The following is a 144179-nucleotide window of genomic DNA, read 5'->3' as shown; positions in this document are numbered from 1 at the left end:
CTAGAATTGAACAAGAGTAAGGATTTGAACATATGTAAGGATTTGAGGATGTTCATTTTACTATGTAAACACATGAGAAAAGTTCTGAAAATGGGATTAAACCCCACACTGGATAATGGCAGAAGTCATCTTTGGCCAGGAACAAGTAATCTGCAAGATCTGCTTATTAGAGAATTTCTCACATTTTTTCCTTGCATGTTTCCTAATAGTTACTTTTGAAGTTAGGCTTTTTGCTTGCCTAGACCAGGCATTCTCTTATGGTGCTAACAATATTTTTGACATGTTCATCTTTACCTAGATTTCTCTTTCTAGTATGAAGATGCATTACACATCTAATGCTCAGCAGTCAGTGCCTTCTTTGTGAGTGCCTGAAAGGATGCAGTGACATGTTGATGTTTCAAAGATGAATTTCAAAAACATTACCAATTACTGTCAAATAAAATCCAGCTACTATGTCAGCTTCTCTAGAAAGCTTTGATGCAAAAGGGTCTTCCTTCTGGAGATAGTGTGGGAGGTATTCATCCTGGGATGAAGTGTTGTGATCTGATGCCATCCCATTCATGTCTGGCTCAGCGTCTGAAAAACAAAAGAATAGAATATGTTATAGATCACATCTGCCACCAGAAATTGCAATGATATTTTCGTTCATGCAGAGGAAGCACTCACTCATCCTCATTTCTATTCTACCATCTTCCATGGCATTTCAGTATCCAACTCAAAATTACATAAAGCATTCTGCCACAATTTCTTTCATAGCTTTATTTATTCAAGTTTATCCTTATTCACACAGCAGTCCACACTAAGCCATCTGAGCTGCATCTAGCAACTGTTATATGGCAAGATTCAAGCCAGAGGCATCTGAAATGCCTTTGCTGAATATCTTAAGGGACCTGAGGCTTCCAGATGAGTGTGTGACCCAAGAGTCAGAATCCAGAAAAAACAAGTAGGGCAATTGCTTGTGTCTGAACAGGTTCATTGTTCAATGTGTTTAATGCACTCTGATCTTGTTGTCTTTATCTATACACAATGTTCTCATGATCGCAAGAACCTGGGAATTTTCAGTTAGACAATCCAGAAATTTCTTCATATCTTGAGGGGCATTATGTCAACAAGTGATAGCTCTGCAAAGTTCATGGTTAAGGGCCATATTTACAAATTCTCCTTAGAGATACTTAGGAAAATAACTTTGTATGCTTATGGTGATGAGGGGTATTCGTCTACTGTAGTTACAAAGAAGCAACAGAGGTACTGAATAATAGGTGAGAAATAATAAGCATATAGACAAGCTCATTAATGGCTGAAATTTTATTTTGTTTCTACTTTTTATGAAACAGACTATTGAGGACAAATGTACTAAAATAAATAGAGCAAACCCCGATAAGGAAAAACTAGTATCTGCCAGGCTTCCATGCACATTACCCCTCCAGGTCAGCTGAATGTGTAGAGGGAAGTCTAGCACAAGATGAAAAACATTTCTACGATGTTTGAAACCACACAGACAAGAACTGTTCTGGACATTCAGTTATCTCTGTTCTTTTTGCCAGTGGCTGCCATGCCTACGAGGCAGAAGTGGCATGTTCAACTTTGGGTTCAACTCCCAGCTCTTCTGTATGTTTTTTTCTCTGGGACCTGGGGCAAATTATGAAGTTTCTAAATTTCTCCCACCCCAAAGCCTAAATACAGGGGAAGCATAAGCTAGGAGTGTCAACCCTCTCTACTCCTTGGTGGCAAGAGTGGGCTAAGCTTAGAAGGCGACACTTGCCCGGCTTAGACTGAATCATCATCTACAAGTATCTCCTCTCAAAATTTGTCAGGAGTCCACAACAGTCAGGAATCCAACTTTAGGTATCTCAGAAGGACCTTGAGTGTTCATATTGCAGCACCTGGATTGAGCCCTGCATATCTACTTTAGGATGTGAGGACTCTCTAATGCATGAGGCTGACAATAACTACAGGCCAGAACATATTTTTTGACATGTAGATGGCTGTGATATAAACAGTAGATTTCATAAGAGGAATCACATCTTTGGTGTCTAACTTACATGAGGTTGAAGCTCTGAGGATGAATGTCACTTTTAATATTTTAAGAAAAAAACAGGTAGTTTACCTGGCCAATATCATTGCGATTTCTGAAAGAACTAGGCCTATGTCCTGCTATGAAAAGAGATTAGCTGCTACTGTTAACTTCATAGTCTGTTCTTTGAGAAGTACTCACATCATCTGCATTTAATCAAGACAAAGGAGGAAATAAAAGTTTATTTAACTTTACTGCAATGTTGAGAGAAAAACAAGTGCTGCCTTTAACAACTAACATTTTTTTCCCTCAGAGGAGATAAGTAATCGTGTTTTCAGGGAGAGAATAACTTACCCTGCCTTGCTTTCAGATACCTCTGTATTTATCCTCTGACACTCTGCATCACCCTGCTTCACAATATTCTGCAAAAGATACTTCAGTTCAACTTCCTTTAATAAATTCAGAGATACATAACATTCCTCTAGAAAATAGGGAGAAAATCTATTATTTTATACATTCACTTTCTGTTCTGCCTCTTGAAGGAGGATAGTGTTCTTAAGAACAACCCAATATGGCCAGACCTCCTACCCCAGAACTATCCACAACCCCTTCTCCAACAGACCCTCAGCTTTTGAGGACAGATCTCATCGTTGTTTACATCCTTTAGCACCAAGGCCCCAGCCAGCTACTTTGTTTGAGGCTGAGGTGTGTTTAATCCCACGACGCAGAAATGGGAACTTGGTGATCCATAGGAGAAACTGAAAGAAGGAAACATGAAATGCTGCAAAAAAAAAAACAAACAAAAATCCCAGACAAATAGCTCCAAGTAGTACTACAGTCTCTTTAAGGTTTAGCAGCTTCATTGATTTTCTTTGTTCCTAATGAAGGAAAAACTAAGGAAAGGCTGATTAATTAAAAAAAAAAATACTGTGGGTGATATCATAAGCCCTCTTCTTTCCTACAACGTTGATGCTGTCCAAATTTTTCACCTTCCTCTCGATTTCAGATTGCAAACTATCTGAGCTTGAGTCAGGGGACACAGACTGCAGTGACCCAGCAATACTGTCATACAAAAGGATCAAGTAAAGTACAATCTGAGAAGGAAAACTATCAGGCTATTCTTCCTCTCCATCAAAAGACAGCTACAGGTTTTGATACAACTTCCACCTGCCTTTAAAAGGACCCCTGTGCCTTTCTGTCTCCCATCTTTCACAGCCTTGCCACTTTTATGCAGCTGCTGCATTTGATCCATGTGGTAGATGAATCATGCAAATGGAAAAGCACACCTGGGACCTGTCAGGACAAAATGGATTTTGTATAAATAAGTATCAAAATGTTTAAGGACCTGTTCTTTCCTGAGTCCCATTAAAAATTCCCAGTCATGACGGTATTACATGGCTCACAAGGAGACAATTGGCTTACTGGTGAGCTCTCACATAAAAGCAGCTTTCAAAAGGAAAATTTGATTTCAGTGTATGCTAGCCAATAATATATTGTTTCTAAACAATAATAAGGTGGTGGATGGTAGAGGTGGTGTGTTTGTGTTAGGATACCATCGTGTTACAAAGCTGAGAAAACCACAGAACCTAAAAGTTAATGGGAGCTTGGATCATGGGCAGCGACTGCGAGATGTTATTGTAAGGAAAACTTCCCTGGAATACCCAACCCGTACTTAAAAATTTCTCATTGCCTGAAAACTCCTGTGAAGCTACAAGTGAGACATGCTGATCCTTCTTCCATGTGCTAAATATTGGCAGTTATTGACAAAATCTGAAGACCTTAGTCTAAATTTGTGAGAAAACAATAGCTTCCCCAAAATTGATGCATTCTGCTTACAGGAAACAGTGAAACTTGTATTTTTTTTTGTTTTTTGTTTTTGTTTTTGTTTTTGTTTTGTAACTTTTGGGTGAAATATTAAGAGCAATCACTTTCACCAAAATAAATAAATAAATAAATAAAACTAAAGGCATTATGTAATTCAGAAGCAGGAATTAGCATGAGAATACCTGAGCAGTAAGGTAAAGGAGAGGACCCTATAGCCCCAGCTAAGAGCTCAGGAAACTGAAGGTATCAAGAATATGGAGATAAACCACAAATAATATTGTAGCTAAATCTCAAATAATTTATGTCTTACAAATACAGGCCATGAAAGACATAGGTCACCTAAGGGAACATGGGTATTACCTTGCCCTTCTACATGCATCCTGGCTGCTATGCTCATGATATAATGCGCCCAACACATCTGCTGACAATACTGCTGCTCTGTTCAAATATCTACTTCCTTGTGCTCATTTTGCCTAATTTTGATTATGTCTCTCAAAAGTGGTTTTAGCTAGTGGCGTGCAACCTCAGTCAAGTATTTCTCCAACAGTGAGACTAGCTGCTGCACTTTGGAGAACAAATAACTAGAATATTCAACCAGAATGACCACTAAGCACAGCTTCTTTTTTAGTGAAGTGAGCTCTATTATTAGTAGGAGAGATTTCTTTAAGAAAAAATGCCATAATTTAATCTCATCTTAAATTTAAAAAGCCTGAAGACTCAGAGCTTGAATCTCTTTCTTCTTTTTAATAGGTAATTTCTTTAATCACCAGCCTGCAGGTTATTCTGGGAAAATTCGGTCTCTCACTCTTATTGAAGGTCAATAATCATTTTGAATAATTATTCACCAGGCTAAAAGTTCAAACTAATATTTCCAGCATTTCAGGTAAGCTGTGTACTCCATCACATAAGGCTGAAGCTTCTTTTGTGCTAATAAGGAAAGAAAATGATAAAATGGAAATGCCTCTTATTTCTCCCATAACAGAGGCTGGGAGATATAAACAAACTCACATGTGATTATGTGGATATGTGCCGCTACGTTTACATTAATTAAAGCTGTTGCTGCCGAGGACATCACATCCATTCTTTTTTACTTATTATTTATTTATTTTTGTCACATTTTACTTTGAAGCAACTTTAATCCACTCCCCTGAACCAAATGCTGATTTGAACCTCAAACATATTTTCAACATTCATCTCTTCTGAAGAGACTCTGTTTCAGAAAGTAGTGACTGACCACTCTTTACAAATAGAGGACCTCGATACGAGTCATGATCTGGGCATTTTGAATCTCTTTCAAATTAAAAACTAGCCCTCTAAGTGAGAAATAAGGAAAAAATCTTTCCCTCTAATAAAGTCTTTGATTCTGATGAATAAGTACACAGTAAAAAAACAGGCTCTCCAAAGATCTGGTGTAACACATAAGTGCTTCAGATAGTGCGACAGGCAGACTCACGCAAAGACTGCAAAATAAATCAGTTTTCCAAGACCATTTTGTCCTTGCTTCTTTCCAAGAACAAGGAACATTGCTCTCCAGCAGGTCTCTGATAACCAGAATATGGTAAGAGATCATTGCACCACAGCCTGCCGAGCTAGCTCGTCTATGGGCTCTCTTTCCAGCACATCCCATGCCAAAAGGCTCCTAGCGACAGTGAAAAGAGATTAAAAGACAGAGCAAAAGACACAAATGCTCTGCTTCCTATCAGAAATGAACTCACACTTACTCCTGGGCTGCAGACATTCATATTTAGTTAATACAAACAATTCCACTTTTAAATAATATATATTTTAAAATGGAATCATTCTGCTATTGCTAACCTCAAGAGAGCCAAAACCCTCAGACTCTATAAAACAGCAATATCAGGCCTCAAAATTCCCAGACTGAAAAGAAGGCAGGGGGTGTTCTGTGTGGTTTCTCCAACTCTGCATCGCTTTTGCTCCCAACTCCTCTCCACAGCTCTTGTCAGGGCCTTTCACTGTGGCCTCCTTGGCTTGGCAGCTCTCCTCTGTCTCAAGGAAGGCAGCTTCTGCCCACCCAAAAATGCCACCTGGACACTTCACCTCCTACTAAGACCCTGCCAACGTCCACTTTTTCCATCCAGGCTTTGCATTCTCTTCTCTTGGGAAAGTCTCCTACAGCTTCCAACAGCAGAAAGGCTGAGAGGACCCACCTCAGGGCAGCCTCCAGGACCCACAGAGCATGGTCTTTTCTTCTGCTCAATACACAACTTGTGGTAAATGGTTAAAATTCTTTTCCCCAAGGGGAAAAGAAGTGAATTTGTATCTATGGCCAAGGTGGGCCAACGAACTAATGGAAGCTGCTGTAATGGCACTGAAGTCAGCAGTTTGAGCAAGAGTAATGCATTCAGCTAATTTGGAAAATTGTTTTAAAGCACAAGCTGTCCTAACCGATGCAAAGGCACACAATGCTGCTAAGAAGCAACAATCAGTTTATTAGTTCTAGCAAAATAAACTATAATTTTTCAAGAGATGGCCTATGCAGGGCCAAAGCTGTGAGTGAAACATATGTTTTTCTTTTTTTTCCTCAGGACAACACCTTTGAGAGAGAACTGAGTGATGTCTTTACAATCCACAGATCAAAACTCAGATTTGAGAGCCAGCTCTGACCTGTTACATTTTCAAATTTTGATGTGCAAAATCAAAAGCACTGTGTGTTTCAAAGCACTGTACATACACAGTTAGTCCTCAATACCCAGCAAAACAACCAATAACTCTATCTGCAATGTAATCCCTGCTAATATGCCAGACAGCAGCCGGAATATACGTTTGCATCCAGCAAGCAAGGTTCAAGGGCATCCAAACTGCAGAAAATCCTGACAACCACACTGCATTTGAATAACAAGAACATAACAGAACTCGTGTCTAATTTGGAAGGTAAGTCCATAACCGCTCACTCTTGTTCCCAATATAATCCCTTAAGTGCAGTTTTAAGTGACGAATTTGAAATGTTTGGTGCTGGGTAACTCCAGGAAACCTGACTGAGCGGTGACTGGGACCCTCCAAGAGACAGACATTGGAAGTGAAGCTGTGCCATATGACCATTGCAAGCTCTGTGACTGCAAAAGAGGATGGAAAGGTCCTCAAGCAAACAGATAGCTCTAACTTGATGTCAAAACAAGCTGATCTCTAATCATCTCATTATAGATGGCTGTCTAGTCTTTCTTTAAAACTTTTAGCATGGAAATTTAATAGCCTCCCTAGGTAAGTTTTTCCAAAGGTTAATTAAAATTATCAAAGAAGGAAATTCTTTCTAAAATTATCAAACATAGGACCAGTCATACCTTCAAAAATCATATCCATATATCTGAGAGAGACTTCCTTTCCCAGAATTTTTGATTTCTAGTACAAAAAGATCCTTTGGGGGAGAATATACTAGGTGGTTGAATTCTCTATTTTAAGAGTGCTGCTAAGGCAGATTCAATAATCTGCCTAATTCAGCCTTGATAAAAGACTTATTAAAACAAAACGAAGTATGAGTAATTGCTCAATTGTTCATAATGAAGCACATTTCAAGCACCCTGAATGCACATTACAAAGGACTGCACTTGTGAGAGCAGACATATCTTGGGATCTGGAAAGGCTGGAAAAGACTTATTGAATCAGAACATTTCTGCAGTACCTGCAGCATAGAGGCAATAAACGCAGGTTACAAACTCCTGCATTCCCAATGCTGGCTTGGTGGAAAAAAAATAAAATAAAAAGTGTTTTGACACTGAAATGCTGCAGCTACATAACCCGCAGAGGTTGGCTAGAACAAAAGTAAAAGTTAGACACAGACGAGGCATTTTTCAGAGAGGGCCAAAAACGGAGCTGGGCTGCCCACCAAGCACAATTCCAGCTCAGTAAGTGAAGCTGGCCAGAACATGGTAGCAGTCGTGCTGCTCAGAACACGCAGCAAGGAAAGGCTGCAAACACCAGACAAACCAAAGCAACATGGAGAGAAAACACCAGCCAACACGATACCACCTCCAACAATCTGTCCAAAGGTGACTGTGCCCAGCTTCTGAAGCACTTTGAGACAGACTTTTGCAGTCTGGGAGCCTTACCTGTCCCTGCACTGCTATGTGTCTACCCATTAACTGAGCATCCCAGTGGCAAGGAAAGTCTAGTCCTGCCACAAGGAGAGAAAAGTGGCTTCCTGGCTGACCAGCCTGGGCAATCTCATCTATTCTGTTGTCATGAAAAACAATAAGGGATTACAACAGAGCCAGAGTATATACCTACATAACTATTTTTCAGTTGATAAACCCAATTAGAGCAATGTAGTGATTTACATGTAGCTGCAGAGCGAGGCAATATCTGGGGATGCAACTTGAGACTACTGCCGCTCCAGCCCTACACTCTCTGCTGCGTCTTTTGCCTCCTATCACAGGCTAAAACTGATATTAAAATTGTCTCTTTTTTTTTTCTGTCTTCTTAACACTCAACCAGCAGTTCAACACTGCAAATTTCTATGCAGAAAGGTACGCAGAGACAGTACCTTCGTCCAACTCCACACAGAAATGCTGTCCAGTCATTTCCTAACTGCATGCAAACATCGAGCGTCTCCTGTACCTGACTCTCTTAAGAATGCTTGAGTGTTAATTTCTGTTTATCAGACTTCTGAACTATTTTAATAAGTCTGATAAACACAAAGAGTCAATTTCCCCTTGGTAAGAAGTTCCATCACATCACTATGCTGACTTGTAATTTTGCACCTTCTGGCAACTACCTTCTCCCTATTAACAACAAACAGAGAGCTGTGAAAAAGGGTCATGAACACACAATTTCAGGAAATACTTTCCTTCTTGCTGTATGAAACTGTTTGGAGACATTAGTTTTAATTTCTGACTTTGATATCTTATATTTCTGATGTTACCCGGTATCAAAAATGATCAGATCTCTCCCAAATTCATTGAATTTAATTAACAGTTAAAATATGCCAGATCTCTGTACACCTCCAGAAGCACTGAAGGAAGTTGCAGTCCAGAATGACCAATATTTATCAAAATCTCATAACATTGTCCACACATATTACATATTATCTCTGGTTATATCACACATGCCACAACCACGACACTGGGATGGAGGGAGATGGGATGGAGGGAGAGAAAAGAAAAGAAAAGGGACTGTGTAACCACTAAACATCAGCCCTTTCAGAACACTCTTATGACTTTTCACAGCTACATTTAAGAAGGCTAGACCCTAAAATCTTTGTGTATGACAAAACAGCTTATCCCCCAGGACGGAGGAAAGAGGTAGAATGATAATTGAAAGGATTCTGTGTGAAAATAATTATTAGGGAAGACAATCTGAATATGAATGTAAATAAATAAAACAGTGAATATACAGAGTGAAAATGCCAAATTATGCACATACACATGCATTTTTGCACTTACCTTTGTGTGTACATACCCACACTTGCAGCATTTAATGTTTTTCTGACAAGAAGAAGAAAAGAAACAGGACATACCTTGTTCTCGAACTCCGTATAGCGCATCCCCTCTATAGCTTCATTGCTGCTTTTATTTTAATGCCCAGACCAAAACAATCTTCAAAAACCCATAAATCCACAGCTCATTTGATGCTTCAGTTTTAAAATTCAAGGAGGGCAGGGGGAAAACCCTCTGGGAAGCCGAGCTCTCCCTCCCCTCCCCTCGCTGACTTTGGGTGTCGTGTTGCTAGTGCCTCCCTCTCCGTCTCCATCTTTCCCGCGGTGCTGCTGAGCATCCTCCACCCCACTGCAAGGAAATCCCTTTTGAGAGCACCCGGCCCCGAGCAGCTTTCCAAAGGAGCAGAGACATCTAAGAGAGCTCCCGGGAGCCCATCACCACCAGGGAAGGTGGCAGACCTGCCAAAATCTGTTCAACCACACGTCACATGCTGCTGGCTCCCTCCTGTGCAACCCTATTGCTCCTGCCCCAAGACTCAGACTGCTCTCAGACTTGAAGGATTACATTTTACTTTGATTCCTCATTAAGTTTCTCTCTGAAAAGAGTGGAAAGAAATCTGAAATCCTGAAAGATTCTTTTTGAAGATTTAATAAAAGCATCTTCTAGCACTCTGTTTCACTAATACATTCACCGATTCACTCATTCCCCTGTCCCTCAGTCACTTGTAAAACTCTACTGCACAGCAAGAATTCCTGTGCAGAAACCACCATCACTACACCCTGAGGTCAGGACGTTTTTATATCAACTGAAGACCTGTCTTTCAAGGACTACTACCATAAAAATAAAAACTAATGTCTACAAAAGAAGTTCACAGAAATGCAACATAGGAATCAACCTCAGATTTTTACACACCAAGGAAGGTTTCCAAGTCTTTATGGCTCTGACTGCAGCATCAGTTTGCTTTTATGAATTGTCTGCTCAAGAAGCAGTGCCCCTGTCCTGCATATTTCACCAAAACCAATGTTATCCTGAGTGATTTGTAGGATCACTAAGTATATTTGGCATTAGGAGACACCAGGAGCATGGTTCTCCAAAGCAGTACGAGAAGAATTGTGCTTTTGGGGTTGATACTGAAATTTCTGACCCATAACATCACCTGTCTAAGGAAGATTTTGACATGTGCTATGGAGCCGAACATCTGCAGATGTAAAGCACACATTTAAATTGTTCAAAGGCATGTCAGTCATTTGCAGTATTGAGTTTGCTGTCCCCCTTTGCAAAAATCACTGCAAAGAGCTCATGAAAGGCAGCAGTGGAAAAGAAATGAGTTTATTGCTTAATTTATTGTGAGTGGTGTCAGCAATATGTTGTTGTTAGCAAGGCTATAATCATACCAACAGACCGTAGCTGTGGTTTGAAAGACAAGAAATCAGATACATTCTAGTGACTGGACAAAACCAAATAGCTGCTGCTCATCTTAAGCGTAGCAGAGTACAGATGACATGTACCCTCCATACCAAGACTATTATAAACAAAGAAATGAAAATCATAGTGAATATGCTTGAGAAACAAACAAACAACAACAACAACAACAACAACAACAAACCCTTAATTTTTAGAAATCAATCAGCAGGACAGATAGAAAAAATTATTCAGGAATATTCAGGAAATATGTGTTCAACTGTACATAGTGAATAAATGCAGAAGGGAAATGCTGGCATTTTGCTAGCAGAAAATTCCTTTCATTTCTAAAGCAGCCTTGTAATGGATTAATGATTTAATATAAAAGTCAAAAACAAACCAACAAAACAGATCAGAACAGCAATGCTTTAGTTACCGACACATAACAGGACTGTAACATTTTATAAGCTTTTTTTCCCATTCTCTATCCAACAAACAATGTAAAACAGTAAAGCCTCATGTTAACTGCATCATTTGCATCACTAGGCAATATTCCTGGTACGGTAGGTAGAATGTTCTCCCAAAGTTAACCCTGTCATATGCCAGAGGCAGGTTGCCTTACAAACATCTTTATATATATATATATATATATGTATATACACACACACAAGTTTGTATAATTTTTTGTTGCTTGATGCTTAATGTTATCAACTGAGACAAAATTTTAAGAAGCAACTTCCTCCTTGGCTTATGAAATTTCAGCTTGGCTACGGGCAGTGGGCTGAGAGGAGGGAATCAGAGTGGAAGAGCCTCATCCATCAGGATGTGTCTACACAAATTATTCTCGTGGCACATGCACTCTCTCTCATTAAGAAATAGATGCCAGGACTCATTACAGAGCAGGCACAGGGGGAGGCTGTGCAAACCTCCAAGTCGTACATCATGACATGTGACAGAACAAATTAAGGCAATGCTGGGGCAAAGCACAGAACAGTTCAGTGGTGGTGGTGCCATCCTCTCTCTCGGGGCCTCATCTTCTAGCTGCCAAAAACTGTTAATGGAGCCATCGACTATACTAAGTCTAATATAACCATTTGGGGTCATATTTTAAATATTAATTCTGAGACACAATTTGCCAAGTTGAGCACTAACCTGCTTGACATTGAGATCTCTGCAGTGACTGCCCAACCAAGAAAGATACCCAACACACCAAGCCTTCATGACATAAATGTATCAGTCCAATGCTGTCAAGGTGAAAGTCAGTGAGAAAGTACAAATTTACGGAGTGAAGGAGCTATGGTATTTCAAAACAACACAGCAGCTTGGCAGAAAAACTTTGTATTTATATAGAGTGAGTTATGTATATCTTGAAAAGACATGGAAAGCAACTCAGAACTGCATGCTGTTCTTACATTATCCAGTAACAAATCTAAGAGACCTTGGAAAATTCCCCTTCTCCAGAGAACAGAGTACAGCTGCTCTCAAAACTTCCGATGAGGTCCCCTCTCAGGCGGGATGAAGCAGCAAAGATTCTGTTCTAAAGACTCATAAACATTAAGTTAAAGAAATGCAAGAAGGAGGTGATAAGTAGCATATACAAAGACTGTTGCCATTTTTTTTTGACCAAGATGGTTTGGAAAGCTAAACAAAACTGGGAAAACAGAAAAAGAAAAACTATCAAAGCTACCACTGACTTCTAACACTGATTACATACTCCATTTACTACAATACAGCCTAAACTAGCATTTCCAGCTAATAAATGCAGCTATTTTTTAAGCTATGGTCATCTGAAAGTTTTCTGAGAAATTAAGAGAGCACCAGAAGTATGAAATCTTCAGCATATTTTATTCATCAAAACATAATTCTGTCCCTGATATGAATATGTAAGAAAAAAACCCAATAAGGAGATATCTAAATAAAAATCGACAGCCCATGTACAGGTGAGCAGACTACTATACTTAATCAAAAATAGATGAAACATATGCAGAAAATTATCCTAGAAAAAGATGATTTAAGTCAACCTCAAAATGCTTCTGGTACTTTCTCCCTTTCCCAATTCACTAAAATATATGCAAGTCCATCCATGCTGCCAGAGTAAGCCTGTACCCAAGCTAATTCGGTCATCAATATACCAAGAAGAGAGAGAAGAATCCATCTTTTCATCCCTCCATACCTTATTTTCCAATAAGTCAACAGGTTCTGTTCTAGTCAAACACAACTTATCTTACCTAAAAGAAGGCTGGGGACGTGGCAGGCTTTGGTGCACAAGCAAGTCACAGTCCAGCATCTGGTTCATCGTAAATGCGCTCAATCACCAGGACAATCTGAGTCCTCCTTTTGCAAAAGTAAGTAAAATCTGAAGAAAAGATAGCCTAACAAACAAGCTATGTGCATGCATACCCATCAACGCAAAACTTCTCATACGTGGGAATCTGCTCATGCTTGGGAGCTCTGCAGGAAATATGGAAATCTATGGAAAAAAAAAAAGGAAATCAAGTGAAAAGGAGACTGACAAATTCTGTTTGTCTCAAAAGTTAGTATCTTCTCATTTGGTCTGGGTACACCTCAGGTGCTAGCGTATAACTACAGTTCCTTGGTGGTCCATCAGTGAAAGTCACAATAACTAAGTACATGAAGAAGCATGCACGCCTAAATTAAATGAGATGGCAGTTATAGGAACACAAACATCCTTATCTGCACTTCTTCAGACAGATTATTTCCTGTGCTCAAGGATAAAAATACAGCACTTCAAGTATTTAAATTATGAATTCTACAGCTTCGGGAAAAGAGGCAATATAACTCTCCTCACACAATTACATAAATATTTTCACATGAAATCAAACCAGTAATGCAAAACTCAGTCTGAAGCCTAAAGGGAACTGGACAAACTCCTAACTCTAACTCCTCCCTTAGCTCTTTTGAAAATTTTTCTTTGTGATCTCCTGTGATATAACAGAGATAAACACGGTCCAGCCAATGTAATTTCACAGTCTAACACTCTGTCCTTCTAGGCTTTGTGTTTATACAGTGATCTGAAGGAGAAGAGTTTATTTTTGAATACAGTCCAATTTCCCAGTATAAAATGCTCTACTACTTTTGCTTGCACTTACAAGCATGAATAGTCCCATTCACTTCATTGCCCATGAACATTTATTTATGAGTGCACCAGTTCTCTCTCTTCCTTTGTAGAGAACTTTATAATCCTGATGTACATGTCCCTGTGCTCAGAAATGCTGCTTAGTCTAAAAGCAAGGACAGGTAAGCATCAAAATGAGTGGATACATTCTTGGATTGTTTTAAGAACAACATGGGTCAAAACGTAATAGGAATGGGTTCAGAAGAGCTGAGGGCACAGACGTGAATTAGATGACTTCTCAGATTCAATCTACCAACTCATGCAATCCTAATATGGAAAAAGGATACCCTTCAAAACAGGGAGAGAAATTTTGAACTGGATACTGAAGAGAGAGAAAGAGAAGAGTTCAAAAGAGAACAGAAGAGTATTTGATTGAATCTGGGTCTACTTCCATTGCACATCTCTCTGTTCCATACCATCAGTCTAAGAAAACACTCAAACACATCTGATGCCAGAGATTATCCCCATAGGGGTTCACATTCATGACAACAGACACCCAGGCAGCTCTTACTGAATTTGAAACAAGAGACTGCCTTTTTGAACCTCAGCTGCTTTGATAGTTCACACTTCATTTGGAAACCCTCTTTTGCAAAAAAATAAAATAGGTCTTTTACAGATTTGTGTTGATGGAAGGATTTTTTTTTTTTTTAATATGAAGTCACATACTTTCCAGCAGTTTCGGCAAATGATTGTCACTTTAATTACTAGAAAGTGTATCTTATCTATTATTTCTCTTTACACAAAAATTAATTCTCAAAATCCATTTCTGCCTACACATGATGATTAAACACTTTGGTAGCATTCGGAAGAAGGGAAGAAAAAAAAAGCCTTCATTCTTTCATTTAATGCTCTAGAGCAAAAAAGAGTTACTGATAGGTCAGATATGTTCTTAACAAAATTTTAAACATAAAGGAATGTGATTCTTACTTCCCATAGTACAGAAGGAAGGAAAAGGAAAAACAAATTCTAGGCTTCAAGGTTCTTTCTCCATCACGAAAATCCTCTTCCAGCCTCCTCTCCATGGAGTGTATCCTCTCCATGGTGCACAGGGCGTCTCCAAGTTTTTAGGCTGGATTGGTTTTGTTCTATGAAGACAAATCATATTCCTAAGCTTCTCTGGCTGGAGACAAGCAGTGGGGTTTCTACTTTGGTATCTGTCATTAGTCAGACTAAAAACTTTCATATTATTTCTGTAATTTCTAAAGCTAATTTGGCTTAGGTCAAAGTTTTAAAACAATAGTTTTAATAAGATTTCACCCAATGCTGTCCAATCATTTTAATTATGAGATAGAAGTTTTTGCTTGTACAATGACCTTTCTCTCCAGTATCATCCCATAGACTTCGCATTTCTTTAACTTTAGCTCATATTCATTTAGTCTTTGACCGCCCTAGCAGTTTTTTAGGTCACAAGTGCCAATATAGATATCTACCTCCTTTTCAGTGAACAGTTAGGGAAGGATTGGCTAGAGGTTGAAATTATTGATGAAGTCTCTTATACTGGAAGCCGCTGTGTGTGGTCTTCAAACACCAGTTCAAGTCAGGTAGAGGGACACCTGAGGGAGGAGAGATAGGGGAAAAATTCTTTATCCACATCGGTTGACTTACCCCCTTTAGCACAGAGGCCCTACAAACAGATACATGATAATGGTGAGAAAATGGGGCAAGGGTAGGAATCCTTTAAACTAGCGTTACCACCAAGAAAATGATACCTGGAACTGTACCCAACTCAGAAGAGTGCATGCAAAAGCAAAGAGCATAGGCACCATAGAGAAAGAGGATTATCTAGGATTTGCTAAATGTGTTTGATTCTAAGGATGAGTCTTCCCTGGAGTTGCTGGATAATTTGTCACAGTGAAAGGGCCTTTACAGTATAGCCTGGATGACCTGTCTGATACTGAACTGCAAGATACAGTCATCCAGAAACTCTAGCAACCAGATTACCCCGTTTAATACAAGAATCACCCAGCCGAGGTTGCAAGACAAGTTGTTCATGTATCCTACGTGAATGATATATTTTTAAAGTCTCTCTCTTCTCTGCAGCACATTCTCTCTATTTGAGCATGGTGCAAAAGAGAAAAAAACCATGAGCACTTGTCTATCTAGCAAAAACATTGGCAGAAAGAGTAAATATAAAGAGGAGAAAAGGAGGAGAGACAAAAAAGAGGCAGAAAGAACAGTTCCAGCTGGACAGGATGGGAGGCATTCAAAGCAGTACATAGTGAAGAGGAGAGAGAAAAGTCTTGAAGGAAAATGGGTCAGATGATGAAAAGGTCTCAAAGATATGAAAAAAAAAATAAAGAGGAAAAGTTTCTGCAATATTTTGTCATTTATTTAAACTACACCTTCTGCATTTCAGCAGACCACAACAGCCTCTTTAATACTTCAAGGTAGGGACAACACACTCTTTCCCAGTCCCACACAATCCCTTCCTGCTGTCTCAGGGCCACTGCTGTTTATCACTTGCCTTTTTCCTTTCTTCACACCTCCTTCTCAGGTGCTGCCGCTGCCCTGTGCATATCACACATTTTAATCTTTGGCCCACAGACCCCTCTTCTCCCAAGTCCCACAAGCATCAAGCTAAAAAACATTTACCATGCTCTATTTACTTTCAGAAAAAGAAAAAAAAAAAAAAAGGAAAGAAAAGTAGCCATCAAAACTTGAGGAGGATGTCGTGCTTGTGCTAAGTTATTCACATCACGGCCTGCCGACCCACATTGTACCAGATTTATAGAAGTAAATGTGGGAGGAAATTCTCCATGTGCAGAGTAGTAAGTAGACTCTACCATCAAATTATCACTTTTATGCTATTAAATATAAACCAGCAAACCCTTGAACATCATTATCTTCAGTGCAACAGGAGGTGGCAGCAAAGAAAAGTGGTAAGTTGCCCAAGTTGCACAGAGGTAGTGTAATAACAGCTCTAGTGGCTGGAGATGGGAAGTATTAGTTCAATGAGCTTTTGACTTTGATTTATTTCTGGTGGATTAGTTAAAATTAAAAAGTATATTTTACCAAAAAAGTAAAAAAAGTTGAAGAAAAAAATGCTTGAACAAACTAACTCGTTTTTATGGGAAAAATATTCGGCTTTGACCATTTGACAGAGACTTCATGCATGTGTTTGTGAGAGGTGAACATGTTTAACATTAGATCTTACATGTACATGACTTTCAGATACAGATGGAAAAATCATACCTAAACTTTTGGATATCTGTTTAAAGTATAAACAAGTATTTTTTTTTATATTAATACATCAATACTCACTCATTTTGCATCACTTGTGTCAAGACGTATACAAAAATGGCACAGAACAAGAAAATCATGCCCAAGTAGCAGAAGATATCTTCAAAATACCTCAGGATATCAGCTGTGCAGAATCCTGGATTTCACAATTAGTAAAGTGAAGACCATAAGAGGAAAGTGCGAAGAAAATAAAAAATCAAATCGTCATGCGCAAGAGGTAACCAAAATCAAGTTTGATGTGAATAATTTTTTCACCATCTTCAACAAGGGTTTTGACACCATATCCCATAACCTCCTCATGGGCAAGTTCTGGAAGTACGGGTTAGATGAGTGGGCAGTGAGGTAGATTGAGAACTGACTGGATGGCAGAGCTCAGAGGGTCATGATAAACAGGGCCGAGTCTAGCTGGAGGCCTGTGGCCAGTGGTGTCTCCCAGGAATCAGGACTAGGCCTGGTATTGTTCAACTTGTTTTCATCAATGACTTGGATGAGGGATCAGAGCGCACGCTGAGCAAGTTTGCGGACGACACCCAACTGGGTGGAGTGGCCGACACTCCAGAGGGCTGTGCTGCCATTCTGAGGGACCTGGCCAGGTTGGAGAGTTAGGCAGAGAGGAACCTCATGAGGTTAAACAAGGACAAGTGCAGAGTCCTGCACCTAGGGAGGAATAACCCCAGGCAGCAGTACAGATTAGGAGTTGACCTGCTGGAAAGCAGCTCCATGGAGAGGGATTTGGGAGTCCTGGTTGACAAGTCAACCATGAGTCCTTGTGGCCAAGAAGACCAATGGATCTTGGCCTACATCAGGAGGAGCGTTGCCAGCAGGTCGAGGGAGGGGATCCTGCCCCTCTGCTCAGCTCTGGTGAGGCCGCACCTGGAGTATTGGGTGCAGTTCTGGGCTCCCCAGTACAAGAGGGACATTGAGCTTCTAGAGAGGGTCCAGCATAGGGCCACGAAGATGACTAAGGGACGGAAGCATCTATGGTACGAGGAAAGACTAAGTGAGCTGGGCCTGTTTAGCCTAGAGAAAAGAAGATTGAGAGCAGATGTGACCTGCCTGAAGGGAGAATGTCTGTCTGAATGCCTGAAGGGAGAATATAAAGAAGATAGGGCCAAACTCTTCTTGGTGGTGGCCAGTGACAGGACAAGGAGTAATGGGTACAAACTGAAACACAGGCAGTTCCACCTCCATGTGAGGAAGAACTTCTTTCCTGCGAGGGCGACAGAGCCCTGGAACAGGCTGCCCAGAGAGGTTGTGGAGTCTCCTTCTCTGGAGATTTTCCAAACCTGCCTGGATGCCACCCTGTGCCACGTGCTCTAGGTGACCCTGCAGGAGCGGTGGGGTTGGACTAGATGATCTCTAGAGGTCCCTTCCAACCTCAACCATTCTGTGATTCTGTGATCTTCAATTTGCAAGACCTAAATACAGAGATCTCATCCCATTGGTGTCTACCAGAAACAGCAGTCTGGAGCCAGACAGTCTGCTCAGAAGGAAATGAACATCTCCTTTCCTTTTTTTTTTTTTCTTTTTGTCTGAACTTGTCCTAGTATGATGGCATCTCTATCATCTTAAGTGCCTACGCATTTTTTGTTATTCACATTGTGTGGATGAATTATTGAATGTCTTATAAATACTGGATAAACTATAATCACTATCTATTAATACACTCTGTGATGAATTTACTTCTTGTTTGAAGACAACAGGAAAATAAGGGAAAAATTAGCTACCCTTAGAAGAACTGATTCTTAGCATACACCTAATCATCTAGAAGTGACTCATGATCTGATCTTTGTCTATAGGGACACTAACACTCTCAAAGGCAAATTATCTAATTTATCTCTTTTTTAGAAGGAACTTATTTTCTCCCACTTCTCCAGTTCCTATCAAAATGGGGTTAAGCTAATATTTTGGTCTCAAAATTGGTTTAATGAGTAATATTTGGGTCTCACAAGGTAAATTTTTATCTCTCATTATTTTAGAGGCATGTGCTTACCAATCTTTGCTGGAGTACTTTAGCATCTTTGTAAATATACAATATGCAATATTTAATTAAAGATTTATAGAAATAAAATATATAAATCTAAGTGGGATCAAATGCAAATGTTTATGCTTAATGTGATTTATAGAGCTAAATAAATACTCAGAAAAGAAAAATATATAAAATAAGAATGCAAAATAAAAGAGAATGTTTGGAAATATCAAGTCTCATCACCTTGCACTGCAGGCAACCTGTTTGTAAACTGATTGCTCTCCATCATCCTGCTTCCTTCTCTGCTTCTACAGAAGCTGCTTGGGGAAGTGGTGGAGTCACCATCCCTGGTAGTGTTTGGGAACTGTGTAGATGAGGTGCTTAGGGACATGGTTTAGCATATACAGTGTTGAAGATTTTGTGGTTGGATGTGATGATCTTGAAGGTCTTTTCCAACCCTAATGATTCTATGATTCTATGATGATTCTGTGAAAGACCATTTCAGAGTTCCAGTGTTCCTTAGAAGTCTTTCTCTACTTTTCAGCCCAAGTATATACCTATTTGTTATTATTTTGAAACTGTCTCAAAGCTCAGATCCTTTCTCAGGATTTATTTCCCCAGTGTATTACAGGATCCAATATCCCTTCAGCCTTCACTTTGTTTTCAAAAGAAACAAAATACCTTTAGTTTCTTTACAAAGAGAGGTTACTCGTTTCTCAGATCACAGTTAGCTACTCTCAGGTTCTGCTTTAGTTTATCCATCTTTATTCCATGCAAGACATCCTAGATGAGCTTTTATATATGCCATCCACCAAGGGAATTCATCCCCACCGCCCTACTTCTGTTTTTTAATCTCATACAGTTTAGGAGTGTATTTGGCTCTTTGACAGCAGTGGACTAATGGTTTGTGTTCAGCCTGTGATGGACCAGTCCTTCCTTTCAAGGTACGCTGAATTCAGTGAACCACATAATAGCAGCTCTTCTTATTATTTCCTAACGGTATACCCCTGTACCATATACTTATCTACCTCACTTCATTTTCATTATTTCAGACTTCAGGGTCATTCTGTTTTCATTAACCACATCTCTACTAGTAACTTATTTCTTGGCACTGGATCTTAGTTGCCTACAACTTAGACATGATCCCTAGTCTTACACTTGTTTCCATGGCCCCTGGCAGTTTTCTGGCCAGTGCAAAGCAACACTCCTCCAGAAAATCCCACACATAGATCAGGACTTAACAGGGCCCAGGAAGTATTCCCAAAAGATAGTTTGTATGTGGTCATCTTGCTTTGGTGGCCAACAGCCTTCACAGCAGCTACATGTCATCTGGTGTCAGGATCAAAGAGCCAACTTTGATACTTTCCTAGCAGGCTGTACCCAATGACTGCTGTTTTAACCTCATTCTGGGCCAGAAATTCTTCCTGGACTCCGAGTCCTGCAGGGACTGCAGGCTGGTAAACAATGATGCTTTCTTCTAGCTGCTCTCCACCTTGGTCTACCAACCCTGTTTCAATAGCACGTGTTGCTAGATCTTTAATTAACACTACATACCATTATGCATATGTGAAAAAGGGCTGAGTGGATATCTAAGTATTGAGATACATAATTTAAAAAAATAGAAGCCAAATTATACATGATCACTGACACAGTACTGGCTCATGGTTGGTGAAGTAAATCAGTTTTAAGCAGTGTATTTGTCTTTTGAATAAAGATGGATTTTGTAAAGGTTTAGAAGTTTGGTCTGTGAAGAACTATGATTATGAAAGTCTACCACTTGAGATATATGGGAAAGAAATATTGACATCTAATTTTAACTTCCAGGTCTATGTGGTTTGTAAGATATGGTTTAATGCTTGGTAACTGAATATGAAGCAGTAGAGCATGGCACTGTAATAGGCAACCAGTGATTTCTGTTTACATTGAGGAGTTACTAACAAAATTGCTACACAAAATATTTATCTACAAATGGAAAATATTTATATACAGCATAGATAAAAAAATATTTATCTACAGCATGGAAATTTCAAAGCTATCTCCAATTTCCCAAACACTGTGATATCAACAGAGAAGAGAATGAAGCTTTAGAGAATATCTACAGAATAAAGCTTTAAAACATTATTAGAAAGAAGCACTTTGTTCTTTTTAATACTAAAACTTATTTTTAGTATTTTTTTTTTAAGTTGACAATTAAAATAATGCACACAGATAATCCTGACTGGTGCTTTTGTGTCAGCCCAAATAAATATTATACAAGACAGTTAAAGGTGATAAAGAGAATAAGATTCCCTCATTTAAAAACCTAGTCTTTTAACAGAGATTGTGCTGCAGATGCAATTCCAATAACAAAAAATGGAGGAGTAACCCTTTTGAGGGAAGCAGCTCCAAAAACTTCCTTTGTGGTGATAAAGTAGTCTAAGAGATCTGCTTAAGCACAAACTAGATTAAGGACTTTTTGATCATTAACTGAGTAGAAAACAAATGCACATCTGCTCCTTTAGAAGATATTTCCTGATTACAAAAACATCCATCGCATGAACTGCATCTTTCTTCATAAAGAATTACTTTTTAATGACTAATTCTTATTTGTGCTATATGAAGTATCACAAAGACAATGTGATTGTACTCAAACTGTGAAGCATCATTAAATCTAAAAAGCTTTTATAAAAATCCAACTGATTTTCTATAGCTCATGGTGGGAATTTAATTATTTTAACGTGCATAAGAGCATAGAATACAACCTTTTGACATTTTAATGTATCTAAGAAATTAAGCATATATTTAGGATGAGCTCCATGTGCTTTTAAAAATATTTTAATATAAAGCATGCATTTCCAGAAAAATGAATGAAGATTTGATCCTCCTGTGAATTAAATTGAAGCAAACAATACCAATGGAATGAGAATTGCAAGGTGAATAAAGCTAAGTGAGGCACTGCAATTGTGAAGGATGCTGAAGACATTATATTCGCCAACACGCAATCCCCAAAGAAGAGGTCCAGCACTTAGAGACTGCAGCATGGGCAGGAGTAACCAGAGGGCATGACCATGGTGAGCCAACCTTGTAAAAACCAGTGGGAAGAGCTGCTATCATTTCTCTTCTTCTAAATCCTGTTCTTATGAGGTTCTCACAGCAATACGAGCTTTACTACCAGAGCAAACTTCTGCATGAAGAAGAGGCCCGCTTCAACTCAGTGGATTAATTTTATAGTCTTCACACTAAGAAAGCTTAATATTCCCTAGAATGGCTGAGTAAAGTCCCAGAAAAAATAAAATAAATAAAAAATTTAAAAGTGTAACCTGAAGTGTTAACTTCTAAAAAATATTTTCTTCCTAAAGGAATAAGAGATCTAGAAACACGCAAATCCATGACACGTAATGATGGATAAGCCTCCATCTCAGCCCTTCCATGTGTTCATAAGAAGTTTATATTTTTATTTTGAATCCCTTGCTCTCCATATATGTGTCTCTAAGTGGTGACACATTGGGGTTTTGACCTCCACTGGAGTATTAGCAACTCTGAGTCAGAGGGCTGGACCTTATAACATGAAATGGAACTTCAAAATAAAATCTACCACTGAGGCAGGAAATTCCAATGTAAAGCTTTAACTTTTCAACTGAAACTACACCATTGCAAGACAATGATCTGTGGAAGGCACAGAAGGAAAAATGAGAAATACTGAAGCGCTACTTGGAGTTTTGACAACTTTGAGAGAGATCTCTTAATACCAGTAAACATCTAGCTTCATAATTTTAAAGTAAAGATAATAAGAAAACCCTCAGGCATATCACAACTGAGAATCACACATAAGCAAACCAACTTGCTTAGGTTTGCTTAGGTTATTTCAAGGGTAACAACATTATATATATATATAATATATTTTTTATATATATATAATTATATATACACTATACGTCTACACTATACACAAATATGATGGTAGGAGTGATACAGCACTTTCCTAGGTCACTGAGCTGTTCTCTAGCAAAATAAGAAAAGTCTTGCCTTTCGCTTTTAGAGTGAAAAGGAAAGAAACCAGGAGTAAGTTCCTTCAGTTTTATCAAACACACAGAAACTGGGTAATGTAGATCAAACTGATGGGAATAGCATTTTGGAAAATTCTCTTAAAAGTTGAAGCAGTGAGATCTAGGTAAGTTTCTCTTTCTTGTTCTCACACAACTGTACTATTTCATTATAGTTTAATAGCTGTAATGTTACAGTGAAATGCTTTGTCCCTACAAATCAAATTGATTTTAAAACAATTTAAGTGTTGTTTCTATATCTAAGATAGCATTGATTTTATTACAGAGTACGTGGTTCCTAATGCAATTTCCTTAAGATTTTGGGTGGACATTACAGCTGAAGATCTAGAAAATTATTATATTTCATCTTTCACATATCATATTCCTTCCGCAAATACTAAATAATATTTTGTCTACAGAAGGCACCTCCAAATTACACTTGGCTTTTCATGGTTTTGTTAAGCATAATTAAGATATCTTTCATTAGCAATTTGCCAGCAACATTCGTGTATGATAGCTTTATGCTAAAGTTCAAGATGCTCAATATATGTGGGTGATTTTTCTGAGAAAAATTCACAGTCTGAGATATTGCCTCAAGAATGTTAATTTAATCAAGTCATACTGACATTTTCCCCTAAAGAGAAATCAGATAATAATAATAAAAAAACCACATCACCTCATATTTCTAAAGACAACAAATAAAACACTTGAAATGTATTTTAGTAAAATGATATGCTTGTGCAATATCAAGAGATTTAATGTTTAGCTGATGTAGCCATTGCAAATGTGAAATCATGCATTAACTTGCTAAGAAGGATGTTTTCATTATTCTCCCCAAAGAATCTCTTTAAACAGTTTTCCTTAATACTTCATTACATCTTATACCAGAACAAATGGCCACAGTGAAAGAGGGTTCTGTAAAATCAGATATAGCACAGAAAACCTAGCAGGAGAATTATCTCAGAGCATATATGGTCCCAGAAACAATGAGCAAACCTGTATCTTGATACAAAGAAAAAGAAAAGGTTGGATCGAATGCAGAGAGGAGAAAGGATGTCAATTAATTAGAATGCATGTTGAGCATTTGTTCAGATTGGATAAAATTTGGCTAAATTTAAGTAAAACTTTTGGTTAGAGTGATACTAAATTGCTATCAGCTGCTTCATGTAATAAGGACCTAGAGTACCTAGATGTCAGCTTCTATTAATAATTGTATATAACAAAAGAAACAGAGATGTGGAAATAATATTTGCTATTCATGTTATATTTTAAAAAATTGGTAAAACTGTACTGCTAAATTTTCCAAGTTTTTTCTGGACATTGAGAGCAGCCATATTGATGTCTATGGAAAAACTCAGCAGAACATAGGTCATACACTTTTGGTTTCATCTGTAGAAAATACTTTCATACAGAGAGATCCTGTGTATTTGCTCTTTTTATAAGTGCTTGTGAAAATGCTCCTTATCTCCCCCTGCTCCCTGGAATATCTTTTTGCACAAAAGTCTACTTACATGAAATTAAGAGCAGAATTTTGCCTTTATTCAGTCATTTTTTTTTGTCCTGTCACACTGAGGCTTTCTTTCTGCCAGTCTTCTGAGCGTAACTGAAGAGTTGTGTCACTTTCCCAAGAAGAATACACATTCTGTGTATTTTGCTCACAAATTACATTAGTGATATGACTGACCTGGCTAACCAGGGTAAGATCTGAGACTATATTGATCTGCTATAGCACTCCGGAGGCAGTTAAGAGGCATCCAGAAGAGTTATAGTAGTTTCTAGGTCCCGATGATTAAAGTCTTAGTATTTTGGTTTTAGAGTTCCTTCTTATTAATAAAGAAAGAAATACTTTTATTTTCCCATAAAAATATACTAATTTAAATATGGATTTTCATCTTTTGAAAGCATTGCCTTTTGGATTTCCCCTGTGCAGAGGTTGCCAGATTCTGGTTGCTTGAATGAAGTGGGGAAGCTGCTTCGCCCAGGAGATATCACAGAGCTCAAGCAGAAAATTCCCCGTGGGTCTATACCAACACTGATGAAAGGGCGGGAAAAAAAATCTAGGACATTTAAACATCAGATTCCATTACATTTGCACCTTCAGCAGCTGTCTGGCCAGGAAAAAGGAAAGTGTGAATGTGCCGAGCAAGATGACTTTGACTTATAAAAACTGCTTTTATCAAGGTCGCGCAGGAAGCCCGAACTTTTAATTGGGCCAAGCTCGCTTGCTGGAGGGAAGGACTCTGTGAACCCGACTCATCCCTGGTTTCACACAGTAATGACCAAGAACTGCCCTCTGCCTTCAAAGGAGAGCCAGGCTGGGCATTTCCAAAGATGCTCAGCCCAGGGCGCAGCAGGAAAAAATATTTCAGAGATGGTTGTTAGTGTCGTATGGAGCATATATACATAAATATGTCCAGAAAAAATACTGAACAAGGTGGGGGTACTTTCACTCCTTCCAGGAAAATTGATAATACTCTACCTGTAGGCAAAAATTCCTGTCTTCAGCTCAGCTTATCAGAAAAGTCTGTATCTTTGATAATAAAAAAATAAAGGCAGTTAATTTATGCCTTTCCTCATCCCTCTCTCGGGACAAGTTCAGGCAATGAGCAACCTCATACTCTGTTGCCCCAAAGAACACTTTAACACACACCTAATCTTTCCTGTTGGACATAATTGGGCAAATTTTATTGTTATCTGAGATACTGCATTTGGTTGATTTGGTTGTTTTTTCTTAGCAGCTTTATACGAAGACATATAAAATGTTAACATCAAAGGAATTTATTATATGCACAGTTTCTTGTGATATTGAATGAGCAGATTTATCTCTTTTGCATATAGAAATGTTATATAATTCATTTTCATGCATACTTTTATGTGCACACGCATAAAATTAAGTCTAGAGATAAAGCCAAAAAATATCTTTCTATAGGTTTACCTTTATAGAATTTTAATAAAAAATAAAGAAAAAAAAGAAAAAGCACTGAGAAGTGTATTGCTTAAGAAAATAAAAGTAATAGACTTCTCCTGAAAGATGTTATAAAGATATGCAACCTGGGAGGGCATTAAAAGCTTCGTATTTAAGGTTACCCTTTGGGGATGGGGGTCTGTTACCTCTTAAAGTAGCATTCAGTGAGTCTGCTCACGGGTGCAAGTATCTCTGAGCAGTTATCAAAGTAACCCCTGTTCCCTTCAAAGTTATTTCATGAAAGTAATCATGACTGTCATTAACATTAATTCTCTGGGAGAGACAATTCCCTGATGTCTTACCTTCTCTAAGGAAAGAAGAGAGATCACAACAGTCACCAGATCTAGCTACCCGTACAGTGGTAAAATACAGCATTAAGTGTAATTTATCTAGGTTGCTTTAGACATCTCAAAATATCCCTCCCTCCTCTTTGCCTTGAGGTAAAAATGAATTGTATTGTACATGGGTTCATTCATCTGGCAGGGCTCCAGAAAGAGCCTCTGAGGGGGATATGCTATGATGCCCCTCAGCAGAGCTGAGCATCCAGCATCCAGCCAGACCAGCTGTGCCCAGAACGCTTCATGGGCCAAAGCTTTCACCAGATGAGTAAAACTGATGTTTTCTGATCATCTTTCAATGGAGCACACCACTTTCAAATAGCACACCACTTGCAATGCAAAATTATTACATCAACAGTAATTCTCCAAAAAAAAGTTTTAGTTTCACTGAACAGCCCAGGCAAAGACCAGAAGAGAACTGAGATTCAGCTGGAACTTGCCTCAAATGTGATATTCAAAATTAATATTTCATCACACCAATGTTTTTCTTCATTCTTAGCTCAGAAGAAGGGGTGAATGAAGGACAAGATGATCTCGGTTAAGAGATCTGAAATTTCAGATTTCTCTATATCAGAGCATAGAAATCTCAAATTTCTCTATATCAGAGCATAGAAAAGTTTATTACAAGTGCCTCAGCTGTTGTTTCAAAATCCTATTCTTTCAAATTTTCCTTATTAGAATGATTGCACTCTTGTACAAATAACAGAACTGAGCAAAAGCCATTACAGTTTGTTTTCCCTTTTTGCTGACTGTGTGATTTATCTTCACTGCAATTTGGACTGAAAATAGCTCAGTTTGTCCAAGATTTACAGACACAACTGGTAAGAATGTGCAGCTAAACGTACCTCTAGTAGTGTCACTTTTGGAAAATCCTAGCAGTTCAGCCATCTGGAGGCAGATCTCCATGCAATAACAGAAAGGAGAGAGACTTGTAGCTCCCAGCTACATTTTAAAATGTCTCCTTTCATGTTTCTTATCTACCATTAAAACTCTGGTTGGGCTTTTTTTTTTCCTTTATATACTGGAATTTAGGAGAATGTAGAGTCTAGGAAAAATGCTTCTGCTGTTGGATGTAATTAGGATACTGATCCTCAATGCATCTATTAATGATAACAGTAAAGTGTTGTGGAAAATATTGGTTTACCCTGAAGAAATCATCCAAGAATTTGTTTCATACTATTTTATTTAACTTTGTCATATGAACTGTCACTGAGACAGGACTTGTGTTTATTTCCTAGAAACAAAGATTTAGTTATGTCAGATCATATCGGATTAATTTGTGGTGAAGCCATGAGGTCATCAGATGAATATAAAACTTTTAGCAGAGTGCCTTTCATAGAAACACCTCACTAATTCCAATAAAGTTTCAGCAGGACACCCTTTATCAACAAAATTAACAGCTAAGAATAAAGAATTTGGTCAGTAGTTGAGAGCTACCTCCTTTCATACTTGTAATGAAAGATTTATTTTACTAAATTACAGTGTTTTGACTTCAGAAGAGCTCAGAACAATGACTTAAAAAATGTTTACAAATATAAAAATATCTGTCTGATCTGTTACAAACATATTTTAGGTTTCATAAATACATGTATAACAAAAGACATTCAAGAAAAGCCTTCCTTATCACTAGAGTCAATACTATTTGCTTATACTATGGTGTCATGTAGGATACTTAGCCATGATCCTGGGCTCCTGCATACTAAGTGTTGTGCTATTGTAGGACAAGAGAGAAGGTCATTCTCTCAATATTTATACTCAGATCAGGTTTGTGTTAAATGTCCCCCTCCGCCCCCCACCTTTTTTTTTGGTTAATCAGAATGCAAAATTCTACATTCATATTTAGGTAGGTACCTGCAGATACCATTTTGTGGCCTGGAAAGGCAGACCATATTTGATGGTATTCATGCCTTGCTATACAGTTGATTAGGTTAACAGGGACATTAAGCTTCTGAATGTATTTTGTATGAGCTACAGATTGCCCTAACACAAGTAGATTCAGTGTGGTATGACTGAGTGCACAATGAAACATCTTGTCTTCTCTCTGAACCAGGAAGTTACACGCTGATATTGCATTCCTCAATCTGGACTACTCACGTCAAAAAGCCAGAGACGAGGTCACAGTTCCTCCCAGGACATGCAGGGATGGTCCACGAGCAGGCGGTATTCATGGAAGATCTGAAAGCAAACGACAATGTTTCTTGTTTGACCCAAGTCTCCTTTCTCCCCCTAAGCTCTAAACTTCCATTTCTGCAATGCGTGTTATTTTTAGGTATCTTGCAGTAGCTCAAATGATCAGGAACACATGCCAGCTATTTATACTGCTTTGTAATTCAATTAATTCAGAACTTTGACTAACCAAAAGGGTAACATTCCTTTAGCAGCAAAGAGTCATCAGGAACATCCCATCCTATATGCTTATTCCTCAAAACTATCCATGCTTATTCCTCATAAACCCTCCATAATAAAGCATCCTGTATAGAGCTGCATTCCTCTGCTGCTAAACAGCTGCAGAATTTACCTGGGAAAGTGATATTTGGACATCTCATCATCTTCGGACATCTCATCACCTTCCTCATCATCCTTTGCTTTCAGTTTTGGGCATCTGTGAGCTCCGGTCACCGTACACCGAGTCTCCAGACGTTCCATATGCAATGCATGCACTGGAGTTCCCACTTCTACCTATGCTCCCTCTGCTCTGCACCAGCACAACCTCTACAGGACACTGAAGAGCTTCAGAGCTTCAGGACACTGTGGGAAGCTGCACAAAAATAAGTGCCCTATTAAAGCAGCGTGATGACCAAGACCTTGGGTCAAGCTACACTCTATCAGCAGGTCCCCAGTGGGCTTTCTGAAGCAGAGAGTCTCCCTTGAGCTACTCAGTGAAAACTAAAGTTCTACAGCTTTTTTTTCTTTGGTAGAATCATGATCAAGTTGCCTTTTATCTGTTTCAAATGTTAGTCACTAACTGTGCAGTTCTGGGCTTCACAGCACAAGAGGGATGTGGAGCTGCTGGAGAGAGTCCAGCGCAGGGTCACAAGGATGATCAGGGGCCTGGAACATCTGCCCTATGAGGAGAGGCTGAGGGAGCTGGGCCTGTTCAGCCTGGAGAAGAGAAGGCTGAGAGGGACCTGAGCAGTGTCTATAAGTACCTCAAGGGAGGCAGTGAGGAGGATGGTGCTGGCCTCTTTTCAGTGGTGGCCACTGACAGAACTAGAGCAAACAGCTGGAAACTGAAACACCAAAAGTTCCACAGGAACTTAAGGAAAAATTTCTTCACAGTGAGGGTGACAGAGCACTGGAACAGGCTGCCCAGAGAGGTTGTGGAATCTTCTTCTCTGGAGAGATTCAAAACCCACTTGGATGCAGTTCTTTGCCACATGCTCTAGGTAACCCTGCATGTGCAGGGGGGTTGGATTAGATGATCTTTAAAGGTCCCTTCCAACCATAATGAATCTTTGATTCTATGATTCTAATCAAAGCTTAAGTCTCAGTAATCAAGCACTAACACTTGATCCCTGCTTTTTGTTGCAGGTTTTCACATACATTCTTGTAAGCAAAAAGACACAAATTCCTATTAGATCAACCCAGCCTGTAACCTGAGGAATGCATGTGTGTACTAAATTACTTTTCTGTCTGCCAACAAATAAGGAAATCAATACAAATTCAATACTATAATGTTTCTGAAGCAAAAAGACAGGCCAATTTATTTAGCTTGTCCCAAAGAAGGTTGAAGGATGATTGAATGACATTTTAATTCCTGACTCAGAAAGATTTCTGAGAGAAGGCGGCCCTAAGTAATTACAGCACCTTCTTCTTGCCTAGAAACTAAAGTGATCTTTTTCCTCAAAACAGGCATTCCCAAGGCACATGGCTTAGCCTTTCCTTTTAAAGTCAGTGTAAATTTTACTATTTATCAGCATACTTCAAAGTCATCCTTCCAATCTTGCTATCAGATCCTTCCAATCTTGCCATCAGTAGGTCTGTGGGCACACAGTTTAGTAGTTTTACAAACTATTAATAAAAGGCCCAAATTCTCTTTTTTACTCCCCTATGCCTGCTATGAGCACTTGCACTTACAGGAGAGAAAGAGCATTTCTCCTGTTAAACTGGACTTCTTTAACTGCCTGTGTAAATGCCTTAGACTATTTGCAGTGAGCAGAGATTAAAATAACATTTTGTAATAACACAGAAGCTAAGCAGGAAATCCAGGCAGCCACCGAGTTCCCGGACTCACCCTACGAGAAATGTGGAAGACTTTTAGCCACATCATGACAGAAACAAAGATTACATGAAGAAATGAAACACTTACTATGGAAATAATGATCACTTGGAGACACACACATCACAGTACCACAAATCTTGCATGATGTAAACATGGTGAATGCCAAAAGTTCAGTTCTCCTCTCCTGTACTGCAAGAAGTCTTGATTAACTACTGGTGTCAATGGAGTATTTTGGGAGGGAGGGACAACATGAGCAGGAAGTGTGGCCAAAGACACTACAGATGAATAGAAGGGTTTATTAAAAAAAGTTGGCACAAACTAAGTCGTCGGCATCACTGCTTATATCAGTCTAGCTATAGAATACAAATAGGACAACTGACCTGGCAATGAGGGAGGAGATATATTGTTTTTATAGTTTTAATCTGACCACATCACTGAAACAATAAAACAATGTTCATATAGCAGTGCTGGCCAAGAAAAAGCCACACAGAAGAGGTCTTATGTAAAACCCAGCTTTACCAGCTTTCCATCCTAATTTGCAGTTCAGAGAGGTTGCTGGGATTTTGCAGGGATGAAGAGGATATCCCTCTGACATGAAGATGATACCTTTTCTCTGTGAATCTTGTTCAAAATGAAAATCAAGTCTCAGCACACAGGACTATTCGCACTGCTAGCTCAGATCTCTATTTTCTGCCACGTGTCAGCAATGTGGCTGTGGTTCCTGCTGCTGCAGAAGGGCAGGCAGCCATCTACCACTATCTACCACCACAGTCCAAAAGCCAGAAGGCCAAAGAAGGCCTCTGTCATAGCCTTCAAAAACCAAAAGACAGGAAGTAGCAGGAAAAGGAGAAACAATAACTTGCCAAAATTCTTCTGGTTTAGCATCTTTCTCTGCACTGGTTTACTTACTATGGAAGAAAAAAAAAAAAAAAAACTCATGCTAAAGAGAAAAAGAGAAGGTAAATCAGCATTCTGCCCAAGAACTTATTTTGGCTTCAAGGTTGACATGAGCAAATTCAGTTTCACCTGTCTCATCAAGCAGCTCCAATATCTCTACACTTGGCCATGTTGCCAACACTGTAAATCCATGCAAGTCTGAGCATCCATGGGAGTCAGGGCAGAGCGGCTCCAAAGCAGGCTCCGGCACATCAAGGGCACATCAAGCTAACGTTCACATTGACATTATTAAGCTGTTGCAATATTATGATGACTTGGGAATTTGGCAGGTTTTCAACTCTAATGAAAACAGTATTTTGCCTCTAGTTGCAATTAGAACTGAGCCATCAGCCCATGACATTTGAAGAATTAGCAGTTCACAACCCTCAGAGGACAGCTACAGATTTCACCCCTCTCAAAACATTTATTCATGAAGTGCTCTTGGCCAGTTTATTTCTGGGGTAGTAAAAATAAAGCTTCAGTGCTCATCTCCACCTTATACTATTTACTAGTTTTCTATTAAACCCTAGATGTTCTTAAATAGCTAAATGACCATAAAACACAGGATAAAACTCTGTACTATGTGGCACCTTCTGAAAAAACCCACCTCACTTCAAATACTCTTTAATGAATGGCTTCTCAGCAACTTGTGGATCAAATTCCATTTAACAAACTGTTGCATGGTGAGACTCCTGCTGAATTTCCTCGGGTTTTAGAGTGAATGTTTATGACATAGGAAGCTTCATCTGAGTCTGTCTATAAATGCAGTTATATCAGACTGTACTCTAATGTGCATGTGTGTCCAAAAAAAGAGAAGGGAAATGTGTGAGTTTCAGGCAAATTCTCTGAAATCTTCAAGTACTGCCAAAAACAAAACAAAACAAACAAAAAACATTATAATTGAATTTCAGTATTAACAATAAAATAACTCATCTGGCTTTTTTTGTGTGATGATTTATATGCAGTCCTGAAAAAATGGATGAGGGAAAATGATGGTGGTCTTAAACATGTTCCAACATACCCTGCTGCAAGTGATAGCTCACTCTGTGCTGCAGACTGCAAAACATGATCCTGTTCTTTCAGAGGAGACCACCTGTGCAATTGCTAATGGCTGCAAAGGACACAAGTCAAATACTATCTAGCAAAAATATTCACCTGACATTACACATAGGTAGGGCTATCCATAAATTAGACTGTAATTTAATCTCATTGCCTCCGGTAAAAATTGTCCATTTTACCTACTGAAGGGTATAGGAGAATTTGAGTTTCTGAATCAGGTATTCATTAGCTAATTACACAGCTCAGCTTACCAGACAACTCTAAGTTGCTCAAGTTTTTGAACAACATTTTAAAACAGATTCATTAATCAGGACTACAGTTCTACCACAAGCATATATCAAGTATATAATTCTTCAATATGCCATTGAAAACACCTTGCAGGGACAGCAGAGAGGATGTGACACGCCGTTTGACATTAAGGAGACTCGGGGTAATGGCCTTTTTAAAATTTATATTACAGCAGTTTAGAGTCTCATCTGATCTCCAAAATTCTCCAATGCACAAATACTCCCTAAAAGGGAGCAGATAGTCTCTTATAATAAAACTCCAGGCAGAGAAGGGATAAGACAGAAAAATGTGAGGAAGCAACAGAGTCCTGGGGACACAAACTGCCATCTCAACACACAAGCCAGACCTCTCTGCTCTCCAGATCTATCAACTCACAACTTCTCTCCCTCTGGGATATTAGGCTTTGTGTTTTTTTCTTATTAACTATCACATTCTCAACATCCCCACAGTCCACCCTCCAGGGTGTTTTTCTCTCTCTTCAGGAAAGGAGTGCTGAATACATAAACCAGTATGTTTATGTTTGATGGGATATACTTAATTTGCTTAGCACGTCTATGATGTGGTTATATTGCTGTATTAGCGTGTATCTAAGCGAAATTTAAAAAAAAAAAAAAGAAAGAAAAAGAAAAAGAAAAAAAAAGGAAAAAATAGCAGAAGGGAATCAAAATATTACAAACTTTAAAACAATGGAAGGTATTTAAAGTAGTTTTAAGCTGAAAGATACTTAAAGTATCCCCTAATAATCTAAATTATCGCTTTTCTATATTTTTTTACTTCAAAGGAAAAAATCCCAGTTTCCAAGATGATGGCAGCAATTAACCATGAAATTTCCAGAAAATGGCAAGGACGAAATGTTGAAATATTTTAATGTTCCACAGAGCAGAGGAATAAGTAAAACAGATGGTAAGGGTGACCGGAGAAAGTCTTTTGTAAGAAAAGGCATTGGACTTGGATTTGACATAATCTTGGCTTAGCTATCTGTATTGAAACTGTCACTCAAGTCTACCCCATATTCCCACTCTCCATCAATCTCTTGAATGGCACATTTGTACCTCCTCACATGTATGTTTCAAAGGAAAACTCTGATAATGAAGCAATTCTCCAAACTCAGGAGGGTAAGAACCACATCCCAGAAATAATGAGGAAATTACAACTTTACTTCCCATTTGAAAACACTGAGTTATCACAACAAGACACCATAGTATTTCTGCTTCATTAGAAATGGCTTCTCGGATCTTGGGTCTTCTAAAGACCCATCTCATCTGTGCTAACCAATTCCTTGATTAATACTTTGCCTGGGATATAGGCGACTGTGTGATTCAACCCTGAAGCTTTGATTCAGCTGTGAGGATTTGAGGCGTGTTCTTCTGCATTTATCCAAGGTCTTGATCATCTTGTTTCAGGACAAAAAAAAAGGGTTGTTGTTGTTGTACAGCTCCTGTGACACACAAGTATCGAGGCAGTGAGAAGTGCTGTGCTGCCGAAATTGTGTTATCCTGTCCACTTATATGTAAGATAGGAACTTAATGACTACCGTGCCACTTTGTATAATTTCTTGTGATAAGGAACAGCCATCTAGTAGCTGGACAATAATCATTATTTGTATATCACACCTAAAATGGAATACTTTTATGTTTTAGAACAAGCCCGCATGCTGTGCTCCTTACTACACTGATATGAAAGAACAGAAATAACTTGAAACATTGGCATGGCACAAGACAACACAATTGTTTCTTCCAAGTTAAGAAACAACCCTTATGTATCACTGTGCTTCCTCTAAGGGCTACAACCACGCTGATGGTTTCCTGTTCCTGACAGCAGCTTCAAGGCTACTTCTCCTCTGGTTTCCATGATGCTTCCGTGGTCACACTCCGAGACGAAGCTGTCCACGCTCCAAGCTGGTCAGCCAGTAAGGCTTATCTCATGCCAGGATTTCTGTGTAAGAGTATTTCTCCTTTTCCTCTCATTAGTCAGATCCATTGAAGACCATCGTCTGCAGCTAGGACTAGAAGAAAAGAAATTTTCTGGTCGGATTAAATACCTCATTCATATAGATGGAGGACTCATTTCAGACAAGATGTACCTCAGAAAATCCTTCAAAAAAACATAGTAAATCTTAAAGTCTGAAAAATAAGAAAGATTCTTATGAATTTAGAAAAATTATAGGACCTGAAACAAGATTCTGCACATTCCTTCTAAATACTTCTTAAGCATCTGCCTTTACAAGTCCAAATAGGTAGGCATATCTGTGTCCCATTACAAAGCACTCAGATACAATATAATAACCACGCCATGTGTTTCAGGTGTGGCAAATTTTTCCGGCTCTGATGAGTTGTGCTCCGTATTTACACCCAAGAGCACAAATGGATGACAAACATTTTTCTCCCTCTGTTATGCAACGGGGAACATTTACATGTGATCTGTTCTCCCAGGTTGAGCAACAGCCTCATCCCAAAGTCATAGCCACATGCGTTTATGGCTTTTGTATCTAGTTTTGCTCAGGGTGATCACCTGATATTTTTAGCTAATGTTGTTGAGTCACAGGACTAGTGATACATTCACCTTTTGTTTCCAGAACATTAGGTTGCCGGCGACTTAAGTAGAATTTAAACTTTCCAGATGAGAAAGCAGAAAAGTTGTAGAACAAGATTTCATACTATGTGTGAATATTAGAAAGACAATTTGGTTTAATCTAAATAAGTAACATTATCCATAATATTTGCTCTCCATTAAATAGTGCTTGGTGTCTTTCATAAGAAAGAAAATACTTATGTTCACCTACACAAATTCCTCACTTTCCCAATAGCAAGACTGAGTGTAAAACCACCTACACCTCAATTTGTTTTTCTGACAGAGCATGCTTATCTCTGAGAGCAAGGAAAGTAAGGCTAAGGAATTTTTCATAAAATTTGATGTGAATGTTGGATTTAGAGTTTTTGCTGCATCTTTTAAAGTAAATATCTGTTCCAAACTATGTATATTTCCTTACACATTTTTAGATATATTTACCAAGATGGGTTTACTTTTCTAATAAAACTTTCTTTCAGTATTTAAGTTTAGAAGTTCTTACCTACCACAAATATTTCTGTGGGAAGAGAATATCCTTCTATGCAGAAAAAAAAGATAAAAAGAGGTACTATAACATCAAGCTGAAGTTATATGTTTATATTGTCTCAAATTGTGGAGAACTTCTCCTTAAAATAGTTCTGAATTTATTAATATGAGACTTGTACCATTAACATGGTACAATACTCAAATTGGCTAGAAGGCTAGGTAGACTGGCTTAAGAGACAGAAAATTCAGATTTTCAGCCTTCGCACTCTTGTTTTCCAGAAATAATTTCAGTTCATAAAAAAGTAAACAAGAGCTTTGTTATTGAAAGGAACATGTTAACTCTACATGTATCTTTTGACTAAATGATTGCTGAGAAACTAGACGTTACAAAAAGAAACAACTGTCGAAGTAAGGAAAATGGTTAAATTCTACACATAGGACATAGAGAAATGAAAAACATACTAAATAAAGATTTTATGGGAAAGGATTTACTTTTCTATATAATACCCTTATGCCTTATATTTTTTTCCTCCTCACAAGCCAAGGACATCCAGACTTACTCTTATTTGAAGAAACTCTGCAAGCCGTCTCTATAGTACCAAGACTAGCTAATGAATAGACTGAAGGAAAGCAGGGAAATTACTTTGATTTAAAGTCCAAACTGAGCTGACAATTTCTTTCTGTGGAGAGCAGGAGCACCACCAGAACCAGTTGTTCTGAGATAGTTTCAGGTGATTTCCTTGTGTAAATATAGTCCAAATTCATTAAGTTTTAGTAACAGAAGAAACCAAACAGCAGCCAAATGTTTTCCAGCAGAGAGAGGAAATACTAACTCAATGACATCAGTGCATCACTTCCTTCAATATTTTTTAGGGAGCTGTTGAAACACGATTATTTCCTCCAGGCTTAAATATTTTAATGAATTGCCCTGATTAGTTAACTTAGAAAGATTGGTTAGCTTAGCTTAGAAAGTTAAGAAATTCAGGCTAACATGAGTACACAGCTTTGCTCTGCACCAGATATATTGGCTGGGCTTTGAGTGGTTTGCATCACAGACATTGAGGTGGAGACAGAATAACCCTCTAGCAGCCTGAGAGTGTCATAAAGTCGTATTTTTGTGAGAATAAACAGATTATATGCATTAGGATTCTGTGGAATTGTGCTGCACTTCTTATTCTGTTCCTTGCTCAGTAACTTTAAGATATCTCTATTTTATAGATGAGAAAAATAATATATATTCTTTTTCTAAACAGCTCTAATATTTACTGATAAAGACAAAAAAAAGGAGCTATTTTTATAACAACAGCTGTAGGTTATGTGATGGTGATCATAAAAACCTACAGATTGCCTTTTCTAGCATTTAGTAACTTAATATTTGCAGCAGACCTTCAGGATATCTGTATGTCCTATAGCAAGCAGTCGTCTTAGATAAATATTAAACCATGTAAGATCAATTGCTTGCTCCATTTCCAAATGAGCAGGTGCACAAGATGGCATAAAGTTCTGTAAGCTTTTAAGGGGGCAAAAAGAAATTACCTTTGCTAGACTACATTTCCTCCTTGATGAAAGACAGCTCATCCTTAAAGCTTCTCTTGTCTGCAGGTTAAAAACAAAACCAAAACCACATGATAAACACAATTAAATGGAACAGTTTCTCAAACTGTATAAAACCAAGTAACCAAGGATAGGTGTTTAAGTGATCCAAGTACCTTTCTGTCCAGAAGTGTCCCAAACAACAGAATGAAGAAACCCTAGAAAATTGCAAAAGAATTAATAAAAACAACATAAACATGTGATATTTCTTAAATGCTTCTAGGTTGCTATTACCCGAAGGAGAGATTAAATAATTTGTTTGTTAGTGTAGTAAATCTCATCACCTATGAGTTAGGTAACAGCAATGCTCAAAATGAGCTTGTACACCCCAGGTCACACAGACTCTCTTGGAATGTCAAGAATGAATCCATGTTTATTCCATTCTCATTACAAACTGGACTGATGAGTTACATACCAGATTTTTTTCAACCCACTTAATTGCAGTATTAGCCAAGAAGAGCCAAGAACATCTGGACATACAATGGTATGCCAGGTAACATTGACTTCTACATTGATGAGTTGAATGAAATTATCTTCAATGATAAGTGAGAATCTTGTGTATATTTTTGTCCAAGTACCAAGGTTTGGGTATTTTTGCAGTTAATGGGCATTAACCATGGTATTTTGTGTTCAGTATAATCAAACATTTGAATTCCTACCCCTGAGCTTACACCAAATGGTTTATTTCCACTGTACGTGTGCTACTGTGTCAGTGCAGGATGTCTGGTGTGCCTATCACATAAAATAGTTAAGCTAAAACAAAAGCTTAGATCACATTTTTCATGCACACTACATGATACCAACCCCTCTTAGATCTGCTACCTTTTCTCAAGCTCAGGAAAGGTAAAGCATGGATTATTATACACATTTACCTGGAAGGCATTAAGTAGAGCAAATGTAATATGGAAGGCGAGAGAGCTTTTATCAAAAATCGTTGCTAAACCAAATCCCCAGGTGAGGCCTAGAACAGGTGTCAAGAGGGCAACATTCTTGCTAATTCGAATCATGTTGCTCAAATCCTGTGACTTGCAACCTTCTCCAACAGCAGACCTTCCTGTCTTCACCACAACCACCATCACCACCACCAGATTCACAGCGATAATACTCAGAGCAGGTACCACAAAGGCCAAAAGGGCTTTGGTCTCATACCAATTGAGCCAGCAGGCTCCAGACCGTAAATACCCATTTCTTGGTTCAGTAATAGCAACAGTGAGGACAGATATGACCAAAGGACATCCATATCCAATGGAGAATGCTGCGGCCATGAGCACAGATCTTGTTATCTTAAAAAAAACTAACAACAATCCATACAGAATGAGAAGTCCCAGGCTAAGCATCCAAAAAAACAAGGCAAGATAGAAAAAGTGAAGAAAAAAAGTAGCAGCTACACAGAGCTGGTGGTTTCGGGCTGTATCATGCACAATAGCAGCTAAAATGAACAGAACGTCAGCAATGAGAAGTGAAGTAGCGATGTTCACCAAACAGAAATGGCGCATGTAAGTTATTTCCGTTTTTGTTACGTGGTGCCAGACCACAATCTCAGTGATGAGGCACAGAGCCAAGCTGAAAATGGAGAGGCCTAACCCCACACACGTAATGTAACCCAGCACCGCGTTTCGTAACTTGGTAGGCGACATGAGAATGGAGAAGGATTTGAATGTCCGGCGGTGATACTTGCAGAAGCAAATGACACTGCTGATGTCATCTGACTTCATTTGGCATGCCCTGTCATCCCATCTCCCCTCAGCAGAGTGCCAGCCAACACACCGGGCTCTGGCACTCTCCAGTTTATTGACCTTTTCAAAGGCAAGCAAAATATGCTGTAGTTCCTCTGGCAGAGCCACTGACAAAACCATCCCATTCACAAAAACAGGGTCCAAATGGCTTGTTTCCATGATAGCTCCAAGAGTTGGAAAGGCAATGCTGATGGCTTTGGAAGTTTTAGATAGCTTCAGAAGTTCTTCTTCTGGAATGAACACATGCCCAGTGATATTTTCTGAGTTACTGAACTCCATAGAAAAATCAAAGCTTTTTCCCGTAGTATTCTTATGTATGCTGTAGCCTTTTGTAGAAATGAATTGCTCTTGTATATTTTCTGACCCATTTGTTAGAAGAAGATTCCCAGCAAATAAGTTCACCGAGTCCAGTAATACTGAACTAGCATTTCTATTCCTTACAAAGGCCCAGTTGGAAATGATGGAGCTGTTGAGAATATGGTTTGCTATTCTGCTGTAACTCTGAAACAGACAAGAAAAAATAAGTTATATTTGATGTGAAAAAGAACAAGTTGTACTATTCCAATGGCAGACTCTCTAGAAAGGCTCAGTTAAAGAGTTTTTGTTGTTGTTGTTGTTAAAGGGGTGTGTTCTCTTTAGAATAAGAACAGGTTCCCATGACCCATGTCCACACCCAACCATCTCATCATCACCAGAATTTTCCTTCCATCTTCACATCATGCTCAAAAGGTGCTTAGACTTAAAGCAAAAGTCAGGACACTTATATTTTATTCAAGAGTCTGCACTTCTTCCTCTGCCTCTCTGCTTTCTGAGCTCACCCGAGAAGGTTTCTGCTTTCATCATGCAACTCGTGACAACACTGGCGTGGTACTACTACAGCATCTCCAAGACTGCCTTTTCTACAGTGTTCTTTAAAAATGGAAATTCTTTAAACTGAATTCCTCCCTGCATTACTCTCCCATGTTTACAGGAGTTGGTGCAAATTTTTATTTTTAAGGAAAGCAAGTTCCTACTCTATCTGAAGCTGAGGATTTCTACCATGAGTAGGTCAGATTCTCTGATAACAAAAAATGTTCTGCTTTGGAATCTCTTTCCAGATGATTTCCCTGTAAGCTCAGTCAGTAATTCACTGGATAGTATCTACAAGAAAGAAACATTCTATGGATGCTTTGTCAAGCTTGGAAATGCCTATAGAAGGGACTTGAAGCCTTGAAGAACATACCCGCATTTTTCCTCTACTGACATTTCCTGATAAGACCAAGGAGATCTGCTTTAGCAAGTCCACTATATTAGCAATATTTCCTGGAATGGCTGGTGAAGACAAGATATCTGGAATAATGCATGAAAAATCAGCTTGGCAGTTCTCATTCCTGTGGTCATCAGCACCAGAATATTTGGCTCCATCTATAGGCTTCATTGGGCTTCCTTTCCCTAGAAAAGGGAGGTGTCCTCCAGCAATGCTAACGTGTTCTCCAGGATTTAGAAAGGGTCCATGTTCAGATATTCTCTGGAGGGAGAAAAATTGAGAGAATTAACAAATAGAATGAGATTGTGGGGCTACTGCTGCCACCAGATGCATTGTACAATGTTAGAGTGTGCAATGGATGTGCCAGAAGATTTGAAACCAAAGATCAAGAGCTATTTATCAGTTAAGAGGAATGACTTGGCTGCATAACATATATGGATGAAGATGTAAGATGAACTAAACATAGTGTCTTGCCTGATCCTTGAAATGACTTTTTAAAAATTATTTGTTTTTATAGATGGGGAGAATTTACCATGAATCATCTAATTATTACACAAATTTGTCTTGCTGCTTCCTCAGGTTCACCCTAGAATATCATTATCTCAGCTGACTTCCCTGCAAAGGATGAAGTCAAAAAGGTAACTTCATTTCTGAACTATGTTTCCACGTAGAAGTTTCCCAGGTTCCATGACATTTAAGACGAAGTCAAACTGTGTTACTCTGCTGACTAGCATGGTAGATTTAAAAGATATGAGGATGGGAGAGAGAGCCTTTGAAAGAAATTATGGTCATTGCTCAGCACAGTGGTTACATCACCTGAAAAAGGGACCGAATATCCAGATTTGCACAAGCATCTGTGAACATCTGCCACTTTTTGTCTTTGCAGACAAATCTTGTCTCCCCATGGAAGGAAGGAGAACAAGGCTGAACACAAACATCTCCGTTATCTTTGCAGGGAATGAGGCTCACGCACCCATCTGGAAAATAAATCAAGCAGATATTGCTCTAAGGTCCACCAAGCATACTACAGTCCACAAGGGTGAGCATCAGCCACAGAAAACACTTGAAAACAATTAAAAGACAGTGAAATACTCACTGTACCTTGTGGATTACCAATCTTTAGCTCCTTAGTGAGAACCTGAAAAATAAAATAAGGAAAAGTGGAGTGTGTACATTGAATATTAAAAATGAGGAAAAAGGTATAGGAAGAAGAAGGGAAAAAAAAAGAACCTCTTGGGACAAAGTAGGAAGGAAATTTCAAAGTGAATGAGTATCTGAATAACAAATGCCACCATAGCAGCAGACAAAGTCAAGCCTTTATTAGGCTTAAGATCTAAAGTATTTTTATATTGATGAACAAGATTTTTTTTTGCGTCTTTGCCTGAAGATGAAACTACAGCAGTACAGAATATCAGCATCTGCTTTGCTCCCCTTTTGACTGGAAAACCGCTCGGTGAGCTGGGAGTACCATCCTACTGCATGCAGGGCCTGTTGCTTGGCGGGTGTATAGGCCAGACAGACTTCTTCTAGAGTGGCTGATCACACCTGGATGCCACTGCTTGATCTAATGATTTATCATCTGTTTCAAGACAAGCTAAGGATTGACTCTTGATAGGCAAATGCTGTTAGCCAGAATTAAATCTTAGCTATTGGTTGCCTTTGAAGCCTAATGGTTATGGCTTGCTAGTATAGGCCGAATAGCAGTTTTCTAACACTTCAAGGGTCAGGTTGGTCGGTGTGCTCGGAAGTAATTTCCCCTCAGCCCCTTCTGAGACCTTGATCTGCCCAGTTTTCTCCCTGCAAGCAGCCCAGCTTTTCTACCCTGAGAGCCAACAGAGGACTTCAACCAGCAGAGCTGCCCAAGCCATTCCAGCATCTAGTTCTTGGTGAGACAATTCCCAACAAACTAGTGAATCGGTGGTTTCTTGCCCCCAAGCCCGCACCAGTTTAAGCTTGCAGACCTCCATGTCAGGCAAGAGAACATCTGGGGGGCTTTGTGGTTTGCAGGATTTTTGTGGTTCCTGGGTTCATTGGCTGACTCACCCCGGGGACTCTGTGCGACTCAGCCAGCAGGGACAGCACAGCCCAAAGGAGCAGACCGTGGACTGGCCTCAGAGCCATCGCCACACACCTGCTTTTCCCCTGGAAGAAAGAGAGGTTACATAAGGTGACACCTCTGGTTTCCCTTTTGACCAGCATCTGGTTGTTAGTAACACCCTTCACCCTAGCTGAACACCCTCCAAAGCCTGTCCTTATTGGGCTTCAAACATTTGACATCTATTAGATCGTTACTGATAAATAGAAATGAGTTGTGAGCCTTTTCCTAAATAAGTGTGGTCGACACTGGAAGCTACCACAATAATAGTTAAGTGCAAACTGCAAGGTAAATAGCTTATTAAAAGACTTTGGTCTGTGGACACAAGTGATCTAATGCAGTGTTTTCTGCACAGCGTTTAATTCAACTGCTCTCCTCAGGCAGTCTCTGACAAGAAATGCCATGTGAGATAGATAAAAAAGGCTTTGGTTAAAGCTTAGTACCCCAAGATGCAGCTTGTTACAAGAATCCAAGCTGGGGGGAGACGATCCAGGCAAGGAAACAGGGAAGGGTAATGTGCTGCATGACATCGGATTGTTGGCAGATGCCAACCATGCCCAGAGCCAACTACAAGGGCAAGAGCAACAGCTGCTGCAGCAGAGACACTGACCTTTAATCACACGATGTTTTAGTAGATTAAGCCATGTTCTAGGTAAAAAACAAAACAAAACACAAACAAACCAAAGAACTCCACAAACCATAAGGAAGCCGACAGCTGGATTTCAGGAGGTGCAGACACGACAAGGCTAGTCACATCTGAGTTTTAATAGCAGCCACTTGAATTTCTTTATGGTAAGTATCGATTAGCACAGAGGATATTCAAATAGGAGCCCTGGATTGATGGACAAAGATGTATTCAGGAAATTCTAACTCTGATGGTATCAAAGTGCAACATGCACAGTTGCTAATTCTAGTAAAAAGGCTTCCTGATTTCAAAGTTAGGGACTTACAGCTCTTCTGAAGAAATAAAATTGATAATAAGAGAAATAGAAGATCACAAGAGGTAACCCAGAAGTATCAAGAAATTTTGCATAAGAATTGTACTGACTTCCAACTTAAATTTTAAATATACAATTATTTATTGCTTATTCTCAGCCCTAATTCCATTACACACCTGTGAACCCTTGAGCTCGTCATGTTTCATCATTAAATATAAAATGAATACAAATTGCTAAACACTGACGTAACTCCACCCAGGGCTGTTATCTTTAAGGGAAGTAAAAATCTGGGATAGGTCCAGGTATATACGACCTATTTAGATAATGACCTATCCACCAGTGAAACATTAATCTAGTTTAGTTGCGTTGCTTGACTCATCATGAAACCACCCAGAGTCTCAGCACTGTAAGAGCACGCTGAAATAACCACTATGCAGCAATACACATTTAAGGCAAAACAAGCAAAGTGGCACTAACTCCGTCATTTAAGGAAAGAACATGCACGTATGGACATGAGTCCATGTGAAAGTACCTATTCCTCCGTGTCCCTCTTCTTTTTCCCCCAGGTTATGGTACTTCAGATGAAGCAGATAAAACTCATCTAACGCCATCAACAGAGAGAGACAGTGCAGGGCTGATCTCCTGGTTCAACTTCAGGCACTACGTGTTTATTTGAGAAAGATCTGTAGGAGCAACCGAGTTGTTAATTCCAGGTGCCACAACTGGAGATTATAACAAATTGACACTTTGTGCTGGGAAATCGTCCTCTAGCTGAAGGACAACTTGCATTATTGCTGTTTGAAGGGCAGTGATGGAAGTACTAGGTTGTTATTTTTGCCTCCTTTTTAGGGAGGAATAAATGTGTTACTCCTACTCTGCTCTCCTACCCAGCTATTGTCCCCCAAGGGGCAAAGGTCTCAAGAGGAGAAAGGGGAATGAGCAGCTACATGGGATAAGACTTGGGGGACAGAACCTCTTCCTAAAACAGTAGAAAGGTGAACCTATAATTTATTTTAAAAAGGTGATTTATAAACTGGCTACTGTAAAGCAGCCTCAAGTTCAAAGTCACTCTGTTCACTTCTGTTGGTTTAAAATGGAGGATTTTTGGAAAACTCCTACAAATTATCCCTTCTGCACTCAGTCCTCAAGCATATTTTCTTGTCTCTCTGCCAATTTTATCTGAAAAAATATCTTGCATGAAAATTACAATTGCAAAATTACAATTTTGCCGTACAAAAAAAAAAAAGCCTTCACATTCGGTTTGTCATATTCAATTATACAACTAAAAGTTTCCCTGAATATCTAGACTTGCAAGGGTGTTATTTAACTCCATTATTATTTAAACAAAATATTTATTATTTATTACAGACACTATTTTTTTTTTGATGACTTGAATGGCTGAATGGTTAAACATTAACCATTTAACCATTGTAATTTGGTAACTTAAATTGTTATCATCTGGTCAAAATTCTGCAATAGGAGCCTTAAAGAGTTCTCTACATTAATATGGTCATTTGAGAAGTTAAAGCTTATATAGAAGCTTGAGAAGTATTAGTTATATTTTTAAATGATTCACATTTGGAAAACATGAGGAAAAAGTGATCTTTAGAATATTAACTACAGGAAAAGTTTGGATCTTAGAAGTAGTGCCACTATTTAGAGATCAATGAGAAAACTATAAGCAAGAAGATCTGAGGATAATAAATATAACTTGGTATTTCCACAAATATAGGAGGGAGTATAAAAATGAAATACATGCAAAATAAATATAGCCAAGTAATTAGATTTATTTTAGATTGCAAACAAACCAGTTTCAGTGTCTCCTTCAATTCCCATACTGATCTTTGCCAAACAATTTTGGAAAATGCAGCTTTGTTATGGTACTCACCATTTTAAGAAGCCTGGGTTCCACCATAAGCAAAATTAATGCAGTCAGAGATGCCTAAGACAGCGCAGGTGAGAGTGTAACCATTTATCTGCTGCCATCTTGCTCTGGTCTCGCTCGTGGTCTCATCCTGCTTTTCTTGTGGCCTCTCATTTGCTTGGAGTTCTCCCTGAAGGAAACACCGTGGTACTGTGGGCACCAGCCTCCTCCTCCTCGTCTGACTGGATTAGCACTGAGGAATCTTCGGGTGACGATTAAGATATTGCACAGTAAATTGACAAAACAAGTTGCAAACACACCTACAAAGCTGCCAGATTGGCACCTTTGCCAGGCATGATTCATTTCTGCGGACTCCTACGTGATTTGTACCTCCTCCACTAGGAGGAAAGGTTTTTCCTTAAAATACAGGGGAGCATAGACAATCTAGACTTTGGAGGAAAAAAAAGTCATGATCAGTGTGTGGTCAATTTAATGCATTTACCTTCATAAATCAAAAATAACACTATTGATGATACCACATCTAAGCAGCTCAGCAAATTACCATCTTTCCCTCATGGACTGCACCCACAGAAATGGGATTAGAGCCTGCAGACTGAACCATGTGTCACGTTCAATGTTGCCTCTCGATACCAGCTCATAACTATTCTTAATTTTATAAGAATCTCCAAAAATAAATATTTTAAAATAAGCAGTTTATGATATCAAAATAGCAATTCCTACTGCTGTCTCCCCTCCCAGGACCATATTAGAACAACTCTGGTCACTCATGTGGGCTGGAACTTCTTTTCACGGTCCTGAAGTTTGTTTGTCATGAGCTTATGATGCTTTTTGTATTTTTTTTTTTTTTTTGGTGCTACCTTAAGTAAATACTCAGCCACAAGAAAGATCTCCAGTTTTGGCCTAAAAGTAGGTTTTATTACTGCTCATTTTGATATGACAAGCCTTGCATCTGACGTTAGTATCAGGCAGGAATTAAGCCAAACACTAATAGATGCAGACAACAGAACAGGGCTGGGGAGGGTAAATGACTTGCACTTGTTACAGTACTGGGTAGAGATGAATAAAAAGGTGGCACCTGAGCACTCCTTAAAGTCAGCAGGTGAAAGACTAGACCCCATTAATGTAAGGACATCTGTTTTAAATGACTCTTTTTACAGACACCTGGAGGTGTGAAGTTCTACAAATGTCCAGAACCTTTGCTATGATGCCAAGAGTCAATACTCCTAAATTCTCAAGCACCCTCTCAACCTAAGTGATCTTCCTCTGAAGGACACAAAGGCTTGCACATGCACACGCTTCTACTGGAAAGGAAGAGGAATAATCATAGAATCACAGAATGCTTAAGGTTGGAAGGGATCTCTAGAGATCATCTAGTCCAACCCTCCTGCACACGCAGGGTCACCTAGAGCACGTGGCACAGGGTGGCATCCAGGCGGGTTTTGAAGATCTCCAGGGAAGGAGACTCCACAACCTCTCTGGGCAGCCTGTTCCAGGGCTCTGTCACCCTCACTGTCAAGAAATTTTTCCTTAACTTCCCATGGGACTTTTGATGCTTCAGTTTGTGGCCACCAGTGAAAAGAGGCCAGCACCATCCTCCTCACTCCCTCCCTTGAGGTACTTCTAGACACTGTTTTGATCCCCTCTCAGCCTTCTCTTCTCCAGGCTGAACAGGCCCAGCTCCCTCAGCCTCTCCTCGTAGGGCAGATGTTCCAGGCCCCTGATCATCCTTGTGACCCTGCGCTGGACTCTCTCCAGCAGCTCCACATCCCTCTTGTGCTGTGGGCCTTAGCAGGCTACTCCGGTCATTATTTCCCACAAACAAGGTGTGGGCTCCCACGAACACAGCAGCAGCCACCTCATGGTTCACAAGTTTCTCGAGGCTGTTTGCATTTTCAAAGATGGGAGTTATGTGCCTAAGCACCCAAAAGGGAGTGGTTTTGTCTTTCCAGCACTTGTGAAACCCAGTTTCCCAAGATGTACAAGTAGCTGCTTTGACAGGGCTCTGAGACCAACAACAGTCATCAGGCAGCAATTTCTTAGAGAACTTTTGTAACAGCCAAAAGGAAGGTAGCTGTGAAAAACAAATACTACCCTTTCCCCTTGAAAGGGCAGAAGACTTTGCTAAAATACGACTTTAACAAATATTAAGTGTTTAAAAGTTCAACAGATACTTTGCTAAACAACTCAGTCAAACCCTGCAACATATCATCAGAAATTTCATGCCCCTAAAGCAACAACAATGAACATTAATGAAAAATATTGTGTCAATTGTTTAAAGTAGACACCTGTACATTATTCCAAAACTGTATTTCACACATTTTTAAAAAATATTATGAAAACAGAAAAAAGCTTGTAGCTTGAAAATGACCGTCCATTTTCCTGCCCTTGTTTGACTTTTCCTTCATCCACTCTATACCTGTCAAATGTCATATTATAGTCCTTAGACTCCGAGTTCCTTGAACAGGGATGGTTCTTTACTATATATTAAGTGATTCAAATCTCCTGTCATTTGAGGTGTTTAGAAAATTACCCAAGGAAAAGTTCATCTTCAGAAAGCAGGTTTGTTAAACTCAAAACATCTAGGCTCAAACAAACCGCTTAATTTGTAGTGGCAGAAGAGACAGATCCTAGGTATAAATACTGTGTACATAAGCTAATATTCATCCATGTTATTGAATGGCAACGGGCATTCGAAGAAGCTCTGAAGATGCACAAAAAAGTCAGTTCAGAGCAACAGAAATGAAGAGAAGAAAGAAATGGGTATCACGGAGAAGACTTCCAGTTACACTTGCTAGACTTAAAGGAAACATTAAACTTAACAGTAGTCAGGATAAACAGTTCTCCTGACTGTTGGAAAGCATGTATTGCAATGAGTAAATACAAATGTGAGAGTCTCGGAGGGATACATGACATATACACACTGCTCTTTTTCAAACCTCTGCTGCAAAGAACTTAACAACATAAGGCAACAGACATTTCAACAGGTTTTAAACTTATTTTATTCGCTGGGTTTGGAGAGCATGCATCATTTTACAGCACCAGTAAAGTCAGTGAAGCATACTGCTTTTGGGAACTTGGTTTTGAAGACATTTCACAGCACAGGACCACACGCCATCACCCTCTTCCCCTCCACTCCAGTCCATAACACTAGCTGAAGACCAGACAGACATGTACCAGGGCAACCTCCTTATGGCTAAAAATATTCATAGCAGCGACTTGTAAAAGAGGATTTTATTAAATTGAGTCATTGCACTTGGGTAATTTATTGCTATAGCGAACAAAGGACATTAAATAATTAACACCTTTCATTTGTGGTTTCAACTGATTGTCTCGTTCTGCTCATCTGCTACAAGTGCAAATGCAGACACACAATTTCCATAATCAGTTACAAGATTTGTAGTATGTCCTGATAGTTTGAGTAAAAAAACTTCTATTCCATTAGGCTCAATCCCTGCTTTTCATCATCCAACTTTTATCTAGAATTCTTACCTCTACATCTGTTAAGTCTGACAGTACTGCTGCCACACAGTATTCCTCAATATTTGACTCAAGTTTCCAACTGTGATGCATCTAGGTAATTAGAAGTTAAAGCATTCATACTGAATCAGCTTATGATGTGACTAGCAAACATAACTTAATACCTGCACAATATATTATTAAATTTTTATTAAAAATGTAGATCAGCCCTGACAGGTATCTTCCAATTGACTTTTAGATGTTTGCTTTTTCTTTAATGAGGCATCAGCTGTAAAAAAATTATACTCTGAAGAATAATACTTTCATAACATTTCCTTAAATGAAATACTAAATAATTACTATATTTATGGCTCTTTCCATGAATTGAAACAATCATTTCTCTCACTTTGTCAACTCTAAGTTTTGCTAGACCAACAGGTGACAAGGTTTTGCTAACTGAAACAATACATTTCTGACTGGTTTTCTGAAGTTGCATGTCCTTGTAATTCTTTATCAGCTAAACACAGCAAAAGGAATTTCTTCTCCTATCACTTTGTATGTTATTTTGTGCACTCTGTTGATCTCAGGGGTTAATGATAACAGCAAACCACAAGTCTGCAACTGCTTTCCATAAAGAATATTATGAAAGACAGTCTTGGATACCAACATGATACCATCCAAGTAACTGCTTTAATCAATCATTAAAATAATGTTATTAAATTTAGAAGTAGACAACATACTCAGCAAGTTTGTGGCATAAATATATACATATCAAGACCTTCAGAGTATCAGAGTCGCAAAATATTTATTTGGAGCCATATTATGAACAAAAACTGACTTGTGTAAAAAACAGATCAAGAGGTAAATTTAACCACTAAAACGACTGCTTAATTCATTTCAGATACACAGAAGCACAGAAATTGAGTTAAAGTTTACTTTTCATTTTGTGTGATGCAATATTTTAGGCACAACAGGCTGAGTTAAGAATAAATTCTACCCTTGTTTCTATATTTTCTGCATTTTGTGATTTTAAAAGTTAATTCTGTTGTAACTTCATGATTCAGTCCCAAATCCCTTTTTAATCCAATAGTGCAAGTGACGAAATGTTCTGTTGAAGTATTTTGACCAGATCATTTGTTCTTATTACAATGCATAGGTGTTTCATCCGCTCCATTGCATTAATGAATTCCTATCTCATTACTCAACTTTTGAACAGCATATTATTAATATTCTCACGGCAGACAGGCACAACAGCATAACCCTGGGTAAGACTGCCAAAATTAAAAAATATACAAATATCATATATTCCCTTTCGTGTGTAGGGGAAAAGTAGTGGCTGAATTACTACATGGCTACTCCATCCCTCCCAGTAGACTATGTTACAGATTACTCGTAAAGATAGATCACGCTATTTATAGTATAGATCTCTTTAAAAATTAAGCTACAGGTATTCAATAAAAATCTATTAAGAATTCCCTCTGCTTTTTATACAGATTCAGTAGTATTTTCAAGCAAACCAAAAAAATAAAGGTCTGCAAATTCCAGCACAGTAAGAAATAAGGCCTCTTTTATATTGGCAAAAAAATTACACCATTATTTTGTTTTATCTCTCTGAATAAAAGACTATATTCCTTTTTACTATATATTTTAAGACTGTAGAACACCAGCATCCATTATTATGAAATAAGAAAATCAGTTCTACTTGTGTTCAGCTTTGAATTCCTGGAGAGTTAATTATATTGAGTCCAACACTTTCTCATGTAGACATCACTGCTTTCTTCAATTTTTCTATTTCCAGCTGAAAAGGAGGTATTAAGAAAAAAAGTCAATATTTAGGTAGCAATAACCTAAATGTATTCAAAACTTTAGCCAAGGTTATAAACTTTAAAAACTCAATATTTACAGCTAATATTACCATGTTGCTCTATATTACTATATAATTACTTAATGTGTTTTGCACATGTATGATCTCTGGCTAGCTTCCTCAAGCAGACTTCATACAAAATACTGTGCCATGCTTAATTTGATCTCTTATTTTGATCTTATTTTGATGGATATATAAGATGCATATTTGTTTTCTCTTCATTCTCAGTGCATACATTCTAGAACACTGTAAATGCATATTTATGTAGAATTTATATACATAAATATATATTTATACATATACATTACACACACACACATATATATACACATGTATATCTATATGTAAACCACTAGGTATTACCTCCAAATTACTTCGCATCACTCTCTCTTCTTCCAAATCCTTCTTTATTTTTTCCAGTTCTTTCCTAATAATTGTTAAAGGGACAGTTATTAGAAAGCAAAGTAGATAAAAGTTTTTTCATATTATTGAGCTCTGGAAGCAGAGATTCTGTTCAAATTTTACAGGAGAAATTCATAACGCAAAGGTTAGAAGCTTGCAGATTTTCACCAATTCTGAACATCTCTTACTGATCACCATGCAGGAATCTCTAACTTTTGATTGCAATATTAAGCAAGCTTATGAAGAAGCATTTTTACATGTATTACTCTAAGAAAGGAGGTTAAACTGAAATGACCTGGAATTTTCTGCATATTAAAACCTGCACCCAGTATTTAGATAATTTAACTACCCTATAAAAAACGCTTTAAAAAAATCCATAAGTCACCTTTTCTTCTATACTTGCATTTTGAATTACAAGAATTTTGACAAATTGAGAAGGTATAAGAAACACATATTATGGAGGTGAAAGCTATATTCAAGCTATATCCTCTCTGGAGTTCATTCCAAAACCAGTGATATTGGTGCAACAATTATTTATGCAGGTATTATACTGCAAAGCAGTGTATTACAAGCAAAGGTAGCACACATACTTATGCTAAAAAGCATAAAAGTGATTTACTCTTCCTTACAGCAATAAATGTTTACTCAAAATTTCTTGAAAGCTGTAACATTTGAAAGAGTACAAAGTAGGAAGGAAAAAAATGCGTACAAATTTAAACAGTACTTTGGCATCAAATCAGACACCTCTTTGGATCAACTTCTACAGAAAGAAGCACTGAATTAATATCTTAATATTGAATAGCTTTACCTTTAAAAAGAATTTTAGAATTAAACATTTAGAGACTGTTAATAAGTATTTGTTTACAGATTGAGAAGGAAAATTTTTACCCATGCTCTCTTCTCAGTGTGTCCACTAAACTCATCAATTCATTCATCTGAGTCCTGAGCTCTTCCAGAGAAGCTTTTTCATCATCTGTTTCTCCTTTAAATTTAATTTCTGCAGGAGGAAAGCTGAGTATAACAGAATTTGGTCTTTGAGATGAAGATGGAAGTGGCGAAGTCAATGCAGATGGCTGAAAAAAAACAAAACAGTAGAAAGCTTTAAAAAAAGTGAAATCTTTACAAACTGACCACAGTGGACAAGTTGCACTGTAGTTATTCTCTGTACAGGGGAAAAACTACTTGCAGTGCTTTTCCATACATTTTTAAAAGTTGTGATTTAGGGGAGCCCTTTAATTTACCTAAAGCATTTTTTTTCACACTCGTTTGATCTGCTCATCTGTTCTACAACACAGGAAGACTAAAGGCTATGTAGACACAAAGCTTATGTGGAAACGGTAACAGTTTCATGCCACAACACGAGAATTCTTACTTATACCAACTGATTAGGGGCACTTGCATTTGAATACAATCTCTTGCATTTAGACTGCTGCAGTCAATCCATACTATAAAAGCAAATAAAACGAACAAAATAACTAGATGTCTGGTACATCTCCACTACCATACCTTTTTTGTTTCAAATGGCTTTGGTTTGGCACTTTCTTCTTCTTCTTTCTGCACCTTCAAATTTTTTTCTGGACTTGCATTTTGACTTGGCTGGTAAATAAAACATTCATACAAGATAAAAGTATTTTCAAGAGGGAAAAAACAAAACAAAACTGTTGCACCTAAGATGTAATGAGGAAAAAAAAAGCCTTAAAGTCCCAGATTATTGAGACTTGCTTCCTTCCACTCAAAATTTGAAGTAGTCCACAATATTCATTCAACAATTTAAATCACACAAAGGAATTTTAGAGAGCATTAGTAAGCATTTCTGCATTATTTAACCAAATGACTCTTTGACGCTGTTGGAAGCTCCAGGTTCTTTCATAATACACATATGTTAATAACCAATAATAAGATATTAATTTGATTTCAAGAATTGTATACTACTTTATTGTCATTGCCTGATGATCTCATGTATGCTGTGCATTTGACTTATCAGCAACATGAAGTGACAACTTTATTGGGGTAAAGACTATATATCAGAATAGGATATACCGGGATCTTAGGATTTCATCATCATTGCTTCTGGGAGAGCTGAGGATTCACCACAGTAAAACCTCACAGAGCAGAAAGCAGACTCCTCCAGCTGATGTACAATTGCCTTTCTTTTATGTACGTTCCTTTGGTTTGTGGTTTCAAAAATTCCCATAGACAAGATCTATAGAAAATTAACCTCTTTAGAATTTTAACATTACACTGAGGAAAATGTTTTGAAAAACTGTTTCTCAATGCAACCTTCTTCCTACGGAAGTTTGTTCACGGTTTACCTCTGGAAAAATACTCACAGAACTGCTGCCATTGAAACGTGTAGGCAGCCTCCTGCCAGGCATCTTGGGTCTGCTTGCAGTGGGGTGCGAGAGATTTTCTGAGGTAGCTATCAAGTCATCAAAGCTTAACAGATCTAGAAACAGATCAAACATGGATCACCATCAAGATCAGAAGGTTTTGATGTGTTATTTCTTTTTATTTTGAATTTTTATTGTTTCAAAAAATTTTAGCTCACACAACATGAACAACTAGATGACTTCAGCATATCTCTAAAAGCACATTTGCCCTCTGGAAAGGCTAAGAGTTGATTCAATGAGAGTTTAAATTCATGCTCTCACCAGTGAAGTACTGCAATAAGATGGCAGCATAAAAGACATCTAACAAGTATTTGCAGGAGGGGAAAAAAAAAAAAAAAAAAAAAAAGTACCACTGCTCTCCAGGACAATCAAAAACAATTTTGAGACATGCTGTTTTCAACCACTTAAAATTTAAGAATATACGCAATACGATAAATTGTATGTCTACATATTCATGCAAGGTAAGTTAACAAGTTAAGTGCAAATGTTTCTGTGCAGTGTTGTTTTTTCAGGTGCAGTACTTTGTCTATAGAAAATTCAAGTCTCCATTCAGTCTGTAATAAAGTATTTCAGGATTTTGTTCTTATACCTTACTAAGGTCTATAGATTTTTTTTTTTTTGAATTGTTTCCTTATGCTCTTAGCTCTAGGAAAAAAATTCTCTCCTAGATGGGGGCAGTGGAGAAAAACGCCTTGTTTTATCACCAACCCATTTCTTCCTTATAGGAGGAAATTTCTCCGAGAGGAATTCATTACATCCTACAGGAATCAGTAAACTTAAGGGAAAAAAGAATCATCTATCAATAGGTAAAACAGAACTTTTTTATCTAACCAAAAACCTAACACGAGTAGTTTACCTGCTTAACAACTGTGTTCCCTAGCCTCTTGTATAGGATATTCTCTAACAAATTAAGTTAATACTTACCTACATGACAAATGCAAGAGTTGTGTTTTTTTGTTTTGTTTTTTTTAAGTATTAACATAAGACTACAGAATATTAATATGGATTTACAACAACCCTGAAATTTGTCTGACTTATTCCAGAGATTCCACATGTTTAATTAAAGCATCATATGGCATTTATTACAGACACCAAAAGTAACATTCAAGGAGATTTTCTCTGTTTTTATAACCTCTGACTTTAATGTAAGCATTAAGATTTATGAAGGAGAGAGTTTGACATTTCTTTCCCTATTTCTTTATTATTCTTGAACCAAGAGCAAGAGGTTGGATAAGAAAAAACAACTATGAAAACATTGGCCACACTATTTGCACAAATACAGTGTTGGATCACTTGAAACTCCTCTGCTAAACACAAGTTTTATTCATGCATTGTCAGTTATTTTATACCTCTAGGAACTAAGTTTCCATTAGATGTTTTGATCAATGTTAGTGTCTTTACTACTTTGCTTTACTATCCTTTAAGTCCTTAAAATATTGACAACTTTCAAACAGCCCTGGGCCTGTCTCCTTCTTTATTTATTGTTATGCTGAACTACAGATACTAATATCACTGCTAGTTACTTATCAACTTTGCGACTTTTCAATTTCCCTACAGTATATAGACAGCCCTTCCTAAACATGTAATCATATCTGCAATTAAAAAAAGAAAAAAAAAAGCAGGGAAGAAAAACAAAAGTAGGAAGAAACAGAAGAGTGATGTATGGCAAGGGGCTGATGGAAGAAAGGATGAGTGAAAAAAGATGATTATGAAAGTATTTCTGGCATAGTCTGTGCCAATAAAGTATTTAACTTCTTGGAAGTTACACAACAGTGATCAAAGAGGGTATTTTCATATTTTCGTGTCCTACGTTCTAGGCTCAGAGCATTAATCCATGTCCAAATGTAACAAAATCCATGCCAAAAGGTAATTAAACAATCCTCGTTTTGTCGTTCTGCAGGAATGACAATCTATTTAGCAGTAAATGTAAGTAAGAATTAGAAATTGAGTTACTATTACTATTGCAATGCCAGTCCAATCTCTAGAAGCAAGAACTAGATCAGCCATGGACATACTAATAATGTCTATATACAGGAAAAAAAAGATAATAATGAAAAACCCCAGCATTCCACAAGGCTGAGGACTTGGATGTGATTGAAGATTGTAACTATCTATGATTAAAAGTGGATGATAATAAAGACAAGTCTTTTTTCCCTCTTGGAGGCATTTACATATAAAAATTGCTACACTCGAGTGACTTGCTAAGCACAAAATATTGCCAGCGTATTGCAGACAGGGAATTCTGACTCTATTTGGACTTCCCTATTTACCCTTGTTGCCTTGGTATAGAAGGCAGCAATAAAACACAGGGTGTATTTTGTTTGCACCCCTCCCCTTTTTTTTTTAAAGCTTTCTTACCTATGGAAAACTTAGCCCCACTGAAATCAATAAGGACAGCAGGTCCCTGATGAAAACTATTGCAATTTCACAGTTTATGTCCATTCAGTCAATAAAATGACGCACCAATTAACTTTTACAGATAGTCTGGGGGCAACTGAGGGAAATCCCTTCACCACACAAAAAACGCAATTTTATCCATCTCCAGACAATCAGACTCCAAAATAAATTAAAAAATAATTAGATAGATAGATCTGAGAGAATCTTTCTCTAACCTTAAGCAGTTACTATGGAAGGACTGTTAAGAACATCTCCTTTACAATCTTAACCTACATTTACATATTATAACTGCCAGGAGCTTTAAGAAATAATATTTAGGTAAGAGTTTTGTTAGTAAACTTGTGAAACCAGTATATTCACATCAGCTTGTCTAAAAATAAAGGAAGTAAAACTAAAGGAAGCTGGAAGGCTCCCTGAAGAAATGGTGACTAATGCATCTCTATGCTGGTGGGGCTTACAAATTCAGGAGCCCCTTCTCCTATGAAATTCTTTCTCATCTTGCTGAATTTACACCCCGTATTGGTTAGAGCATGAACCCAAGCTTAGGAACATTTAAATTTGAAGCCAAGCAAAAATAAGAATTCAATAAAGTGCGACTCTAACATAACTTTTAGAAAGAGCACTTTTCACAACTCCTAATGCTCAATGGCCAAATAGAAAGAATTCAAGGCAGACTTTGGAGTTACATAATTGTTGTGTACAGAAAGATAAAGCCACTCAATCTAAATACACCAGAAGCACTATTAATACTGAACATAAAATTTATGCTTAGCTTATCAATATTTAGTTTGTAAGAAAGCTTTTTATTTTTTTTCTGTTTTTTTTTTTTTGGTCTTCTACAAATTCCTCATTGAAGAGTTATTTAAAATAAATTCTTGTTTAACAGCTATGAAAAACATGCATTCAAACAAACAAACAAAAAAAGGCATTTTAAATTGAAACCCAAAAAATGTAGTATTTATAACTGCAACTGAAAATTACATTTCTGATGTTAAGAAGAGGCTAAGTGCATGGCATAAAGCATTTGGATTTCCTTATAGATTGTTATCTTACCAAAATGGAGAAGGGTAGGGTAATTTCCTGACACGTAAGAAGGGAAACATGGCAAACAGGATAGGAAACAAAATCTGGAAAGAAAAGTCAAGGAGAGGAATGTCTAGAAAAAGATTCTGAACAAAAAAATTATTTCACAAAGCAGGAAAAAGAAACATTTGTAGAAGAAACAGAATTGCTTTACATGTTCAGCATACTAGTATTACAGCTTTCAGTCTGTTACAGCACTTCAATTCTAACCAAACCAACATTTCATTTTTTTCAAGCAAGGCTTCAACAGAAGGAATTTCAACATGCTCAGTGATCCTGAATGTTTGAGTTTTTCTCCTTAGCTGATGACTGGGATAGTTTTGTTTCATTTTCAACAGGTACAGAATATATACAGCTGCTCCTCAAAAATTCAAGTGGCTGAAGCTCCAACACAACACTCAAGATTTAAGATTATTCTTATAGGCCTTTCATACTGCAGAGAATTAGATTTACATTAGATATGCAATTTTTAGCTGCTGATCTGCAAGTACCTCCTTGCTAGAATATCCGTCTGCTTCAAACTCAGAGAGGCTTCTCTGAGCCTTGGCTGCTTCTATCCTCCTCTATCCTCCACCCTCAGTAAAGGGCTGCACATTCGGCTGATATTCTCAAGCTAAAACCTTATTTTATTTCAGATAGGCCATTAAACTGTTCTGATCTAAACTTGACCAATTATTAAAAATGTAATCTACACAGATAAGGTTACAAATCACCGACAGGACTGTCAGCTACTAAGTGTTTTGTTTCTCTGTTTTTTATTTCCCCCCAACCCAGGTGCTAAAACCTTGAGTTCCTCTCTCAACCTATAGAATCATATGTCAGTGAACAGGCATGAGTAAATGTTAAATTGGAGCAAGGGGGAAGTGGGAGGGAAGGAGAAATGGCTTTTATATATGAATATATAGATAGTACATTGCTAGCATATTGCCACTTATTAAAGATGTAAAATAACTGCACCTGAAGAAAAAGACATTTTCACAAGGAGATTTTTTCCAGATGATAAATGATACTATGCTATACAAATACACCTAGCACAATAATAGAACCAATCAACTGAGTAATAACATGAAGTTTACATTGTAAGGCTATACTGTGCATCAATCTTTCATCTCTCTGCTTACTTTGGCCTGGAAATGTTTATTCTGTATAATCACTCAAGCTACTATTTAAGCAGTAGATACAACTGATTTGCCAGTTCAAAATCTTTAGAGGAAAAAGGCCTATTGAAGCACATGCACAAGTTTCAATAAATATTAAAAAAGAGACTTTGTAAATACTTCAGGAACATTCAGTATTAATATTTTAATCTTTTCAGGATATGTACATATATTCCAAGTTTTGTTGCTTAGAAAGAAATAGCTTATTAAAAATATATTCGAACTAAACTTCCCCCAAACAAAACACTGCAGCTTAGAAGCACATTTTAAAGGTTAATGAGAAAATCAGAAGGACACTTCCCATTCATAAATTGCTTCATATTTTTAGGTATCATTTTTGTTTCACAGTCTCACTTGATTAGACTTTAGCAAGAACCCTTCTATATGGATACCCTCTCTTTATAATTGGGCAAAAAAATGTTATGTTACAATTTCAAAATGTATTATTTTCAAACAACCTTTTTTGAGATAAAAGATTGCATGCAAGACATACAAGCCAAATCCTGTAGGTACAATGTACTAAAGCTTTATCTGCACTGTTTAGTCATACAATAAAAATATTTTAGAGATTTAAAAAATACCCACAGTTGGCAGTCACTGCAAAACTGCACACAGAGGATTAAAATCAGCTGCATTGTCAGTAAAGGACAAAATGTATTTATGTAATAGCTCTGAGAGCCTGATCATAAATGTGATTGCTTTAACCAATAATAAGGATTTCACTGCACAGATTTAGATTTAAAGACATGTCCAATTTGCCTCAAAGTATATTAAGCAAAGCCAGCTTCTTCCTCCTATAAGTGTGAAACTTAAACATCCCATACACAACAGTGGCTCAACTTTGAAGTATGATAGAGTCACAGCTAGAGCAGCTATGAACTTAGTTGCAGAATGCTATAGTTAATGACATTACTAAAAATATGAAAGTTAGACAGAAATGCCAAGATTATCTGAAATGCAAAAGCAGAAGAACAAACAGTCCCAGTCAGTCACAAAACATATAATAAAACACAAGATGAAAGTTAAAAACATGCCTTCAAATTAGAAGAACAAACCATTAAATGCTCTTTTCCTTCTCCCATCTGTTTATACCAGGGTTCATCAATTATTTCTAATAGCCCAGGCATCTGCACCTTGTTTTCTGACTCCTAGCAGGAACTACCTAGAGCAGTTCTAAGACACACACCTCTACTGAACTAGCATAATTCCACTCTGTAGTGTTTTGAGCAAATTGCTTGAAAAGCGTATTTTAACCCTGTAAAATACTGCAATCCAAACAGAAAGACCCAGAAGAAACTTCTAATTCTTTTCCTACCTGATTCTTTAGAGCTCTTCACCACAAGGGAATCTACCTCTACTGATTTTGGTCTGAGTGGTAATTGTTCAGAGTCCAACTTTGGTTTTGCTACTGGCTCAATTTCAGATTTCGGTCGAAGAGAAACAACCTCTCCATTAGACCTATAGTAAGAAAAACAACACAAAACATACAATTGAAGTATACTAGGAATTAAAAGCAAAAGGGAGAATTTCAGCTTATTATCAGTTTTTTATGTTTTAAAAGGAGGAATTTAGTCCTATAAAAGCTGCCACTTTTGTCACAACTCTGAGTGCTCAAATGCATAAAATTCCCCTGAAATTTCATCCAAAACTCCTAATGCTTTGACAACCAGACATATGTTGGTACTCATATCTAAAAGATTTTCGCGCTTATATCTACAAGATTACACTTCAGTGAAACAGAAAGCAAGACAACTAAATATGAATGGCACCTTCAATAAATGCCTCTTGAAATATTCAGATATAAATACTTCTACTCCTTGACATCAAAATCTTCTGGTAAAGAAAAAAGTTACCTAGAAGAAGTTATATTACATACATGCATGCTTAGAAGAAAATGCCTAAACCCTTATTCTACATACAGTTCTCAGCCTTTTTTTACTCCTGCTCTTCTCTTTTTTCATGTTGAGTCACATTAGCCAAGGACCAAAAAATGAACACATGACCTTTTCCTTTACATCTCCTGCCACAGCATAAAAACAAAGCATATAAATGGAACAGTTGACAGCTGCAACGTATTCCTTTCATTAACTCACTGTCTTCCAAGTTATTAACTTGCAAATTTAATTGCAGAATAAAAGCAACAAACGTTAAATTTCCAAATACTTGGACACTTTTAAATATCCAGTAATAACTGCAAGTTTAAGGATCGCAATTTGCTACACACCTACCTCCCTGTAACTATTGCCCCAAATTTGCAAGGGGTGGAGAAGGGCATAACTGCTGGAGTTCAAAGACTGAAAATCCTTCACTTTGGAAACTACAAAGCATCAAGTGACATAATGAGATTACATATTGACAAAGCAAAATGGACAAGTTCTCCTGGGATGCTGGATGCTGAAAACAGTCAAGCAATGAACAGGTCCGGGGCTGGGCTGGTGCTCTTTGAAGGCAGCTCTGCCAGCAGCATCTTCTTTTGGCTGGCTCCTTAATTCAGTCCTAAATCTGTGTATTAGCTGCTCTCCACTGTCCTCCTCTGCACTGCTTTCTCTCTTTAGTTTACTCTTTATTTTGGTGAGGTAGAAAGAAAAAGAAGCACAAAAAGAAAGAAAGAAGAACCTCAAAGAAAGCTTGCAGCCATTCCCTATCTTCCCAAGTATTTAAGATGTAGACTCTTTGAAGTAGCTGTCATCTCAGCTTTCTTCTCCTTTATGGTACAAGGCCAATTTCATCGTGATCTCACTTTCTGATGGTTCTTTCAAAGCAACCAACCTCCCCAGAGGGACGGTTACTTCTGGGCAGTATATCTACTTTCACAACTAAGGCTACGATGAATATAGGATGAAGGAAGAATTTCTATTGATAAAAAATTAATTTTCCCTTGGTGAAACACTGTAAATAAATATATTTTTCAAATTCATGTAGAATGTTTTTTAAAAAAAAAGAAGTAAAGAAGAAAAGAAGAACTAATACTTGCTACGACCGTCCCTATTTAGTCAAATATTGGTCTACAAACATTCAAGATAATATAGAGAATGAATACGGTTCTCTTACCTAATTGGGTTTTTCCTCCCTCTCAAAATAAGAAAAAGCTAACTATATTGGGCATTCCTAAGCACAGGTACTCTGTCCGCTCTCCTTTTTTCATCTAATTTGTGCTGCATAAATTGCTGAAACATTGCACTCTGACTCAATGCTAGAGCACAACAGTTACAGTCAGCTGCAAGATGAAAAATTTGGCCAAAAAAAACCAAAAAAAAAACACTTTAGAGCTTACCGAGCTTACAGTTAGGTGAACAGGAACACACTGGTTCAAAGAAAAAATCTTCAGAGAGTAAATAGCTCTAAACCTTGGCCAATTTTATCAACTCACCCAAGAAAGATGATAGAGCAGCAAACCAAGTAAAATGTATTTACTAGACATGATTAAAAATATACTGACTTAGGTGCAGATGATGGCAACACAGGTTTCTCTGGTCGTTTTGGGTGCAGAAGCCCTGCTCTCAGCAAGTTACTAGTCTTGTTTGGAGGAATGGGTTTCTTGGGCGGTACTTGAGGAGCAACTGGCTTAGAAGGCTTTTGGTCCAAAGGTCCCTTTTCATCTAAGGAAACACAACACCAAAACATTTCTTAAAGATATGTGTATGGCACTTACAACACTGGTCAATTATAAAACATATGCTGTCAGAAATCCTTTCTTTGAAGATCAAAATGAAAAATAGTTATGCAACTGTCTCAAGTGACACAGTGTCAAAATACACAAAACACCTGAAAAAAAAAAGGTTATATGAATGAAAGAAAAGTTCCTTTTGACATGAAATAGGAGTAACAAAATCTGGATTCCAACTGTCACACTGCAAATGAAATTAAACTTGCTCACATCCCCTTTCGGCTTTTCTTAGTATCGAATCTTAGTATCTTCCTTTCTAAGAAGAAAATTGATGTTGTGTGACAATTCAAAACGTGGCCACTTGGTGGTGCTGACCGACAAAAAGCACCTTTGTATTCCATACAAAACATCTCATTAACAAGACAAACATTGCTTACATTTATTGCTTTCATATTCAACATTTCAAACTTAAATTAGCCAAGCGTAGCTAGTGTCTGCTATTCTGCAAAATATGAAGTATGATTCTTGCTTTTTAAAGACAACGGCAAATAGCTTCTCAGAAAAAAAAAAAGCAAAGGTATTTCTGAATTATTATAATCAGACAGTTTTCCCTTGAGCTACTTCTGCTCAAAAATGGAATATAAAATTGGGTCAAAGTCAAATGGAGAAAGTTAATATTGAAGCTCAAGATTAATCATGAATACACAAAGCAGATGATTCTGCTCTACGAAGGATACTTTTTATCTTAGCATACAGAGAAAGAGATAAGGTTTGTTTAAAAATGAGCAGGTTTTTTAGGGAAATTCTTCAGGTTAGTATTTTTATTAAACTAAGCTACTAAATGACTAAATGATGCTAAGTACCCTTCACTTTAAACACGGGAATAATTATTAAAGTATAGCTTTTAAAAAATCTGTCAGTCATTTCCCCCCCTACAATAAAGGCAGACTATTTAGACTTTAAATATGCATAAAAGATTACATTGTTTGGCAGCTTGCAATTAGAGCTGTTCAGTTGTTCATTTTAGTAAGACTAATTGACATATAGTTTCATATTTAATGATACCAGTCATCACAGTTATTTTTCAATCAAATATCAAGCTGCACCGATAAATGGGAGTTTGTTTTTAGTAAAATACTGCTGTTAACTGATTTTTTTTAAGGTCAGAAAGGATCACGTATAATTATACGAAGTGACCTTCAAGAGAACAAAGATAGTTTTCCTGCACTATATCTTGTACCTTGGAAAAGCATAGGTCTTTATCTTAATTTTTCAGCAGCTTTCAAATTGCTAAGCTGCTGAAATTTAGATGCTGCTCCTCTATTTCGCATGTTCTTCCATGAACAACTGAACTGAGATATGGAAAGGTAACATCACAGTAGGAAGAAACCAACCTAAAATCAAAATTATCTCAGGATTTTAAACGCCCTAGTGATCAAAATTTCAAGCATCATAATGCTGATTGCCACTCAAATACAAAGATATTGTTCCAAAAGATAAAAATATTTTAGTTGCTAAGAAGCAGCAGAAAGATAGATAATTCTAACAAATATTCACTTCATACGAAACACCCAAGAACGTGTTTGGTTTAAATGGTAGGTTATAAAAACCATTTAGAAAAACCAAGACATACATGGAGCAAGCCCATGTACCAAATACATCTTAGCAATGCTCAGCTCCTACATTTCACTACTTAAATAACAAAATATCTGTCTGTTATATGATTAAGCTGCAATAATTTTAAATTTCCTTCTTTTAAGACATTCAGTAAATTGGAAGAAATTTAACGGATTAAATTGACAAGTTTTTCAAAGAGAGAAAAGAAGTATTTTAGAAATATGCTTGATCATAAAAGACTTTTTTCCCCACTCCCTGCTGCTTCCTTAATAAAGTTATTGAGAATAACTCAGCAAACATCTACAAATTCTGTTGAACTGGAAAAATGGACTATAATAAGAATTAACTGGACAAGAAACCTTCATTTCTAAGCACTGTTTACCATAATATTTGTTTAAGGGATATCATTTATTTATTTCAAAAATAATTTAAGTCAGAGTGATTCTGGATGAAACATTCAGAAGCAGTGGCAAACATTTCATTTTTCATAGCTTATTATTGTTATTCAAAATTGCAGTCACTAGACATAAATGTCATAGACATAAATGAATTAAATCACAATTATGTTATTATGTGTTGCAATAACCTTTTTTCAGGATGTAATGCAATAATAAAAAAAAAATACACATTTCACATGGGTGCTTCTTTCTCTAATCACTTTTAACATTCTTCCATAATTTCACAGAAGTGACAAACTAATTAGATGATATTAAAAGAAACTGTGTGATGTCTTCCAAACAGGAATATGTTGCATAGAGCTTTCCAGCTAAGAACTGCAGTTCAGTTTAAAAGAACACAGCCTGAAATTCACTATAAATCAAACTGGTCTCACCTTTTTCTTCAGGCCTCAAAGAAATGAATTTCTTCTCTCCAATTGGCAATTCAGGCTTTGGAGCTGAATGAAAAACAAACCATAGACATTTCTTAAACAGCTTTAATTATCTTAGTCACTACCTAAAAATAACATACACCAATTTGTGCTTATAGTTTTTTGCTTCCAAGGAGTGCAATACCATTTATAAACACTCATTTAAGGTTGGGGAACTGCAGGCCTGTATTTAAAGGATTACAAAGAATTTTCCATCATAATTTGGAAAAACACATAACAGAAGTAAAAATACCTAAAGCATAAAAAGTAACTTGAAGCAGTGATTAAGCATAGCTGCATTACTAGGAAATTCACAGTTTTTATTTTAAGTCATGCACTATTTCTGAAATCTATAGTTTCCTCACACACTTACTAGTATGAGTATCTTACATACCTGGACCTTTAATCGGAGGTGGAGGTTTCTTTGGCTTCTGGAAGAAAAATAAAAATTATTTTCTCTGTATAAGACAGGATTGCTTTTTACTTTATATTTTGCAATGCTTGTGTACTGGCTGATAACAAAGTATTTTTCCAAGGAAGAAATCAATTTACAGACAGGAAACAAAGAACTGAAGTAATTCACCTGATATCTCCCAGACAGCCAGTTGCAAATCCAAGGACAAGACACAAATCTCATACCAGCGCTTAAGCAAAATGCATAAGCAGCAGAGGTACGGAAAAAATAAAAATTAAGAATTGTCTCTTCTAGTGCAACTAGTGCATTCTAAATTTAAAGGAGTAATCAGCTCAAATCTAAACCTTTGCTAAAGAGAGCGTTCTACAGTGAAGACCAGAAGAACTATTTCTATTCATGAAGTTCCAAATTACAATGTTATAAGACTAAAAAAATAAAGGCAGTGAAGGCAGTGTTTGCAACCAACAGTGTAACTTCATGAAAATTGCTCCAAGTTTCTTTATCAGCCTATGTTTAAGTTGGGAAAGATGCACAAACTGCTTGGGTCATTAAGAAATTTCAAATGATCAAGCCACAGTCTGCACATTGGAATTAGCTCTTGCAGAACAGGCAGGCATAGGCATCACATTCCCTGAACTAGGAACACGCTTTGACTTTTTGAATCTGTGGAAGGAGTCCTGGATCCAGTTAATGAAAACACATAGTGAAGCTGTTTGGTTATACTAAGAAGGACAAGAGTCACCAACAGACGATCAAAGGAGTCTAAGCTTGCTCTATAAACACTGTTGCAAGTTTTATGGGGCCAGTCTAATACACCACTTCTAAAAGCTCCTGTTAATGGGTATTTTGGAACAGTTGCTATGGATGTGGATTTTGCTTTTGTGCTGTTACAACTACTGAAGAAGGTATTCTTAATGCTGAAAGGTTTTACTGTGAGCAAGGAAGTGCAATTAAGGAAGCATGAAAACCCTTGTTAAATTTCTTTTCCTAGCCCCAGAATGTACAAAAGCCAGTAAACACAACTAACAAAACAGTCTTTTCTTTCTTTTTGGAAAAAGAGTCAAATTTTTAAGCAATAAACATGCTCAGTATTGATGCAGTGCTGCTGTCTAAATCAAAACAATTCATTCAACATGAGCCTTGCAATTCAGTGATGCCGGTTTGTTATTTTAATCTTTTTGCTACCAAGTGAAGATTAACCTGCACACACACACACACACACACACACACACACACACACAAAACAAACTAGTGGCAGGTTTTAACATGGAAAAACTCCAGTTAGTTTCATGGGAGTCATTCAGCATTTGCAATGATAGCTAATTACAAGATCAAAGATAGAAGAGTCCTAATACATATGTTCTTTCAAAACAGTATGGATTTAATTCATTAATATCAATTAGACATGCCACAATTTTTTTTTAATGTAGTATGAAAACTGTAAGACCTAATAACCCTTGTAAATTGCAGCTAATCTTAAAAAGGCCATTTCAGTTTAATATTAAAGGAGAAATTTTACACAAACATTAAACTTCCAATCTTCTTTGACATAAATAATTGAAGATAAAATTAAAGCCAGCCAGAATCATATTAACATTATAAGTAGCATAATGTATTGTAAATCCTTTCACTCTTTCCATTTCTATTAGTACTTTTTTGTAGTTAAAGATACACAGAACTTACAGGGAAGTCTTTATCAGACTCTTGGATTTGAACAGCAAAATTATCTGGGAAGACTCCTTCTTTACCATTAAGTTCTCCTTTCCACCATCCTGGTTCTCCATCCTAAGACAAACAGTACAGAGCATTCAGTCAACAGTCCTTTTGCAGAACAGACACAGTCAGAGGAACAAACCCTTTGCTTCTGCCCTCAGCATAAAATACTTTTCATACAGAATACTGCATTTCTAAGAGGAAGACTTTGGATACTTAGGCAAGAGAAGTAAGGGAAAAACAGCTACAAGCCACACCAGGTTTGGTTTCTAGCTTGATTTATTAGCTCCGCTCTATAGAAAAAAGGTGAAGAAGCAACAGGATATACCATCCTGCAGGGAAAACGAGCAATTTAAGATGTAAGGAAAAAAAAAAAAAAAAAAAAAAGGTAATTTCTATCACATGAACTTGCTGATTAGAAGCCTTAATTTGCTCAATCTTTTCCCTAATAAAATCATCTGCACCAAAGTAATATGTTATTCAAGTATTTTAGCAGCATAAAAGCCTTCCTCCCTGCTTTAACCACAAAATACTATGGACATCACTCCTTTATGGAAGTCTGAAGGGATCCCTACTGACAATGTGTTGCTCTTACCAGCACCAATTAGTTATTCCCAGAGTTTAGCACATACCAGAGCCAATCACCATTCAGTTCTAGAAACGCTCAGCAGGTAAAAGGAAAAAAAATAATAAAATACAGTGGAATTAAAATAAATAAAATGTATTTATACTACACAGTCAGGGAGGAAGCAGAGGAAGTCTTACCAACTTTTTAAAATTTCTTTTTCTATCAGTCTTTCAATTAGGTATTTCGGAGGCCAACTTCTGAACACTGCAGAGTCATAAAGTGAGTATGGCCTCTCTTGCTAAATTTAATTTTGGCAGGGCTGAGCTATGCTAGAATGTCAGAGAAAAATTAAAGACAGCTCCATAGAAAATAATCATAGGCAGAAGAAAAAGGAAAGAAATTAGAAGATCTACACTTTCCCTATTCCCCAGTCATAATGACTTAGGAAAAGTCACTCCTGAGCAAAGGTAAAACAGATCCTAAACCAAAGTTTTTATACAATCCTATACTTTTATCTCTGAATTGTGTTAGAAAAATTGCATTCTTTTCTGGGAAGAGTGACAAGAAACCTGATGTCTTATTCTTCCCTAAGTCCTTTAATACTCACTGCTGTACTTTTAAATATTGCAATAAATAAATAAATAAATAAATAAAATAGAGCCTATTTTCTGTATCTGTAGGGCAAACAAACCCCTCTACCCAAACTTGACCAACTTTCCCACTCTGGAATTATATTAAATGGCATCTGTATTTTTATTGACTATGGAAGTCAAAAGACCTCAAGAGTCAAAATTTATCTCTATGAACATCCATCCCAAAAAAGTCTCCTATTCTAGCATTTATGCTTCACCTACTTGCACAAAACCTGCAAAAGCTATAAATTACTAGAGCAGACTGAACATCTTACCTTACTGATTATTTGAATAATCTCTCCTTCTTTAAAACTGAGTTCATCATTGGAGCCATCGTAGGCAAATATTGTCCTGCAATATTCCTTGGCTGAAACAAAGCAGCACAGTTACTGCACTTGCACAACACAGGTAATCAACTACATAAAAACATTTGAAGAGTGGATGGTGACTTCAGAGGGAAGAGAGAGTCTAGTCAATTAAAACTGCAAAGGCCTGTTAAACATCCCAGTTCAACTATATATTCCATTTTATGAGCTGCTTTAGATAAAAATGGTTTCACACTTTGCTTCTTATTGAGGGTTCATAACAAATTTTATTTTATCATCTCAGAGTCAATCAAAGCCTCAGGTATACGATTCTACTTAAGCACATGTAAATATTTAGAGATGACATCCTTTATCAACATTTACAATTACAGAAAGTTCAAATACCCAAGTAGTAAGTTTGCTGAAACTCTGAAGTTAACTCAATTCCTTCTCCCTGAAGGAATGAAATTCCTTGGCTAATCACCTGAAACCAGAACTTGAGTAATTAATTTTGATGGACACAGACTTCTGCGAAAGCAGGAAGAATTAACTCCTTTCCATCTACTTGGAACAGCTCAAAAATTAATCATTTTAAAATTATAAGAAGAATTCCAATTGACAAAGCTGGAAGACTTTAATTTTTAATAAATTAGGTTTTTATTCTAGCCTGGCAAAGGAAAAATAGGTGTAAAAATGTTAAGATTCACTAGCATGTAAGTCTTAATTGCAAAGTATATTTAGCACCTTTTTAAAACCCAGAACATTTAGAATCATCAGATAAAAATGTTGGATTTCTACAGGCAGCCGATTAAGGAAAAGGAAACAAATGATGAGGACCCTAAGGTGCCTACAGAATGTGGGAGGTCTTTGACACTGGTAACATGCACAGACAAGCAATTGCCTGAATCGCTCTTTAAAGGATAATACAGCATCTGGAATCATCAAGGCCACTGCCTGCAAGTCAGCTTGTTAATAACTGAATTTTGCCAGATGGCAAGAAAACAAATCAAAAATAGTGAGTTGGATTTAAATGAAGGAGTTGTACGTTGATTAAACATCCACAAAGTTTGGGTTTCTAAAAGAAAAGTGGTTGCCAATCACTGTGTTAAATTCCAGCAATATGTCAAGCTTCAAATACACATGAATCAGTAATGTCAGGTACAAGGAATCTATCATTTTCCTGACTTATCTGGCAATCAGACGTGCTTAAGCATAGACTGAAGCTACTGTAGTCTGCAAAGAATTACAGAACTCTAAGCTGAGAAATGTCACAGAGAAGAATACTTAGATGGAACTCCCAATATCACAGTAACACTCAAATAAATAATAATAAATAAATATCAACAGCTACACTGCAGATACTTATCAAATTAAGAGATTTCATTCATTAGCCTGGTTTCGAATCTAATGCATTAATATATAATCCAATTTTCTAAAAATATAGAGGCTTCCTTAGAGCATGGGAGATTTGGTCAGTGTGAACCAGACAATCCCTCATTTATCTCCTCCTCCAGGCACCACATGCACAAAACAGCCCCACAACACACAGAAACCCATGTCAGAAAGGGAACCTTTCACCATGAACAAGTCCAGTTTCATTTTCTAGCACTTAAACCAAACACTATATTAAAAAAAAAAAATCTGAACCCTAGCAGCTATTTTAATTAAATTGGAGGTTAAAATTACTTCTTGGGACTAACAATAAAGTAGCAGGAATCACTATAAAATGGCAGGGGAAGAGCGAGGAAGAAGGATCAAGTTGTTTTGGTCTCTGGTACAAGTATAACAAAATATTTGTTTTAAAAAAAAGAAAATTCCCAGAAATAGAAGAGACACACACCAAAAAAAGCCACACTAGTCTAAACAGTTTAGAGATATGTTAATATATTGGACACAGATTGTTTTAAATTCTCAAAACCGATAATGATATGCATAAGCTGTAAGAATAAGCTCTATATAAAAATAAAAATACTAAGAAAAAAATGCTTTCTTTGACAGATATAAGATGCTCATTAATGCTGTACATAGGGCATTATCCAGTTCTATTTCAGCTTTTGCTGAAGTGTTTGTGTTCCTTTCAGATTATTTTGCCTTGTTGGAAGCAGGGGTAGAATCAAACACCAAAGGATGGCCGGGCTACCCAATTAGTCTCATTTTTCCATGCTTTTAGCATCTGGGTTTGAAAAGTGCTAAATGCAGAATACTCCTCAATTTGGAGGCCCCAACTTTGTTACATTAGGTCAGGCTTTCAGTCAGACTTGGATTCATTTTTACTTATAAGTTTTAGTCAAATCAAATTATTCATTCTACGTGAAATAACCCACTTAATAAAAAATATTTTCTTTAGAAAAAGGAATTTAGTCATAAGATAAAAATATATTTATAACTGCAATACATACATTGAGAAAACTATTTTTTTGGAGGGGGACGGGGTGGGAACGAGACTACTGTGTGGTTTGTCCACAGACCACACAACAGAAATTGATTTTGATGACTGACACTCCTGCAGGAAGCTTTGAACTGGCTTAATTAAAATTTATAGAAAGCACTCTCTCCCCAGTTAAAATCATACAATTCAGCAGTAAAAAGAAGTCTTAATGTTTTAGCGGGAACTTATATTTTACATGATGGTGATAGAACTGGATTATCTGGAGGACAGACTTCAGCAAACTATGAGCATGCAATTAATACAGCATGCAGAATAGCAACACCACAGTAAATCTTGAGAATAGAAAGACAATTTTATAGCCTCTAGACAGAAACTGAATTAGCAGACTGTTCCACAGCAGCAGATTTTTAGCATCTTAGCTAAACACTAAAAGCTAAATAAAATGAAAATTAATTTAAGTATGTCAACATGGCAAATTAATGTAAAGTAGCTGCTGCAATAAAAAATGATAACTTAGTCTCTCTTTTCTTCTGGAAAAGATGCTCACAAAAATCTTCTTGATTCAGTTTCCACAAAAATGTAAGAAAAAACTACTTAAGACTATTTTGTATTTGCAGAACTCAAAGGTAAATTGCACATGTAGTAAGTATAGAGAAAAGTTTAAGATTTTAAGCGGGGAAAAATAAATCTGATAACTCTGTATTGTCAGAAATAGACTATAAATTTGACAATTCTGTATTTCTCCAAAGATTGCTATCAAGTAATGGATACAAATTCTGATTAACTCACCTTTTGGTTTACTTTCTGCTTCCAATTTTGTTCCTTCTGATGAGGAGTTCTCCACTTTTGTGATATTAGAAAAATGCATTAGTTTGGTTCCAGGTGGATGATTAGATGGTGGCTACACAAACGAAAGAATTGCATTAATAAAAATCCCTTTTGAATTTTATTTCTGATTAGGCTATAGGATACACTCAGTTTTTCATTAGTTGAGACATGAATTCATCACCTCCAAGTGACACACTAAGACATTCCCATTAAATATTGACTTATTCATTACAGCCAGTGCAATAAAAGTCATATCTATCAATTAAAGTAGTATGCAGCTTCCAAACTGGAAGTAAACCTCAGGACACTGCCAGATATATGAAGTCTTGCAATCATTAGAGTATCTTAAGGAGAGTTACCCTGAAATTGCTTACTAGAACAGAATATTGGTTATTCAGGACCTATGCTGAAGGTAACTCGCTACAACCACATTTATTTTGCACTGGCATAAAGCAGGCAAGATGTTAACTCTGAAACATCTAACAAAAGGAGTTGTTCCAACTTTCATTTCAGACCTACTGAGCTGTCAGACAACTTTGGATACATCTTTGTATTGATAATTATATGAGCTACAAACGTCAAATGCAACCTGTGCTTACCTGAGCCACCCTAGCAGCACTACTGGTGTGAAAAATCCCACTGCCTCCGCTCATTGTTTAATTACAATTCAACTACACAGACCTTCCACTGCCAGAAAAACTGCTTTACTCTCCTTAAAAACACCTCTCATCTGTGGGCTGGTGTTCGATGTCTATGACATGCCATAGAAGAAGTTTGTCATTTGGGATGTTCTCGGAGCACATATGCAATTTAACTCCCTCTGGAGCTCTATATAAAGGAAGTGCTGACATAATGCACCTGTAGGTTAAATAAATTTAACAGTACATGGAAAGAGTTTTCTACACTCCTCCTTCCAAAACAAGGTGCAGGAGGAAGTTAGTCAGGCAGACGGAATATAAATAACTTGAACCCAGTCAGGATGCTGGAACTGACTACAACATGTCTTACCAAAGCTTGCACCAGCACTTGCACACTTCAGCACCTGAAATACATCCTCTCATTCCTGTACTCCTCTTACTCCTGTACTAAACTCACCTCCCAGTCTCCAGAGAAGAGTTGCCTTCCCGAAAGCAACTTTTTCCCTTGCTACCTCGAAGAAGGAGAAGGCCTCATGCATCTAACGAAGTCAAACCAAGCACAAACACTGATAATCCATTGGTTTTAGTAACAGCTTAATTTGAATCAACTCCCTGTTCTTTCACATTGTCCCTTACTACTTGGGGGATGATTCTGGCAATGTACAAAAATAAGTGGAAGATTAAATGTAAAACTTTACTGTTTATTTCATTGGTTTTAGTCTTGCAAAACTGTTTTCTCACTTCATTTCCTGCCCTGTTCATAAACAGTCAGTAACAGCTTCCCAGAAATCAACTAACAGAATTGAGCATCTACATATTTTAGTGCTTATGCACACTCAGTAACACAGTTTATAATGGCTGAGCAGACTTCATATTATTTCCACTTATCTAGAAAGGATAACTATATCCCCAAGCTGCAAGTTACAAAAGTAGCAAGATCTGAAACGTCCAAGCAATCACTGTTAGAACAGGAAGGCAAAGTACAAGCTAATTCCTGAGTCCCGGCCGTGACCGCGCTCGGGATGGCTTGTGGTGGCTCCCACAAGCTCCTACTTTGAGCGAAAGGTCTGGAGGGAAGACAGGAAAATAAACTTGTCTATATTAGCAGCTCACATTCTCTTGATATAAACTATGCATAAGTTCAAGATAAAGACACGACCATTTCTATTTTGCTTCTGAAGGATAAAAGCTCTCAAATTCAGATCAAAGAGCACCCTCAAACTAAACTAATTAAACTGTCATCACACAATCTGCTCCCTCAGCTTTATGTTAGAGACTGAGAACAAAACTGTCCCATTCCCATTCATTCTTCAGAAGACACTGACCATTATGCATGACAGGTAGTACAGCAATCCCAACACGCACCAAAATGTAGGAAAAAAAATATATATATCTATTTTAAAGGTCAAATCCAATTGGCATTAAAAGATTTATAAATATTGTTTAAGACCAGAAGAAAACAAAACCCTCAGAACAAGCCACAGCCACACTACACATCTCTGCATCATGAGAAGAAGCGATAAGTACCTTGACCAACTCCTCCTTTATTGCAAAGTTAATAACCCCCAAAACAGCCTAAGGAAATTCTTCTACTTTTCCGAATAAGCATAGGCACCAAAACCTACTGTATACACTTATCACTTGTCTTACCCAGTCTTATTACTGTAGGTGTGTTGGAAAATATATTGTTTCTTAATCTACACATCTTTGAAATGATAACTTTCATATCAGCTTTGTTTCCTCCCTTCTAAAGGATTTGAGACGTCAAGACATTTGAATAGACATTTTAGCAAAAACATTGATATTATTATGACAGAAGTTTGGGTTTTGGTTGGTTGGTTTTAAAAGGGAGACTGCTCTTGATTTTCTTTTTAGATACCTCGTGAAGTGATTAATGTACAATTAATGAATCTTTTTAAAATGCTCAATGTATTTAATATCTGCAAGATAAGATGTCTCAAAATCCCACACGTTTTTAGTTATTAAGGAAATCTCCAAATAACATGAATCACTACAAACCTTATCTTGCTTTTTCTCTTCTGATTCATTACTGGACAACCTGGTCTTAAGTTTCACTGAGCCTTCTTTAAAGATATCTCCAAACCCAACACCTCGGATTTTCTTTGGCTGTGATCCATATCCAGGTTCACTCCCATTTCCTGGAGAAGCCACAGGTGAGGTAGGACCACTGAAAACAGACTCTGAAACAAACAAGTTTGAACACCTGAGATTATTTCCTTTCTCTTGGAGGAAAAAAGGACACAGCTATGCATACTCCTCTTGTTAAGTTTCCTAAATACACTAGTGTAGTTCTCATCCCTTGCATATTGCTCTGATTTTAGTTCTAAATTTGGTTTTAGCAGCATAAAGTGGTGTGTCTTGAGGCCCTAAAGAGAAACCTTTTCATTTCTCAAAACAAACTACCAAAAATACCGGGAAAAAGTTTCTTACTAATTATGACTTAAGCAACTTCTAAACCTGGTAACACTTCAAGACATATTTTAATGAGTTAAACACTCAAATCATACATAGTTATTTGATTTTCATCACATAAAACAAGTATTTGGGATTCTTATCATCATCTTCCACATTTAAGGGGTAATATTTGTTCTTCTCCCAAAAACTGAAGTTTAAAGAAGACCTGAATTTAGGTGCCAGAAGCTGATAAGAAAACACTTATTTAATTTTTCTATTAATCCAGTCTCTTTATATATAGGAAAACTACTTGCAAGTGTATGCAGGCAAACTACTTTATGGGCAAATTACCTGTATGTGCAGGGTCAAGTCAAGAAAGTCTGAAAGTAGATAGCTTTGCAAATTAAACTCATAATAGCCTTTAAACTAAGTTCTTCCTAGCATACAGATGCCTAGGAATTGCAATAGAGATTTAAGTAGACTTTTTCCTTCAGCTATAAATTTAAGGGATTTTGATAATACTGTGACTCTGTGCAGCCTCTTAGCTTCAATTTCTCATCCTCTCTCAGCCATGTTATTCTTCACTTCCCTTTTAGCTATCTATAAGAACTAGAAATTTCATTGATGAGAAAATTCCAAAAGTTGTAGCTTTGTTCGACAGCTCAATGAATGCAGCACTTCTTGTTTCTCAGGAATAAGGAGAGACACAGCATATACTTCAGATCCTGACTGCAAAGTACTGAGCACTGAACAAAACCCTCCAGGGGTGTGATAAGGTAGAAGTCGCTTTGTGTTAGTTCCTGACAGAAATTACAATCGCTCTGAATTACTGTTAAGTCTCTCTGACCTCTGTATTCAGGAATTAAGACTGACACATACATTTGTAAGCTTATCTTACCAGATACCACTCACCTTAGTGGTCTTCAACCCCAAGAAGATAGCTATTGAACTATTTAGGACTGTTCAGATCAAATAACTGCTTTAGCATTATCTAAAGGGTCTTCAGAATTTAAAAAAAGAAGAAAAATCCAACCTAAACTTTTCTTCAGCATCTGTGAGCACATCCTTGTTAGAAACAAGTAACACACAACATCTTGTGACTGAGTGCACATTACTACCCAAAAAAACAACGCTTGTTCCTTTGAACATTTATAAAATGAATTAATTCTTTACCTATGGTCTCCTGCAACCAGCTTTAAGCACGTTCTCATTTCAGCAGTATCATGTCACGAGTTCCTAGCCTTCAAACAGGTTTCAAAGCAACAGACCAAGCCATTTCCTTTCAAGTATGCTTCTGCTTGGCAGCCACTCAACATACAAATACTACTCATCTACAGCCTTAGCTATACAGTCTTAGCCATAAAGGAATGGCTAATTTTAAATGGTCTTAACCAAAAACAAACAAACAAAAAAAATTCTAAGTGGTCTGTCTGATCCATTGTCCATTTTTATATTTTAGACAGCACACCAAAAACTCTTTATTTTTAGAATTAAGAGTCAGAAGAAACCAGGGCCTTCCTCTTAGGTTTCATTTTAAGTTGAGGCTCTGAAGGTTCTTTTAAGATTTAGATTTCAACTGACATGGTTAGAAGTTTAACCTTTCAATGTCACCAGATTCAAGTCTAGAATGAGACAGTGAAAAAGGTTACTGAATGAAAATGTAATTTTATATCCCAATACTAAAAAAGCTCAACTTCAAATATGATGAAGTTTCTAGTAATAAAACACAGATTATGGATTTGTAAGACCAAGGTCTTAACTGCAATTTATTAGAAATGTGTTAAAAGAAAATTATTAGGGAACATTATGAAACTTCAATCCTCAGTGACAGTATTTTCTAGGAAGAAAAACAAACAAAAAACACAGAAATACTCAAGGAGGCCCTCAGGCAGCTCGAGATCTTTACTACGTTTGTTGCACTAAAGCCATAATGCTCCAAGTTAACTGAGAAGTAAAATGACTTTACTAAGGATTTACAACACATCAGATAACCACCTGTGTCATCCAGCGTTTCCTGTGTTTCTCCCTCATCCACCGACTCCAATTCCTTCACAAAGTTTGAAGGAAACAAGCCTGACTTGCCGTTTAGTGTTCCACTCCACCAGCCTTCTTCTACCTGAATAGAAAGATTTTTCACATTTTCAGTAAAGCAAAAGCAAAACTAAATAGAGATCAGTTTCTAATATATAATTTCAAGAATTTTTCTTGGACAGAATAAAGTCTTTAACAGCATTACAGAGTATGTGAGAACTAAGGTGTTATCCTTCCTTTATGGAAGGTGACAGTTGACCAAACTGTAGCTCCAGGCTATAAGACACACAGGGATTTTTCTGGTGGCACACAGAAGTTCCTCATGAGTAAACCCACTGGATGCCAAATTGTTATTTTTATTATTCATAAAACAAATTTTCACACTGGACACCTGTTTAGGAATTTAGGAACATAATGACTCTGCAATGCCCTGATTTGTGTGCAGATTCCTGGTGTGCCAATTCACTGCAATGCTCTTAAAACTTAATGGAAGAAGGCTCCTGAAAACCTTGCAGTCCAAAGGGGAATTAATAGATGCTGGGCATGCTTAAGGGATAATTGCCAGAAGATTCTGTAAGAACGGCGCTGTTCGATTTATGAACCATTTTCCAATACTTCTCTAAATAAGTTGAGGCTACTTGCCTAATTAGCATCACTAAAAATGGAGGATTAAATATATATTTTTAAAATACTTTGTTTCAGTTGCTCTGTTTTGGGCCTGGATAGTGTGTAGATGAGAAAGAAAAGGAAGCGAGAGGAAAAACAAAAAAGCATTTGTTTACATAATCTATTTTTAGCCTTGCTTTCTGGGTCATTATGCCTGACACACAGACATAATTTTTAAATGTGAACCTATCTTCTGACAAGTGAAATGCAGGCAAAACCCAGCAGCACAGAGAGCCATGGAATCAAAAGAACATCTCTCATTTTAAAGACCTCCTGGTTCTCAAACGTAGCTTTTTCTCTGGTCCATTCACATTGGGAATTTGGTCCTCCATACAGAACTGGAAGCCCAAACTAGCGACAAGTGCTGACTGGGTTTGGGCTCTTTTTGCTTTACACACTGCACCATGCAAAGCTAAGTTTAAAATGCCTTGACTCATAAATAACACCAAAGAGCCAAAAGAAAGAGACTTTTAATGCTTCCAGTAGAGAAAATGACTCAAGCTTCAGTGCAGTCTTCCACTATGAGCTAAGGCCAAAGCCCTGGACAGACCAGCAAGGCAAGTGGAGATTCAGATTTCAGAACTCTACCTCTCACTTCAGAAAAATATTAACACATAACAAAATTTCCACAAGAGGGAGTTACAGTTTTGGTACATTCATACAGTACTTTCTGTGTATACGTATGAAAATGTCATCAGCTTATTTCTATAAAAAGACAGAAACTCAAGGCTTCCAAGCAAAGGGGAAAATATTATTAAAACAAGAAATGTCCTCCAAAATTATTAAAAAACAGAAACAAGAAAAAAGAAGTCATACAATATTAGCTTACAATAGGTTTTAAAAGTAGATTATGCTTGATAACAGCATGCAAATATTGCAAGTATAATATAAATCAAAATAAATCTACTAATTTCTGTAGATGGCAGGAGTGTGGGGGAAAGAGATGAAGCAGAAACAAAAGATTTATGCAAATTAATGTACAGTTACTGCACAATTGTCACATGCATTTTAAGCGTGTATTCTGCATTCATTACCTACACATTATGCAAGAAAAACCCTGCAGATTCAGCCACCATGTAGCACAACAGGCTTCTTCCTTAACATTTCGTAGCCTTTCTGTTCAGTATACAACTAAGTGTTCAACATTGAAACATTTTCAGGGTAACTGGCAGAAATTATCCCCTTTCAGGAGTTGATTTTACTTTTTTTTTTTTTCCTCCGCAAAAAGAAAAGTGATTAAAAGCTCTTTTCTCCAAGTAAGTTATTTACCCTTATATAGCAAATATATTCCTTTTATACCTAAAGGAAAGCAAGGATTGCTTCACATTAACGAAGACTTTTATTTGGGATAAGTTATCTCAGCATATTCTGTAGAGGGCATTTTCTAAAATTCTTCTCAACTCCTGCCCATCAGCACAGTTTTGTGGAGCCAATCTATGCTACTTTGGACAGATCTATCCTACACCTTCACACAAATGCCTATCCTATAGCATCATAAACTGCAATTCAAGACAGCAGTTCAGTCTAATTCAGGCATTAAAACAAGAAGTGCTGGAGTAGAGTGAAGTTGTTGGCACCATCCCAATGTCAAGCGTGTAAACTGGAAGAATATAACCAGAATGCAGTAAAAACAAGTATGTAAGTCTGCTAGCAGGATAAGCAGGACCAAGTGGTTATTACACTACACTTTGTATTTTCAGATGGTCAAGTTAGTGGATTTCCTGTGATTTTTTTGGTTTTGTTTTTAAAGAAAAAGATGTGTCCCCAGCACCTCTTCTGAGGGGAAAACTGCTATATGAAGTTTTTCCTTCCCTCCCCTCTGCCCTTGCAATGACACTCTGCAGAGATTCCTCATCTTTGAGACATTTACTCTTCAGTGAAGAGAGTCAGATGGGGTATATCATGGCAGGATGCACAGGAATGACACAAAACAAAGAACACACACAGCATGACTCCTATAACCATGTCTTTCAAGACTACAAACTTAAAAACAGCCTGTTTAGAGTTGCTGCGATTTTTTTTTTTTGCTCTGGTTTGATACTTTGTCTTCTCAGATACATCGGATAAATCCATGCTTACAATCTGTATTTTCAAGCACATGGGTTTATGTATATTGTACTGTTTGTTGCACTGACTACTCTTACTATCTCGATCAATGCAAAGTTTCAATGATGAAAGACTTGACAGGAAAGCACAAAACTGGAAAATCAAGTCAAAGAGCATTTTTCATTTCAAGCAAGTTAGGGTATGTAAAGGTATAGGCAATTGGTCAAATAGTTTTAGGATAAGTGCCCTAAAAGCAAAGATCAGACAGAGACAGAAAAAAGTATAAGAGTCTTTAGAGAAATAAATCAATGTAATAGACCATACTTTATTGTTGCAAAGATCAAATACTTCCTTTATGCATGCAGTATGTATTGATTTAGGATTAGATCCTGACAAAAAGAACTTCTAAACTATCAATTTTCAAACTTGGAACATCCTATGCTATTTCTCCAACTTTGCATTCAAGTATTCTGCCAGAAGGCCGTTTCACTTTTGGCCCAATGTAGAGATGACAGCTCTGCTAAACAACTTACCTCTTCACTGATGTCAATAACATCCCCTACTTTGAGTTCCAGTTCATCCTCATTCTGTGGGAGGTACTCAAACAGCACTTTGCACTGCCGCTTCTTGGACCCTGAAAAAAGGGAGGGGGGAAAAAAAAACACGCATAAAAATAAGAAAAATAAGAAGGTTCTTTTTAAGAACAAAAAGAACCTACACTCCACTCCAGAAGATGAAGTTCGACTACAACACCTGGAAATCATCAGAAAAAGTGTCTGGCTTTCCAGTTTGCTCGTCTCCTCAGCTAGGTAGCTATACCAGAGGCAGCTTAAAAAGAGCTGTGTTTCCCACACTGCCAATTACAAGTGAGTAAACATTACACTGCCCATTACCAACGTGCTATAAAAAAATACAATGACATAAGCAAGTCTGATAAGCTCCCAGTTCAAAGATTTTCAACCTATTTCCTGTTTGAAATCTGCAAAAATCACAACAGCAGCCCATTACAGCACAAGAACTTGCTTGAAAGACAATCTGTAAATTTGAGACTCCAATGTTTAAGCAATCCCTGAAGAAGTGACAAATGTTTTATTCTGCATAACACTAAAAGCCTTTCTACACAAAAAGCCTCTAATGAAGATTGTGTTAACTAGATGTTTGGGGCTAGGATTTGCTTTGCTCAGATTGCAAAATACAAATTTCTTTCAACCGAGAGCAGAAAAAAAAATCCCCCTTTTCCCCCCGTGCCAGCGTAGAGTTCAGAAATTAAATCGATACTTCTATTAGCAGTGTTTCACAGAGGCAAAATTAAAATGAGTGGCAGTTGACAGGCTGTTTGCCACAGATCATTACAACTGTGTGGACATTAAGGACACAACGACACATTCATAGGGGGAAACATTAAACTGGCTTCCAACAACCTGAGCAGCCACATGTGTGTGAACCTAAGATAACACATTTATCCTGCACATATCATACTGGAGTGATGCTACTGCTGAACGCTGAATACTTTTTGGCTTTTCTTCAAACCAAGATCATCACTTCCAGATCCTCTGCAGAACAGAACTTTAAGGCAACCACCATCTTGAGCTCCATACACAACCCAAACTTACTCCTTATTCCTTCCCTCAAAACCATCTGCCACTACGTTTAAGTGCAGAAAAAAAAAAAAGGAATCAAAAGCTTGATATAGATTATATTTGTTTCTTTAAGTGATAAAACTCATAGTAGCTGTTTAATTTCTGTATTCCCTCTGATACCTTGGCACTCTCCATCAATTCTCAAACTTCTGCAATTAAGATTAGCTAACTGAAAATATGACAACTATAGATACTGCTTCTGAATTTGCTGTTTGTCTTATTCTGGTACTGTTGCAAGCCCAAAGCCAGAAGTGTAGAGATTGCCACCACACTGAACAGCCTCGGTATGAAACAAGGCAGATGCCCAAGTAATATTCAGCACTCAAAATTTGAGAGGGCTCATCTAATTAATGAGCATTTCCCTACATGCTATTATATGACTTCTGTGCTATAGAGGAGAAAAAAAGAAGGAAACAAAGCAAAAGTATTTTAAATGCCTCTGGGTTATTGCTATTGACATGTCACTGCCCACGTAATATGCCCCACTAGTTACTCTACTGAAATTCATTATCAGTCAAGAAGGATTATTAAGTTAACTGAAGTTGAAATAAATGGTTCACTGGCCTCTACTACCTCCTACTGCCTTTTCACAGCTCCTCCATTGAACAGCAGGATCAAGGATGGCTTTACACCTGCTCTGTTTTGCTTTTACTTTTCTAAGGTGGAGCAAGCAAGCTAAAATTCAACATGCTCATGCTTCTCCACCTCAAAGACAGGGCAGGTAAATTTGCACCAAAAAACAACAACAACTTAAACAGTCACTTGGTCATTGCCATTTCAGTCTTCCTTTTTGTACTGTAATTCTATCTTTTTAGGGAATGGAAAATTAAAAAAAAAAAAAAAAAAAGAGAGAGAGAAGACAAAACAAATGCCTTTCATATCTAGAAGTGTCTCTCACTGCAGTGTTTTTCCATTATATCCATTTTAGGAAGTTGAATCTTCCAGTTTTGCAAAGTCCTCGGATTAACACAGGAAGTTAACTGATCAGGTCAAAAACCACTCCTTCAGTTCCATATAGCAGAGTGGAGCCACTGGACTGGCATCCCCAGAGCAACTCACCTGCTTCTAAAAACAACTTGTCTCACAGCAGGTTTTGTTTGTGCAGGGTAAACCAAATTCAGCCCTTCACTGCCTCAAGTTAGTGCACCCTCTATATTTTATTTTTCCTGAATGCATGCTGCAGTCTAACTCAGGAATACAGTATATATTCACATGATATAAAATGCCTGAATTCAATGAGAACTGTGTGTGAAAATAACACATGGGACTTCCTAGGTAGATAACACCCAAGACACCATCATGGAAAACTTGCTGTTATTCTTAAAGATGCTTAACTGTAAACCTCACTTTACCAAGTGTAACTAGAAACTGAAAAATGACTAAAACTAAAAACCTCTCAAGGGGAATGATCGATTGCACAGGCAAAGAGAGTGAGAACAAAAAGAACCTGTTGAAGCCGTTTCATCTTCCAAGAAAGAAGGAACAGCTAATAAAATGGAAATGCAAGATGCCAATTAAATTGCTCTGTGTTCTTTTTTCCATTTTGTTTTTGAAAACATGCATTATTTTAAGGAAGGTGCTCCAATTCTCTTCGAGGAAAATGAGGACAGCCAAAGAACTGCAGAGTTTGAGATGAAATTGGCCAGGGCTACCTAGAAATCACCACAAGGAAAAGAAAATTGTTGAAGGAAAGGACTGCTCGAAGGTTAGGGAGACCAGAATGAGCACGAGGTTATGCTGGACTGGTAGTGGATCAAACTGACTCCCCTTTGGAACCTGGCTGCATACATATATATATATATACACATACACACACATATATACACATACACACATCTATATATACACCTATATATATATATATGTATATAGGCAACATTCTCTGGAATCTAGAAGGGCTCTAAAATTCTGCTCACATGAAAATTCTTTACTGTTGCTGTTATTAAGTAGTATATACAAATTTCACTTGCACTTGGGGCAGAATTTGGCTTAGAAGGTTAAAAAAATCTCCTATGAATCTAGTTTTCTGTACAGCCTTAAAACTAAGTTAAGCATTAAGCAATTAAGAAAACACACTTCAGCAGCTTAGGCAATTGAGGGAATTAGAAAGCCTACGTACTCTTCTTGAAGCTTTTGGACGGCGGATGAGGCTGAAATCCTCCTGCTGGAAGCCCATAGGCGCTCATACGCTGCACAAGACTTGCTACATTGCCCGATTTCTCCCTCTTGACTGGTAGGACGTCATCCTTGGGTTCTACATCCTTCTTAACTTCCTGAAACAAGAGATTTAAAAGACTGAGAGGCTGTTGGAAGTACTCAAGATATCATAGTGTTTTTAAATGAACCGCTCTAAAGCCTACTGGATTTCAGTTGCACTTATTTTGTGTATAATGATGCACAACACTCAACAAACACAGCCTCTTGCATCTAAATATACTAAAGGCCTTTACAAGCATGAACCTTCCACACAATTGTGTTAGGAAATGGGCAAGATAGTACGCCAAGAAAAGACAGAACAGGGGCAGCGCTCTAGTCATCTACGCCAACCCTACATAGCTTTGAGCCCAAAAAAGTCCTATTAGCACAACTTTAAAGTCATGGCTTATATGAAAACAAACCAACAAAAATGTAAGATAAGATCCTCAATTAGAGATCCATAGTGGTAGGGTGCTAAATAAAAAAAATCAATCCTAACCTAACACATTACCCACCGAGTCAGACCAATGGTCCTCCCAGTGCAGGGTACTGCTCCCAGCAATGGCAGAATGAGATGCTATTTAGAGAGAGCAAGTACACAATCTTAAGTGCCTTCTGCCGTCTCTTTCTCATATTCCCTGAGGACCCATAAAGGTTTTAATTAGGCAAGTGCATCCCACCCATCCCCTCTAACATCTGACACCAAATTTGTCTAATCCCTTTCTAAACTCATGATTCTGCCTGCCTCCATAACTGCCTTTGGCAATAGATTCCAGATATTCGCCCCTATTACATAAAGAAGTTTCTCTGTTTTAAACTGAAGTCTCAGCTAGTCCAGTTCAGTGCTCAGTCCTGGCACTTGTTCTCCACAGGCTTCCTGATGAGGCCTAGCATCATCCTGCTGGTTTTGGGGGGCTATCACTGCAAGGGAGTTGATGACTTCAAAGAACTGCAAATGACACCAAAATCCTCATGAGCTGATGCTCAGCTTGGAGCTTGCAGTTGCATGTAGACATGGTATAGACCCACCTTTTCTTCTGTACATAACCTAGAATCTACTTACCTGCAAAGTTACCTGTAGGTAACAGGTTTGCCACCCCAAAAAAGTCCCTTATGGACAAGGCCATTCTGCTCTACTGAAAAACATGCTGCCACTTGAGAACTAGCCCAGAGTAGATCTGTCCATGAATTTTTAAGATAAAAATCTTAAACTATGGAACTTAGATAACCTCTAAACCTGCCAAGAAAGAATGTTTCTCTATTTAGCTGACTTTTCATTCCTAAGGCTCTCCTACGAGGGGGCTTTTACAACCTCCTTTCCCCAGGTTTACACTAATGCTGCAATTTACATACAACCCCAACCAACTGCTGTAATAACTCTGTATCATGCTTCGTAGGCGGCACAAAGAGGGCAAAAGGGAGATGAGTAAGACCTAGACGTGCAACCTCACCAAAAATATAACCTGTTTTAAATAAAACACCACTTCCAAGTGCTAGAAGAGGTTTTAAGATAATCACCAGCTTCATCAATAAGTTGAGGTGAATAAACAATATCTAAAACTCTGAAGTCCAAAAGCAGCAGCAAGAGAAAGACTACGACATCCAGTGAAGTAATCGGTAGGTTATAAATGCTAGGAAGCACTTTGAGACAAAAGCAGTGGTGACAAAAGAATCAAGAGAATTGAAAGAAGAGAATGCTTGAGTGCTTTTAATACATGAGTTCAATTGTTAGTTTAAGTGGCCCCATAAGGAAATATTCAAATACTGACATAAAAAGAAAGATTATCAGTGGTAAATATAACAGAAAACATAACAGAATTAGATTTTGGATATAAAAGAACTGTGTGAGCAGATACATAAAGGAAACTTTGATGATATATTCAAAAACTAACTATTTATTGATGAAGAATTCCATTTGCAGAAACCACAAAAATGATCGGAGACTGGGATGGACGAGTATTATGAGATCCCAGTTAAGATATGGAAGTTGAATACTTCAGCATGCAGATAAACAAAGACTTCCTAAGGAAACTAACCCAATATATAAAAAGAAAGAGGTAGCAAAGGAAAGACCAGGATGATTATGAGATAAAAAACAGGAGCAGGAATAAACCAATCTGAAAAAAAGAAAAAATGCAACAAACAGATGCAAGAGTGATTTATGTCAACCGTGCTTGAATCAAAGACAGTATGTAGTAGTATTTAATGTATTAGAAAACATACTGTAATCATTACATCAAACAAACTCAAACTGGTTTGCAACCAAAGACAGTGGTGGGTGAATAATCTAGTAGAGAACCACCGTACAGATAAGCCAAATATTTTTTTCCCCTCAATATTTAACCTAGTCCCTTTGGAACTGCCAGGTAAATCTAACACTATCTTTTTGTTAAAGATGAACTGCAGTATTATTATCCTTCCCCAGGGCATTAAAAGCTACATTAAAGCTGATGTAAAACAAATTCAGGAATCCCTGATTTCCAGGCCTGCGCTTAGCCCACTATGCCCCAAATCCGTATTTCATATCAGCACTCCGATGGGGGGAAGCTGCTCTAGATTCCCTTTCTTCAGCTCGCTTCATGATCCTCTAAAGATACTTCCCGATCTCCATTTCCAGGTATTTCATCTTGAACATCATGTGGTCTCTCTGACCTTCTGAACACGTAAATTTTTATAAAGGGAAATCACTGACAGCCAAGGCATCAGAGTTTATCTTTCTGAAAATTGGCACTAATAATTTTTTTTAATGTCAAAGAGCCAAAACAGCTGTATTGAGTTTAAGTTATTGGAAAACACTGCACACAAGTAACATCTGCATTCAAACTACAGATAAGAAGTCTCAGTTATCATTATATCTAACCTAAAATTCATAAATTCCTGTTCATTCACTTCGGAACAGGTAAGGTTTGGAGTCTGAGGTTTAAGTTAGAGCTGTATATGTAGACTCGTGTTTATGACAATACCAATAAAAAGTTTCCATGATACTAGACTGGTCAGCGTATTAATGAGATGAGGCCACCACTATTTGCCAGCCAGCAAAAACAAAACAGAAATCTGACATTAGCTGCAGCTGGAAGTTTTAATATTTCTATTATGCCAGGCCACTACAATTAAAGGCTTGTCAGTGTTTCCATTAGCAACACAGATTTTAAGCATTTATGATTTGGCAGGACAAGTTCACGACAGTGTTATCTTGGCAGAAAAACATGCTCAAAGCATAAGTAACCACCCACACTTTCTGTTGCAAGCTATAGCTCTGCTCATCAAGGCTTATAACTTCATATAATCTCATTACATGCATATTTCACAACATTCTCACAAAATATGAAATCACTACCTGGCTGTTAAAGGGAAAAAAAAAAAAAAAAAAAAGATTATTGCATGATAAAGGGGAAGAAAAAAAAAAAAAAAAAAAGATTAGCAGTGATAGCCAAGAGAACCTGTCCCAGTCTAACAGTTCTTCAGAAAACAAAACAACCTCAAAATCATCTGCGTGTATCAAAATATAAAACAAGAATTTATTCCTTGCTTGTTTACTCATGTAAAAAATCTAGCATGTCTATGTTCATCTATAAGTTAACGATACTCAGTAAATGCTCATTAATGCTCAAGCAGGGCTTTGCCACTACTAGTGGCTTTTCCCCACATTGCTAAAAGGGCAAAGGAAGATCCTCCTTATCCCCCCATCTCGCCTTCTGGCGGGAGAGCACAGCATTAAAAATTGGTGGGACAATCTGGCAATAGAGAAACTAGATCAAATTTTCTGAAGGAAAAAAAAAAAAAAAAAGGGACTCATGCTTGTAAGTGTGAGGTCTATTCCTGCATTACGAAGCAGAGAGAAGTTATCAAATTGAATTAAATCTTTAGCTAGATTCTTTGAGCATAGAAGATTTTAATTTTCTCATGTTGTTATACCAAGAATGGGTATCTTAGATTTCCTTTTTATCACTCTCTTTGTATAACTGTAATAAATGTCAGCTTGTGCAAAAGCTACCCACTCTGCTATATTCGTGTATGGGCTGCTTTTTGGAATGAGGTCTGAAATGGCCTCAGTAAACTGAGATGAGGAACACATTAAAATATTGGAGTCTAAACACATAATTCTCACCTCTTTTCTTCCTCATCTGAACAGCAAGAATGGCACTGCCTATTCATGAAATAAGTATACGACTCATTTTACTGGGCAGAAAACAATCAGAATTAAACCTGCCACTCAATTTTAGAGAAAAAGGAGGAAAATTCTTCAAGCAATAGAGTTTTGTTTATATAAGCTTTTCTTTCTGTACCATGCAGCCTGCAAAACCCTTTACACAGGAAATCAACAACAGCACATGCATTTTATGTGTGTACATATATATAGGTGTGTACACACGCATATATATATATATGTTGTTTTATACAGATGTGGTGTTGCTAGCAAAAAGTCCTTAAATTTGGCCTGCCAGCACCCTTTTGAATGCTAACTTCAGTCCCTCCTTGAATAGGAAAGTTTTCACATCCTGAATGCAGGCATATTCACAGAATACAAAAATTGAAATATTTACTAATGACAAGTAGAGAAAAAGGGAATAATCTGCAACTATCCACATCTATTCCATTCTTTTATTATATTTGGCATAAATTAAAGCCATTAAATAGGACAAATTATCAACAAAATTAGAAAAAATGCTAATTGAAAATTTTCCATCCAGTCCATTCAAATTTGCAGTAATTTCCATCTCCTAACAACACAGCTCACAAATGGCAGCCATCACAGGTAACCCATCAACACCTCAAAGCATTAAAAGTTATTCTTCAAAACAGAAGTAAATCACTTAAAGGATAAAACTAGTTAAGAGTCCCCAAAGCATTAGTTAGCGCACAAAGTTGATTAGACCATTTTCTTGCGTTCAGCTAAACAAAATATTTTATCTGCTCCTTAGAAGTTTAATGTCACAGGATTCACTTTTTGCCCTGATTTAGGTCTGGACAAGGTGAGCTCATCTCTAAGGTGGGAAGGTAAAAATCGAATTTCAGAGTTCATTACGTATGTTACTTTAGATACCTGTATGCCTGTAATGGTCATGCAAAACAAGGGTCAAAATAGATCCTGATCTGAGCTTTACTGGTATCTGTAAAGCTTGAGAGGTTAGACACTTGCAATGTTGAAGCATCTCAAGCTTTTGAGAACACTGAAAGACCTTTTCCATTTGCTTCTATCAAAGACTCAAGCTCAGATCCAGAAAAACATTATACTCTAACCACTAGAGGAACTGACCGCAAAGAATCTCAATATGAACAGGTCTAATTAGTGGCAGCACAATTTTTTTGGTCAGCGTTGTCCACCCACTTAATTAAAAAAGTTAAAGTATGTTTAAAAATAACATCCAAGTGATACTTTATAGGACTGCCACATTTATTTGCAGTCAAATAAAAATATCTTAAAACATTAATTGCATTTCTTTTCCATTCTACTTGCTTAGACATAATGAAAATTTAATTCTATTTCTTGCAATTGTTTTATAGGCTAGTTATTAAAGGTTTGCAAACATCTAGTCTATAAACTAGTGCCTTAGACCAATGAAACCTGGCACGCGACAGAGGCAGAGACACAGATTCAGCTTCTACAGCATTCAGTATTTTAATCAAGAAATATTGCTAAGGAAGACAGGGAAAGACACATTCCTTTCTCACAGTTCAGTGTCTGCATTGCTGGTCCAGAGCAATTAACCACTACAGGTCCACTTTGAGGTTTACCTGAGGACATCATCCCTTTCTCATTATCACTGTCATCGTTACTACCTGCAATCAGGTTATAACTTTCTCCTTCCTCTGCACCCTTCTTCCAAGGCATCTGTCTTTCTCCATTCCCCTTAAAATTGGTTTAATCAAAACTTCACACACTAACCATCACTTTTAACTAAAAATGAATCCTGTTTTCTGCTCTGGTTTCATAAAAGACAACAGTGCCCACCCATCATCATCATCATTAGTTTGACAGGCAGCAAGTACATAAATACCCACACCTGAAGTAAGACTGTTAGGAAGCAGAAAACATCCAAAAGGCTTTTCAGACTTAGAAATCATTCAGCACATCCAATTTTGGTAACAATTCATAATACTGAATTCAGTGTTCACAGAAGCAAAACACATTAAGAATAAACTTAACACTGAAAACATTCCAGTATGTACCAGGTAACTTCCCCTCCAAAACAACGATGGTTTCAAACAATTCACAAGCGATCCAATGGTTGCAACATCACAGGCTAGAAGAGCTACTCTCATGTAAATTTTTCAAGTACTATTATCCTGGTCTGAATTTTCTAATTCTTCCCCAGAGTACTGTAAATAAACTATAAGAATTCCACCCCCACCATTCAGTCTTATATGAAAAAGAAATGAAGCAAATTTTACATTAACAACGTTCAATATAAATGTGTGCTGGTAATAAAGTACTAAAAACAACATTCTGGAATTCATATACAGAGAATTGGAGATTTCCAAGATATAACAAACCTTATATATAATACCTGGAGTAGTGGAGCTCTTTGGTATTGTTACATAAATTAATTACAGACTATATATTTATGGGCCTACTTTAGACTTCAGTGTGTAGGAAAAGTCTAAAAACTTAGCCATGTTTTCTGCACATGTCCAGTCTTTTGTTTCTATGCTATAGTCCACACTTTGTGGAGTTTGCTTTATGATAGTTGCCATCTGATGCAATATGCTCCTGGTTCATGGAGCTACAGTACAGAACTGATACTTTCCTAGCAGGCTTCAAACCAAGGTAAACCTGGTTGTGCATAATTTTGCAAAGATGAAGAAGGACAAACGAGCAGATGATTTATACATTTAAAGAAATAACTGTTCGCATATAATTTTACCTTTTCACACTATCTTGTGCACAAAACATTACATCCGAGCCAAGCAGCATTACAGATATCCCAGAGTACGCGAAGTGACAACGGAACAGAGTTACAAGCAGAGATGACATCTAGGAAGGCAAGAGGAACATGTGCAACCAAGAAACTTTGATTACTCACATGGGAGAGAATAATTAGCACAGCAAGCAGCATGTACAGAAGTGAAGCAGCACATTTTATCTTGTCTTCCTTAGGAACATTACCTCAAGTTCCTTTTCTCAATACTGTCTCCTGATGCAAAATAAAACAAGTCCTAGCATTTTCTGAAGCTACCTATGGAAGATTTCAAGATACTAGAGATTTTTGTTCTCTTATTTGTTGTTCTGAAACGACAGGCCATGTGATTAAAACCTCCTTTACAGATGCTATTTTAAACGTTTTGAAAAGGACCAAACCATTTTGCCCCTATAGTTAATGTTTGACAAAGGCATTTGTAACATTTCAGATCTAACAGTCCATTAAAGATAACAAAAGCAATTTGTACACCCAGATATCTTTCTTATGCTCCATCTTTATAATTCACATAGCTATACTTCCGTGGAATACGAAGTTATTCACACATGTGACACTGATAATTAACACCAGTTAGACAACAAAAATGCTGGTGTGGACACAGTTTTAGCACTACAAGATTGTATCTGCTTAGCTTTTTCCATTTATATCTGAGCATAATCACCCTGGAAGGCTCACTACTTATACCAAGGTGTCCATGAACAGCAGCTTGGCCATGTCAGAAACAGTGTCCTGCTCAAAGTAAATAAATGAATAAAATAAATAAAAAATAAAAATAAAAATCACAGCAGTAAAGACAATCACAGCGAGTTATGAATTCTCATGAAAACCTCTTGTTGCTTTAAGAAAATTCTTCCATTCACTGAAGAGGCCACTACCCTTCATCTGTTTCTTAAAAGATTCCCATCATATGGAAGCCTCATTGATTGATGCCCAGGTTAGGATGAACCTGTTTTATTGCTTATTCACACGGGCCAAGATAAATGGATAATTGAGAACTGTGCCTCAGGCTGGATTCCTTATCATTTCTCCCATGAGTTTCCCCGATCGGGTTGATGTGAAAGGAACTTCCACAGCCATGTGTGGGTCCTCCTCCAGCGCAAACAGCACGGCTGCTACCCAGGCCCACCTGGGCACCCTCTGGTGGGACTATTTTTTCCGAACGCCAGATGAAAATCTGCACAAACAATGGCGCCACAGGAGACAAGCATTGGACCAAAAGAATTGGAATTAACCCTTAATCTTAGTCTTTGCCAGGACAAAAAGAGACAGCTTATGCATTACAGAAAGCAAGGGTAATCAGCACCAGGGTTACTTGATCTGGCTTTTCAGTCTTATTATATTTGTTTTCAAAAAATGAAACTGCCACCTTGAAGTGCTTTGAATGTGGCTTTTAAGAGCCAACTGTCTCTTCTGATGGTGCTATCAGCACCTCCAAGCTCCTCAGTTTCGCATCCCTACGCAGTCCCTCGACTCAACAACAAAGCAACAGAAGTAGCAGCCATATACACTGAAATCTCAGCTGACAGATCAGATCACTAAATCCCTGGGTATCTAATTTTCTCCAAGCATTACGTACATTCCAAGCATTGCGACAATATAGTGGTGAAACAGGTGTTAAAATATACAGCCAGACACAGCAGAACAGCAAATCCAAAAATTCAAGGAATAAATATCTTGGCATCAGAGGTTAAAGGTGCAAAAACTACAGAATATATGCTTTAATGCTCTTCCCAAATCCAAAACTGAGATTTTTGGGCAAATTAGCTTGCTCATTTGCATGTTCTTTACTTATTTCTTGTTTCTGTGCAAGACAGGACTGTATAACATAGGCTGAATCACACCCACTGCGTGCAATAGTTAGCTGTGACAGTAATAACACAGGGGACAACTCTATCAGCAAAATAGTTTTTCTTTAAAAATGGAAAAGTCCTTTTGCAGAACACTGCTTCCTTATAAACACAGCAAGTGACTTGTACTTTACATATTAAGTACAAAAAGTTATATTTTTATTGAACTGGTTTAAAAATCATATTTTGTTAAAGTGCGACTGGATTGGAATTTTTATAAAATAATCCAGTAAGGGTTCACGTTATCTAGTCCTTAATCCCGTGATTCCACACTTCCTGTTTGAAGTTCTTTGTGAGGCCAAGTTTCTATTTTTAAAGGGGAATTATAGAATATATTAAATTTGAAATAGGTTTCAGCCAAGACTTCTCCCATGAGTTAACAGCAAAACTGGGCAAAGCAGGGCAAAACAACCCGACATCAGCAAGAACAAAGCTAAGAGACACAAAGTAAGCTCATTACGTTAGCAGTATAACTTTTTCAGTGAAAAAGTTTGGTTCTGGAGCCGTTCTGCTTTTTATTTGGCTTTTGTGTTTGACTAGACAGCGAACACACAGACCAGGAAGTTACACATGAGATTTAGCCTAACAGCAATCACCCCTTTTTAAACAAGTTCTTCAAGCAAGCATCGTGGTTAACTAAAATTCTCAAGTGCTTCAATAAACTGCAGAAAAGTAGCTAATCTAAATCAAAAACAAATAACTCTGTTATATTAACAACTCAGGCTGAGGATTTACAAAGCAAAATCGAAAAACTATGTCACAATCATAAATTTTTAAATCCATGCTTATTGCCCTGAAACTCAGAGCTAGTTTGCAATATTTGATTTTAAAAACACATAGAAAATGAAGTAAGCTTACCACTTCCAAGGACATATTTGCTCGAACACACCCAGTGTTACTTTTTTTTTTTTTCTTTTATTTAGAAGGAGGAAGGAAAATGTCGTGGCGAGCAAAGTTCACATATTAACCTGAGAAGGACCGAGGCTCTGTGCTAAGCAGCTGGGCACACCTGCGCCGGCAAAAAGTTTCCTCCAAACCAGCTCTGTCTCGGCTACTTCCTTCGCTGAGCAAGTGACTAGAGGCAAATGGTGCATATCCAAAACATACTTGCAGAAATGCTCCGGTTTGCTCACCAGAAAGGCACCTAAGCCTATCCGTAAACTCTACTACCTTATCTGATGAAAATTATTAATCTGAGCAGAGGGCTCCTCCCTCACTCAGTTACCACCTTTAGTTTACAATGCCAGCAGTTTCATTACTGCGGAACAAGCCACACTCACGATACAGCTAAACACAAAGCTGAGAGCAGTGGTGAAAATAAAAAAAAAAAAAAAAATGCAGTTTTGAAATCTTAAGCACCTTACCAGCTACAAACGAACAAAAAGCTTTAAAAACAAGCAGAAGAGTTAACACCAAGGCATCACTTAAAGCTTAAGGACTAACACAAGAGTCAGCTGGATAACAGAATAAAGCTTTTATATAAAAACAACCACACACACAACACTATAAAAACCAGCTTGCTCTCCTCCCAAAGAAATTCACACTTTCTATTTAACTGCATTACTGCACTGCTTTAACCCATATTGAAAGTGAATGGCTTTCTACATTTCACACACTAAATGAATTTTGGAAAGGAAAAGCCAAAACAACAGAAATCTCCTACGCTTCCAATGGAAAAATATCCTTTCATGAATTTATAAAGTTGCCCATCTTCAATTGTCCACATAGGAAAGAAAAAAAATGAGGAAATAATATCAGGAAATAAGACAACAACGTGCATACACTCAGAGTCCAAAGAAGTGTAACCCACTGATACAACTGGAAAGCTTTCCCCCGCAGAGAAACTATATAATACCAGGAGAAAAAACGCAGCCAGAAAAATCAACCAGGACGAATAAACCACTTCCCCTTCGAACTCTTGCCAACCCCATGACACTGCCACACCATTTTTATGCCAGTGCCCTGGTTTTATCAGAAGTCTAGCTTTCCTTAGCCAGCGCTATCTGTTCCCTTTCTTATTAAGGCATAATAAGACGGAAGTAATTCAGCTCCAAGAACTGTGTCTTTTGGCATACTCGGACCATTCCTTAACCTGTCAAAGCAGTTCTTTACTGCAGCAAATGCCCAATTCCAGCTGGAACCAGTAACCTGGCACCACCTTCCTCCTACCCTTCTGCAGTATGTTATCCTCAACAGGCAAAAGATTCAGGTAGGAACAAAAGAGAAATTCACAGCACCTGTTATAGCAGCAGTATCACCTCAGCATCCTCAGGAAGCTTCCATACATTCCCTTCTTATACAAGCATTTCAAATTAAGACAGTTTTTATGTTACCTACTTGTTTGTGAAGCAAATTAACCTTAATATATTATATATCTCAAAAAAAAAAAAAAAAAAAAAAAAAAAAAAAGGTGCTTCCTGTCAAGGCAAAGAACCAGCCACTACCAAATGGCTTTCATAAAACTTTTTTTTTTGCCTTATTTACAATTTAGAAAAATTAAGACTTCATCCAAAAGCTATTTCCTATAAGCCTTCAAAATGATGCTGACAGCACTCAGACTTAAAACAGAAAAGCTGCATTTGTCTGATGCAAAAGTTAGAGAATGTGGAGTGGCATAAAAATAACAGCAAATCCCACGCATTACCACAGGCCGGGACGGGGGAACAAAACCACGCTGTCATCTGCTGTAGCTGTGATCATACAGTCAGAATCTGGGGCATCCGACACATCAAAAAGGCATCCAGCCATAATCCTCCTATTGACATTTTGGTTGTCCTTCACATGGGCAAGGCGCAGCCAGATGCTGCTTGGCAGCCAAGGACAGTGTGTGGCTGCCATCAGGCAGCAGAATCTTTTCCTGCAATCAGACACAATTAACAAGATGCTAACAAAACTGACAACCACCAAATAGCCTGAAATGATTGATCCCTACCCTTAACTTCTCTTAAAGAAGTTAAACACATTTATAAACACAATAATTTAACACATTCCCTAAACACATTTAATATTTGAAAACAAAGAAAATGTGTCCATTTTTGACCAGTTTAACCTGTCCTATAATTGTTTTCTTAGATATTTTAAAAAAATGAAGGCCAGACAAATTTAGTAGATAAAATGCACTCTTTCAACATTAATCCACTCTAGATCAGAGATGGAATTCATCAGAGTTTAAAGCTTATATACTACCTCAATTTAATTCCTAATAAGCTAGTGTATACATCACAGAGAAAAAAAAAAAAGAGTTATCTGTGTGAGACATTCAAACAGCTTCAGGCCAGATGAACTCAAAAGGACCTTCCCTGTTCATAAGGCCAAAGAATAATTTTGCTTCATTTTCATCTTCTTATGGCAGTTTATGACTCCTTAAGTGCATTAACATGACATTGCTGTCACCTGGATAACTGAAGCTTAGTTTTGTGGTCTTGACATCTGTAGTGGTCTGGTCGTAGAAGAGTTTCAGAAAGTTGCACTGTCAACAGCCTACTGCAGCAGCATATTGCTGAGAGAAGCTTGGGCAAGAAAAGGCTTTCCTGCACCTACTTTCCTGGAGATGGACCTTCAAGCTATCAGGATATTAACCAACTTAAGCCAACTTAAGAACAGCGTATAACCACAAGGGCCACAGAGAAAATTTGGACTTTTATTTCTGTAATAATTAAGGTTTTTCCACAGTCTAATCACTGCAAAACAGACTATTCAACCTTTACTTATAACAGAGTCTTAAATAATAAAAAAGTCACAAAGTCAACCTCACAGCCAAGCACTAAAGTTCAGTGCCCAGAAGGCAAGTTCGTCCATGTTGCTGCTCCCCAAGCAATAACCCAAGAAGTTTTTTCTTTCTACTACAAGATTTCCTTTCACTCCTCCATATTTTTAAGCTTTCTAGAAATCTCAAGTCTTGTAGTTTAGAAAATCTGATAGTCTTTACAAATACTAAAAAGTTGTAGGGTTAAAGACCTCTGGAGCTGAGATACAAAGATTTGTCAGCACAGAAACAATTTAACTCAAAGATGCAAAGTCACTCTGCAACAGCAGAAAGAAAAGAAAACATCCAATAAATTTAGTTGGTAACGCAAAAGCAATTCACCCCAATCCTTCTTCACTGCTCAGTAAAGGCAGTCTGACAGCACAAAATGACCTGTGTCTGATACTTTCTTCTTATATGGCACTTAGGCATTCAATCAAGTGCATCATCAATCCAACAGCAGCATAAAAACACCACTTATGGCAAAATTAAGCTACTATTTATAAAGGATTCTAAACCTAAAGCAGATTTTGAGCTAAACTACCAAATGCAAGTTAAGAATACTAGATTAGTGAAAGACATTCTTAGAAATTCTTCCTTTGTAAAAGACTCTCACCGCAAAACAACTGGATAACTTAAAACAGAACTGTTTTAAAAAGACAAACTTGATTTTCTCTACAGTAAATCAAGAATAGGCATTTTTTGTGTCCCCCCCTTTTTTTTTTTTTCTTCAAACAAGTTGAGCAGAAAAATTGCCAGATTTAATCCGAGTATAAAAGGAGTTTGTAGCAGATTGGACAAATTTCTATTTGTTTTTAAAATTACAAAACATCACAGCAAGATGAAACAGAATCCTGTGTTGTAAATAGCTTCACTTCAAAGAGACAGGAACCAGCTAAATTCTCTGTAATCATGCTTCAGAGAAATTAAACTATGGAATCCTAGAAAGGTATGCAAAAAGATCAGAAGGCACATAAAAGTGAAGTGCAATGTCACAACACCACTTGCATAGTTTAGAAGCATCTGGCAGCTCAAGCAGACTCCAAATTTACATTTTTCATGGAATAGCACAACTAGAGTCTTTGCAGACTTCTTTATTGCAATTAATTTTCCTACCTTGAAATAGCTGCTATAAATAGATTTATAACACTACTCAGAAAACAAGAAAAATTTGGAAATTGCAAACAGGAACTTTAATGTTAGGTACCTTCCCCCTCATACTTCCCCCGCCTCCCAAAGCACATAAGTGACTATAAAGTCTTAAAGAAAAGTTTTAAGAAACAATTCACAGTGGAAGACAACTGATAACAACCCAGTACTGAACCAAATCCCAGAGAAGAGGTCATATTCAAGAAGGTGAAGCACACATCGTGCTGCAGCACAGAGAGCTACTTACACACCCTTTCCTTTGCAGAGGTTTGCTCCTGACACAGGCAGGAAAACAAAGTAGCTGAAAAACAACCTGACTTCATAGTTAGTTTTCAGCTGCGCCCATTCCCTGATGTGGCCTTTTGCAAGGCCACGCAGGAGGCAGTGCCAGCCCTGGGCAGTGAAGGAAAGCAAGAGCAGGATTGCACCTTCTAAGAGAACAGCTTTAACCCAGATTGAAGTGACCACATAACCACAGCTTGAGGATGCAGGTTTTCATCACAGCTGAGCTGACTGATCCATGACTCCACTTCCCTGGCTCTTCTTGACCTGATGCCTTCTGTAGCTGCAGATTTTTTTAATCACTTAATTTAACTAAAACAGGCTACTAGGCCTACAGACAACTGCTAGTGCACTGAGACATGACACAGACCAAAGTAAAAGTTTAAGTGAATATAGCATAGTGAATACCACTGCTTAAAAGTAAAATAATTCAAAAACAAATGAACTTTTAAAAATATACTAAAGAAAATAAGTCAATTAAAAGGTCTTCCAGTTAAAATGCAACAAAAAACCTCATTACAAATACAGTTTATGTGTAATTCTAGCTATTTCAATAGTCTACTATATAATTACAGCACGAACAAGTCAATGAAGAACTCACCTTCACGAAGTTGTCAGGGAACATGCCCCTTCTGCCATTTAGCTCTCCTTCTAGCCATCCCTCTTCTTCTAATTTTTTCACATTCCTGATGATTTCCCCAACTCGAATCGTTAATTCATCATCATGCACTGCATCATAGTCATACTCCACAATATAGTCCACTAATGGAACAAAAACAAAACACAGGGAATATAATTCAGACGTGTGGTAATATACAACTCCAAAGCAATGTGTATACCTACAGGCAGACCAAAGAACAAATGGCACATTTCCCTTATGAGGGTAATTTCCTTTATTTGTGAATTGTACAATTCTCAAGAGGAAAAAAAAAACAGCAAAAAGGGACTTGAACAAACTCACTTATTAGAATAATGGAGGAAAAGGCCACAGGATTATTCTTGTTGGCAGGGATTGGGGTGGGGGTGTTAACTATTACCAATTAACTAGTTAACTAGTGTTAACTAGTTTACCCATTATGAACCACTGTCTACATGAGAAGCATTTGTCATTAAATGGAGCATTGGAGGTTCAAGTTCTGCATGCATGGTACATACATATGCCTTATTAATTCACAAATTTGCCTCTGCTGTTACATTTGCGAAAGACACAGTTACGTAAAAAATACTTTTGCAACTCTTATCCAGAAAATTATTACAGCCAGGACAGGCATATGACTGACAATATCAAACTATTTAATTTGCACACACGTTCAAAAGGCAGCCTCCTCCAGATTCATCTGGGCTTATATGAAGAAAAATACACAAGCAAGCTTTAATTTGGATATAATTAAGTTTAGTCAGCAAAGCATGGCAATATGTTTACATACTCGTGCATCTGTTGCACAAGATCTACGAAAGATGCGTGAGAGTTGCTTACTTAAGGCTTCTTTGGCAGTAGGCTCATTTGTTCATCAAGAAATTCTGTTTATGCCAGGCATTTTCACAAACCTGCAGTAATCAAATAACCTTCCCTTTCACTCAAATCAAGTCAAAGTTGACTCTACTGCAGATCACAGCACACAGGCATAAAAAGGAGAGTTTAATAGATTAAAAGATAGATATCCTCAACAGCTGGAAGAGGTTTTTTCTCAAATTATTCTATCACTGCATAATAACATCCATCAATTTATTCACAATTAAGAAACCAAATGCAAGAAAGTATTTTACCTAGTGCCAAACTTAGAAATTCATTAAAATGTATAGCTCTCACCTACAAACAGTTTTACCAAAAGCACTGCTGAATGCATTTTCCAGCATAACATTTATCCCTTTACTGCCAACACATGAAGTCTGAAAATCCTCGTTAAAAAACAGAGCTACACGTTGGTGCCACGAATACAACAGAAGCTCCAATGGTCTGTTCTGGCAAAGTATTTCCTGAATACACCCATTAACAGAAGAGTCAGTCAAATATAAACATAAAAACTTAGTTACAGAAAGAAAGTAAAATATATATACACACACACACGTTTTGCTTTTGGAGATAGAATAGTTAACCTTTCTTCACTATGAACAGAAGTCATCACCATAGTTACGTGTACAAAACAAAACTTCAGAAAACTTGTTATATGCATTTTTATAATGTATATGTGTATTTTTGCCTAACATATTGTCTAAGTGAGTTTCAAAATATCCTATTTTTCAACAATTGCCTGCAGCAAACACAGTAATGTTGTCTTGGTGCTGCCCGGAATTGCCTTTTCCTGAATGGTTGACATGAAATATGGCTGAAGAGGTAGGAAAGTCTGGCAAATCAGAGACCTCTTACCAGCCTCTGCCTGAAAAACAAAACATCATCTTCCAAGTAGCTGGAAGAACTACTTTGGAAATATGCAGATAAATAAGGTAAGTTGCGGCAAGATAAATTTTTTCTCAAGATAAAACTGAGATTTTAAGCATATTAGCAGATACTAGGTTTCAACACACAGGTTACAGGCTAGTTTTACATAGTTAAATGGGGAAAGGTGATTAGAACAAGGAGGGATCATTGTAACTGGCACTGCTGGTGATGATCCAAACTGCCAAACACCTGATCCTTTTTCCACAGGAGAGTCTGAATTAAAGTAATCATAACCACACTGTGTAAGCCTGAACTAGTTATTTTGAAGCCTCTCTATTTCCTTGAGGGAATATTTCTATATTTGTGCTCAAAATACACAAAACATTCATTTTGGTCAACTTCCCAGACTGTAAAGCATAGACTCTGTCATGCCAGCAACTGCAGGAAGTCTCCATGTTCCAGCGACACAAAGCAGCACATAAATACCAATTTTTTGATTTTGAAATTTAGATGATGAATTTTCTTGAATTCCTCAGCAATACCCATCCTCACTTTCATGGATACCTCCACAAAACAGACTTAAACTATCTTTTTTAACTCCCTAGGACATAGAGGAGGTCATGGGAAATGTCAAGAGAGTTTAATCCTGTGTATTTCTCTAGAAGAGCCACTGAAAGAGCAAGAAGCTACATATACTAGTACATACTCCTCATGAGGAATACTTACTGCTTCTGCTTTTCAACATCAGCAAGCAGCTGTTAGAATTGATCAGGTAACTTAGATGACAGTGTAATGGACAGACAACTGTTCTGCTACCCAAATAGCCCAGTAACTGTGTGAACTAGGATTGAGATGCAGCAGAACAAGAAAGCAACACAAATCACCAAAACCACCTATCCTACTCCCCCTCCGCCCTTTACACAGATATCTCCATCTGAGAGCCAACTCAAAGTAATGCTTTGTACCTTAAGAGTCCACAGTGACCGAGTCTTACACACACACAGTCTTTTCAATTTTGAGCATAAACCTTGTGTGATTAACCATGTTTTTCCTGCAAATCCAGGAGGACCAAAGCTCATCTTGGGAGGAAAACAGCATTCTCCTAGGCTTGTTAGGACTATAGAATGAGTATTCACAGGTAGTTTAGGCCATTACAGAGCTATTCCCCACTCTGTAAAAAGTATTTATTCTAGACCTCCAGTAGGTAAACAGTAACACTGTTAAGAATCCAAAAATAAGCATAAAATGCCATCTCACAAGTTTCAAGTTTTGGAAAGAGGTGAGGAGGAAGACGACATGCCTGATCAGAGTCAGGTTGATTATGATATTAGGGAAAATAATTTACAGTAGAGACCACCAGAACTGCTCTAGGACTGATTTAGAAATATGGGACTAGGTCCAGTTCCCTGATAGCACCCAAGGAGCTGGGAGCTCTCCAAGGAAACATCAGATCCAGCTGAGCCTGAACCATGCAAGAGCACAAGAAGGCAGCACTCAGTGGCTGTAGGTGACCATAGATGAGGATGCCTCTATCTGTGACCCAACTTGTTGTCCAGAGAGGTTTGTTGCTTCCTGGTTTAGATCTGGGACACTGTGGATAAACTTGTTCAACACGCAGACTATTACCTCCTACTACTACTCCCCAGCACCAGAATCACCTGGATTGCTGGGCTCAGCTCTTGGCTCCACAGTACGAGAGACATGGACATACCGAGTGAGTCCAGCATGAAGGCCATAAAGGTGATTAATAGACTGGAGCATCTGGCCTTTAAGAAAAGGATGGAAGAGTTAGGATTCTCTAGACTTGAAAGGACGAGGCTCAGTGGATCCCATCCATGGGTACAAATGACTGATTTTGAAAGAGGGTTGTGTGGGAAGAAGGAAGCAGTAATAAAAACAGTCAAGACTTTTCTCTGTGGTGCCCAGTGAAAGGGAAAAAGGAAAAGGGCACAAATTGAAATGCAGGAAATTCTGATTAAACACAGGAAGAAAAAAAAAAAATCCGTTAGTGTGAGGGTGACTGAACACTCAACCAGGGTGCCTGGAGAGGCTGTTGATTCCCCATCCTCAGGGATATTCACAACCCAACTAGATGTGGCCCTGAGCGACCTGCTTGAATTGACCCTGTTCTGGGTAGGAGGTTGGCCTAGACGATCTCCAGAGGTGCCACCAACCTCAGTTATTCTGCGACTAAATCAAAAGAAATATTTACCTTAGGTAGCAGCTTTCTGTCATCAAACCATCACAGCTTTTAGATACAGCATTCAATGGAATTAGATAACTTATTTTTGAGGCTTTTCATTTTTTTTTTCTGTAGCTCCCCAAGAAAGGGACAGGAGAGAGAGAAAACAAGGAATACACCAGAAAATACATTGAAATTATAACATGTCTGTGCCTTCAGCAGAAGTTATCAAGCATCAGACACTGCTGTCAAAGACTGCAATTTCACATTTCTGGGACTTTGTTCAAGATATTACAATACTGTCAGAGCTGATACCTTTCTGTAGTAGCATTAAATCTCTTGCAAAACTCATTTAATAGCCCTAAAGAGAAAAAAAACATTGGTGGGATGACTGAAATCCTTACATAAAACTCTTAAATAATTTAGGAAGCCTTGCTGAAATATTTAGCAGACTTGGAGGGACTGGGCCTAGCATCAATCCACAAGGAACTTGAATTGCCTGCCATGCTCCTTGAATGTTTCTTCATCTGAACTGATTGAAAATATGCCTGAGAAGTCATTTACTGGAATATGAAGCCTGGGAAGTTGTGTGGTCTCCAGGAGCATTTTGCCAGAACTGCAGTTAAGATAAAAACCAGGATTTTACTTTTCAAATTTATCATAACAAACAGTCGCTAGGTATCTGAAATAAACTTTATAGTGCTGTTATTTTCACTTATATAACCCTCTTAAGAAACACATTTAACCTCTCAAACTAAACTAACATCCTAAGCATTACATACAGATATACACAGAGCTACACAATGCTATTATTTTAACCATCATTCAACTCTTTACAACTAAGTCAAAACCAGCTGTTGGACTGAAGGAGAAAGCTCACTTACACCAACCATAACTGCAGCTCAAATGATATCCCAGTGGTTAAAGCATTTTCTCGTGGTACAGATGAGAGAGAGTTTTCTTCAAACAGAGTGGTAAGTGCTCCGCATCTTCCACTTTTTAGGAAACCACTCTGACCACTAGACTTATGCAAAAAGATAGGCACTTCCTTTCCTCTCAGACCCGAAAAAATATCACCCTGAGAACCAGGATGGACAGGACAGATCTTGAGCGGATGGATCGATACAGTATTTCCACCCGCCTCCCTTCCGATGGTTTTCAAGACAGCCGCATAATTAGTGCAAAGAAGAAACCTGCAAAGTTGTAGATCCATGGCATTTTAAGCCAGGGATGCCATGACCTCCTCTGTGCCCAGTGATGTTGGTACCTTCCCCCTGCTTTGTATTACAATTAGTATTTCTTTAAGCTTCTGGTAAGCCAGATCACGGAAAAAAGGCCAAGAGAAAAAACTTTTAGTGTCATCTTTCCACAAGGTTTATCTACCTAAAATGGTTCACTGTGGGGTTAGAGGAGACAGATCATGTCAAAACTGACTTAGATCAGCATCTTACTTCATTGCTATAGTCAAGATGAGGACTGCACTTTAAGCAAATCTCCAAATCATCCTCATATTACTGTGCCTTGGTTCACAATGCAGAGCAGTCTCACGGAAATTAAGATGGATATCTTCCCAGTGAAATTAAATGGGAGATATGTAACCCTGCAGGAACCTTAAGACACTCTAATTGTTAAAGGGCATGAAGTTGACCGAACCAAACTAAAACTAGGATGAAATAAAAACACCAAAACATATCTCCAATAACAGCTCTACAGATACATCTTTTCTTTTTTTCTACTCACTGCTTTGCACATAGCCAAAAGTTGCCATGAAACCACATACTAAAATAACACTTAAATAAAGCAAGTTGACATGAATCCACTAGCCTTTTATTTAAGGAATAGCTTTCCAAGCTATTAAGGAACCTACTTAACTAGAAGAAACCATATAGTCAACATGTTTCGCCATGCAGTTCACCCTGTCCTTCAGTAATCAGTAAGTTCAGGTCGCGCCATATCGACCAACAAACACTGCAATTGAGCAGAGCTGGGCAGAGCCATCTCAGTTGTTCTCATGAGGACTAATTAAAGAATAAATTGCCCTGAGTAAGGCGTTCTGCCTTCAGAATAGCTCAAAAGGAAGCCAAACATTGGCTGTACCGCTGCGGAAATGCCAGTGACACATAACAGAGCCATTCTGACCTGTGCCTACTCCCAAGTGAGCTATTCCAGTCGTGCCACCTTCCATCCTCACAAAGAGCTCATAGCAAAGCTAAATATTACTTCCTGTTCCTGAAACTTCTATCGTCTTTCACTCGTAGATTATTCAAACACACAGAAGCTAAATGCGTAGAATTTATTAGCTAAGGCGCTGAGCAAACAAGCATTGCTTTCAAGCAACTCAGACACCTCCAAGGCACTATTGGACCCAAGTTAATTCTAGATAAAACTAGCCCAGCTGTGTCAACCCACATGCAGGAAACACAGTGAAATCCTGCAGATATCTGACCAGGGTCCAAGTTGCATTTACTCCATCCAGAGTAATAACCTTTCTGCTCACTCCAAAACACTCCAGGCATCAAAAGGAGCATTAGTTTAGGGGCAGCTTTAGATGAAAATGGTGACCTGATGTCATACTGCATAGTTGAATTGAATTATAAACAACCTCATGAGACCTCCTTGCACTTTCTTACCAGTTTTCTAGCATAAGAACTCAGCAGTAAGAGCACAGCCTCAGCCTGAGCTCGCAACGCTCGCATACGGTGCTGTGCCTGAGCCATTAAGTCTCCCAATAGTAGAGGCCAATGGGCAAAGACAAGTCACCATCTTTAGAGAAAAACGGTGTCATCACTGAACTGAAAATAAGTTTACATACCCACACTAGGCCCTCATACGTCCAAGATGTAACATGAGGTCTGTACAATCACGTAAACTAAATAAAAACATTAAGTTCATTCTTGCTTTTCAAAACTTCGCCCAAATCCTTGTAGTTGAGGTGACATCTCAAAGTCTCGGTTTCTGGACAAGTAAGTCTTCCAGCCCTATCCTTCACTTCCAAGTCCCTTCAACCACAGACCATGGTGAAGCTTATCCAGAAAGCATTCTCCAAGGAATCAATAAATCCTTTACACTACAAGCAATCTCATACACACAAAAAAGAGACATTTGTATATTCAATAGTTTTCAAAATTACTTAATAATTTAGAAAGTACCCTTCAATTCTTACAAGAAGCATATTATATACTGTCCTACCTATAGTTTTTAGAATGGAAATATAAGAAATACAAACTCAACCAGAAAGAAACTTGTAAACATGTTCTGTAAGTCTCACCAAATCCAATACCCACAAAATCCTATATCACATTTGGGACTTTACTTCCCCACATCTCAGCATCAGCAGCTATTCTTAGTTTCCCATTCTGATTAAGAATTTCGAAGATCAAGGCAAAAACAGAAGTTATTAATAGGAGCACGGAAAGGGGGAGCCAAAAGGCAATTTTGTTTTTTCGTTTTTGTTAAATTATTTGTTTTCCCCCTACAGTATGGAGTCCCACCATGTCTTATGCCTTGCAATGATAAGCACAGAAAAGTCTTTTAATGAGAGCTTACCACAATTTTAAGTGTGTAATACTATTAATAAAAAGGTTAACAGTACTTAGTATCAGTATGTTCTCTTTCAGAGACATACTGTAGTTGACAGGTGATCCGAATGATCTGCCAGAGTCCCCATTAAGTTTCTCATGCTTCTAATTCTACATTTTTATTTCACATGCAAATCAGCAGGCCAAACTGATTGCGATTTAATTTTAACCACTGAACCCTTCTTCCTAAAATAACTTCCTATTGCTAAGCCCCTGACATCCCAATTGTTAACTCTCAGACAACATGACTCCTGGCAGCTCTGTTCACTCACTGTACAGTCAATGATATGGCAATTTGAGTAAAGTTCCCCTTTTTATTTTTGAGTGTCTACCACTCTTCCACACTATGTCTATAACTAGCTTTATGCCATGTCACTCCTTTCTAGCTCAAACATTTTCTCCTTAGACCAGCAATTTCCCCCTCAGCAACAGCTTGCCTGAAAAAGAGAACTAGAACAAAAATAACAGTCTACTTATGAGACAGTGACAAAAAACAGGCCCCCTGGTTTTAACTACAGCACTAGACTGTCTGGAAGCCACCCTGGATTTGCCTGGCATTTTTAGTTTGAAGAATGTAGCATTGAGTTTCTCAAGAAGTGCCTTAATGCACATTTATAATAAAAGATTATGCCTAATTTTACAAACCAGTAAGATCGGCTGAAGTAATTAAGAAAATAACCAACTGAAAACTAACAAAAAGTATGCCTTTCCTCCCAATCCAACTGCTTGGGGTCATGAAAAATCCATATTCTAATAGTAACTCTCTCAAAAAAAGTGTTTCTCAAGCTGCAGTAAAATTAACAAAAGAATTTGTGAAAGAAACTAAATATAGACAGCATAACAGAGGTCTTGTCTAGTAATACTCCGTGAAACATTACAGATACAAAGAATACATGCCTCATTTTCCTACTCCAGGTCTCTAACATGCAACCTTATATTTAACTTTCTGCATGAACTGATAGAAAATATTTAAAAATATATTAATGATCATCAAAAATACAAAAATATACTAAATTTCCTCTCCCCAAAAGCATGCCATTCCCATACATGCCCTCAGAATTAAACAATGCACCTTGCAGAATATAGCAATATACATAATTACTAGCCAGACAGGGAAAAGAAGGATTTTAGACATACATTTCTCACTGTACATAAAACTTACACTAGAAGATGCCTCTAAGTCTTTTCCAATATTATTAGAAATACTTATGTCAAACTCAAACTCAGTAAACTCACCCTAAACCTTCTTTTGCTCCTACACTTCTATCAGTAAGAAGCACTGCATTTTAAACCCTGCCTGGATGCCACCCTGTGCCACGTGCTCTAGGTGTCTCTGCTTGTGCAGGGAGGTGGGACTGGATGATCTCTAAAGGTCCCTTCCAGCCTTAACCATTCCAGGATTCTGGGATTTCCCCTGCACACAACCAAATGCAGGAATGTGGCAAGATAAGAGGTAAAGAAGCATTAGACTAAATCTGTAGTAACTACAGGTATTTCAGACTACCTTATAAGGAAAGAAGAGGTCAAAATGCTTCATCTGGGAAATTATGTTCAGCTCAAAGTGACATTTTATGCTTCTTGCACTTTCTTTCATTGTGTCTGAGGCAGAGACAGGCCAGGAAATGAGAGGTGACACCTGCAGGAAGGGTGGGCTCCCCAATCAAGGACAATTATCTTCACCAGAGAAGGTAAATACTGACACTAACTTGATAAGGGATATTTTGAAAAGGCACAGGGGACTGAAAAAGAGAAAAAAAAAAGGCACCCGCATTTCCTCAAGCCATGACTCAGATACTGTTCCATACATAAACTTGCATCTCTTTCTCTTTTCCTACCCCGAAGTTAATTTTATAACATCTTTTTGGCAAAATATTCAAGGTGAATCATGAAACAATAAACTACAAGTCTGCTAAAATGAGACCATGCCAAAAAGCTCTAAAGAACAAAGTGATTGTAACTCATTTCAATTTACATCCAAAGCACTAAATATGCAACAAAAGTACAGTGTCAACACTGCACTTAATCGTTCTTTAGCAATTTCTTTGGAAAATCCTCCACTAATTAATTAGCTCACAAAATTACATTTGAAGCAGAAGACTCTTGCTCATCTTAGCTAGAAGTGCTTTTACAAAATTGCAGGAAAAAAAATAGAGATTATATATATATATAAATGTCTTTGTATTTGAATTATATAAAAGATTCCTTCTTTCAATACCAGACTCTGTGTTACAAAAGTAATACAAACACTCCAGCTCCTCCTGCAGATAGTTTTGAGGACTCTCATCTAGCCAAAATGTGCAACACAATCATGGCCCCAGGTTATGAATTCATAAGCTACAAAAACAAGAAAGTCTCTGAAAGTCTTTTGCTTTAAAATCAAAAGAAAATTCCTTTCACACATTAACAACAAAACAAAATAATAAAAAAAAAACACACAAAACCAAAACACAAATCAGATGGCCTTCGATTTGGCTTATGCAGAATGACAACTACAATTCCTGCAAACATGGCAAAAATCTGCCTCTGAATTAAACTGATGGAAACTTGAAAGCATCATATGGAGCATGCACAAAGTGTTCCTTCATCTTCAAAAACAGGAATGATGCAATCCCCTGAATGGTCCCAGATTGGGTTCTTTCAAAAACCACAAAATATGTTTAGCATTAAAACAGAGGCAAGTGTTTCTAAATGACTTCATGTTCAGTCAGAATGACCCATACTAATTACTGCATTAATGAAGTCAATTTACATTTTAGTGTGGAAATTTTATCTATAAGAAACAAAGTGTTGATTGAAAACCATAGAAAAATCCTTATGTGACAGATTTTTTTTTTTTAAAACAAAAGCCGATAAAACCTGTGAATGCTCAAGGGCACCCTACAATTTCAACCAAACAGCTTTAAATGAAACACGATTGCTTCATTAGCTCAATTAGCATGTCCTAAAAATTAGAAGATGGAGTCTTTTAAATATCTATCTATAACCTGAATCTGGAAGAACTAAAATATACCTTATTATTGCATATTAACTTCAGCATAAGATAATAAAAATCACAATTTAAATCAGCATGATTTGCAATATTTAGAATCACAAGAGAGAGGAGAGAAAAAAAAAGGGGGGGGGTTGGTTCTAGAGGAGCTTTGAAGGTCACTTACTCCAAACTGCTAAAAGCATAGCCAACTCCCAAGTTAAATGAGGTCACACAGGGCTTTTTCCAGCCAAATTCTGCAAGTCTCCAAAGGATGTTGATTACACAATCATCTCTGGGCACCTGTTCCAGCACTCCGAGCGATTTTTCTTTTCTTCTCTGACAATGGGAATTCCAATGGGATGCAACTTGCAACGACTGCCTCGTGTCTTCCCACTACACATCTGAAAAGGCCCTTCTCTCCAATTCCCCGTGAGGCAGCAGCAATCTGCTTTTAAGCACCCTTACCCCCAGCCTTCTCTTGCCTTGACTAAACAAACTTTTTGTACACGTAATGCACTAGCCTCCTAACCATGTTTCACCAGTTTGTTGGCATCTCTCTTGCACTTGAGGGGAAAGCGGAACAAAACTGGACACAATATTTAGATTTTTATTATTTTAGCTCCAGCCTTGTGAGTGCCAAGCAGAGGGGAACAATCCCTCCCCTTGTCCTGCGAGCTGCTTTCTGCCTATGCAGTCTGGCACACAGTGCGTTTTTATTGATGCAAGGGCTGGCTGCCGACTTGTCCCTCCTGCTGGGGCTCGCAGGGTCATTTCTACAGAGCTGCTATCAAACCAGGCAGGCCTGAGTCTGCACTAATGTGAGGCTGGATCCCTCCTAGGTGCTGGATTATGCATCTGGATTTTGAAAACACGGGAAGGGTTAGAGAAAAAAAATCTCAAAAGTGTTGCCCATAGCAGAGACATTCACCATTCCCTCATCTTGTCCATAGGGCCAGTAATTTTACTGCAGAAGATGATCATTTTTTTGAACAAGTTTTGCCCTTCATAAACCACACTGCAGCTCCCAATCACGTTCTTTACGTCATACACTTCAAAACAGCTTTCCTGCTCCACATTTCTACAAAGAACTGAGGTGAGGATGCCTGCAGTTCCTCATACTCTCGTCATCTTTATTACGAAAGCAACAGTAAGCCCAGAATGTAGCAACAAAGAAAAAAAAATAGAAAGCAAGATCTAAGATCTTGATAGGTATCCAAGAGATGTTCTGCAGAACACCCGAGTTTCATTTTTGCTCTTATTATGCCCACTTCCGTGCTAGGTACTCAGAATTTTGGAGAAGCCAGATCATTTTTCTCAGTACCAAGAATGAATTTGTGTACTTGAATGAACCAAAGCTTATGTGAACATGCCTATCAGCCTCACTCTATTCCCCAGAACCCATTCCTATACAATCACTAGGTTGAAATACAGCAAAAATATGACTCAGTTTTTTTTTTTTTTTTTTTATTCCCTCTCAGGGTCAGCATAAAACGTCCAAGTTACAGCCCTCACTGAGGAAAAGACTTCTGTACAAACCCAACAGTGCTGCTCTTCTGTAACCTGCTGGCTGGCTAATCACCAAAAATGTAGCTTGGAAACAGCTACAGCATGTGTTATGTCTTGCATAGCTAATTGATAGGAACACAGAACTGTAGGTATTTGAAGAATTTGGGAAGGGAGAAAAGACAGAACATAATGAAAAATAGTCTGGAGCAAGGGTCATTACAGTCAGGAGACAGAGGGGAAAAAAAAAGAAAGAAATAGAAATGAAGGAAATACTTTTGACCGTCTCCACGCATTTTCATAATTACCAGGCAAAAGTCCCACAACCCAGTGACATAGAAAAATACAGAGAGAATCATCAATGTTACATCACTTTATATATATAGGTCAGGTTTCTACTACTTCAAACACTACTTAGAACTGCAAAAAAAATAATGGGATAGGCTGCATATTAAGTCCTATTGCAAACATATGCCTAATTTAATAACTGTTTTCAGAGATCTGAATAAATACATATGAAATAATCCACACTTTTTAAAATTCTCTCTCTGGAATTGGAGGAAACTGAATTTTATGCAAGCTCAGTTATACTCCTACTTGAAAACGACTGCTGGTTCAATTCACATACAGCCTCATGATATTACAATGAAACACTTTCAAGCATTCCTCCAGTACAAGACACAGAAGACTTCTGTGGTGGTTTCCCAGCATTACATTCTTAAATAAACGATGGCCACAGTAAAAGCAGATTCTACCATACTTTAACTTCTCAAAAACTACGATTGTCTTGCCCTTTCTAGACGCATTCTCTTTTGCTCTGCTGTACTTTCAGCACCACGCATAATTTGGCTCAGACATGTGAAGGACTGTATTTGATTTCCAAAAGCAAAACAGTAAAGTTTGTAACAGTTTATCCTTAACAAAATACTATATTCTGCTGTTTGTAAACACTCTTCCGAAAGACCTGTTTTCTTATCCAACATAACCACAGCAGTACGGGATTAACATATTCACTTGTCCTATGAATTAATCCCTTAAGCGTGTCTATTTCCCCAACTTCAGAATGGCACTACATGTTACCTTGCTTCAGAACGGTTCTAATTCACATGAATACAAGGAGTTGTATATGGCTTTCAAAGGTATGAGCAGCTTTCAAACTGCCCACGGCTCACTCATCAGATGATAATCTGAAACTCTGCAGGTACTTCAAAACAGCTTGTAAATCTAGCAAAATTTGTTAAGTCATAAGAAAAATCTTTATTCTTCACTTACCCACCGACTGAACTGGCTATACTGGTCTGCTTTTCAAGAATGTTTGCTTTGGTCATTTACAGAGAACACAGTCAGTTACATCTACATTGACAATTTCAGGATGTCACAGAAATGAATGACCCTGCACTCCACTCTCTCTGACCCTCTCTCCACTGACTCCCAGGGACTGCCTGCTCTTGGTACCTCTTCTCTCACATTGGTCTAGAAATTATGCTTGTTGCAGGGCGTGTCAGTTTAGTTTCCTGCCAAATCAGCCAGCTGGTTCTCTTTGAGCACGATTTAACTCTGGCTAGTTTCTTGAACCAGGCTATCCTTCAGACCCGTGAGCGCTAAATCTGCCAAAAAGAAAGGTTAAAGAATGCATTGATTAGGGGGCATCATCCAAGGACTTGACTATATAGGAAATGATAAATCTAGTACTTCATTGGCCAATCAGTTTTCACAGTATATTTCATTAACAGTAGCATTCAAATTACAAGGGAATCTTATATTTCCTGTTTTATGATAGCACCAAACAAGCAAAACAAGCAAAAAAAAAAGGCAGTCAAGTTTCAGTCAACTGCAGGAAATTAGAAGGTAAAAGTACAGAGAAAAGCTTGTACACACTGCATTCAAGCTAGTTAACCCAGTCTCAAAACATACACATTGCTGAGGAAGACAGAATCCAAAACACACAAAAACATGAGAAGTAACTGAATAGCAAGATCTAATAGTTTATAAACTAATTTCCCTTTAAGCCATTAATAAGACAATAAAGGGGAATGTAAGTTTCAAAAGGATACTTGCCTGGCTCAAATGAATGGAGCAGGGAACAAGGAGAATGAAAGGTGTTTTAAAGATGAAGAACAAGAAACATGATATAATCATTTTGCTGGTTCAAAGACACTATAAAGCACCATTAAAACAGACATTCAGGAGAAAGAAGTTTCAGCTTGGATCAAGTGCAAAGTAACTATTGGCTAACATGAATTAAAAAGAATAAATAAAAAGGACAAATTCTCCCCCTTCTCTGGCTCTTGAAATATACTCCCACTCCCCTCTTGCACAGGAGACAGTGTAACCACAGAGTAAGGCCATTCAGCTTGCTGACGGGGCAAAAAAACAACCTGCCAAAAAGAAGTTCCTACCACATCAGCGAGCTTATCAATTCACACTGCGGCCTCATAACCACGAGAGCCAAAGCAAGAAAAGGAGAGAACCACAAAGCTCTGGCCCGTTTCGGCAGCAGCTCACAGTTATCTCTAATGAAGCACAAGGTGAAACTGCACTCAGAACGACTTCGGGATAAGAGAGATTACATACAACCCAAATATTAAAGCAAAGACTTTCATAACTAAAGATATAACTCAGAAGAAAAGCAATGTGATTCTTTTTGTTAGAGAGTGAAAACCTTTTGAAACTAGTAGTTTCATTATGACAAGCAGTGAGATGGAGACTTCTCAGGTCCCCCCCCCCAAAAAAATAAAAAAAAAATCAATTATTGTATAGTAATGATTTGTGGCATTCCTAAAAAAAAGGCAAAAGCAGAATAAAACAGAAGCAATCCAGCTAGTGAAAAATAACTATATGAGATTGAGATAAACTGCTATACTCCCAATAAATCCACACTGAAGAGCTAAAGCTGTAAGATTCTAACAGGTTTTACTTCAATAAATACTATAAACATGCATTAACTGGCAGCGCTGTAACTAGCATCCTTACCCTTCTCCTGCCTCCATTCACTTTTTTTGTAGCCATCAGTTTCCTCAACTTATAGAGAACCAAACTGGCTGACAACTACTCCAGAAGCTTAAAATATTTAAGCTCCATATACAGTCAGAAATGTTTGAGTAAGAATGACCATTTAGAATGACCAATTCTGTCCAGGAGGTAAAAACTAATGACTTAAGAGTCTTCTTTAAATGGCAAGTCAGGCAATTTTCCAGGAACTCTGGAAAAAAAAAATGCCTTCTTAGTTTAAAACTAAAATAGAAATCAGAATATCATTAAAAACTCTAACCCACAAAAAAATTTCACTGTAGCCACGACATGGGTGCAGCAGAAGCAAAAGGAGATTATCTTTTATTGCCTAAAACTATTTATGTATTCCTAAAATCTGTCTTCACTATTGTCAAAAAAGTATTGTGTTCCTGGTAATTTAGGTAGTGTTAGAAGGAGAACACTAGCTTAAGTTATCTAAATATTTTTAAACAATACTGTTCCTGTTTGAACTAAAGAGATTTATAAAATTTAGTTTGAATTTGTAACAAAACAGCAAATCCAAACCCTACACAGGTTACACATTCATAAACCAAAGTCACCTGCCTTCAGACACTTAAGCAGACAGACCTCTGCTTCATTTTTCCAGAGAACTATATCAGCAACCTTTTTTTCCTGTAACATCACAAGATAGCACTGTTTAAATTGCTGAAACAAAGGGAAAATTCTCCACAGAGATATTCTTACTACAAACTAACAGAAAATTAAGTGCATTTTATCATTCTTCAAAAAATCAGATGAGTTTTTTTTTAAATAATGCAGATTTATCTCACCAAAAATAATCCCACCTATTATTATTATTATTAGTAATAATCTTCACTTCTTCCATTCACTTCATTCAAAATCCCAGAAAATGCAAGACTTCACATTGACTATATAAAGACAATGATTCCCAAATACGACTAGAGCAGCAAAATGAAGTCCCAACCAAAAGTATTTGTTGCTGTTAGGAAAAGTAAACATTTGTGCTAGTGTCACAATGTTACTTGACTGTAGTAAAGTTTATGCCAAAAATCACAAAATAACTTAGGTTGGAAGGAATCTACAGAGGTCATCTAGATGCATCTCCTATTCAAAGCAAGGCTAACATCACAAGCAAGTCTTGTTGCACTATTGTTTAACATAGGAAGTGAGCACTCTGTAAAACAGGTAGCCCAACAGATCACTTAGTACTCCAGTCCTGCTAGCAATCATTGTGCATTGTGACATGGGCAAAACAAACGCAGAGTTAAACTCATTGTCACAGTGACAGAGCTGTACAGAACTATATTCCCTGCACATTTAAGAAAATAAGGAAAAGCATAAGATGACTTTGCCTTTGTTGATGATGGAGTACATTTCAGACTGTTAGCAAATTCACAGTTCAGAATAAAGCAAATTGCGGAGGTGAAGAGTCAGGAAAAGGAAAGAGTTGAACATTATTGACATCTAATTACATTAAAGAAATAAAGGAAGCCCCTTAAAAACAAAAGGCTAAACACGCACAGCTAGCACAGAGAAAGTTAGATATTTACAATGTTGCCCTAAGTTGCAATTTCAAGTTAAACACCTTCTATTGGGTACAGGTCAGTTGAGCTAAAAGTTTACCAGGATCAACCATGGATTTTCTGCTGGAAATAACTACACACCAGATCCCCTAGCAAAACAATAAAACGATCTGATTGTCTTACCCACTTCTGTCAAGATGACCTAACTTAATTTAGGCACTTTCACTGCTCTGATTTCCTGAGAAATCATTTTTATGAAACTGGGTTAGGGAGATATTGGGCAAGCAGTCACGTGTAACAGCATGTCTGAGGAAACAGAAGTGACAGGAAGAGCAAAGCACTGACAAGCGGACAGATAGGGACGGAGCAGGCAGGGGAGGGCACCCGAAAAAACACACCTCACCAAAGGACAAAAAAAGTTAACACAGACAGACAACAAGGCGAAGGAAGTCACTGAAAGTGAAGAAACTTCAAAGGAAAGATCTTATCTATGTGAAATAAAACACTAGGAATTAATAAGGAAAGAAAACCAACCAAGATAGCAAATATCGTTACACCCCTATGCAGAACGAGACTTAGCAGTGTACTCAGAGAGTAAAGTGGCACCAAAAAAAAAAAAAAAAACCCAACAAGGAAGCCACATGGAACAGCTTCTATTTGAGGACAGCAACAGCATGAAGACTTTGAAAACCGAACAACTGACCAAGCGCAAAGTAAACCTGTAAGATAACAGCTGCACAAAGAGGTCACCAATGAAGCATTTCCCATTTCTCAAGGCACAAAGAAGTTGGACCCATCAAGCAGCAGCTTCAAACAAACAAACCAAAGAAAAACAACACTAACCAAAAGAAAGGAAGTATTTCCCACACACATACAACCCACTCTTGCTGAACTGAGAATCTCGCTGCCACAGGAAGCTGGAGGCCAAAAGCCACATTCCTCTTTGACCCCATTTTTAGAAGGCAGGGCTGGCCCACCGCTATCTATTAAAAGATATGGTCAAAATGCAAACACTGCTGAGAAAGTCCATAAATTAATAACTGGGAGAAAAAGTCAATGAAGAACTTTCTATGCCTGACATGTTTTGCATACCCTTTCCCCGCATACCTCCACACACCATGCACCTCAGCAAGAGCCAAACTGCCAAATTCTCTAGCAACATGATGACAGCGCTGTTAAAATGTCCGCACCCTTAATGAATTTCTAAATGATTTGAAACTGAGATAAGGACATTATTAGGTAATGCAAGTGCACATAAATGCATTAGTGACTTGCAACATTACCTGAAGACTCTTTTTTTTTTTTTTTTTTTTTTTAAATTAGAAGAGCTAATCATGAAGACATATTTTTATTAGTTCTCACAATACTACTTAACATTTAAACAATCTAACACTAACACATGTTGTAAAAGCTCAGTCCAGTTAGAGGGCTTTGTCTGCAACATATTGGTGAAGAAAGCAAAAGATACAAACAAATCTAATGTGCCATGAATTCATGGACTAGAGCAAGTTACTACAAATATATTTGGTTTACAGAAGTTGCTGGCAATGAAGATATACGTCCAGCTTCTTAAGGTATCCCACAATTATAAAATCTTCTAGAGATTAAATGTAGCAAATTAGAATGAAATAAATATGGATGAATAAAACAATCATATATCAAAGCCAACACCAATTAAAAGAAATCAAATAAAATAGGGCAAAAAAAAAGAATATAGCTAATAAGATGATGGCAAAAATCCAGTAGACTTTAGTGTATCACTGTGGTAAAACACTAGCTATTGATAAGTATTTCACACTTACCTAAAAAGCTAACCAAATGGAACAAGACACAGGAAATTTTAGTTTCATACCACTAATTTAGCTCAATCCTCTTGACACCATATGAAATATAAACAAAATTTTGCAATTATAACAAGGAGAATTATCAGTTATCTGGACATAGAAATAAGCTATTAATGTGTGGAGCTCTAAAATCTTCCTCTTAATGGCAACCTACCCAAAACAGCAAAAAGATAATTCAGTCAAATACAGTCTCTTTTTTCCTCCCCTCCGAAAACATCTGAACAGATTTTTCCTTCAATTAATCCATTTCTCCATCTGCTTGCAAACTCACATACTGAATGATGATGATTATTTGCTTTCTTTACCACACTAACAACAGAGCTTCAGCAGGCATCTCTGAACATAACTAGTGAACAATAGACGATATAAAGTACCACAATAACATTCACCCTCTCCTCATCACAGTGCCTGAACAAAAAAAAAAAATCTTCTTTCAAAATTAATCTCTAGCCATTACAAGAACCTGTTCCAAGGCATTTTGTGCTTCCGTCTTTCTCCTCCTGGTTCCTCCAGATTCATATTGTCCTTTTAACTCTCTGCAAGTCTCAGAAACTTACCCCCAAATTTCTCATGCATATGCCTCACTAGGCCTATCTTAGTCAACTCTCATATGTGCAATCTGTTTCATATGCTGACATAAAAGACAAACAACCTCTTATCAGGAGCCAGCTCTACCATGACATCAGTAAGAAAACAATCAAATAATGGCTTCTCAAGGTAAGCATGAGGCCATTACTAAAACAAAACAAAAAGTTAGTATAGTGCAAACCCAAGTTAGTTTACAAGAGGCTTCTCCTTATCTTCCAGTGCGTTTTTACCGTATATTTTTCTCTGCGTTTTTCAGTCACAAGAAAATAAGACTTGAAAATCTGGATGAAGGACAACATCTTCATTGAAACCCCAGGCAGGAAGCTTTGAGATCCTTCTGCAATCCCTTATAAAGGTGTGCTGCTTGCCAGTGTTCTGGCCAGAGGCGTTTCTGTGTAATTGCCAATGCACACGAGTTCTTGAAGCAACTCATACAACAACAGCGCTCGACACAGCCAGCAGTCACCTCTGGAGTGGTAGTAACAGCTCATTATAGCTGTAATCAGAAGTAGCAAAACAAAGACACAACATAAACCAGTGATCTGTATTAATCTTGTTTACTATCAGTCTGAATGCTGGACTAAGAACTTTATTAAAACACATACAGTACATACAGTATTCCTAGTTGCATAATAATGTTATTAGTAGTTCAAACCTATTACATGTAAGCCCACAAGTATTTCACCTTTCAATAGTACACAATTGAATTCAGAATTTTAGTTACATTTTAGCTTTGTTAGTTTAGCATTTTTAGCTTTGCTAAAATGTAATCCTTTACACCATAGGAGCTGTCATCACAGGTCACAGCAGTAACTTAAATACTCACTTTTACTTTCCAGGTAACACAATGAAGCTCATAAAAGCATAAAGAATAGCAAGCCTTATCTATTCAGCACAATTCACACAAAGCACCAAAAAGTTATATAATTCTGTCTATCTCTGACATTATTCTGTTTATCTTTGCTTGTATAAACAAATGCAAACTTCATGTCTCCTCCTCCATATCTGACTTAATTTTAAATGCAAAAAAAGACTCCTTACAACACTCACAATATGGCCCTAAAGTGTAAAAATAAAATCACATCTTTATAACCACGAGAAATGCAAGTCAGGAGGAGTATCGTTTCCGTAGCATGATCCGCACGCCATGTGATTCTTCCCTCCTTTCTATGCAGGAGAGGTGAGGAAGCTAAGCTGCCCCAAACCCATGTGAACTTCCATTTAAATGCTTAAATGTTACTCGTTAAACTCTAAAATGTATGAGCCGGGGAGCACAAGGACACACTTTTTAATGTCGACAAAAAGGCCCCACACACACACACTCTCGCACAACCTCTGTGCCATAAGCAGCTCGTACAGGGCCATGGAGAAAGTAACATAACCCACACACAGACAACCGAGACGGAGATAAAACGGACAGTGGAAACGGGGGGAAACCTCTGCAGAAAAAAAGCAGAAGACCAGCGTTCATGCCATTCCTGCACACTTCTTATGCAGACGCTCTTAATTTTTTAACTAAGCGGAGTACAACTGAGTTTTGTCCAACACGGATATGAACTGGCACATTATGAAAAGCACAAGAAGTTAAAATTGCTTTAAAATAATAATAATAATGCCTTAGCAGAGGAATCAGTGAACCAGCAGCCGAAATCAAAGCGAGGGGGGTGTGGGGGAAACGACTTTTTACTCCTCACGCAACCGTCGCTTTGCTTCCTCCAGCCCGCCCGGGATCAGTATTTTCTACAAAAAAACCTCGCTGTACCCGCGGCCCGACCGCCACCAGACAAAGGGAGAGCAGGACAGGACCGGACCGATCCGGTCCGGTTCGGTTCGGTTCGGTTCGATCCTCCCGGGGTTCCGCGCCCGCCCGCCGCGCTCACCCATGCTGCGCCCGCCCGCCGCGGCTCGGCGGAGCGGCTCCGGGTCGCGGCGAGGCGCTCAGGCCGGGCACGGCGGCTCCATTCGCGGCGCCGCCGCCGGCAGCCCGGGGCCGAGGCGGCCGCTCTCCCGTCGCGTCGCTCCCGCCGCTCCCGCCTCTCGCCTCAGGCGAGCGCGAACCCCGCCGCCCGCCCCGCCCCGCCCCGCCGCGGGGGGCGCCAAATCCCGCGAGAGCTGCGCACCCCCCTCCCCCCCCCACGCCGGGCGACCGTTGCCAGGCGGTGTGACGTCACGCCCCCCCCTTCGCCATCGGCGCCACCGCAGGTGTCCGCCGCCCCCACCGCCATGTCGCACTACGCAGATTTAAAGCAAAATAGTGACTTTGGGGCCAAAGGGAAGAGTAAACGGCGCGGTTTGGGTGAAGATGAGGGAATGGGGGCACAGCAGGCCTCGCATAAATGGGGATCCTCCGTCTTCCCAATGCCCTCTGCTCATTCCTTGCCTGAGCGGCTCAAAATGAGGCATTTTTAGCCAAGTTTGGGACAAAATTAGCTTGATAAGAATGTCAAGTATTTCCAGCAGCCAGCTTTGGGTTTGCCTCCTTCTCATGGAATATAAGTTAAAAATAAGCTAGTATGAGCATCGAGGATAAGATGTGAAGACACGGGGTGGAAATGAGCATATATCATAATGTTTTTTTTAAAATCTTTTGTATTTCGAGGCAGACTCTTTCAGTTTTTCCAAGAGAAAAAGTGGGAACATGCACAGGATTGGGGGAATTTCCCTGGATTAGGAGCAGTGCTCAACTTTGATCCTCTGATACTCACTTGAGAGGAGAGCCTATTCTTTATAAAAATGTTAAACTCCCTCAGATTTATAATAGTTAGCAGCAAGATGAGAATTGGGACAGATATGAAACCTCCCTGTTAGAATTTGAAGTCACCCCAATAAAAAGTTAGAAAATAACTTTTGGGAGAATAAGTTATCCTCATTTGTCTTCTCTGTATAGATTTTTCTCTTCTGAAGAAGAATTACATAATAAAAAAAAATAGTTGAGGTAAATTATGAGTTTTACTCTACCTAGCAATTATTAACTTTTTGAGCCTTTTCCCAAAGCTAAATATAACTCTCAACACAGTCATTTCATTTTGCAAGAGGGATCATTGCACAGAGCTTGGTATTTACCTTTATAACTTAAGAATGATGCAAATTGTTGTGACCAGAAATGTTTTTTTTTTCCCTCACAGAAACAAGACTCTTCTTACCAAGGTAGTGAGAATTTCACTTGAACAACTTCTTTTTTGCCACTGTGGAAATCTGAAAATGCTTCTACTGCTTCCCAATAAAGAAACATAAATATGAAACTTCCAAACTGTCTCCCAGGAGTACAGCAAAGTAAAGGATCTGACCTTTTGCAAATACAAATCATATGGCAGCTGCTGTCAGTTATGGTTTCAGACACCTTGAGTAGTACATACATTGCAATAGTTGTACATTCCTCTTTAACCCAATAGGTTGTTCCCAGACATTCTAACTTGGCCAATTTTTGTGTTTTTTTACACTCTGCTGCATTTTTCATGACGACAACTCCTTGCACGGTAATATCCACTAAAATTTGCCTCGAAGCATATAGCACCTAGCCCAAAGCAGCTAAACAGTCTTGGCTGTAAAATTGGGCTCTACTTTCAACAACAGTTTCTACAAGGTAACATTGTGCTATGAAAAAAGCAAGGTTTATGTTTCAGACGTTAAAGAAGTTGTTAGATGAGAAAACTCCCTCTGGTGGCTTTAAGAAGTAGCTTATGTATTTCATTTCCAAAATGCTCACAGGGAGAAAATTCAGGTGGCACAGCCAGAATTCTACTATTTATTAACTTTTAGTTCTTTACAGTGCAGCCTTAATAGAATGATCCTTTAGCTGATTAATTTTGTGTATTATTGAAAGAAGAAAAAACAAAACAGTTTCCCTTTTCTTCCTACCCCACAGTAGATACTCTGTTATGTGGCAGACCACTTACTGATAGTAGGTGAGAGTACCTGGTCATAGCTGTTATTTTTTTAGCATCTCTTCTGAGGATTTGTGTAGTTTGTACTTGACTATTACAGTTAATTAATAAAAACCTGCAAGTAAAAGGGAGTTTTTGGAGGAACTGCATCCAGAGTGGTGCCAATAAGAACAACAGCAAATGGACAGGTAATCCTAAGTGACACAACCATACATGCAGTTTCAAAGGTTTTCTATTTGATTTAAGAACAGAAGATTTTTTGTCTCCATAATTTGGCTGTAGTGCATCACACTGTACATGTGAGAAAAAGAAGCAGGAAAAAAGCAAGCCATGCTTTTCACTTGCTCTTTTTTTTTTTTTTTTTGTCTAGTAAGCAACTACTTCCCTCCTTCCTTTGGGTACATTTGGCATTTTGCATTTGCATTAAGTCCTTTTGGCAGGCTCTGTTTGGGATTTCCTTATATTAACATCTAGCAGAAAGAAATCTCATCTTCAGAGCCCAAGAGACTAATGGTTTCCTTAAGCTTATGAATAAATCAACAGCTGTGGCCTTCAGCTGTTTTAGGTTACCAAAATAAAAGTAACTGAAAAACTGCCTGTTATTATGGCAGTTCTCACATGTGACCTGAGAGAGGATAAAATACTTCTTCCGTACAGAGAAGGCACAAAATGTGCTTTCCTCCAGCACAGCAATGCAGCAATAGCAAAGAGCCAATTGCAATGATCTAAAGATCTAAAGTTTATCCAAAAGGTAATGAATTTTATGAAATCAGTTGGTAAGTCCTAGTGAATACTTGTCTCACTGCAGCACAAGCACACTGAGCATTAACGTATCTTTCTGTGTCGCAGATAAGGCGATGGTGTCAACCGAAATTGCTCTTGGCCTCGAATACGAGTCACTGACACCTGCAGAGCCCCTTTGTGCTGCAGAAGGTGCAGGGCCAAAGGCAGCAGCGTCCAACAGCTCATTGCCACCCTCGTGGGAGGTGTCACCGCCTGGCACGGAGCTCCTGTGTCTTTGCCTTGCTCCCTCTCACTCTTGTGCAAGTTCAGGGGCTCATTTCATGGTTTTCGCTTGGTCAGGCCAGCTTGCCAACCCAGCAGAAAACTTTCCAAGATGTGAATCGTAAAGTCTCCAGAGCAGTTTGTGATTGCAATTAAACTATCCCTAATTGTAATGTTAAAAACTGCAAATCAAACTAGTCGGTCAGCAGAAAGATGGGATCAGATGTAGAAACTGCACATATTACTTGCACTCAGGAAACTATTTTGAGTATGATTTTCTTGTTTCGTTTTGTTTGGTTTTGTTTTAATAGACAGACAAGCCTTGCTTTCCAGGTGTAAAGACATGATATTTTCTTCAGTGAAGTAGTATAGGAAACTCCCAGGAGCCTTGTAGAGAGAGAGATGCGGAGTTATTGGTATGTTCACAATTTCCCTATTGATTTTTCTAAACAGACAACACAATGAGTAGTACATCTTCATCAGCATCACTGCCTCGAATAGAGAGGTCAAGACAAAGAAGCACAAATATACTAGTTATTTCTTCATGCTTTAAGTGTAATGCAATATCTCTCCTTGCTTCATCATCAAACAATGTCAGATTGTGACTCATCTTAACAGTATAACCCTTATTGTGAGTGATGCTCAGCCCCTTTTGTCAGAAATGATTAGTCTACTGAGTTCATAAATAGCATTCCTGAGGGGCAGTTTGTACACCTGTGGAGCTGCCAGAATTGACTGAATATTCAGGCTTTAAAAAATGTCCATGCTCAAATGCCACTTTCCCTGACAATCACACATCCTCCCCTTCAGTATCTTGCCTGAACTCTGGGATGTGCTGCTGTAATCAATAGGTAGTTTTGTATTTCCAGCAAACCATACAGTTTCGTTGTTGGCTTCCTTCATTTTGGATTCTGAAAGTTACCGAGTATGTTGCAGCAGACAAGATCCTGGACATTACTGCAGTGAAAATGTGGACCAGGTCAAGAAGGTGACACGTTCCCCCTCTCCCTTCTCAACCAAACAGACCTTCTAACCAGATCTAATAAATACATATGTAGGGATTTTTTTGTATCCTCTCAGATGGGCAGTTAGTGCCTTGTGGCGGAGGACTTTATTTTCTGGGAGCTGCTGGTTAGAGCACTGGAGAGTTTCACTGTTTTTTTTTTTCTTTTTTTTTTTTTTTTCGGTTGTCGGGCAGAGTAAGGACTCAGATCATTTATCTACATGCCTCAAGGGTTGTATATCCTCCCCGTCTGGCACTGCTGCCTGCTGGCAACAATACACATAGGTTTTCTAGAGAGACACTAAGCTCTCCCTAATAACAGACTAAGCACTTTATAAACCCCAGGCTGCTCTATATCTCCCCTTCCAGTGATTTAAAGCATTGGGAACTATTCATTTTACCCGTGCGTATTCCCACAAAACAGCAGAAGATGAGTTCTGCTTCACTCCGTTTGCCACAAGCGGAAAATGTTGACTCTGAATTTCCTCTTTAACAGTTACGAATGTCTCAGCCCGAAGGAGGAGAACCAGCTCCCCTGCTACTTTCAGAGACAAAAGCAAACAGAAATCTGAATTCATGTCTCGATGAATAAAATGTCTTTTAGTTCCCGTTTCAGGTGATACTGCAGACTGAGATTATTTCTAATTTCCCCAATGAAAATGCAAAGAACTGTGAAGTCTTTTTGTACAGTCAGAGAAAGATACTGCAAAGAAATGAATTGCAAGGAGTCGTTTTTGATGTTATTTGGGCTTGCATTTGCCCAGCAATCAAAGGCTGCAGAAGTGGATGTGTGACAAAAGGAGAGTATCCTTAAGCCACACTATCTGAGTGTTCTCTAAATACGCTCATCAACCTGGCTGTTTTTCAAAGGAAACAGCATTTAACTAACTAATCAGATGAATTCTGAGTTAATTATCCATGAATATGGGCAGGGATAATTCACATCATTGCTACCACATGCTCGGTCCTTTAGCTGGCACCCTTCCAAAAGCACCCACTGAGAGGGAAGTTTTGCAAGCCCGATATTTTCTATTCTTTTTCACTTCTGCATCTGTGTTATTTCCAGTCAGGCTATTTGAAAGTCAGCGTCCCTTCTTGAATCTAATTAATCCTTATGACTTGGCCCTTTGCATCAAATTCCTTCCTTTTTAGAGATTCCAGTTTATAATTGTTCCAAAGCTCGTGCTGTACGAGGGAACTCCCAATCTCTCTTCGTGACCTTTTGTCAAAAGCAAGAAGGAAAACAATAGTTTGGTTTAGACCCACTAATCTGCTATATTTTTTTTCAGTGACATGTGACAGAATAGGGTTGCTCCAATATAAGGACAGATGGCAACACAAGCTTGGTCAGAAGCAGAAATTTTAATCCCATTCTCACAGTTTCTCCTGCGGTTGCTTTCCAGGATCACAATAATGTCTTCCTGAAGAAAGCTTCTTACAGCATCATTTTTCAGAAAGCCTGTTGCAGGGCGCCAAGTCTCATTCCTTTTCCCCTCTCAGAGAGCTGCTTTCTCCACCAATTAATCAGAGCTGCCTCTTGTAGGAAATCAGAATTAATAAAAATAAAAATAAAAAAGCTTCAAATATGTCTAGCTTGCAATGCTTGTATTGCTTTTGTGACACATCAGTAATGACCTGATATGGGGAGTGCAGTTCTTTTAAGCACTCTTGGCATCCCAGATGACTACTCTGTGATCCATTTTTCTTCTCAGTGGGCCAAAAATCCAAATGTTAAAAATCTCAGTAGTTTTCTTTCTAACTGGCCCTACTCCTGTGCTACACTGCAACATTTAACTCTAATAGAGTTATTGGTCAAAGGGTCATTTGAACATTTTTGCATGCAACACGTTCTTGCTACAATGTTCAGAAAAGCACTAATATCCTCACGTAGTTTTCTGAAAAATGTATTGTGGATTACTTCATGTATCTGACCATTTCAGTCACTGACTGCAATATTCTTTTTTAATTCTAAGGCACTCATTGATGCAAAGCTTATTTTATCAGATTTTAATTGCATGTTTAGGCTAGTCTGATCATCCAGATTCCCTCAATAATCTGTGGAGAGGAAGAAGCAGGCATCAAAAGGAAACAGTTCATCAGATCCTAAAATAAATGTCTAACATGAGTGGTGCATTGCCCTGGAGAGGTGCCAGTGGCTCCAGTGGTTTTAGTCTATCTTAGGCTTAGAAGACTGAAGTTTGATAAAATGAATGCCACCATTAGAGTGTATTAATACTCTTAACAGCATTTTGATATTGATTTTGCCCTCAAGTTTGCAAACGTGTTCCTTGCAAACTGTATCAACACTTAATTTGAGACAGTTAAGAATTAGATTTAGTTCATGCTTCTGGGGATTGCTTCATCTACCCGGGAGTGAGAAAATATCTAGATACAGCTGCTTAAAGAGGAGGTGTCAAAATGAGGAAAAACTAATTAAATTAAATTAAATACTAGCTTAATCCAAATCTTCTTACTATTTTTCAGCCTACTGGTGTGAAGGACAATAGTTTGAAGTGCAAGATCCTGCTGTTGGAGCATTTCTGGTGCCCCAATATGGTGAGAACTTACTAGTATGAAATGATTGATGATGAGCTCTTTGAATGATAACTGATTATAACCATTAGTGTAGAAGAGTATAGCCAGTATAGAAGAGACATAATGGTTTTTATAATGAAATTTACTGACCTTATGCAAGGGATTATTATGATGTGATTATGAAGGAATTATGATGTGATGCTTTCCTAGCGGGAAAGTGGACTTAATTAGATTCCTTCCTAAATTCATTTATTTACATGCATATGTATGTACATGCATGTGTGTGTGTGCCATAGGCATACACAAATACTATATAGAGATTTATTTTTAAGGCATTTTATGCACAAATGTCAAGTTCTTAACATTCTTTGTTAAGGAAGGAGAGTGCCTAGACACAGTACATTTATATGCTGATGTAATCCATTGTGCTAAAGGGATTGAAATAACTTTTTGCCTGCAATATAGTGTAGAGATACCTGATCAGGCATTACCAAGCCTGAGTACTTGGTAATGAGCTAGGTAGCTTATAGGTGTTTTTATACTGAGTTATCATGGTCCCACTTTTATCCTTCTTCTCTCTTTTTTTAGGACAGATGGTCTTCAAATACCTGGAGAGTAGGTAGAGATGCAGATGTGGGGTAAGGAGCGCAGCTCTTCCACATTCCCTAAAAGAAATGAAGAACTAACATAAAAAACTGTAATTTTGTGTCAGCTTCGTGGTCCCTGACTCCTAGGTAAGTAGCCACACAGGCTCAGAAGAAACACTTGGAGGCTGCTGCCTGACAGCAGCTGATCAGTCTGCATGTCCTAGAGCAAAGTAATAGGTGCCATATAGAAGCCAGACACCTGAATTACCACAACTCGTGCAGACTGGTGGCCTGGGGTATCTATTTCTATAAGGCTGCCCATCCAGCATCTGTCACTTCTAGTTCACACCGAGGAAACAAAGGGAAGTCCCTGTGTTCCCTACCTCCCACCTGCAATCCCAAGGAGGTGTCAGGGAAGGTAAGAGAATGCCTCTTCCACAAAGAAACAGTGGATATCATTACAAGACACATAAAATATGCACAGGGCTGAATTACACCTCTACCAGACTTTGAATGTATGTAATGGAAGGAAGTGCTGGAGTTCTGAGGTCCATGAAGAAAGCTGTAATAGAAGTGCCACAGCTTCCTGTGATAACAGCATCGTGTTTTCCTTTAGAAATGATGGTGTGTAAGACATATTAATCACATTCTTCTCTGCTTCTAGGCTGTGTTTGCAGGGAGAAAAACAGAAAAGAAAAGAAAAAAAAGAGCCATGCTGTCATTTTTATACCATAACTTTCCTCTTAGAACAGGAGATTCACCTTTGTCCCTTCCACTTACTTATCCCTAAGCACACCAGTGTTCCTTCCTATAGCTCCCCATCTCCTGTTTCTCTGTTTTTGCTCTATGTCTTTTATGGGATTTTCTTTTTAATTGAAACCACATTTAGGTTTCCCTTGGATCATGCACTTTTCTCCTCCTCCTCATCTCTGCAAACACAATTTATTTTTGTTTATTTCATTCAACTCTATAAAACTGTTCAAAAAGATCAGTTTGAAGAAAGACGGAATTTAATCCACAGGCTTGTTCTACAGTTCCTGTCTGTTTGTTTGGGATGCTGACCATCTCCTTTGTAAAGCTCTTTAAGATAGTATTTGGTTTTGGAGCACTACCTATTGCTTTAAACTTGCATTAAAAGCCCACACAAGTCATTTCTTTGAAAGACTTCTAATATATATAAATATATATTAGATGCTTTATTTGTGGCTGCCTCATTGGTTGCTTACGAAATCACCTGCTTTTCATATGGAAACTTCAGCAGCCTATTTCAGGCAGTCCATACATGGGAGCCCAGTCCAATCAACACAGCCTATAGTTTCCTTCTTCAAAGTACAAAACAACAGCCTCAGAGAGCAGATCTCCTTCCAAAGTCTAGTAACATTATTTCCCTATGACAGAGCATATTATTTGGTTATACTAACAAAGCTGCTTTTGTGACCCGTGTGTGGTGTGTTTTTTTTTTTTTCCAGCAACAGATATTTATAGAAACAAAGCTGGAGAAGCGCTTCCTGTAAATTACATAATATGTCTAGCTCTGTTTCAGTATCATGAGGCCCTGTTCACAAGCTTCCCATTACTTCTGGACCTTTATTTTACAAGTTAGAAGCGCTCTGACTGCCTCCATGTGTTATACATGTACTCAAAGAAAACATTCCTGGTATGAGAAGACTGATGCAGATAGCAACAGGCAGGGAGTAAGTAACAGACTAGTGACTGCAAATAGTGACTGTGAGGGTTTCACAGTGAGGGGTGATTTTGGTGATAATTGGTGATATTTTCTTCAGATTTCTAAAGTGTTTTCTTTAGTAGATTGTCTCTGGGACGTGTTTAGCCACGTTCATCACATACTCTGTGCAGTGCTGCAAATTTGGCAGTACAGGGGAAGAAGTGCATACGACTGTGACTGCTCTTTAGTGTGTGTCAGGATGGTGTATGCTCCCACCTCACTCAGTATTTTCATGGTGAAGTGGCTTTCCACTTTTCCCATTCAGATCTGGACTGTGCTTCCCTTTACTGTGCTTTCCCAGGGAGCAAATCAGCCTTGGTGAATTCCCGTCATCCTCGCCAGCAAAATTAGATGGTTTAGAATATATGTCATTCCCAGAAAAGCTTGTCTGCCTGGGTGAATTTATAAAATGATTGATTATACTCCTCAAGAGGAAAACATGAAGCTTTAATGCCTAGGGAGACTAAAGAGTTGATCTAATCTGCGCTGCGCTTGGTAAGAGAACATCCATTCATTTTAGTGGGAATGGGTTTCTGCCGAAGTGCGCGCAGCCTGGAGTTCAAAGGAAAGCGAAATCCAAGCAAAAAGTACAAAAAATGTGGAGAGCATGTTACACAGCAAACAATCCCACAGGCTCACGCTGTGCCCTTTCCTTGTCTGCCTTTGATGTTGCAGTGCCTATTTCATTCGTACATATTTGATCCTGCTGCTATTGAAATTAGTGGGAAAACCTCTCCTTGTCCGTGATCGTGCCAGAACTGGCTTTACATTTTTACCTTGCTCTTCGGAGCAATGAAGTAATTCTGCACTTTGGGTGTGCAACAGGACCCCAGGACCCCACACTGGAGAAAGAAAAGGGAGGCAGGACCGCGTTACCTGCGCGTCCCTCTGGCCCGGGCAGGCGTGGGGACAGCAGAGCAGCTGCCCTAGTCTGGGCAGCTCTTCTCTGTTGAGGTTTTGCAGTAAAAGGAACAGGACAGGCCGGAGGAGGCCACCGTGTCCCAGCCTGGTGGTGGCTGCTGTCCCAAAGGATGCAGCAAACGGCGGCTGGAGGCTGGGAAGGAGGCAGCACAGGGACAAGCAGGGGATACATGACAGGGGAGCAGAGTGCAGGGGCTCTAAAACATCTCATTATGGCTTGAGGACTGCACGTGTTAGTAACATTATAAGCAACATCAAACACTTCTAATCTAATTTGGGATCGAGCTGATTTCCCCACACCAATATTTCACTCTTCAAAGCACCGCCTTAGCTCCTCTTGTGTTAATTCATTAACAAATTAGGGTGTTTTCTGTAGCAGATGAGGCAACTTACATTCACAACTGCCTAACATTGATTTAAAAATAGTAGCATGAAACATAATAGCTCAAATACAGGGTGTCTACCCAGAGAATAACATGTTTGTAGCATTAACTCAGCTTTTAAAACAAACTAATAATTGTTTCCAGAGATAAAATATTTGCAAACTATTATTACAGCATTGTTTCATTAAAGGGAAGGAAATGCAGCTGTCTCTTTAGAGCAGGCAGGCAGCAATGGAGAAAGTTGTGCTCTGTAATTAGGCTTCAAGAACTGTCAGGTATCTGCTTCCCCTCTGAGAGCTCCTCATTAAAACCACAGGAATGAGCATCCATCCATGTTGCTCTTTCCAAAGCCCATCCAAAAAGAGAATCTGAATCCTGTTAATTAATTTCTGAGAATCACCATGGTTCTGTCTCTAAAAGTAAATGTCCTAGAGTTGCAAAAATGTATTGATTTTTTTCTATCTGGTTTAAAAACATGAAGAAAAAAAGTCTTACATAAATACTGTCTGTCTGCTGCGCTTCCTCTCAGCAATGTCATAGTAAGTTTGGAAAGTTTGGCCAGTAACTCTCAAATATGATAGGAGGGAAAGGTCTCAGAGACATTGTTTTCCTTTGTATGTAATGACAGCTTGTATGACAGCTGAGCAGAAAAAAATAATGCCCTTCTGAGAAACATTTAAACTGCCCTCTTACTTTTCAAAAGAAACACCAGCTTTTTTTCTTTCTTTCTTTTTTTTTCTTTTTCCTTCTTTGAAAACTCTTTCACAGGGCTTAAACTTGTCCTCTTCCAACTATTTCATATGTCAATTAATGTTTAGGTGGTTTAGGAGCTTCTGGGATTTTCTGTCCCACCTGAAGCAGGATTAGGGCTATCTTCTGCCTGAGCAGGGGGGTCATGAACGAGCAGAGGATGGTGCAGGAATGAGGAGGTGGGATCATTCACACTCCCCACTTTGTCTATTTGAACAGTTTTTAGCAGAAAGTGGGCTTTCCACAAGACAGGAACACGTTTGCAGGGAACATTGATGGATCCTGACCAGCTTTTGTTGTTGCATTCTCCCGAACAAAGGAAGCTGTCCAAGCAGGAATGGAAGACACAAGCCTGTCAGCAATGGATGCTTTGGAAATCCAGCAGTGGATACAAGGCTTTGAAGGCTGTGTATTCCTCAGGAGCAGTTGAAGTGGGCGTACAGAGACTGCTAGCTCATGTGCTTACATAGAGATTTGCTCTTTCTTGCTTCACATTGAAGGATTTGATCCTGCCACAGCTAAAATTGGCAGCCAGCAGACCTGCTTCTTTACCCCAGGGTGGCTCCAGCACCGCAGACCCTCTGGAGACACACGTAGCACATTGCTTTGCAGAGCTTTCCTCGGGGTTATAGGATGCACCCTCACTCCACATTATTGCCTTTTGCTAAGCAAATGTCCCTTATACACAGCAGCATTTCTGGTCAGAGTTTTAGTTCAACTTCTCCGCGACATAATTTGGAACAATTTTGCACTAAAAATACCCTGGCAGGAAAAAGTAACCAAACCAAAGAACTCAAGCAAATCATAAATCTACATTGTTTCCTTCCCAAGGGATAATAATATTGTGACATGGCAACAGGCCACAGCAGTAAATTGCCTCATATCTACACTGCACGAATAGTAGTTCATAGTGTGTTCATGGTGACACAGTCTAAAACCAACCACCCAGAGCTCTTTGCTGCAGCGAGTTAAGCTAAAATTAAGATGCTTAGAAAGAGAGCAACCTCACTGGGATTCAGGGAGACATCCAGAAGACAGCCAGCTTCTCAGCCTTTAATGTTTTCAGTGGGAGCCTGCTACAGGTGAATGTGAGGTTTGTTCATGTACTGTCCAAGAGACGTTTGCCTGCATTACACCTCTATTCACATCATTTTTGCCAAAGGCTACTTAGATTTGAGAAATTAAGTATTGCCTGACAGAGCTGCCTCACTAGGACCCTGTCACATAAATCCACAGTGTTGTGTCCTCCTGAAGGCACAGCTGGAGGCAATGCCTTTGGTAAGAGTGTTCCCCTGCAGAGACCTCTCGCCCACAAAGGTTTCATATTCCAGGCTCAGCTTTATCCAGAAATGCTTGGCACACCAAAATGCTTCAAACTTTGTGCCCTATTCTACTTAACTAGGTCATCCTAACAGAAGATGCCCTTGACCACCTCCGTAGAGGTAAGGCTGTTAGGCACCCATGAAGACAACAGTGCCTGCACCTGGAAGGAGAGCAGGCTCTCCATGGGGTGGCCTTTATTGCAGCTAGGGATCTGCTTGCTGGCTTTTTATGTGACTTCATAAAGTCATTAAGGCTTAAGGAACAGGCCATAGACCTTCAGGCAATCCTAGTGTTGAACTTCCCCACTCAGCGTACGGAGAACTTGGATGTTGTGAATCCTGCTCCGAAAGCATCACTTGCTACCACGTGCTTTTCTGGACCTGCCATGGGAACTTGCTGAGGAAAGCAAGCCAAGATCATTCCATTCCCCATCCGCCACCTTATTCCTAACTCTACTGTCTTCTGCCCTCTCATAAAACAGGTTTAACGAAAACAGCTTCTGGCAGAAAGCGGAGGGCTCGCAAGGAGATGTTCACCAGGAATAATGCAGTTTGGTTACCCTTGCTCTGCTCCAGGGTTTTTTTTTTTTTTTTTAAAAAAAAGGAGCTTCTGTACCTAGGAAGGAAATTGTTAAATGGTTGTCGGCACAATCAGAACTCAGGACCTGCTGGGATTAGTTGCAGTTTATTGTGACCCTGATCTCATTTTTTTTCTCCTAAAGAGGAAGTTCGGTGACTCATTGTTTGAGGGATAACACATTGATTTTTGCCAGATCAACTTCCAACAAAGGAGAACATTTAGTGTAAACAAATCAGTTATTGTAGAACAGGTCCTTGACTAATCTGCAGTAGGAAAGAGGACAGAGTTTAATACACTGAATGCCACCTGGAACAGTTTACTCACTTGGGACCTCAACGTGCAACTGTAATTTCTGTAATTTAACCTGATTATTTTATGTCTCTTATGCAGTATACAGGAAGAAATGTGTTATTCCTCTTTACGGAAATCTTTGTCCATATATGAAGGTTGGTATCGAGTTCCCTCTTAGTCTTCTCTTGTCTAGAATTATCTAGAATTTTCTAGACATGGAAGTGTCTGCATCTCTTTTGAGGTGTTTTGCCCAGATCAAACACAAATATTTCATCCTTAGCCCTAGCAGTGCTATCTAGACTGAAAAGATTACTTCCACATCTCATATATAATACATAGATTGGTTTGCCAGATTGCTTCTTTACAGATCTACTTTGGCTCTTATTAATTGGATATCTTCTGTATATTTAAAAATGCTGATACAATCTGTCCCAATATTTTTCCAGGAAATGTAGTCAGACCAATTCATTATAATTCGTAGGTGCCTCCTTTCTTCTTTTTCTTTTTTTTTTTTTTTCCTTTTCTTGAAAATATGCACTGTATTTGCTGTTTTCCAGTGCCCTGGAACCTCATCTGTCCTTTTCACCTTCTTAAGGAATGTCATTAACATCTTATCCTGCTTGCACCAGCTATATAAGCATTTTAAATAAACATCCTTTTTCTTAAGTACATCCTGAAACAACAAAAAAAAGGCATTAAATCAGTCACCAGTTACTATTTCTCCCTTCTCATCATGTGCTTGATTCTCATATATCATATTTTTCGGAGGATATTTTCATTTTATTCTTTATACCATTTCCTAGTTGTATCTTAATCTGGTCTTTTTTTTTCCTCAATATTTTTCAAAAAAATTCAACCACTTTCCACATTTTTCCAGGATCTTTTCTGATCTTCTGGCCACTGAAAACCTTGTAATTTATAACCTTAGTGTGTTATTGTCCTTCCTGACTTTACCTTAGATCAGGATATTATGTGCATATATCCTTGATGCTGATTGTGGACGATATTAAAATAGAGCAATATTCCTGAACTGATTTTTTTTTCTCTGATGCTTTTCTCTAGACATAAAAGCTCATTTCCATTTCATGATTATTTGTGATCACTTTCCTATCCTTCACATGTCTGGAAATATTATTATTTGCACCATCCCCTTCCCAGAAAACAAGGTGAGGCTGACAGGCCTGCAGTTCCCCAGATCCTCCTTCTGACCCTTACTGAAGATAGGAATGACTTTTGCTTCTTCCAGTTGCCATGACCTTTCAAAAAGAACTGAGAGTGGCTTCGCCACCTCGGTTAGAAATCGGCCCATTCTTGTTTTCATCAAAAGCAGAACCAGAAGTGCCTCCTATTTAGTGGTATATTTTCTACTACATTTCTAACATATATCAAGAATTTGTTGGACATTTGGCCATATTCTTCTCACCTAGCATTACATGTCTGCACTGCAGAACAGTGTTTCTAAACATCACCCCAGTGGACTGTTTTAGTCACTGGAGAATAAAAACTCTTTTAGACATCGGGTTTACTTGATCTGTATTAGAAGCGTACTTTGTGATGAGATGAACTACCCTTCAGAATCCCTAATTTTGTTGATTATAAAAGGAGATTAGGTGACCAGCTCACTTGAGGACTCCTGGGTTCTCAGATGAAGTCTTTCCTTCTCTTTCCACTTAGGTCCTTTCCCCTCACCCAGGACATTGGCTACAGATCAGTTGAGCTAATTCTTGGTGTTTAGGAAGTCCTTTCAATCCCTGGAAGTCACATAATTGCCCATGTATTTGTCCACCTAGTTTAATTAAACAGAGATAGGGCTGATTTCCAATTTCTTCTTCTGATCCATACTTGTGAAAAACAGCCAGAACACAAATCCCAGAACCCTCTCACTACTCCTTTAGGAGGGCTCTTAAAGACTTTTGGCATCATGTCATGGGTACAGGCCAGAGGAGCTACGCAAGCAGTTCTGACTGGAAGAGTTGGTTAAGGGGACCCAACTTGACATCAGCAGCTGTCTATAGGAGACTGCTTGGTCATATCTATGCTAACAAATACAAAAGGGCAGGAACAATTATCTGACTCAAGAGGCCAGGTGGCATCATCAAACAAATTCTCTTGGACCTCAAATGTAGTGGCTACATCCAAATCATATCCTGACTAAGGTCTTGGGCCTGCAGTAACTGGAGAAACATGTCCCAGTATTACCGAGAAAACGTTAGTTGGGCAGTTCTAAATCCCCCTGGAGACTTCGCAAACTGAGAGTCTAGACAACGCAGTGCCAGTGGTTGGAGCAAGCACCTGTCACCATAGCCAAGAGTTAAGGTTAATTGACTATGATAAAAGCAGCACTTTGTTCCAAGATTGTTGGTAAGTATGTGGCAGGGGGACATTAGGACTATTAAAGCATATCTGTAGTCTATTTGAATATCCCAGACCTAAGATTATGATTAAATCACTGCTCTGAACAAAGTTGGACAAACCCAACCCCCCATATTTTCTGTATGTTTGCCTGCTTCCCATATTAACCTGAAAGCAATATTTTTGAAAGTTCTAAAATATTTCCTAAATACTGCTTTTTTTCTCCATTATTTTTCATTTCTACTCTTTGAAGCATTGAGGTTAAAACAGAATTGAGAGTTTTGACAGTCTTTTTTTTAAAAAAAATATTTCTGTGTGTATGATTCAAAACACAAAGTGAGCCTATTCTAAAATATCTACTGAGCAAAACTGCAAGAAGCCCAGATGCTTATTTTCCTATATGAACCAAGGCCAAGGTCTGAACCACTTGGTGTTTACCCACAATCAATTTTCATCCTGCAGACTTCCCATCTTCAAACCCCTCTTCAATCATTAACTTTCCCTCCCAGTTCAGCAAGGGCAGGTAGATTTCTTTCTTCCTGTTTCACAGACACCACAACTAGTCAAAATGATCCAATGACTTGAGGAGTCGCAGAGGGAAGGGCCATCAGTGCCCATTATTCAGAACACGGCTTAATTAATCCTTACATAGCAGTAGGAACTGCTACAGACCTCCCCTTTCATTCAATAGATCACCCATCTCTTGGCCATTTCTCATCTGTATTACACATCTCTCTTTCCTCACTTTTGTACAAAGTTACACTGTATCTCTGTTTTCTTCTGCTTGGTCTCTTCTGTCGCCGTGCAAGCTCTGGCTCAGGGGAAGGGATCCTATGTCTTAGTTTTGACTAATCTTTTCATTTCTTGGCAGACTGTCAGGTGGAAAGCAAAGCAGAGCACTTTGGCACATGACAGAAGCCAAGTGTGTTTTGTTTGGGAAATTTTTGTATTGTTTTGAGGGTTTTTTTCCTCTTTCTTCTTGAGAATGTTTCATTTCAGCTGCCCTTTAATCTAGGGAGAGAATGGGAACCCACTATAGAAAAGGTTGAGGTTTGATATTGCAGCTATTCACAGGAAAGTGGGGCTTTCCTTTTATTGTTCACAACAAATATTTTCCTTTAGGAGACGCATAATAGAAAGGCATATCTGAAGTCAGGGAAAATGATGTTTTGCCTAAGTGAAATCAGATAGGAATGTCTTGTAAAGTTTTACAAGTAATGTATTGTTTGAACTAAAGAACTCCAACTGATATTTCCGTTTCTTTTTGGATCCATCAGTACAAAATAGCTATGGGAAAAGATAAAGAAATTGAAACTATTTTAGCTATTCACTAAAACCTCCCGTTAAAAAGTAGTAAGTAATAATTTGCAGTAAGGTGTTTGTGCCTATGGTGAGTGTCTGCAAGTGGGTGAGCTGCTCTGTTCCCAAGTCTGTAGCACCTCCTCGTGGACTGAAACAAAAAGAAAGAGAAAAGATTCCTACCTTTTTGATCATGGAAACCACTGCTAGCCTGCAATCATTTTCCACACCTCTGACACGAAATATCTGAGAAGTGTCCATGCTTGCACATTAACTTCCAGGTGTACCTTCTCCCACTCCTCCAAGACAAACAGCAAGGTTCGTCTGATGGAAATAAATCCATGTGCTTTTTGGAACTCAAGCATGACCCAGAGCATTCCAATTCGAGCACTTTACAATCTTTGATTGTTGCCAATCATGGAAAAAGTTGACCTCATAAATCTCCACTTCTTGCCACTACCCAGGCCATCCTCCAGATCACCACCCAGGAGAATGACCATCCCAGAACCCCCCTACCTCTACTGTGTTCTCTAGATCTTTCTTCTCCCATGCTCCAGAATGAGTCATGAGAGCAGCTGAACTTTATTTTCTAACTTATTTTAAAAAGAAAAACAAAACCGTAAACTATTTTTTTTATTTTCTAGCTACCCAGTTTGGATCAGAATGACGAAAGAACTTTTCTCAAGTTGGATATAGTCTCAGGATTTAGGGGTGGGATGCTCAGCAATGTGTCTGGTTTTCTGTCACACGGCTAACAGAATGACATTAGCAATTGCATTTATGAGGGAAATAGATTTTTCAGGGACTTAGCCATTGGTCTTAGACACACAGATACTTGCCCATATGCTTCCATGGAGTTGAGCGTGAGGGAAGCTGAGAAAAAGGTAAGGCATGAGTCCAGCAGGTTTGGAAAAGGTGATCCTCTGTCCAGAGATATGGATCACAGCAAACTGGGCAAGGTTCAGAGCTACCAGTACTACAGAATTTCCCCTTTGCTTGTTGATTTTCCAACTCTAGTATGCATCGAAGTGGGCAGCTGCATGTCCTATGCTCCTGACTTGTTAGCTACAAAGCCCTCCAGTTTTGCTTGTAGTCACATGAAATAAAGTACCTAAACAGATAAACCTAAAAATAATGGGGAGGGAGCAGGAAATACTCCGCTAAAAACTGCATATCTCCTGTTTGGCGCTTTCACCAAGGCAAGTGAACACTGGGAGGTTAGGGACATGTTCCTTAGCCTAGGGCTGCTCTCCTCTCTTCTCCAGATTTTGGGGAGTAGTGGTTAATAAAAGATGCTGCAAGAGGTGATGGGCAGCCTGGTCTCTTTGCACACTCAGCTGGGGCAGGTCTGCTGTGCTTCCCCCAGCCCTCATAACCCACTGCTTGTGCCATCCTACTGATGTGTTCGAAATGTTCCTTCAGCTCAGATAACAACCCTGTCCGTATCTCTGGGGGCCTTTCAGTCACTGCACTGAACAACAACAACAAATAGAGCAATAAATTCCTTTTTTTTATTATTATTTTTTTCTGTTTATCAGAAATCTGTCTCCTGCCAGTTCCCTGGCTCAGGTTCAGTGACCCGGTGCTGTCAGTGTGAATCATCTCTAACACAGTTTTGGACTGAACTGTTCATTCTTTCTGCTGGAAGACATATTCCTACCTAATACACGTAGAATATGTACAACCATTGGGGCTTACAGTATTGCTGAGCTTCAGCTGGCTAATGCTGGATCCCTCAGGAGCAGGAGCTCTAATATGAATAATCTTCCAGTTCTTAACTATTCAATTGCCATTTTTGTCCAGATATTTTCTAAATTACACAGGTCAATTGGGTACTCTCTCTCTACATGCTGCATGTCTACATAATACATTAATGAAGGACATAATGAAGTCTTTTCAGCAGATCTTGAGTTTTCTCTGCATGCAGACTCACTCTGAAATCAAACCAGTTTTCATCCACATTCCTTATTATTTAAGGGAAAGTTTATGAATGAACACGTTTCTTTCAGAATAAGATGACATGGCAGCAAACAAGAAGAATAGTCTGTCCATGGGAGGGATGGCGGAGGAAAAGAATACAGAAAGGCAGAATTTGAAGACATGGAAAGCCACATCAGAGCCCATGTTCCTGGAAAGACAACATCCACACTGGATGTATACAAAGATGTTCACCAACAAGTGAGTTTATTTCATCACGTGCCAATGAAATATCAACACTGATGTATCTTGAGTGACCCCGGAGCCACCCAGTCTCTCCAGGAGCAGCAGCAGGAGGTCTCCTCTCTTCCAGGATGCTCTGGCATTGGCTGTGGCTCCCAGTACCAGGGTTCCTCAGTCCAAAAGGACAAGAACAGGGAGGAAGGGACTTTTTTTTTCTTTCCCTTCAGACCCTGAAGATGGGTGGATGGGTTTAGTGGAGAGGGGAAACAGGTCATGAGAGCTACGTGACTGCGCTGGGGAAGGGCAGGTGGAGATGAGTCTTCCTGCTAATGAGGCAGTACAGGGGCAAGAGTAATTCATGGGAAATTATACAACTAATGAAGGGTGTGTTGAAGAGAGCAGAACTAATAAGGGCGGAATAGATTCTGCATGTGCATTGGGAGGGAAAACTAATCTGTATTCAGATTAAGCCAATTTTGAATTATTCTCATCTCAGTCCCCTGTGTTTTGGCAAGTGATGCTGGCAGGTGTGTATACAGATTTATTTCAGCAGCATAATGGAAATCACAGGTTTATTGCATAAATACAGAAGTTAGGAAAGCAATTTCCAAAAAGCACATAATCTTGGCTGTATTTTTCTCTGACTAAATACCAAAGAAGAATTTCACTGGATTGATTAAATCATTTGAAATTTTAAACAAAATATCTGTGTAATATGTTGGAAAAAAAGTCTGCATGTATCGGTACTTCTGTTGTAGAGAATGAGCTTTTTGTAAAATCTCTGGTTTAGAGATTAGATAATGAAACAAATAAAAACAATTAGATAGAAACAAATATCTGTTATTCATATCATCTACTGATACCACTGTGGAAGTATTTGGACCATACTGACAGCTGATGATAAAATCTGCATCAAATATTTCTCAGTACAACTGTTTGTGTGTACAACTGTATTTCTAGAAATCCTATAGCTACCTTAACCAAAACACTCCAGAAATTCTATGTTTCATCCCACACTTATTATGGGACTATAACAAACAAACAAGCAAAAATCCAAAGCTTATTACTAAATAACCCTCACAGTGCAGGGCATTCTGCACACCTTGCTCTTAAAATGCAAAGGTTGTGAGGATTAAGGCTCTTTTGGGAGGATGCAGTGTTCCACATGTGGTTGTTTCTTTGCAAAGAATTAGTACATTCCTATAAAAGTGCCCATATTTGCACAGTACGAGCAGGAAAGATAAATACTTATTTGCTTTATTTGTGTCAGCACATATCTATAGTTTCCCGAGAATTAAAGCCTGTCTCTACAAACTACAAAGCTGGCCACATTTGATTAATTACATCACCTTGCCTTCTCTGAAGGGGAACTGAGTAACTGCTAGATAGACAACTCAGCACATCAGGCTAGAATGAATTTAGATGCTCTAATCTTGTGGTAAAGAAGGAAAATGCCAGGAAGCTGGCTGGTTGAGCAAGTTAAATGGTTCCTATATTTTTTTCCCCTTCCCTTAACCTCAGATTTTCTCCAAGCAGGTGCAGGAAGAGGTCAGAGGTCTGTGCAGTGCCATGGGGACGGCCGTTGTGACGGGAGCAGCTACAGTCGCATCGTGACTTCTCAGCAGGTTCTCCTAGGAAAGCAGGACTCCTCCACCCTGCACCACTTTGGGCAAGTTAAAAATAGCACAGAGCTCCAGCGCTCTCGGGCACCTTCTTCCTAAAAGGCTTTCTGCTGACGCTCCTTTTCCCTTCGGGAATGCCTATCAATCACCACCATTTACTTTATGAGCCTGGTTACTATTTTTTCGACTTAATTTCTGAGGTCATTTTGCCTCTGCCAGAGCAGCACAAGCTGAATCCCTGGCGGTCCAGCAGACTGAAAAAGCAGGCCCAGACCATCAGCAAAGATGCTTTGAGGTGAGGTAGGCACAGAGGGTTGGGACCAGGGTGGGAGCTGAGATGAGATGGGCAACCCACAGATGCCCTGCTGTGACCAACATAATGCTGCACATCAGCAAATCGGCGCAAATGAAGGTGGCTGAGATCAGAAATTGTCCTTTGGGAAGGCATCTGGATCCTTGGCCTTATCCACAATCTTCAGTGTTTCTCCAAGAAAGATTCACGTAATGCTTTCATGATGGAGCAAACCATGCACTTAATTTTGATGTGGCTCATTTTATAACAGAAAACCATGTAAAGAAAAAAAAACAGTTATATTCTACCAAAAATCCTGCAAGGCGTTTTGGCAGAGTATGATTTTATATCTAGAGCACTGTAATCAGTGCTTGCCGTGAAGCAGCAGCTCCTGCAGTTTTAAGGAGGAATAAAAATCTCACCATCTGTTTTTATTTTTAGAGAAAGGTGCATTTCTACCCCAAAATGGGAATCCAATCCAGTCACGATCTCACACATGGGCACACAAATCCAGAGAAGTCGCTGTATATTATACTGACAAGATGCGAACATTTATTCAGAGAAACACATAGCAGGAGGAAGAACGCAAATCCTGCGGTCGGTAACGGTTCCAACCAGACTGTCCACTGGGTGCACGTCAAGAAACATCTCAATTTCATGCACAAGGTTGGAAATAAGCTACATGCCAGGAGGAATGGGAGGTGAGTGCACTGCGTCGCCGTGTCAATAGATGGCTCTGCAAGGCCTGGTGATGCGGGGCTGGGGACAGAGCTGGGGCTCCAGGAGGGTCTTGTGCCTCTCTCAGTGCTTCCTGCTTGGGGGAACCGAGCTCACCCGAGCTAATCCCCACGCAGGACTGCGGGGGAGACAGACTGCCAGGCACTGAACAGGTTAAATCAGCAGCAGCCTGCTCGCCTAATGCAGAAAGTGCAACTGGGAACAGAGCGTTTCATCATCTCTTTTCCATGGCTGCTGTTAGAAGCCTCTAGAGATCCAATCTGCTTGACTTTTCCTATCTGGCAACTAGCTTTTTACTGACATTTCTCTCTTGTGACCACATTATGGTCAAAAAGAAAAAAGGAAGCCACGATTGCACGTTACAGATAACACATTTAGAGATGGAAGCCCTAAAAAAGCACAGTTATGGAAACATGCACAGCACGGGTTTGGAGGAATCAGGATGCTGTAGAGAACATTCACCCTTTTTGCAGAGATATCTAAGGATCTCTAAGGAGAGCTCTGCAAAATTTCTCATGGATGGTGGACCCGGGGAACCTGGGGAATTTAAGCCGTGTAGCTGTTCATTGCCTGTATAATGACATGCAGGCTGGAACTGAAGGGTTACATCTTTTCCTGGTGTCTAAAAGATGGGTTTGTTCTGTAAAAATCTGGCACTTTAACATTGTTTTACATCCTCTCCCTTACTACTCAGAGTATCATTAAAAAAGAAAGATCCGGTGCTCTCTGAAGTCTGTCCAGGTAACAGATCTGTTTTTCTGGAATTGTTGAAGCGCGCAGGACTGACCAGGAGGATGCTCCCCCTTACACAGCCTCTGCACTGACAGCATCAGCGTGTGATGAGCCTGGGCTGAAAAACCCCCCTCCTGACCCCAGCCCTGCCCTCCCCAGGGGACCTATGTTCTGCCTGCACAGACCATTTCTGCAGCTGGGACTTCACAGACACTAAAAAAATGGTCACCACTATTTCTGTTGAGAGTTTAAAAACATCTCTTGTCTTCCCTCCCACTACTTCCACTTTCTGTTTATTTTCTGCCTGTCTGAGCACTTACGAAGATGCAAGTGGGTGAGAAACGAAGCAAGAAACTTTCCTGTCTGCATTTGCACACATGAAAATCCTTGTCCTCACGCTGCCAGAGAAGATGTTTACGTGGTGGCAATAGCTTGGACACTGAAAGCCACATATCTAGGAGTGCAGTGCCTGGCACTGGTGCTTGGCTGTCTGCACACTCATCTCCTCAGCCCCAGGCACAGTCTTGGCCCCAGCTCCTGCTCAAACAAGTCCTAGAGGGAATTAAGGACTTAGGTCAAGATAGGGACCATCCCTGGCAAGCAGCTTGGATGCAGCCGCCCTGGACAGGGTACAAGTTTAATAGCATGGGTTTGACAATACCACAGCAGGAGACCTCAAGGACAGAGAAGCAGCCCAGGCTCGACCTCCCAGGTCTGGCCAATTCCCACTCAATTTTCTGAATAATTATTTCAAGGCAGTCAACCATTCTAGTGGAAACTAAAAAAAAAAAAAAAAGAATCATTTATAAGATAAAACTGAAAGCGATGATGTTTCAGAAGGAAAATCAAAATGCTCTCTCTCAGCGATGCGGAGTTTTGGCTCCCTTAATAAGTTCCAGGCCACTCGAGCAAGGGCGTTCTCATTTGGAGAGCCAGTGCATTCCCTGGGGACCCGGCACAGCCCTCCAGGCACACGGAGCACATCACGCCTTGCCATCCCACCTGCCCAATGCAGCACCCAACCCAGCAGCTCCCCCGGGCAGCAGGTAGCACAGTTCCAAAGAGAAATGTGAAGAGCTCCAGCTTCCATGTGCCGAGAAAACAGTGCATCGATCCACAGCATTCCTGCCCTGCTTTTCTTCTCCATCTCCCCTCCTCTGTGGAGGTTACAGCTCTGCAAACAGATGCAGCAGCTCAGAACCCAGGTCCACACCTCAGCTGAGCCCAGTGCAATCCCGCCTTCATGGACTGTTTTGGTGGAAACGTGAGGCTGTGAGCTACAGCAAGAGGGGCAGGAACCCACGGTGCTCTCATTCTGTCCCACCTGCTCCAGATTCTCAGACGTACAAACCTGCCACTGTAGGCCTGCCCAGATCTGCTGGGATCCTGATGACTTGCAAATGGAAAAGCTTCGTGGGAATCTTTGAGCGAATGGTGTGTTTGAAGAGCAGGCTTTAATATTTCGTGCTTGCTTTCCCTTGCTATGCTGTGGTTTCCACCACTGCAGGCTTAAAGGTCTTGATTACCCCCCAGTGGTGCTTCAAAGCAGCCCTGAAGGAAAATGGCCTGTCCCAAAACCCTGGCATGCTCATCTGTCCCCGGATCCCGACTGCGCTATCACCTGAGAGCTAATTAAGAACTCGGTGGAGTTTTCTCTTCCCTTGAAATGACTCCTTCCCTAAGCCCCATCTTCTGCTACGCAGCAGTAGGGAATGTGACAGCTCCTCCACCTCCCAGGAGAAGCCCCACTGGTGCAGCTACTCAAGGCTACATTTTCTAAAGCTCTGATATGCAGAAGCAAAAGGGCATTGTAAGCTGCTCCTCTCAGCAGTAAAACCTCTGTCCCCAGTTCAAACATCAGCAATTGCTGCTGCTGGGAGCCCAGGCAGCCTCAAACTCCCGTGAAGACACACAGAACAACAGCAGGGAAAGGTCCATGGGATGTATGCCTGGAGGGCCATAAGCAATGAAGGAACCAACGTGTGAGTGAGGTTTCTGGCTGATGGAAGCACAGGCCGTCTCTGATGAGTTCATCGGATGACGGGGAAAAACATGTCTGAAAAACATTTGTTCATCCACTCAGCAGTCTCATTCCCAGCTTTGCCTGCACCTATGTGCTCTGCCAGCTTCATGATACAAACCCCCTGTGAAGGGTGTGAAATTCCCTTTCCTAGCACCCCTCTCAATTGCCTTCCATCTGAATCTGTGAGCCTTCAAAATCTGAAGGCAAATTCTGAGAGTTGAGCCTGTCTGTTTTTATTATAAAACAGCGGTCCCTCAACAAAAAAGTCAGCAACCATCTCTGGTTAGCTACTGTCTACAGCAACTTGCCAGGGCAGCTTCCCCTCCACTGAGCAGCCCTGAAATCATCAGGAGTCATTATTTTTAGCCAGGTGCTGCCAGGTATCTTGGAAGGTAAGTCTGGTGCAAAAATAGCTGTTTCCAAAACAAAACTGTGCAGGATTTCAGTTTCATTAATGGTGTTTGCAGTTTCATTCTAATTCAGCATGAAAATAACTCTGCAAATTCCAGTCTAATAGAAAGGAAAACGGGGTTCTAAATCTGGTCTAGTGATGCAAATCCTTTTACCATCCCTCTTCTTGTCCCTGGTTGCTGAGACGTGGCAGCGCTGCAGTGCCCATATTAAGGACCACGGTGCTGGTTTTAGGGACCACTATAACAGTATAGCAAAGGGCAAGCAGCAATGGTATTTCAAGAGCTTGTGTTAAATCACAGTTCAGGGCTCTTCATATACTTCTACACTGCTCCCAGGCAAAATAAAATGCCCATTTTCCTTGAACAACAGGAATATAGGGATTGCAGGGGTTTCATGAAATCTCACGTCATCCTTTAAGATGACAAATTTCCTGATAGAGGCAATCACCTATGGGTCGTGGCCTTACATTTTTTGCAGGATGTTTTTTCTATAAATCACATGGAAGAAATGCTCACTGTGTGGTTGCAAAGGACATACACTGAGGTGAGCAGGAAAGGGATGCTGGAAGCTGGTTGTCAATGGGGAATGATCAGCATTTCAGCCCTAAGTGGCCTCTTGAGAGAGCACTGCCAGCTCCAGCACTGTTCAAGTTTATCACCAGTTTAAGAGGAAAAATAAATATCATCGGTGGCAAAAGATGGGGACTACAGAAAATTGGTGGGATGATCAATTACTGCAGTGGAAGAGCAATGATACTGTGGTGTGGGGCCATTTCTGGGAGCATGGGACAAATACCTTGCAGTGCAATGGGGAATGAGGATGGCACGCTGTTCTTATAAGATGGAGAATGTACCTAGAAAAAGATCTGTGTATCAGCTTGCAGTGGGCCATTGCAGGAAGGGGACTGAGGCTGGATAGCAGATGGGAAATTGGTGTTTTAGTCAAACACGAGCTGTAAAACTCAGCAGAAGAAGCTGGTTAAATGCTATAATTCTGTGACATCCAAGAAATCAAACGAGATAGTCAAGCAGAATGCAAAATGAGAAGAGAGAGCTTACAAGCTGCCAAGGGTCATGCAAGAAGTCTGTCACAGAGAAGGAACTTGAAGGCACATCTCTCAAGTCCCATGGCCATTGTCCATCCTCTAAATTTCTCTGCTGCTTTGTATGAGAATGAAAAGTACTAAGCAATTTTCATTCCCTTTTCCTTCCTTTCTGACAAGGATTAGGCTGATTGGGAAAACTATGGTTGTGTAAGGCTGTTAGTGGGAAAGGTGGACAGAAATTAAAGAAATTAAAGATAAATTAAAAAAATATGAGGAAATGTCTCCCACACTGAAGCTGAACTATACCTAGCATGAGGTTGTTATAATAGTTATTG

General features: G+C 38.5%; 3 protein-coding genes across 3 annotated transcripts in view; all 3 read right to left on the bottom strand.

Annotated features, from left to right (window-relative positions):
* OPN5 (opsin 5) overlaps positions 1-577 on the bottom strand; it is a 16865-nt gene extending 16288 nt beyond the window's left edge. The window contains exon 1 of the mRNA XM_088520106.1: positions 424-577. Coding sequence (XP_088376232.1) covers positions 424-562 — 139 coding nt within the window. The 5' untranslated portion in view covers positions 563-577. The remainder of the gene's footprint in view (positions 1-423) is intronic.
* Positions 578-34668: 34091 nt separating this feature from the next.
* On the bottom strand, positions 34669-42554 carry ADGRF4 (adhesion G protein-coupled receptor F4). Its single transcript, XM_088520107.1, has 8 exons — positions 42477-42554; positions 41535-41571; positions 41250-41410; positions 40410-40694; positions 38324-39688; positions 37568-37609; positions 37395-37454; positions 34669-34809 (listed from the first exon to the last, which is right to left on the bottom strand). The coding sequence occupies exons 1-8, from the start codon at positions 42552-42554 to the stop codon at positions 34804-34806; spliced, it is 2034 nt and encodes a 677-aa protein (XP_088376233.1). The 3' UTR covers positions 34669-34803.
* A 7043-nt stretch (positions 42555-49597) lies between these two features.
* CD2AP (CD2 associated protein) lies at positions 49598-118223 on the bottom strand. Its single transcript, XM_088520110.1, has 18 exons — positions 118061-118223; positions 97219-97379; positions 82598-82751; positions 79372-79472; positions 76091-76211; positions 73700-73881; positions 71004-71115; positions 67796-67887; positions 66291-66392; positions 64587-64623; positions 64157-64219; positions 61540-61699; positions 59416-59558; positions 53404-53519; positions 52580-52669; positions 51962-52146; positions 51035-51098; positions 49598-50605 (listed from the first exon to the last, which is right to left on the bottom strand). The coding sequence occupies exons 1-18, from the start codon at positions 118062-118064 to the stop codon at positions 50564-50566; spliced, it is 1929 nt and encodes a 642-aa protein (XP_088376236.1). The 5' UTR covers positions 118065-118223; the 3' UTR covers positions 49598-50563.
* Between the last annotated feature and the right edge of the window lie 25956 nt (positions 118224-144179).

Source organism: Tinamus guttatus, unplaced genomic scaffold (assembly GCF_059628265.1).
Source record: "Tinamus guttatus ecotype Peru unplaced genomic scaffold, ASM5962826v1 Tinamus_guttatus_pri_ptg000080l, whole genome shotgun sequence".
Lineage (NCBI taxonomy): Eukaryota > Metazoa > Chordata > Aves > Tinamiformes > Tinamidae > Tinamus > Tinamus guttatus.
This window is presented reverse-complemented; position numbering and strand designations above follow the sequence as displayed.

Bases quoted from the DNA above. Each gene is read 5' to 3' on its own strand.
- ADGRF4 (XM_088520107.1), bottom strand. From the start codon at position 42,554: ATGGCTCTGAGGCCAGTCCACGGTCTGCTCCTTTGGGCTGTGCTGTCC. The intron at 41,572-42,476 runs GTGAGTCAGCCA...TTTATTTTTCAG, and splicing joins AGTCGCACAGAGTCCCCGGG to GTTCTCACTAAGGAGCTAAA. The intron at 40,695-41,249 runs GTGATGTAACCA...TTCTCCCTCCAG, and splicing joins ATATTCGGTCCCTTTTTCAG to AGAATATCTGAACATGGACC.
- CD2AP (XM_088520110.1), bottom strand. The intron at 71,116-73,699 runs GTTTGTAGTGAT...TCGTTTGTGTAG, and splicing joins AAGAGAAAAAGCAAGATAAG to CCACCATCTAATCATCCACC. The intron at 52,147-52,579 runs GTATGGTAGTGG...GTTTTTTTTCAG, and splicing joins AGCCATTTGAAACAAAAAAG to CCATCTGCATTGACTTCGCC.